Source organism: Scleropages formosus, chromosome 11 (genome assembly GCF_900964775.1).
Source record: "Scleropages formosus chromosome 11, fSclFor1.1, whole genome shotgun sequence".
Lineage (NCBI taxonomy): Eukaryota > Metazoa > Chordata > Actinopteri > Osteoglossiformes > Osteoglossidae > Scleropages > Scleropages formosus.
In genome coordinates this window covers 17004069-17148247 of record NC_041816.1, presented here as the reverse complement: position 1 = coordinate 17148247, position 144179 = coordinate 17004069, and the positions used below count along the sequence as shown (strand labels likewise).

The following is a 144179-nucleotide window of genomic DNA, read 5'->3' as shown; positions in this document are numbered from 1 at the left end:
AGGAGCCTGGACCCAAGTGCAGGATTGTTTATTCCATTTTAAGGGATCAGGCTTGTTCTCGTGGTCGGGCATATGGTTGGTCGATCGGCGAACAGAACGGAAGCGAGGAGCTGAAGTCATGGTTGAGGGACAATACAAGTGGTCGTAACCAGGGAGATGTGGAGCAGGACTAGAGGACACTGAGGGACAGGACTTGGGATAAGCAAAGCAAGGTAGGTTTGAGAGCACGGAGGGGACAGTTGTCTCAAGTGAGATTCCACAACTGGGAAGTGGTCGAGTAGTGGATTGTATAGCCAAGTATTCCAATTGAAATCAGGTGCCTAACTGGAGCCAGGTGTTGCTGGTTGAGGTGCAGGTGTAGTTGTGACACTAGGTTAACAATCCAGTTTTGTATATGTTATAATGTAATTTGATTTAAAAAATTATGAACCTGAAAGAGTTCCATGTGTAAAATCAAAAATAATTAGGCAAATTACCTAAAACTTTTTCAGATGGAAGATCTCACTAGTTAAACCCTTATCCCAGTTAAACCTCAAACTTGTCTTGATCTAACCAGGAAACCAGATTTAGCCTATGAGTTTATGATTATACAGCTGCATCTAATGTTCTGCGTGTAGTTCAGAATGGAGTGTACTCGTTCAGACCTGCGACTACACTGTTACAGCTTTAATTATAATTTTGCTTTTAGTAGCCAAGATTGGTATGATTTCTGTAGCAACTGTCTTGGCTGGTTTTAAATAATAAGAGGCTTGATTGCAGGGATGCTCTTAACTTTGGGATAATTACAGTATATAATTCTGTGGAAACAATAAAGATATAAATATGTACTTATTTTTCTTAATGAAATACTGCACTGCTTCATTTAAAAAAAGGACCTTTGGTAATTCCTTGACTGTATGCCCACCCACAATTCCATAAACATTCCAAAAGTTCACATGTGTTCTTAGAGATAAGAAGGGCATACAGGATACAGATTGGAAAATGTGCTCTCCTGAAGTGTTTCAGGATGGCTGCCCCTAAACTGCACTGTATGTGGTTCACATAACAACTTAATGCTCTTCACATGTCTCTTCCCATGTGCAGGAAAAATTTGGAAAATAAAAATTTCTTCAGAAATCAAAAGACTGTACCTTGCTCCCCTGTACATTTCAGTGGGGTGGAACGGTTACCAGCAAAATAAAATGCTTTAAACTGGATGTGTGTAAAGAGAGTGAATGTATTAGATGAGGAACTGGATCTAATTGTAATTATGTCTGATCCCAGTTTACATGTGTGCTAATCTCCATGCAACTTAAATTCCACAGAGAATTTTAGACATTTTTTTAGTTCTTGCTAGAACAGCAGGAGTTAAATCCATGAAGGTCTATGACTAAGGCATGCTTGGAATCCTTACAGGAATTTCATTGCTCCACCATTCTTGCCTTCCAAATCTCCTCTCATGTAATCTTAAGTGGAATGGAGGGGAAGTTTCCGAGCTCTGGCCTGCAATTTACTTCACTGTCTGCCTCGAGAAAAATCCTGAAGTTCTCTGACCTTAATGGTCAAACTGTGCGCATGGTGAAAAACTCTAATTGCACAGAAGGTCTGCTGGTGACAGACAATATGGAGATTATGTACTGTTAGCGTGCTACATTAGTACCAGAGGGCCCTGTGTATCAAGGTGACCGGTGCAGAAATAAATCAAGCCGCCAGCTCATTGTCTTATGGGGCTGATCTGCGGTGCTATGGTGTATGTTTCACTTCATTCCACATTCCTTGCACAGAATGGCACAAATGACGACGCCTCACCAAAGGCTGATAAACTGCATTCAGTCCAGGATGAGGTCGTAGACCTCTGGGGATGACAATTTTTTCTCTTGTTATAGACCAAGACTGAATATGCATGCTGATTATGTGGTGGACACTTGGAGCTCAAGCACTTTTACATAGACATTCTGAGTCTGAGTGAAATTCCAGCATGACAAATTGGTTGTGTGCTGAGATAGAGAACATCATTGACCAAGAGGTCAGTCACATTGCCTTGAGGCTATCCATTAGTGTTAAATCTTCCCTTATCAATTAAATACATTAAGAAGTTGAATTTGGAACGAGAAATATGTAGTTGGGTTATATCAATTAGGGCTTTCCAGTGTGAATTGATGTTGTAACCTTAAATTAACTTTAGAGGGCATGGGATAAATAGATGCATTGTCTGTAGGGCCTCGTGGATTAATTGGAGGAAATTTTGTTCTTTCTACAGAAAACCCACAATGCTACGTCATGTGTTTAATTTCCATGTTAAGTGTGGCCCATGGCTTTGGAATTCAGATTGATGTGTTCATGTGAATGGGAGATACAGGGGTCAATATAGCGGACCCTCTTTGCAGCACACAATACGGGTTAACAAGGGCACTCATCCAAGTCTTTGTAGATTTGCTATTTGAGGAATTTTGTTGATGCTCTGACAGCAGTGTAAAGGTCACTGCTAAGATCTGATGAACTTTTAAAGTTTCCTTGTTACAACACATATTATGATGATCAGACATAGTGACCCTTTAAACATGATTAAAATCACGTAATAGATAAACAAGCGTTGTCTAAGACTGGGCCTTGGCCCTTTCTGTCCTTTCTCTTTCATTATCAGCTTGAGTGTTTTTTTTCTCCTTTCATCATTTTGGTACTGATAGTTCTTTACACACATCAGTAAATTCAACAAATAATGGTGTGTTTATTTTTTGGATAGAGAAAAATGGTTCTGTCCGGAACAGAAAAGCAAGATACAGTAGAGCGTGAACAAGAGCAGATGAGTACACAGACACTGTACATAATGACTAGAGCTCAGCAAAGCAATAGTGTAACCAATTAATTCACATGTCATCTTATTCATATCAGTTAGGGAAGTGGCTATATATCGAACAACCATACGAACCAATTTATGACAGCAATAAAAAGAGTATGGGATAATGGTTTTGTTTGAAGGATCATCTAAATGGCTAGGCTACAGTACAACAGCAAGTTGATCTTCTGAGGATACTGCCAGGGTGTAATGTGAAGAAGCTTTCAATGGCCAGTTGGAGTGTGAGTGCAAAAGGTCTGACAGGTGGGTGTTTAGTAGTGGTAGCTGGGGGGTGTGAGCAGTTTTCTCCATTGCTGAAAAAGCCTGTGGAAGGTGTTTACTCAGGCAGCTTGACCATGGAAAAAACCATAAGCTATTGATAACTGTGGAAGAATAGACAGAACAAGGTGGTCTAGGGTTTAATGAGGTCTGCAGTGCTTTGATAGTCTGGGCAGTTGTGCAAAGTGTGTAGTCAATGGCACTGGTAAAGTAACTTAAGTAAGGCAACTTTACAACATTTTCTGCTAATGTAATGCACACATTGTCTTTTCTATGAGATGTCCTTTGCTTTGGAGAAAAACATCTGCCAAATGAATAAATGTAAATGTAGTTAAAAACAAAAGAAATCATTGGTTTGGTGAAATATGACTTTATAGTACAGTGTCAGTTTACTGCATTGAATAAAATTATTATGAATGATATTGGTCCACCTTCAGATTGTTCCTCCAAAACTGGTTCTTCTCGATTTCCAGGTATTTTTCTGGAAAAAAAAAAAAAAAAAATCTTGACAATAATCCTTGTCGTTACCTACTTTTTGTCATATTTTCATCCATCAATCATATTTTTCCAATGCCTTTTTGAAAAAAAAAGGAATTAATAATACTTTTAATTCTATAATAAAATTAGAAAAAAATTACAAAACCTGCTTGGCATATTCTTTGAATCCAGTACTGGTTATCACTCTTTTTTTAAGTAAAATATTGCATGGTTAGCATGAAAATCATCTGGTTAGTCAACAGGAAATGCTTGTTTCTAAATGCCATTTTTTGGATTATGTTAACCAAAATGACATTTATTTCTCAGGTCACTGTTGCTCATTTTAGGACTGATAAAGTCCAAAATGTAAAAGCTAGGTTTTAAAGATTAATACTGTATGGCAGTCCAGTGTTTTGCTGATGAGATTTATTGTGTTTATCTTTCATAGTGCATTCAGACAAAATAAAACACAATATACCTGTATGTATTATCTTAATTAAAATGCCACTGCGTGAATACCATATCAAATTGTTTCCAAAATCCTTACATCACACTTCAAATTTTGGACGGATTGCCTGTGAGAAATAACTGAATATGTCTTAGACTTTCAGCTGAACTCTTTTAAAGCCTTGTTAGATGATGGGGAAGTAAATCTTATTAGTACAGATTAATTTGCAAGATTGTCACGCTACAATGTGATCTAACAAGTCGCAATATATTTCACACAGAAGGCTGCGATTTCCCACCCTGGTAAGGTGTGGGAGCACAAACTTAAAGTACATGATGAAGTTCTCTGCAGCCAGTGGGGCTCAACCTTCACCTTGTCCGCTGTGAGATTGTGTTGAATGTGTCTACATTTCTGATTTCTGTGCCATGGCTACATTGTGACATCCCGACTGGCGTTTCTCTAAGGCTGAATTATGTTGAAAACAAACAGTCCTTAATTACCTAAAGTCCCACGAACAAACTGTGAGGGTTTGCACTGTTAATACTTATCACTTCAGATTTAAACTTGTGTGAACAGTATCATCAGTCATTTATATAAATTAGGTACCATTACATTTATACCTATCCAACTCACAACTTCATGATCAGACAACTTGGAATCAGTTTAATGCAGGAAGATGACAAATGGGGAAGGGTAAATTTGTTAATTTGTATAATTTGTTAAAAATTAATTCAAAATGCTAAAATGTCTTTCATCTAAATGATTCTACAGCATTTTAAAATAAAAACATAGCCTTTTGTTCTGCCTGCTTGTCGCAGTGAAATGCTGGGGTTGAAAGATAGAATGCTCAATATTATTTTTCTTAAAGGAATCAAATTAACATATAGATTTAATATTATTTAAATCCATCTTATTAAAAAGTATCTACATTGCACTCAGTTTGAACACTACATCAACATCTGAATTATAGCATGTTCATATCCTATGTTATATATTATTCTGAATGTAAATACATATTGTAGGGAACACACTGGTATTGGGACCAGTTCTCATAAATTGGAGGAGAATGGTTCATTACTGATAATGATGTATGTATGACGTTCTTTATCTCAAAGTCATTTGCAAGTTAGTATAATTTAAGGATGCCTCAGGCATACCTTGGGTAATTTCTTTCCCCTCACCTCCTGCACTCAACTATAATTGTATGTGTCTTGATAGAGACATGGATTTTAATTTAACAGGCTCTCAGCACAGTCAGGAGAATTATTCCTCATTTGCACACTCATCACTTATCAGTTTCTGTTATATTAATGTATTAATTGAATTGCTGCTCTGTGTTTCAGCTTCATTTTTGTCAAATAGATCTGCGATCACAGGGTGAAATATCAAATAAAATTCAAATCCCAAATGTTTTTTTTTTTTTTTTTTTTTTTTTTTTCTGGTAGAATTGTTTTAAACTACTGGTGTCTATGCATTCCTAGATATGTTTGTTGGATTGATAATAAAAGTTAACAGTCAAATTCAGCTTCTTGGAGAAAACATATTTCACCCATATATATTTTACCTATAAACTATGTATACAACTCTCTACAAAAGCAAGACCCTAGACACTTTACAGATTACTGATCTTTTTACTTGTGACTCCACCTTTATCTTAAATGTTTCTCCAAAAGAAGTTTGACATCAATTCACCTAAAGGTATTTGATTTTAAAAAAGAGTGTTATACTTTTATACCTAAAGTAGAGACATGCATGTATTTTGTAGTTCTTTGTGAAAAACAACTTAACACACAGCCTGTGACTACACTGATACCACAGTTGATAGAAGCTTCTCACGGATTGACTGACTGCTCATGGATTCACATTAAAAAAATGAAAAATGTGGTTAGTGACGTTAAAGGACACCGTAACAAGCAGTACAGAGACCTCACGCTCTCCAGCTGTACCCAGACAACGTGATATAGACAACACGATAAAGAAAGTAATCGCCTGTGGCGTCATTTCAGTTTACCGTGACCCTGGTCTGCTTTTTTTGCATTCCATATTATGGGTGGAGCCCAAGCTGGTTCAGATTCCACGCGTAAATGGATGAATAGTGTGAATTTATGCACAATGCAGTGTTTTGTAGGAGGCAGCACCATTTGGTGAAGACTCACATTGCAGTTTGTCACATGCTGTCCGCTCCCCTTTTCCTCAGACTTGCTTTCCATGCATGTCAGCCAAGCTCTCTGTTTACCTCCATCGCACCGTGTGTAGATGATTGAATTATTCATGAGAAGCAGTGTTTATGCATGATTATTTATTTTGTCATTCCAAGCAGGCTGTAACAAACAGGTAACTACTTGTAGGCATGATCTGGGAGAGCATTTTAACATCACTGACTCACTGACTAAATGCAAGAGCACTGATATTTCATGGATAAGATGAGTATGCGTGAATTTTGTAAGTCTCTGTTTTTTAGAAATTCTTACAAGATGCATTTGAGTGTAACATTTTAAACTTCTACTAATGGAAAAACAAAAACTGATTTATGAGTTTGCATGGGCATTGAATAAATTTGTTTGGTTTGTTTTCTTTGAGGAAAGGCTATGGATAGTTGATTGATAATTCAACACACTGCAAAACCATGAATCGATGAAGAATCATCAACATTAGTAACAAATGATCGTCTTAGATTTGTATTTTGTATGCTCATAAAATATTTTAGACTATTACAACATATAATAAAATGAAAATTTTGAATGCTATGGATTAATTACCAAAGTAAAGCAATGAACTGGGAAACAGTAAAGTGTGAAATAAAAATTAAAATCAAGTGCTGTTATAGTTAGGTTTGCAAAATGTGCTTACCTGAAAGGGGATTGTGCCATCTGGGAATATGCATAAGCATAAACTTGGCATATGCCAGCAGAATTACACTGTAGAATTCAAGCACACGCTTGCTTCTGCCCTGCTGCAGCTGGAGTTTCTTTCAGGGTTATGTGTATGACTCCATTCCAAAACACTGCAAGGGAAAATAAGAAGGTCTGGACATTCTGGTGAGCTACATATACTGGTGGGTGTCCTGAAGTAGTAGTAAATTCTTTGTAACAAATGTACTTTGTTATTGCTGTCATATTGTGATTAAATGCAGCATAAATAATGCCCCCATAATCATGCCATATGGTCCATTAACCATTAGTAATTTTTTGTACATGGTGCTGAACAGAAAACATATATAAAACTACATAATGCATTGTATGTGTCAAGCTCAAGTGATGCATTTAACAGTTAGAAATATCACACAGCAGTGGAACAACTCTTGGTTTTACTGCACTGCTGTGAACACTTTCCTAAACTGAAATAACAGTAGTTTTCATGCAACGTAAAATGTCATGTATAACACGCATTGTACTAATCAGACAACCAACAGTTATTGAATAAATTTGATTAAATTCAGTGGATGGTTTGTGCCATGATTGGGGTATAACAGGTGAATTTCAACATCTGCTCAGCAGGCCATGGTGAATTTCCAAAGTCAGTGTAGTTAAATTGTTTACTCATATTCAGACAACCTTTAGAAAGCTGTTTTGTCACGAGCAAGAGGAAAACCCAGTGTATCTCAGTGTGGACTCACATGTCTTATAGTAACTGTTAGACATTTTCACTTTTACTATTATACTATTAGAGCTACTATGCTTCTGCCAGGAAGCAGGGCAGTGAATTTGACATCTTGTTTGATTATTGGCACAAAATTGTCAGTTTATGCCTGCACAGGCATGGGATTAGTCTGTTCCATGAGTAGTGCTGACCAAAACAAATCTCTCTAAGTGAACTCTGTCCACTTAAATACTGTCTGAGGAAGTCATCTTGCAGAATGGGAAGGTGCTGAGTGGGCGCACTGGAAAAATATTGTTTGGGGCAAATGATTGCTTGCCTTAAAGGAAAAGTATCCAGTTGTTTTAGCATCTCTTTCCGAGGTTTTGGAAAAGAAGTGAGACTGGATTGTGGCTCTGTACCCTGAACACGGGTGTCTCCAGAAACTGGTGCAAGCCTGCTTGAAGGCTGAGAGAAGCAGGTCAGAAGGAAATAGGAAGCATGAGAAATGCTGGAAGGTGCTGGTTTTAAGTTGAGGATCAGTACAGTGGACAGGTCCGTTGGGCAGGTGCTTGGTTTGCAAGAGGTCAGAAAGTGGGGGGAGAACAGAGTGCAGCAGTAAATGCGTAGCCTGGACATGCGGTTTCTGGCTGGACTGGAAACCAATACAAAGATCCAAATGTCAGAAGCTCTGTGATTGAAGACCGTGACCAAGTGGGGATTAAGAAGGGTTGGGGTGGGTGAAAAGCTGCAGGGGGGCTGTAGGATGCAGAAAGAAATGTGGCTTGAAAGAAGAGTTGTGGCAGAAGGAGAGAGCAGAAAGAGAGAGAAAGATGCAGATAGCATCTGCAGGTCAGCAGAGATGTGGGGCTCTTTCCATTTCCTCTGCATTATGGGGCACTGTGGATTGAGTTCAGGTGATCCAACAAGTTTATTCCTCATCCTTTTAAAAGGAATCAAGTGCAGTTTTGTAAAAAAAAAAAAAAAAAAATGCGGCAATTGCTGCTTTTAAACTAATATTTTGTAGATGTTTGCTACTGTATCGTTGACTTTGCTACATGGAGTCTTAGGTTTAATTAATATAGAGTTTCTCTGATAGTGCAGAAAATTTTACAGAGGAGTATTAGAACAAGTATATGTTATAGATATTATATATCAGTTAATTTATCTACAAGTTCTGTATAAGCTTCACATGTACAGTGTGACTCATCTTTGTAATGCTAATACTAAACTTTTGAACTGTGTGGTGAGGTCTGATTGTTCCACGCTTAATCAATTCTTAACAGCATTCAAATGAGACCTCTGTCTCCACAGCTTGCTCCACACAAGAGCAGGTACTTGAGCGCGGCCCTGAATTGGTGAGTGAGCTCATTCGCAGCAGCTTACTCTAAGTGTTGCTGTTGTAAAATAGTCATGGCGCCAATTTCCTGCGTGAATCACCATGGCAGAAACAGCGACCTGACTAATGGAATAGCAGACTAGCAATTCTTCAGAAATCTGCTCTCATTTCGTTCTTCTATACACGTCATCAACATCGTTCAGACATTATGGTCACAGGGATTGACATTCTTCACATAGAAGAAAGATAAAATGCTTCAGAATGGAGCTTATTTGGACACATATGTATTTCCTTATAGAAAATTTTTCTACCGACATTCCATTCACGGTGTACTTCCCCAGTCTCATACCCAGTGCTTCCTGGATCATCGTAACCCTTTCAATAGGACAAGCGGTTACTGTTTTTTGGATGGATGGGTGGATGGATGGATGGATGGGTGGATAAATGGAAGGAAAGAAGGAAGGAACGAACAAACAAACAAACATTTTTCTTCTTTACTATTCTTTTCTGGTATGATTAACATGTCATACAGATATTTATTTTTATGCATATAAAGTGTGCGTGTGAGTATATATACTATATACATGTAGAAATTTACAGTTTAATCTTTCCATTGAAGCTGCCCATTTTATTTTGATTATAATTTGTGTTTTCTGTTGTATTATTATTGTTTTCTTATTATTGTTTTCCTTCACTCTAGGTTCTTTACTGCAAAAGTTCTCACTATCTAAGGATAGTTCAAAGTGTTCATCTTGAAGGACAGTTCTTGAGTCTTTATTTTGGATATAAATAAAGAAAATAACGGCCAGCTGCCATGAACATAAATGCACAGTATGAATGAAATGAAGCTGGTAATGACAGCCTTCTTTACATTTCCTCCGTCTTCATGGTCATAGCTGACGCCCACTCTCCTGATGCAGCAGTACAGCCATGCTGAAGCTCTCGTAATGAATTTGATTTGAATTCTTGAATTTGAAAAATGAAAAAAGAAACAGATTAAGGTAGGTTTTGAAAAGCAAAGCCACCCAACATGCAAAAATGCATTTTCCTTTTCATATTTAGCAACATACCGTTAAAAAGGAATAAGCGTGCACTTTAATGAGGAGAGCCCTCATAGGACTTCTGTGGGGAGAACAAGTGTGTCGCAGTATGAAAGTGATGATCATTGCAAACCCCTGCCGGTCAAACATATGGCTTACAGCAATTTGTGTCTTTGCAAATCAACTGCTTTCTCTATGCACCAGTGATACCAATTCACCAAAACCGTATCTATTCCCTGTAACATGGAACCAATATAGAAAAAGCTGAGAAAGGGTCTCATTAACATCCCCCTTCTTGTAATGCCAGTTTGGTGTCCTGACATGAAGCATATGGACCTACGCAACTCAGCATCCATGCATGACTGAGGATCCATATTTTATAGCCAGAACATTTCAGACTGAAGGGTACCAGTCCTGACAGGACACAGAGGGCATTATATGTGACTCATCAAAACCAGAACACAGACAGGCTCATTCTGTAGCTGCTGAAAGAATTCACTGACAAAGTCATTTAGACAGGTGTTGGTCTTGACATTGTATGTTCTCTAGTTTTTTTTACATTACATTAATTTATTCACTTAGCTATTACTTTTCTTCAAAGCGACTTAGAATGCCAGGACACGTACAACAATTCACCTGTTTCTACACTGGGTAATTTTTATTTAAACAATTCAAGGTGAGTGCCGTGCTCGTGAGAACTGCAACAGGAGGTAGTATTCAAACCTGGGCCCTTTTAGTATGAGGTGGCACCTCTAACCAATATGCCACCTGCTGTTCCATTTTGTTGTCCATAGCTGTGCTATTTAGTTTGTCATCTAGTATGGATTTGCATAAATCTTGTGGAAAACAGAAACCTTAGTGGAGACAGCAGGTCCTGTCTTAGCTCCAGATCCCCTCAACTCAGTTCAGACAAGCAGCTAAAGATGGATGGATGGATGGATGGATGGATGGAAGGGTGCTTTCTATGACATGTATAATAATGTATTTATAGACGTAAGCAGTGGTTTTCCAGGGTTTTTCGTTATGAAAGTGCAAAACTGATTAATTCTGTTACTTAGTGAAACAGGCAGTGAACACAAGAATATTGTAATGGCGCTGAGGGGAGTTGTAATAGCTTTGTTTAAGTAGTTGATATTAGTGTCCATGCATGTACATAGTTGTGTGTGTTGTTCTGATTGGTTGTCGTTCTGCTTATGCTCAGTGATCAAGAGGGGAATTCTGGGGAGTTCTGAGGGTGGCCCCTTAACCGTGGGATGCGGTAGGGGAGCTGGGAGTGACCCAGGGGGATTCTCTGGTGTTGGGTACCACTTATACTGTCTGAAGTGTCTTTGTTAAGACTGCTGTCAAAAGACATGTACTTGTTAAATAAAAAGCATGTTCCTTTTACCCTAACTCCTGAACCAGTTTCAAGTAGCTCCATGGGGGGATGCTACAGTATTATTGTGAAAAAGTCCATGCATATACATACTTATAGAAATGATAAACTACCAAAATGCATGGTGGGTATTATGGTATGACAGTGAGCAGCATAGAATGTCTAGTGCAATGTAGGCTCTCAGGCGAACATTATGACCTTTATGTGTTCAATGTGTATCATTAGGAGTATGTACAGTGGTGGGACCCTCCTTTGTAAGCACCAAGAAATTGATTTTTTATAGCTTTCAAGGCCTATATTTTCATGGCATCCTCTTTGCAAACACCACAAGTATACATGTGAATTGCTTTAAGTGTTTAATCTTCTTGCCGTTTTTCAATGTAGCTAGACCCAGAAGTTATGTAGCTTAAAACCATATTTTTACATAGAAACCTATTTGTGTCATTACACACTCTCTGAATAAGTACAAATAATAGAAAGTGCAAAAATAACTGTCACTACACTGCCAGATTGTGCAACTTCCCACAGCTGTGTAGCCGTGGACTATCAATAGTTTGTACAACTACATGCAGTCCCTGGATTACGAATGAGTTCCGTTCCTAAGTCTGTCTTTAGGTTAGATTTTTAAGTAAATCAGAACACTTAGGTACGGTTTGTGTCTAGCATCAGTTAGTGAAATGTTTGTCTTAGTATATGGTATATAATATATAGTACCATTCTATGCATAAAAAACATTAAGGAAACACTTCTGGATATGCTAAAACATCTTTAATGTAACAACATAGTAATAATAATAAAACAATGTAATGATAATAATAAATGTAACTACAGTATTTATAATTGGGAGAGACATAGAAAGAGATAATAATAAATGTTACTGCTGTCATGATGAACAGAGGGCACGGAGGAGGCTGGACCCATGTGCAGGATTGTTTATTCAGAATTAAAGGACTAGACGTATTCTCATGGTCAGGGATGAACGAATGGTCGGTCGATCGACGAACTAATAGAGGCAAGGATCCAAAATCATTGTTGACAAGACAGGTAGTCGTTATCAAAGAGACATGGAACGGGATTGGGGAGCAATGAGGGACAGGACTTGGAAGAGCAAAGTGAGGTAGGCTGAGATCGCAGAGGGGACAGTTGTCTGGAGTGAGATTCTGCAACTGGGAAGAAGTTAAGAAGTGTCTTTTATAGCCGAGTGCCCAGATTGAAGCCAGGGGCTTAATCGGAGCCAGGTGCTGCTGCTGGATGAAGTGTGGGTGTCGTTGTGACAACTACAGTATTTATAATTGTGTGTGTGTGTGTGTGTGTGGGCGTGTGCGTGTGTGTGTGTGTGAATAAGAGTGAAAGAGACAGAGTGTGTGTGTGAGAGAAAAAAACCTTAAAGAAATATTAATGTTCATTTTCCAATGTTCATTGGTGTTTCACCTTTTTCTGATTGCTTTATTATTTCCATTTTAGTTTCAGTAGTGATCATATTCCTTTTCTTTGATGCATCACCATCACTTGCATCACATTTACGCTTTGTTGCCGTGGTTAGGAGGGTAAAAACAAAAACATTAAAGCCAAATACAGTAACACATGAGACACCACTAACAGCAACGTGGTCCAACTGAAAAGAAGGAAGTCTTTGTCCTACCCTGGGCTCATGCGCCCACAAGCTGATGAACCGCTGTAGGCACGCAATGTTTTGATGCGCATTGCAAAGTACTGCCCGTTTGTTTTTTCGAATCATTGTATGTAACTCAAATTTTTAATAATTGTAGGCTTCACGGGGGATGGTTTATAACTACGGGCTGTACATAAGTCAGACGTTCGCAACATGGGGATTGCCTGTAAGTGTTTTTCAAAACCATATGATTTATTATCATGATCATAATGCACTTTAAAGTCTTAAATATGTTTTTTCTCTTTTTTAAAATTCTCTGAGTCATCCCACGTTTAACTTGAAGCTTCAAGGGATTTTCACACAGTACAGGAACATTTCACATTACCAGATCTCCACATATATGAATATACATTTTTCATTCCTATTTCATGCCTTTACCTAAATGCTACTATTCACCTATTCCCCAATAACTGACCACCTGAAATCACTTTAGTATTTACATTTTATCCTTTTGTCCATTATGGGTTATGATACAAGCAGAATTTGTTTAATGCTTCTGGGATATGAAATTATATATTAGTATATGCTGATAATATTCAGTAAAAAAAAAGTAATTATTTATGTAATTAATTTCTTTATTCGATTTATTTAGCCTGCATTTTCCTGTCTGTAAATGGTGCTGCCACACCATAAGGTTGACACTGAAAGCTAAAGAATTCTTTTGATCCTATGATTAGTCTATCAGGTGGAAATCGATTATGTGATTATGTGGTTGTATACACACACACATTTTCTGAACTGCTTATCCCATGCGGGGTCGCGGGGAACCAGAGCCTACCCGGCAACACAGGGCGTAAGGCCGGAGGGGGAGGGGACACACCCAGGACGGGACGCAAGTCCGTCGCATGGTTGTATACAGTATGTGTATAAACATAAATATACACTATTTACATTTGTTATATTTCTGTTGAGCTGCAATAACTGTTGTCTTTTGCTGGTGAGACTGCAAAAACCAAGGTCCAAAGGAGGAAGGGGAAATTGAAAAGGGATTTTGTTTTAGTACAACATTTCTAATGCATTTTTTAAACTAATTTAGTAATTTACCTCTATTCCCATTTGACTATGGACACTTCTGTGGCTCACATTCATAAAGCTGGAATCACTGGAGAATATTGGACATTTACAGATAGAGCAGTTTTTGTGAGATTCATAACATTTTTTAGATTTATTTTTAACCCAATCAGTCAAATTTGTATGTTCATCCAAGGAATATGTTTAAGAATGAATAGTTAGCCTGATTTTAGTGTGGTTATGGTATGCAACCGTAGGATATCCATGGAACTTCTTGGGTAGTCTTAAGGAGGCTTTCTATCTGAGTGCGTGCCTTAGTTTTTTCTGAGCAAGTGTGAGTGACGTTGTACCATCGCAAAATATGTGCCCTAGCACAACTTTTCATGAAAGGAATAGCTTGTAACTTTTCATTTCCTAAACTTCTCTTTTGGGAATTCTGAAGTTGGCGTGTTGACCTTTACGAGAACAATGGCTCAGAACTCCTTGCAGAGAGCAGTCTCTGAAGAGTGTTTACTGGCAGAGCAAATCGGTTCACAAAGCACTAACAGTTCCAATCTAGGTCTGTTTTTCCTGACACAAGTACGAGTGACATTGTTCCAAAGTTAAATATGGGTTTTAACCCAGCCTCTATAAATACAATGGCTTGCAGCTTTTCATCTCTTTTGAAATATTCAAAAGTCATTTTGTACTCTCATTGCTCTCCCACCTATGCACTACTTATTATACTTAGAAAAATGCAACCTCAGTATTTTAAGGAGTAGCTTCAGTAATGTGCAAATATTAGCTTTACAGTACCTCGCATTATTTTGAATGTAAACTTTCCAAATTAGAATCAACAGTGTCATAGCAAAGCAAAAATATAGATTGGATGTCTTTGGCTTATTTCCATGGCTGTGGAAAAGATGTCATTAGTGTCTAAGTCCATTAATACTCCTGATTGTCCCTTTTCAGAGATTTGGAGGAAATATACCACTGGCTGCATGGACCCAGACAGAGCACAGGATGCAAGACTGAACCATATACTTTCCTTTGAGGGATATAATTAGTCTGTGATTGATGTGATCGATATAATAATGATGCGATAGAGCTGTGAAGGTTATGACTGGTCAGTGCACCCAGGACAGGATGCCAGTCCGTCGTCTGGTACCCCAAGAGGGACTCAAACCCCAGACCCAGCGGAAAGCAGGACCAGACCAAACCCGCTGCACCACCGCATCCCCCGATTGGTCAGTGGTTAGAAAATAATCAGTGACATCACAACAAAAGTGTCATCTATGTGTCTTTAGTGACATTTTTCTGTTTTCCGATAAATAATAATGGAACACTGATGAACTCCTAATATGCTCATGATTGTAGTGCCCACGTAAATATTTTGGATGAATTAATTTTACGCTGGTCTTTCCGAGTGCATATGAGAAGGTGAAATAGAGCCAGATGTGGAGGTTTAAGCAGGAAGCAGATGGCTTCTCATGCACATGTTCAAACCCAAATGAGGAAGGTCAGTGAGCAGCCATAAAACCGCAAAGCCTTCTAAATCCACATCAGCTGTTTGACTGTGGTACTGCGCTACACGTACATTCAGTGCAGTGCCAGGCAGCCATTATCCCCATGGGCTCCCCGGACTGCAGCCAAGAGATCATAAAGAATTAATACGTCACTAGCACTGCTTGTCTGCTTTTGCTCAGCTTCTTCTCATTCACTGTGACATGGAATTACTGAATTAACTTTTCATTCTCCTCTTCATTCTGAGACTTCAGATGTTATTGCAAGTCATTTTTCTTTCTCAACCTCTCACAGTATACATGCTAATTCCACTTTTCCAAACTGAAAGTGTATTCAAAGTGTAAAGAACTTTGCAGTCTATTAGCACATAAGTCTTGTAGATATATACCTTGCTTTGATGGAATAGAGGGTTTTGTCTTACTCCATCACCTTGTGTTATGTTACGTGTTGTCATTCTGAATGAATTACAATGTTATCAGTATTGAGGTTCAGTTTAAAAGTCTATCTTGAACACTGATTCTTTTAACATTACATTTCAAGACTGTGCATTACATGTCCTTCAGAAGATCTTCACTGCTCAGGCAATCTCAAAAAAATCCTTTTTAAGCAGAAACTCTGTTTTGTAAAATAGGTATTTAGCAACTTTTGTTGTCTAACACCATTAATAATTATAACTAACATCATAACTATAATTATTGGTTAAGGTTTCACTCTGAATGATTTATATGTGAGGTGGAGAGATTATCAGTATCACATAAAACTAAATGTGTTTTTTTCCATGTCCAGTCTGTAAATCAGATCTTGCTGTACCACCATGCTATACTCTTGTCCCTGGCAATATGTGTATCCCATTTGCTTGATGCATTTGCATTTTACACTGTTGTTGGCACTGAATCATAATTTTGACCCACCTGCAGACGAAAAGCGAGAAAAAATTCCCAGAAATGATAGCTTTTTATTTGTCCGAGAACTGCAGTTCATACTTATCGGACTATTATTTTTTGTCAGCCGAAGGGCAATTTTTTATCTAATAAGACCTTACAGTGAAAACGAAGGTTTATGCAGGGGGTGTATTGCTGTTGACACAGCCCAACTTGCTCAGAATCATGGGTAATTTTCCTTCGATTGCGGGTAATTGACAGCGAGAGCCTGGGCTTATGGAGCCGTCTCTACTAAAGCTTTTCCTGATGGATGATCTGTGGCCCAAGTCTTTGCCTCTTCAGCATTTTGCTGCCCGCTTCGTCCGTCGAAGTTGTCAGCACCCTCCTCGCTGTAGGCTTGCTTCTGGGAAAGCAGTGCGCAACACTCCTGGCAGCGATGAAAAATAAGTCTCGCAGGAAGTGGACATATGCTGCCTGCAGGTAGTGATGCTCCTCTGATGAATCTCCCCTTTCAGAAGCATTTGAGACACAAGCTCCCCAGGGACCAAACCGTTTAGACAAGAGATACATGCAGTATCAGTGAAGACGTGCGAATTGTAGCAGATGTCACATCACAATATGTGCACTAGCTTACTCACCTACCAGCAAAAATGTTAAGCTTCTCTAGTGTAAATCCACACAGATCTATGACAAGATTTTGTTTAATTCTCCTTTCTTTTCCAGTACATGAAAAGGAGAAAGAATTTTGAGTGATAACCTCCATGGTCCTTGTCTTGTTCTTATGGGGATCTTGGGAGTTGACACAAGGATATTACAGTGCCAGCTATCCATTATTACACAGGCACGAGGTCTACAGCAGCAGCCCTGGTCAGTCATTACATTTCAAGGCTGCAGGCATGGTGGACTGTGGGTGAGAGATGGACATGGGGGACTACTTAGAGGTTCTGCTTAATGTTTTAATTTCACTGTAACTGAAACCTGAGGGTAGTTCATTGTAAGCATTGTTAGCCTGGTCCCACAAATTAACTCAGAGATGCAAAACACTGTATGAGAGATTAAATCCATGTGCCGAATCTGAAAATACTTCCTTTTCAGTGGGTTGAGAGTTTAAGGTCTGCTTGTGCTATCAATTAAAGCTAACGTGCCTATTTCCGTTTTTTTTTGCTGTTTATTTCTCCCCAAAGGGAATATTGATTATAAAATTCCATGCATATCACATTTTTCTTTTGCTTACGCACGCCATTTGTGCATACTGTTCTGATTTTAATCTAAACCCTTTTTCATGGTTTACGTCTGAAATGCAAGCTTGCTTTTAAATTATTGGTGCTGAAAATTAGCATTTAAAAAGTCTTATGATGTTCAAATCAATCTCAGTAATATCTACCAAAAAGTGTAATGTGAAGACACGTGCTTTGTGTGCAGTTTTATTCAGATACATATTTTCTCTGAATATTGTAGCCCCATATTGCATGGCGGTATTTTACGTGCAGCTGCTGAGATAAGGAAGCCCACTTCGGCAGCGGATGCAAAGTAATGGTTCCACACTGAATGAGTTTTAGTGCAGGAATTCATCGTTGTTACCAAGGATACACAGGAGATGAAAATATTCCGTGTAGTCCTCTACTTATGATGGTTTATGTGATGTAAAAATTTCAGTAATTGAATATGCTCTGCATATCAGAATAACAAGTGGAAATTCACAGAGCTTGTATTTCTTTTCACTATTATAATGCTGCACAAATACAAATAAATCAGGAAGCCTTTTTTACAGATAATGTGTCAATTATAGTTTTAACCAGAAAGAAAAAAAATGCTAACATTGTTTCTTTGACTCAGTAGTGTCTTAATAAGCAATGTAATTACTGTACCTGCATTTCTCTGCTTTGGATTGTGTAATATTGATCCACAAAGGCCAAATGAACTACATTCATTGGTACCCATTCTGCTGCAGGAGACAGTGGTCTGTGACACCATAAAGGGTGGGTGTCCTTCACACACTGTGCTGCAGCAATATCTTTTCAACAGCCATTTTGCAGATACAGTTGTCACTGAGATACAGACAAGAACATATATTTTTCCAGCTGGGTCAGCAATTTTGAAACAAGGTAATTTCCCTAAAATGAAAAGGAGATACCCTTTTATTTAAAGCCGTATTGCGATGCAGCAACGATAGGATGAATTGCTTTGGAGAGGCAGATTTGTAGCTTGCATTCCATATTGAATTCAACTTTTTATGTTGTGTACTATTTCAGCAGTTATGCATTGTGTAAATTAAAGCTGTCCCGAGCTCATTATGTTGTGTACAGTGCACTGGATCATGTGGCGAACAACACGCTCAGAACACAAAGGTGTATTAGGGCCCAGTTAGCAGGGGAAGGCAGTGTATCTTTATTGTTTAATCAGCAATTCACTGCTGTGGCTTTAGAGATTCATGAAGGCTGCCCTGTGTTGCAACATCAAGGTTTCACAAAGAAGGTGGCAATATATGAGCTATTTAAAACAATTACTCATGATTTATGAGACTTTAAAATTCATGCAGTGGGGAATGGGGGTTTGAAGTGGTATAAAAGCATCGTTAAAGAAGTGGGAAAAAATTCAGTGCACTCTCTTAAACACTGCGGTATATGTGTGTTTTAACAGAAATGTCAGGTTATAATAATGCAAATATCCCAATTATGGCTTCACTGTCCTTGAATATTTTTATGCACTCAGTCTTATTGCAGTGCATGCATATGATTATCATTTTGAATAAATTATATGTCCGCATTTACCATGCATACTTTTGTTTTTACTGAGTGTTTTTGTTTTCACTAGTTATGAAGGACATGGACATGTGGAGTGCTTTGTGAGGATCTAAGATGAATTGTCTTTGTTTACTTGTGTTTATACTGAATGTTGATTGTGTTACGTGGGTCTAAATTTAAAAGAGTAGTTTAATGTTGCTTTAAAAAAAAAAAGACTGTCATTTTTCCTTGATATTTGTAATGCGTAGTCCACAATTATTTTCAATGTTCAAGTTAAAAGGTTTTGCTTAAATATATTGTCTAAATTAAGATCTATTGTCTAAGTTAAAATTGATTTAACATTTTACTTTATTGAAATTGGTAATAAAGGTAAAGCTTTGTAAGAAAATATGATTTTCTACATTTACAATTAAGAACTAATTCATTTTGAAGTAGCCTTTTAAAATGTTTCTTTGAGCCAGTTACATGACATTGTCAATTTTATTGCTTTTGTGAAGCCTTTTGTTGTTTTTTTGGGAAGACATTTCATAGCACTGCACTGTGCTTTATCATTAGTTTTCCAGAGTGAATGATTATGCCAGACTCTTCCTGAGACCTCTACTTTAAAGAGGGAAACAAAAACTGTCTTATCAAAACTACATTGCCCTGCTGAGCTGTGGACATTTATTACATTAAGTTTTAAATAAGAACACATGCATTTCAAAAGGTAAGAAGGAGTTTATGTACAGAGAACTGACTCTTGCAATGCTTGAAGGAAGTTGAGGAAAAATCGTCAATACAGCATTAACACTGGATTCATATAAGTGGAACTCATATAAGTTGTGTCACATTTTCTTCTGTGTCTACAGTTACCAAGCTGTTTCTAAGATAAAGTACAGTATACTAAACACACACACACACATTTTCAGAACCGCTTGTCCCATACGGGGTCACGGGGAACCGGAGCCTACCCGGTAACACAGGGCGTAAGGCCGGAGGGGGAGGAGACACACCCAGGACGGGACGCCAGTCTGTCGCAAGGCACCCCAAATGGGACTTGAACCCCAGACCCACCGGAGAGCAGGACTGTGGTTCAACCCACTGCACCACCGCACCCCCCTGTATACTAAACAGTTGTTTGCATTAATTCAAGGTGGTTGTCCCAAAGAGAAGTGAAATGAGCACAACTGCTCGAATTTTGAGATGCTTCATACATTAAGAAGAGCCAAGAAAAGGGAAGGGAAATCACACAGGGCCTACATGGCTACAGCTGTGGGAAATTCAGTGTTCCTGGAGTCCTTGGCTTCAGCAGTGAACTCTCCAAAGTTCACTGCAAGGGCAGGGTAGGCCCTGTTGGAAGTAGCCATGTCTGGATAATACATTTTTGCCCTTGATAATGCGTATAGTTGATAATGCAAGTACAGTTTGCTGCCAGTGAATGTATACCGGTTGTTTTTCTAATTTTCTGCACTCTCAAGTTCATAATTTGTGTTTCTAAAGTCCCCAGGATGGAAGGGCAAGTGGATTGGTGTTCTCAAGCAGGGGGAATTATGCAAATTGAAGGCTTTATTTGCAATCACGTAACACCTTTCTGGATCTGTGAGCAAGTTATGAGGTTTTTGAAAATGGATGCACACGGAGGGAGAGGTACTAGTAGTGCAAACTTGTCTCACACTCCAAGATTTATTTTTTTGCAAGATGTTTTTCATGGCTCATATACATTGATGGATGAACTTAATTTTTTACTTCAGTTTTTTGCCACTCAGCTCAGTAATTTCTATGATAGGGGGAATGTTCTCTTTATAGCTTTCTGTGCATGCTGTTCGGCTACCATTTGATTTCTCTTTTTTTGTAATCTCATTGCACACATCATTTAAAAGATCTAACTTTTAATGGTTTTGTTTGTTCAGCCTGTCAGATCTCATCTCTACTGGAACCTGAGTGCAGACATTTCAGTGAAAATTTCAGGTAAAGTAGAAACCAGAATCTTCAGTCCTACTTCAGTCATACAGTTTTTGCCAATAGGCCACTAACAGAAGAGGACATTCTTCAACATCAGTGCCACACTAAAATTTGATTCTGCTGGGTTAATTATGGACACTTCGAGTTTATGTCAGTGTATAAATGCTCATTCAGATATATAAGTAGAAACGGATCTTTGTGTAATCCCTTTGCTTAGTCAACAAAACAAAGAGATTCATAATTTGAATGTTATTCTTCGAGTTAGGCGAATATTCATTTTGTCAGGTCCCTTGGAAATTGTGTTTCCTATCATAATCATCTCAATTAGTTAAGCAGAGTGGAGGAGAATAATGAGCCACACATGCTTCTGCTTATCATGCCTGCAGATAATATACCTACACTGGCCTTGCTATTCAAAGCTGGTTGTATTAAATGCATTTGAAGCACATTTTTCTTCTTTTTTTTTTTAACAGACACAAGCTATTAATCAGTTTCCGGAAGCAACCTCTCACAGACTTTGTCTGGAGGAGAGAAAGAAACCCTGATTAACTGGTTGGCTGTGAGAAAGAGTTTGGAAAGGTCATACCAAGATGAGCTGTGACTGAGTTAGACTAGAGATTCCCTTTCCCTCCTTGTGCCTCAGAGATCTTCCTCCACCAGTCTCGGAAGACTGCATTCATAATCCATGTAGAAAATTGCTTCTGTTGATGAAACTCGTTTTTGTCTGTTTTGCGCTTTTCTAAATCCACAGAATAAACTACCTATAAATTTCCCACTGTATAAAAGTGATGAGAATGGCAACAAAATACCTTTGTTCCACAGAGCTGCATGTGTCACACATTACGTGTGCCTTTGCAACACGCACATGGAAAGCAGATATGAATATTGCAGAAGCATATCTATTTCCTTGGACCAACACAGGCCAGTTTGTTTTTCGTGATTTGAATGAAATCAATGGAAATTGACTAAAAATAATAACACTAAAAACTAAGCTCCATGTCGACAATAACAGCATTTCCAGTAAAATAGGATTTCATTTTATCACTCAGTGATTTTGAAAGTTTATGCTATATTACCTGAAGAAAAATAAAGTCTTAAGGTTCTTATGAATTGATTAAAATAATGAGCTCTACTTTTGTGATTATAGTGCACCAAATGATATGCAGTTTTGATGTATTTTTAACCAGTCACAGAGGTAGTTTTCCTGCTTCCCCATGAATTCACCAAGCAATCACGTGTGAAATGGCCTTTTTGCAATGACAGGCAAAAAAAAGGAAGGCTGTGTCAAGGAACACGTTCCTTCAATGACATGTCGAATGAGTTGCAACTCTTGCACTGACAGGTCAAAGAACACAGTTTCTCATTTCTACATCCTCTCTTGAGGACTGCCATAGAATATGCTCATCACTTCATGTTGTTATGTAGTATAAAGTAATTCATTTAAGAAATAAATCAGAGAACACACAAGGTTTTTTTTAAAGTGTTATTTTTATTTAATAATATTTATGACATTGATTTATATTCTTCATACGTTAGGAACTTCCACCAACTGTTGTGCGCTCTCTTTTAAGATGGCAGTGAATGGAAGTGTACCCTTATTTGTTAGCTGGACAAAGGCTATTTTTAAACAGCTGTTTGGTAGCATGCTTATGTAATCTCAGTGAGATGACTCTTATGGTTTCTTATGTTATGTTATGTTCCTTACTTAAAGAGACTGCAAAACATTTAAGATTTAAGATTCTTTAAGATTGCAAAAATATAGCCCATTCTTTCATGTCTTGCAGTTTTTTTGTGTCACTAGATGGTCTTGTGAAAAGTTAAGCGAAGCCAAACTCTAACTTATGTGGCCTTTATGTTCCTGCACAGACCAAAGTAAAAAACTCATTAAATATCTTATTTCAGATTGAAATGAAAATTCCATATCCAACTCTAAGCATGTGCTCAAACCACAGAGAAGATATCTGTGGCTTTTAATTGCTGCAGAAGCTGGGTTGGTACCCTGGGAGCCATTGCTACAACAGCCTTACATGGGTGGCCCAAGGTCGGACATACCCATCTTACTCTGATTCATTCCACTGGGATGAGATGACAGACCCATCCAAGCATCCTCTGATCCCACCGCTTCATAGTTTGAACAGCTAAAGGTGCCCTGATGACTCATTAAACATAGACTCATGGTCTCCTTTATATCTACCTTGTCCTTGGAGCTGCAGGAGCAGCACAGATGGGTCCAGTTCAATGCAAACTGCAGGAGCACTTCATTGAAATACTTGCTCTCTTAACACTTTAACATAAAGTCTTCTGTTCAAGAGCTAAGAGATAGTAATAATTTTTGGTCTCCAGAATAAAACTTGCACAGATCTGCCCATTATTGTCTCAAGGGCAAGAAGTCATGAGACATCAGCAGGCGTCCTACTCACTGGTAGCTAACAGTGACCCCAGGGCCTAGCTCAGGCGGGCGGTAAAGCTCTGCAGTACCCTCAGTGACTTCAAATAACATATCTCTCGCCTAGATGGCAAAGTCCTAGAGCAGTATTTTAGCAAGTTTTTGCCCTTTTGCACTATTCATAATGCAACCGTTAGGGTATATCACAAGGTGTACAAGTAGGCTGCCACTGGGTCATAACTGTACACCCAGGAGAACTCCCTCAAAGTTCCCTACCTTGGGGATCTAGGTCCAAATCCCTACTGTGTCACAGTGTCTGTGATGAGGCAGCTGAGCAAATACATATAGCCCTGACTTACTTTCAGTGAGTGAGGTGGGGAGTTTTTTCCTACCCTCTTTGCTCAAAGTTATACCCACAGTCAGCTGGACGTCTGTAGCATTGCAGGCGGAGCAGGGTAAATTGGGCTCCCCTCCAAGTGTTACACTATTCTTCAAAGGCCAGACAAAAGAACTAGATTACTGGCCTCAGTTGAATTGAGAGAACAAAATGGTTAAAATGAAAAATAATGCCTTTATGCTTTAGTTTTTAAACATGCAATCTTTCCATTAGCATTCTAACCATGCTATCTAACCATTAGTGCATTTTGTGTTTCTGTCAGATTATATTGGAAGGGATATTACATTGCCTTAAACAAGCTACTTATTATTGCAACCTTGAAGCTTATGAAGAATGATATCTTCTCAGAGTTTTGTAGATCTTAGAGCCTCTGCTAAAAGCATAGTAATTGAGACTTTCTGATAATAAAGCTTTGTCAACAAGAATGTAGTGTCCAGTCAATCAGTTGGTCAGCAATCACTTATGTCTTTCAAAGCGCTCCTGTTCTCAGATCAAATACAATGTTAGGTTATTTGCCAGAACTTGTCCAGGTCTTCATGGTGTAATTTATGAGTTAAACTTTTAGCTGAAATGACCATTTGTCCTAAAGATGCACACTGAATAAGTCATCAGAGAAGATATTGCATCATGAAAGATTAAGCGTAGTTAAAGACTGGTACTGCGTTGGTGAAATATAGCTTCATTGATGAGATTTTCTCCTTTGGGAACCAAGCCTATTTGAAGACATTCAGATTAAAATATGAAGTTACAATTTATTGATTGTTTAGCCTTGGCTTTTATAGCTTACTTATTATATGAAATGTATTTTAAAATTCTATAAACTGACCATTTTTTGCTTTTTCACAGACAAATGTAATGCATTAGATCAAGTTGAAAGATTGGAGGCTTGATTGGGTCCTGTGAGGACAGGATGGGACATGGGTGGGGTCTCTGTGAAGAAGTAACTGTGGATGAGCTAACGCTTTGGTACCTTTGGGCCATGCACTTAACCTGAGCTGTTGCAGCAAAAGCTGTAGGGTTGTGCAGAGGGTAGTGTGATAAGGAAATGAATCGAGTGTAAAAGTGCTGATTGTGGCCCCGGTGCTCTGACCATCAGTCGAGCCGAGCCATGCTAATTTGACTGAGCTCACTGAGCGGAGTCCCATCTCCTCTTAATGGAAAGAAAGTGGGGGAGGCGGTGCACACATATGGAGTTTATTGGCTTCGGCTGCCCCGTCTCCATAAAAGCCACACCAAAAAGAACCTTCTTGCACAGCACATTAGCTCTCAACGATGTAAACATTAATCAGATTAGGACAGGAAGCTGCTCCACCCGCTCCCCTCTCGCAGGGAGCTCCAACATGCTGAGCAAACACTCACTACTCACCTTCCTTTCCAGCACGAAAAGGAGGAGCACTCACAGCAGTTAGTAACCATACAGACGTAAGATGAGACAAGTCCTGGGCAGATTACCGTGATGTATAGAGTAGAGGTCAAAGGACAGAAGTACTACATGATACAGAGCTGAGAGATTACAATGCGTTGTAAGTGGTCATAAGGCTTTAGTGTTCACCTAGACAATATGCCACTGGAGCTTTACCACTGTGGAAATGTCAATTTACTGTGATGCATAATATCATCGCAAACATACCACGGTACATTGTAACTCACCATTTCCTGTGATATATCCCACTAACATTAAGAAGTACAGAACTAAGAAGAAATCATGAAGGGTTCACAAAGGTGTTACAGCCATCAATGTTTTACAGCTGGTAAAGTTGTGTTTAAGGCTGTTGCCTAAATTAAACATTATTCTTAAAACCTAAATGTTACCAAATGTTATTACCAAACATTAAGGACCAAATATTTTGTCAGGAATCTCTGACTGTGATAAGTCTCCGATTTTGAGCTTTTTTTTATTTTAGGGACAAAGGAGCCTAGGAAGGCTTACATATATTCCTCAGCAATACGGGTAAAACAAAAGGACAAGAGGTTCATACATTTTTAGACCCAATAAGATGCAAGTCGAATGCAGCAGCTCAACTCCTGCATGTTGTGCTTTGAGCGAAGGACACAAGCCCTCCCTGCATCGTAAGCACTTCATCAGCATGTCCCAGCATGCCTGGCAGACAGCTCTCTCTCCTCACTCCTACATGTTTGATCCTGGAGAGAAAGGTGGTGGTGTTGACCCGCAATGCTGATGAGAACGTTAGACCGCAAACAAAAAGAAAAGAAATGGCAATCAAAGAAGTTGTCATTCTTTTAGGATGTTGGTTCTTGGAAATCTTCCTGAGTTCTGGACTTGAGCATCAAACCCCTCTTTTGTTGCTGCAGGAGATTAAAATGTAGAGTAAAAAGTTTTCTCCCCTGAACTTTCAGACATCTGCTCCAAATGGGTGGTTCTGGTTATGAGGGGAACTGTGTAACCCACAGGCCAAGAGCAGGACATCACTGCATGTGTTGTCTAGGCTTTGCAGAGAGAAATATTTAGTTATTCCTCCTCTGTTTTGAGGAGGATAGGACCAGCACACCGGCTCGTGGAGGAACAGCATGCCGTCAGCACGGGCACCAAATGTGAAGCATGCATTAGATCACATCACTGAAAGATCTGCATGAGATCAGTCCCACAGCTGTAACAAAAGTCAATGAGCTATTCAGCCCATTTTTCTCTTGATGGGTGGTGAAACTGAAAAAAAACTGTGCTAACTGACTTGATGCACTGCTCTCTGCTTCTAATATTTTGACCTTGAAAACCTCACAAGTGAAAATTAATCTCACTATTAATGTATAAATATTTTCTCATGTTTTCCTCTAATACCTAATCTTGAGTTAGGAAACGCAATTAACTGGCCTTAGGAACTGAATTTACCTCCATACTTCCATCGACTGTCTGGCCACAATTCACTACACTCTCACAGTAAAAACCAATAATTGACAGGATGCTAACACGTGGGCAAAATGTTAGTTAATAAAAATACCGGAAATTATAAATTCATAATACAGCAAAAATATTACAGTTGTATAAAGTTCTCTCTGAAAATAGCAAATGGAATGTGACATTTCCTTTGTATGAATTCCAGGGGGAGGGGGTGCAGGGTAAGCTCCTGCAGTGAGGTTTTCAGCTGCTGGGTATGTCTTTGTTAAGCTTGAGAAGGTTTGTATTTTCTGCTAATCCCATTACTCCAACTAATGTGTGAATAAGGTCACCTCACTTACCAAATATGATGAAATCTGCAATCTACGAGTAGAGTGTTAAACATCAATATGTAAATGCTTTATGTAATTACATTATTACTGACTTCAACAAATGGCCATTTAAATACCTGTCAGATTTTCCCTCAGCGTTGATGGTAGTAAAGGTCACTGAATAGCTATTGTTATATCTTGAAACAATATTACCAACTGATTACATTCCGAGAACAGCAGAATATTTTATTTGGGCTTCACATATCATACATTTTAAACATTTACAGCTGCAAAGCCTTTTTTCCTCCTCATCAATGATGCAACATGAGGATGATCAAAGAGGCCAGATGAAAATCACATGACCACATTGAGCAAAAACAATCCTCCTGTGTGCAGTATTAGCCTTTGCGTTATAGGCTCCCATTCCCAGCACCAGACAGACAGTTTCTACACAGTCCCCAGGTCCACGTTCAGCTGCTGTACTCCCTCCACCCTTTTCTTCCCATGTACCACTACATGTACCACTACCACCCTTGCATGTTTTCGAGACCAAAATCAACAACGCGGCAGGCATACGTTAGGGTCTGTCAATTCTCCCAGCACCGAAGGAGGGCAAGGTGCATGGCTTGGGTCATCCCCTGCTGAGCACGGGCTCCAAGACATACCTGCAAAAGCTGATATCACTGGAGACCCTGCAGGTCCCCCCCAGTAGAGGGACTGTGTGCAGATAAGAGGACAGTAGCCAAGAACGGTAGAAGGAGCTTACAGGCCCCTGATGATGAGCTCTCTGGGGAGGGGACTATATAGTACTGACCCCCCCCAGTGCTGCACTTGGGCCGCTGATTGACAGCATTCACACTAAAGTCTTAGCAAGGCTACATGCTACAGTTATACTACCTCTGTAGATACTTGTGGATAACAATATTTAAGGGTTTGCAGCCCCTATCAGTTAATGTAGTAGAATAATAATAATTTCCTGTGTTGTCTACCAGTTCTTATGTACATCTTCTTTATTGTCTTTTGAAAAACATATAAACATGAGTGTGAAATAAATTAATTCCAATTTGCTTCTGCAAACCTTGGCATTTAGATTAAGATTACCCAGAAAAGACAAATGAATGTAAATCAGAAGGTCCAAATGCAACCATATTTTTTTGCTGATTAAGTACAGGGCGATTTACACTAATTTGAAGAGTGTTTCGTTACCTTATCTTTTCCCACCCCCTCCTGCAGATGAAGCTTCTTAATGTGTTGGCTCAGCAGTCTTCCAAGCTGTGCAGAACAAAGTATAAAAAGTAAAAAATGAGCATTTTAATACCTGCTGCTGGGTTTTGTGCACCTCTTAAAATGCCACCTCTCTGTTACTCATCATTGAATTATGCCTCAAACCTATGGTGTGGTTTGCACATTAAAAATATTTTTTATCTACATCATGTTCTCCCTCTCGTCTATTATGGCCTCATTCTGTCATGTTGCCAGATTTTTTCTCTGAACTTTTATTGCTTTTATTTGTGGCAATGAAGTGAGGAGATGCTGCAGATTTCTGGTTTGCCTGGCTATTGGTATAGTGCATTTTGAAAGAAAATAAGTTCAAACTTTTAAATACTAAGACCAAACCGGTGGTCAATGGCCATGTGGAAAGTGATGTCAGTGAAAAGGACTGATGTGCCATGTTTTCAAATTTATATATATATGATTACAACCTTGCAGTTTCTGATATGTGTTCCATAGTGCATGGTAGATGTATGTTACATGTGCCAATACAGTGATTACCGAGAAGCAATATCTCAGCAGTTTAAGGCTGGATGTAAAACAACTCATTATTTAACATTACCAGAAAATCCGCTGCTTACATCTGGTGGGAAGACATGGGATCTAAATAGCAACAGCATGCTTCCAGCAGCTGTGGAATAAATAACTCCCCACAAACTCCCAAATATCCTCTCTGAAAAACTCAAAAGATCTAAAAAGCGCATCCTCCAAAGCATAGGAAGGTCTTGGGCATATTAACATATATATGGCTTATAAGGTTTTATTTGCTGCTTAGCTTATAATTTAAGTCAAGAATGTTCTGTCAGCAGCAAAGTAAACTATATTTAAAGGCTGAATAAAACCAGTGAGCCATTAAAATATAGTGTTTTGCTCTGTATTCGAGATTTTATTTACAGCAGGAGTATTAGCTGTTTTCGAACCTTTTAAATGTTTTAAAAACATTAATTGCTAAACCACAATTAATTACAAATTTCAGATATACACATATTACATACATAGATGTACAGCTTGTACTCTTGTTTCAACAGTCCTTGTGTCTATGTATATGTTTATATATGTCTGTCTAATTGTCAGGCTACAGTTCAGTGACCACACCACTGCAGGGAATCATTAGTCAGCGTCTCAAAAGATTTCTCTAATGTAATATGACTCTGCTCTTCTCACTTCCGTCTCCCCTGAGCGGTCTGCCAAATGTCAGCCTCGGCACTTTGAACCTTGTGGCCTAATGGTGCGGAGACTGAGCCCAGACCTCACACTTCCTCAAGAAATATTATTTCTGAGCTTGGTTTCTGCTGTAGTGTGGATGACTAAATCTGCAGAAGCGACAGCACACTTTTCCTCTTTGAATCCATTTTGCTGAAACACGCCTCGAAATTCTTTGAACACGTTTCTTTTTGAGAAAATAGTAGCTTCAGCTCCATCATCCTAAACCTCATCTGAATAATGTACTTCAGTTCAGTGGATCCAGAGCTTTTACTGGGACAAAAAGCCTTACTTACAATCAATAAAGAAGGCAGGAGATCTACATCATATTTTTAAAAATAGCTCCTGAAATAAGGACTGCATCTACAGTTAGCAGGATGACATCTGCTATTTGTAATGAACAAATCGTGAATTTGTGAGTATAAACAAACCTTCGGTTTATTTTGTTTAAAAAGTGTGGCTGAGTATATGGAATGCGGTAATTTAAACAGACTTCCATCTTTATGAGGTCCAGAAGGGGAAGAAGACATAAGCACATCTGACGTGATAATTACTCAGGCGAGATGGTGCGCTCCCCACATTACACAGTGAAAAGGCCAGCGTCAGTATCTTAAATTAGGAGATGATAGTCATTCAAGAAGAATTCAATAAACCCTGTATCCTTTGGACTTATTTTAACAGGTAATCCTCTGATAGGTTTTGGAAGTAATACTAGAAGTATGTTTACTGTATTTTCGGTTGTGTTAAAATGAACACTTACCATATTAAACGTCACCATTTCCATGCCACATTTATAACATATCTACACAGCAAGAAGTGTCAATGGGAGGTGGTGTGATCTCGGAAACAGAAAAGCTTTCGTTGCCGAGGATTTGAGTCTCTTCACACTCTTGAGATTCCACTGTGCAATGGTATGGCCACAGTGAACATTGTCTTGTCGAGATTACCTGCCTGATGTAGGTCATTGTTGATAATTACTTGTAAACCAGGCACGGACAACCATCCAAATGCTCCAGAAATTTAAACTAAGAGCAACATTTTATCCTTAATTTTAAAGAGTTACCGCGTTTAGCAGGGGTGAGTAGCCTGCTTATTCTCCTGTGCCAGCCTTAAGAGTTTTATTTTCACTTTTCTGTTACTTTCTGACTTCTCCCCAGTTTTTTTTCTTAAATTATGTATTCCAGTTTTTGCTGTTACTTATGCTATCTGTGTGTCATAATTATTATTTATGCTATTTTTGCCAGTCTCTCTGATTTATGCATTATTGTTTAAGTGCTCTTAGGTTACCTGTTGGAAAGCCCACTATATAAAATTGAATTGAATCACACAATTAAATTTTCTAGCTGCTCTGCCCATGTTCTGTTTATTGGGTAACTTGGATCTCGCTCACTATTGATTTAGTCTTTAATGGTTACCATCTCTTGATAATCAAATCAGTGGAACACTTTTACATATAGCAGCCCTATATGTCCAACGGACCTATCCTCATTCGTCTTTTTCTGTACTGTCACCAAAATCAATTTGTGCAGATATATGTTACATAAAAAGCTCCAGCTGCACAGGACAGGAAGATAATCTGAAGTGTGGAGAGGATGCAGCATATTATTTGTGGGGGGAATAAAAAACTGTAAAACTGAATCCACATGCTTCATCTTTGCAAAATGGAAACTGAAATCTATTTTTATTTTTTGTATGGAGTATGGTGTTAATTAAGATTAATTAATGCAAAATGTAGGAAAGACTAACTGTACCTTTGCCTTATTGGCTTTAAACATGCAAAACTGCTGTACAAGTCCAGTGTCCTTAAAGAATTTATGATATTATACATACAGGGGGTTAGCACTCTCATAAGTTATCTTGCTTTGCTTTTTTCTCAAAGCAAATGGTGCCAGAATTAGAGTGATAGTAAAATCAAAAGCAATTTTTCTATACAGGCTACTTTGCCCAGAACTAATTTTTTTAAGAAACTTCATTTTAACTTCAATTAGTGTCTTAATTACGATAGCCTTTAAAGGCAAGGATGCTTGATTTGAGTACAGGACTATGGAGAGCTTCTGACAGTGTATGCCATTTGTTTTAAATTCTTTCTATGAAATAATGGAGCCTTCAAGCACAGAAAAAATCATTGATACTCTATGCCCATCCCATAGTAGCGTTTATATTCTGAGTCATCTACATTTACTGACCGTAATTGCATCTGATAGCCTCCAAAAAGGCACAGGGATCTAAATTCAGCGAGTTTAAATGGATGTCAGAAAACATTATTTCAAACTGTTATTGAGACCAACAGATGCAGTTAAGAGAAAGGGTTGCACTTCAAAAGAAAACAGTTATTATTGTTTGCTGAATCAGAAATTCATAGACACAGCTTATACTGTCTTTCTGTTTATTCATCACGGGGACACAGTTCCATAACACATGAAATGTAATCTTTCCTGTTATACTTTTTTTGAAGATACTGAATTAAAAGGAAATGTGAGATGACTATGCAGAGTGACAATATGTGTAATTTTTACCTGAAACTACAAAATTTGAGGATGAAGATTAAACTTAATCACAATTGTTCTGCAAGAAATGTTATATAGTTGAGTAAAACACAAGGGCAGTAACAGCAACAAAAAAGTAATGAATCACTGGAGAAGCTTAAATTAATTCACAGAATAATAAAAATGCAAGGAAATAATGTGCTTTTAGCCAGATGACAGCATTTTACAACAAAGTCAGTAGTGGGAACACAAAATTACCATTTAAATTCTATTTAAGAATTGGAATTTGTTCTGCAGCATCACAGAAATAAGCTCAGGAAATGGAGATCCAACATGTAGTGAGGAGTCATCTATCAGAAGGGCATTGTCTGACAAGGTGAACAGGAAGGAAACAAATATAATGAAGATAAGGGGAATAATAAAATTCAGACTGCGCTGATGTGGAGTTTCTGGAAAAAAATAAAACGGTAACTGGAAATCAACCCACAAATACATTTATCCCCAAATCTTATTATTAAACCTCCTTAAGATCATATATTCTAACCATGAATACATACACAGACTTCCATGATGACATTTCAAATTATTCTCACTACAGCTGAAAAGACTAATGAAAGTTGACAAACTGAAGTCTGTCAAAAAAAATCTTTTTAACTCATTTTGTTTACTCACTTGCCTTGAAGCAATGGACATTTTGACATTAGATTAGATATCAAAAACACACACTAATTAGGGAATCTCATTATTTTTACAGCATAATATTACAGTATATCCAGAAGGCAAGCAGCAGAGTCAGTTCTCCTTTGCCCCGTAGCCATACACAGACATGCCATTGGTCCTGAACTCTGCTTGTGAGTGAAAACTGAGTGTTACTAACCAGTACTACAGTTATATTCATCTTTGCAAAATTTTCTGAAATTATGATGTTTGTACAGAATGCATTCCAATAAATGGACAAAATCATCATTTTAGCACTGAATGAAAGTTTGCTGATACAGAAAAAAGCAGAGGATGCCGTAAAGTCAAACCAAAATCCGGCCATTAAACTTCTTGCAAGTGGTGGCAGAAGCCACGTCAAAGTGTACTCTGTAACCCAAAGTTTGTAGTCTTGATCACTGACACCTCTGCGTAACATGCAACAGCAGGAAACCAGATGTGTGTCTTCAAAAAGCATCATGGCTCTTGGTGTCTAACCACTTCCAGTCTCAGATACCCTTTTCCTGTGTGAAGCTGCCAAACAGCATAAGGTCCCACTAAATCACAGCCTGCACTGGTAACACCCAGCAGCCACCCACCCTTATTCAAGGCCATGACAGATTTGTACCCATGTTGCAGTGACTTTAGCTGTACAACTGAAAAAAAAACATAACTCATGCAATAAAAAGAACCCTAATGAGTTGTTCCAGTATGTGTGTATTTGTTCTCTAATAAGCATGTTGAAAGCTGTAATCGCAAACACAAATTTGTTATGTCATGAATAACTTCAATAATGCATATTTTCTCATATTAATCTTCAGGCCTGGGAAAAGGAGTGAAGAAACATCAGTAACTGAAATCTTTCGGAAAGAAATAATCATACACGTTTAATTAAGTTTATAATAAATTCAAACAATATAATACATTTAAAGTGACACTGACAATACAGGTGCATTTCTTTGATACTATGCAGCTGCACACAATTATGAACGTCTCATGCAGGAGGAGAATTGTAGTGTTTTACTACAGTATGAAATAATACATTTTGTTTTCATATATTTTTGAAAACGTGTCTTTTGTGCCATAGACAATTTATGGTAGTTGAAGCGAAGTGCAAGTTCCGGACAATAAGCTGCGAGTTCTTCATCCCACATATTGCTGGGCTTCCCCAAGGAGGCGCTTTCTCAAATTGCTTTGTTTCTGCTTGCACTCTGTGAAAAGTGTCACTGACCTCATACACATTTCATCTCCAGTGCACACAGATGACACGTCGCCACGTATCAGTAATGGAGTCACACACTCATATACTCTGCCTGGATTTATTTGTATTAATTCAGCTGCAGGAATAAAATGTCCATTTTGTGAAAGTAAAGCCCTTCATATATAAACATAAAGTTTAAGAACTCTTCATTCCAGTGAAATCTGATTAAACTTACATCGGAATCTGTGCCTGGTTCTGTGCTTTGGATAAAATTAAAAACATTCATAAAACAGTTTTTTTGAAAACACTGTCTCTCTGAACAGTAGGACAGCTGTGGGGATTTATGTGAAAATAGAGCTTTGAGAATAACACCTTTCTGTGTATTATATTGATTTAGTGTTATTGGAATCACTTCAAATTTAATCCTGCAAGCTTGTATTATATTCATACTGTAGGGATTGAATATCTCTTTGAGGTACCTATAAAAATTACACCATAGATAAACCATACCTATGTATTGTGTAATAAATATAGCATTCCCTTTAGTTCATCTCCCCATCTCTTATCAATATTTTGTAGGAAACACTGAATCACAGCAAATGTGCACAGCAGATAGAGAAGTCTGCAATCTATAGTTAGTTGGCAAACTTTCCCTGTATTTCTTTTGATTTATTCATTGTCAGTTAGCCCGTTATTATATGTCTCTTCTTCAAAGAATAACACAATGCTGATTCAAGAGGGGGGGGTGTGGTGGCACAGTGGGCTTGGCCGGGTCCCGCTCTCTAGTGGGCCTGGGGTTCGAGACCTGCTTGGGGTGCCTTGCGACGGACTGGCATCGTGTTCTGGGTGTGTCCCTTCCCCCTCCAGCTTTGCGCCCTGTGTTGCTGGGTTAGGCTCTGGTTTGCCACAACCCCGCTTGGGTCAAGCAGCTTCAGCCTGTGTGTGTGTGTGTGATTCAAGAGAGATGATCACATTTCTCCACCACACATTTTTACTGTCAAAGAGCTTTTATGCTATTGCCATGCAAAGATGACAAAAGGACCTGATGGACAAAGGTTACAAGTAGTAGTTATTGATTGAAAAGGGTCACATGCTTAGTGTACTTCAGTGATTATTTTTACACTGTATTTGTTTGATCCTAAACTTGTCCACATTAGGACACGTGTCTTTTTCAGTGTTTTTAAAGTGTATTTATGAAAAATATTTTTCTTATTTAAAATATATGTAATAAACTAGTTATAATTCTGTATATTTTTAACTTGACTTGGTTTACTTGGGCACTGGTCTAGTTAGTGTGAGTAAGATCTAAAATAAAAAAATTTGTAAGATAAATTGGTGTTCCATACTGCACTTAAATGATGCTAATGTATACTGAGTGTGAAGTGTTTTTCATAATGGGTTGCACTAGTGGGAACCAGCGTGTGGCGGCCAGGTGGAGGATCCCCTTGGAAACACGATGGTAGAAGGATGTTGTGACACCTGCTGGTGTTGTGCCTGCCCATCTTCTCACAAACTGTCCTGCTCCTTCAGCAGTGTGCAGAACATGCACTCCTACCTTGAAAATACTGTCATCTGACAGTAGGATCACAACTTCTTCAATTGACTTGCTCTCAATCCATGTGTATTTATTCATTTGCAGGAGCAGTAAATTGGGAAGGATGGGACAAAGTCACGACAAAAGAACTATACTTGGGACAACACAATAATTATATAAAACAAGTAAAATTTCAGCTTTAATTGCTTTGTTTTCTATTTTGCAGAACACTTGTTTCACACAATATTGTTTTATCATCATCATCTGCAGTATTATTCTTTTAATAATAACAACAATAATAAAAATTATATATATATGTATATATGTAAGATAAAGTCCGGAACTGTACTTGAGCCTCCTGTTGCGGATTTCAACCCCTCGTGACCGAAGCTTTTTTCAAGAATTCTGGTGTTACTGGGGAAGGAAGTCCACAATAAGCATTCTCCTTCTTGTAGCACAGTTATATTTTAGCTGAAGGGTCACATTTACATTTAATCTGCAAAAGGCACTAATGAACAGTGGTCACATGGATCTGAAGGATAATGATGGCTGAAGAGCTCGTGACAAAAGTAGGCTGGATTTGGTTAGGACTAATAGACGAGTTAAACAAATGCTGGGCTTTCTGGGCTGACATGAACACACTGATGGTTTCAAAATATGTTTTTTTCATTCCCCTCACAACTATATTACAGTAATACATATGCTGAATTTGACACACTGGGATGCCTTCTTTCTGTTTTTACATTTTGCAGTTTATGCGCAGTTCTTTGTAATCATGAAATTAAATTTTTTGTGTTTGCAATTTGCTATTTCTTCTGCTATCGCAATCCAACATTTCAGATACAGATAGTATCTTCAAAGGGAAATAATAAATAACAATAAACTGCAATAATAAATTGTTTCTTCTATGTCTGCTGACCTTTGCAGTTTCTTTTTTTTTGTCTGGGGTCTATCTCCTCTATTATTTTCACCAACTACACCACAGGGCCAGTCATGTTGGCATATTAATCATAATCTCTCATTATGGCTCTTTCTGTCACTGCCACGCATGATTCAGAGGACACCTATTATCTGATTTCCCCTTATGGAATATCTTCACCAGGCAATACAATGTTGTATGCATGTTTTCCTATATCTGCTGCTATTTGATGCATCACTGGCTAATCTTCATAATGCTTTTGTATGGGGTCAGGAGGGGAGATGATGCATGTCTGGGCTTCTGGCAGCGTGGGAGGCTGATGTGCTTCAGAGAACACTGCTAGACTGGAGTGACACTGTCCCTTGCCCTGCTGTCCAGCAGCAGTCCTTGCACTGCCACAGAGTGTCCACCTTGAACATTGCAGTCCACCAGTCGCTGCACAAATCTCTTTTGTGCACCTTACTCAGCTCGCAAATTAAACCTGAGTTCATATGTGTATTTGTTATAATTTGGACAACTGAAGGCGACAGAAAAGACTGGCCTCCTGCTGCATTATAGCACAAATTATGAAGATGTTATGCAACTGTTGTGACACTTAAGAATAATATTAAATTCTCCTTTAGTTGTATTGGTACAGGAAGTGGGGCTTTTAGGACTGGGGAAAAAAAAATCCTCTGTGAAATATGTGGAGATTTTATTTCATTCATGAAAATATTTCACACAAAAACCTAGCTATGTTGTATAAAATATTTTTAAAGACTTTCAAATGAGGATGTCCTTTTATTTTTCTCATATCAGAATAGCAAAAGCAGTGGCACATGCTGTAGATTCAAAGCATAATGACGTCATCTTTCCATAATTTGTTTATGATGAACATTTAAGAGATCATTCCTGATTCTGAGAAAACTTTTTAAGTCTTACTTCTCTTTTCAGATGTGTAGGTTCCTTTTACATAAAACTGTAATTTCAGAGATTCTTATGTATATGTATACACACACACACATACTGTATATATGGAAACGCTTGGGACCAATAGTGAAGATTTTGTGGTGACATAGTGGACACTACTGTGAGAACCTGGACACACTTCAAATGACTGTGGTCTATTTTCTCAGGACAAAAACCCTGTTAACTCTCTGGCCTCACTGCCCTCATCTGTATTTACACTAGGTTAAACTAAAAATCTGCCAATTTGATATCCAGGATACAGACAAGTTTTCTTTACCATTTCCAGTGTACCTTCACTTTTCATCTCCTTCCAGTGGGCCAGCTGTGTCGATATGACATAATATTTCTCTCTTCTTAAAACAAGGATCACCTAACATTTAGAATACACAGTGTCTAGTAAAAAAGAAATAAACGCATCAACACAAAATCCAGAAACACTATGGAAGCCCCAGTGACATTTTTAAATTCACTCTAATTTCTCTCCATCCTTCACGAGTTTCCACACCGGTGCGTAACACTACAGTACAGCTCTTTATTAATAAAATATAATTAAATGGCGCAAAAATAAAACGCGGGCTTCCGTGACCGGCTAGCGACTGCCACAGTTCACAAAACATTTAATTATGAATGATAAATATGCAGCGCAGCGAACTTGCCTCAGCTATTTTTTCGGGTTTCGAATATTCCCTATTAATAATCTTAAGTGCAGAGTATATGCAATTTATACATAGACAAATAGTCAGTGTATATCTCAGTATAAAATCTATATGTACACATGATACGGTAGGCTGATTTTTTGTAAGTATGATGTAATCACGTATCCAAGGCAGGTTCGAACCAAGTCAAGTGTCAGTGTGCAGATGCAATTTAAAATAATAAGTGTGGAAATGGTGAAATGTTCAAATGCGCGCGGGGGACGCCGCTCTCCCACCCTGTTGGGCACCGACCGAGCGGCGGCTGCCTTATGAATCATACCATCATGGGTTCGGTCCGCCCGCTTTCCTACACAGTATTTTTACCTTTCACTTTGTTACTTTTTTTGCTCGGTTTCCATTAGCCTACACAGGCAGGCTCCACAATAGGTGGAGGCATCGTAAAGTTTCGCGAGCGATCGCTTTTTGTTCCACATTGATTATGTAAGAGTGTGCGCCTGGAAGCGCGGAGCGGCGCCGTGTCCGTTGCGCGCAGTGTGGCACCTTCACACCTTCCAAACGGCCGCGCAACTTCAGCGAGGAGCAGCCACGTCGCTTTACGCTCGAGCGTGTTTGTCGCGCGATGCAACTCCGGCATTCCGCCTCGTTTTTCGTGCCATCACCGATAAAAGCCCTCAATATATATATATGCGCTGCCTTTTGGTAAAAAGTAATACGACACGGTGACGGTGACCAGTTAGAATTAAACTATATATATATATGTATTAGTGAATCGCAACATTCACACGTAACGATTTACACCACCGCTCTGTGTGTGCGCGTGTGTGTGCGCGCGGGGCTCTGCTGGGATGTGCCGATGTGCAAACAGAGCATCCATCCATCACCAGAGAGCCCGCAGCAGGAATTTCCCCCATGTCAGCCCGCAGCGGCTCCAGGTCCGAGCGTCTCCTCGCGTTTTGTTCACAGTCTGCTGCTGGCACGCTCCATTCAGTCGAGCTCCTCGCTTGCTTCGATGTCTTGGAGACAGACACGTTGCCCTCCCCTCCGCTGTTTGCTCGAACCCCTGTGAATTTGCACTCTGTTAAGTAAACAGTCGAGAGTCGCCCATCAGCAGAGCACTTCTCCACGCTGGAGGCTCCGGATCCCACGGCCGCTCCACCGGGGATGGCGCCGTGTCCTCTGTAGCCCCAGACCCCTCTTTTCACATGCTAAGAGAGCGCAGGGGGAGAAATTGACAAGTTTGCTCAATTTTCTGGAGTTACGGGAAGGGTTATTTTTCCCCCCCTTCCTCCCTTTCCCCCTCTTTTATATTTTCTTTTTTTTTTTTTCCTTCCTTCATTGACTGCTTCAATAGATCTGCTGTTGTGCGTTACTGCCAAGGATGGGAGTAAAGCCGCGGCTGCTGCTCTTGCAGTGCCTCGTCTCCACTTTCGCGTGCGGCGCGGTCGCCTTCACCGAGGAGCCTGCAGACAAGGCGTCGAAATCGGATGGATATTGCAGCAGGATCCTAAGGGCTCAGGGTACGAGGAGAGAGGGCTATAATGAGTTTCGGCTCAGAGTGGAGGGGGAGCCGGAGAATTATCAGCCTGGAAGCACTTACAGAGGTATGTGAGCATCGCAAGGATTCCCTTAAATCGTATACAAGAAGAAAACCAATGTTAGATCACAGCACACCTACCTGTAACCCTGGAGGTGTCACATCCATGAAGGAATATGATATGTGGACCATGATGTCATTGTTCTATTGACACAGTACTGTACTAACTAAGTGTAGGAAACGTACAGTAAAAATGTCGCATTCTTTGACAGGCTCTCTGGGCTCCCTGCATCTGAAACTTTTTTTTTGCCATGTGCTTTCATGTTAACTGTTTTAAATTAACCCCAGAACCTTCAAAGCACACGCTGTTAACATGAGGATTGACTCGCGAACACTGATAGTTACTAACTTATTATTGTATTAAACCGTTAAGAAGTCGCGCGCTTGGATTTTGCACGCATTCATTGCTACAGAATACTGGCTTCGGCGTAAATGCAATTTCCTGAAGAAAAGGGAATTATTAAGCCTAAGGGGATGCAAATGGTAAGAACTGCGTAAGACAGGCAGCAAATGCTATAGAAAGGACTTTAGGGGATTTAAAACGACAATACATTTAGTATTAGTCTAGTCAACATCCGGCATGATACAGAACATTATCAAGAGCAACAAAAGAGAAATGCACGACTGTTACTTTCTTAGTTTAAGAATAAAAGCACGCAGCAGAAAATTACTTCTAAGAGCCTTAAACTTTGTAATTGTGTGCCCACTGACTGCGCAGTAAAATATTGTACGTATTACAGTCAGGGCTGTAAATGAGAGAGCGCGAAAGGCACGATCCAGGTAAATCCAGGTGTGATCTAGGCATGGCTTTGCTCTCAGAACAGTCAGTGCCCGGGGGGACGAAGAAGAATTCATTCCTCGCATTTTGCACAAGAACTACATGTACACTTTCCTTACTGTAGTAGGCTACCCCCCGTTTTGAAAAAAGCCCCACAACAGGTGAATCATGTTTTTCACACAGCCACCAGCCTCTGTCGAACCAGTTGTTTACACTTTTTTGCACGTATATTTTGCAATCCCCCAAACTTAACTTTGCAAACTTTTAAAGTCTGTGATCATGAAAACAGGAGAAAAAAAATGTTGAATGGGGACAATTTTGAACTTTACCCATCATGTCACCGTCTCTGAGACGTATTATAAAGCAAAAGGCACAGCTCGTGAAATAATGTTTGACCTCCGCTTCGCCTCTGTCTCCGGCGCACCGACGGTGGCTGTAATGTTGGATGTACATTATTATAAATTAGTTTTCACACGTGCACTTTGTTTCGCTGTAGGTTAATGGGATATGCACGTTACAGAGAGTGTTTCAGCCGTTTCGGGGATAAATGTTCCACATCTTTACTGCTCTCCCGGCAGCTCAGTGATTAATCCTTTAATAAGTCGTTTGGGACGTTGCATATGGGGACTTTAAATGCGTAAGAAATATCGTGCAGAGGAAACCTCGGGGTTCCAGAGACAACGTTTGAACTTATCATGTGTGTATGATCAACTGGGGAAATTTTTAGTGAATTTCAGTGGTTGCCGTTGATTGAAGGAGTGTCCTGTCTTCTCACTTTACAGCTGATGTCGTTTATTTCCCATTTTAGTGACTTTGTCCGCATCGAGTCCCTCTTATTTCAGAGGTTTTACGCTCATTGCTTTGAGAGAGGGAAAGGACGGCGAGAGAGATGAAGATTATGCTGGCAATTTTCAGGTAAGATAAAACTACAACAAAACTACTCCTCCACAAACCGTGGAGGTCCAACGCTATAAAATACACAGTCGTTGCAACATTTAAATTGACAGCTTGCTGCCACTGCCTGTAGATATGTGTAAACCAGAAACAGACTGCAGAGAATGTGATAAATAAAGCGGTGATTAAGTAGTTCGTCACTTGGTAGCGGTAAGTGACGGGAAAACGACACCTCCCGCGGCACTCGCGCGCTCGCTGTCACGCGGGGCAGACCTAGTGCTCGAGGTTGCAACCGCGGCACCACGTTATACTTAATGACGCAATACTGTGTTACGCACGCACGTACGTCGTGACGCTCCCGGTTTCCTGCAAGAGCGCGTTTCCATCGGGCGGCTTTGACCCGAGTTCCGCCTGCTTTTTCTTTAATTGGTCCTGTGCTCCACACATTTCCACAGTAATATTAGACAGGAGGGGCGTTCACACGAGTTGTAAATCTCCCCAGAGGCTCAGTTCTCTGGTTGGCATCTGGGAAAGGCATTTGCTTTTCCTGCAGCTGGTTGGTCTTAATGCCACTAAATGTGGGCCTGTTGTGCTGGACAAGTTGTGCTTGGTTTGCCTTTCCCTGATTGCACAGACACACAGTATAAGCCAGCAGCAGTGGAGCGCTTCACTGCCCAAACTCGGTACAAACTCAGATTTTTCAGTACTTCATGAAGGGCAGTGGTTCAGAGACACCTGAGAAGAATGCTCTTGTCTTGTGCTTTTGTCCTTTAACGAGATGCTTTGAGCAAAAATTCAGCCAGATGAGCTGGTCTCAAACTGCTAGTGCTAATTAAGACTTGGTTTTGAGCTCTGAGTCCCAAACCTTGTACCTTTTCTATTTGGCAAAAATGGGAGTAATTTTTAAGTCAATGACAAGCACATTCTTGATGTATGCTATGCTTTAATCAGAGAAAATGTATTACCTCAGTGATAGTCATCATATAACGGAACAGTGATTGTTATAGCATTATATAGTGATTTGTTGTATAATACGGTAAAACGGATTTGTATAGGTGGTGGTAGGTAACAGTGGTTAGAGCTGCTGCCTTGCAGTCGAAGGACCCAGGTTCAAATGCCACCCCCCACTGTCATACTCATGATCGAGGTACTTACCCCAGTTTTCTCCAGTAAAAATGAGCCAGCTCTATAAATGGATAAATCATTGTAAGTTGCTTTGGGAAAAAGTATCAGCCAAATGAATAAGTAATGACCAAACTTTGTGTATGAATTTTTAAGCAGATTTTTAATTAGCAATTTTTGTGCATTTTTCATACATATATATCAAACAGGCCTCCTGTTGGACTGCAAAACAGCCTTTAATAACTGTACCTCTTCATGTTTTCAGTCCTTCTCTGTAGCAAAGGAAGCATGACCTGGCCTCAGCCAAAACAAGCAAATAGACACCATGTGGCGAGGTCACACACTAGATCTCGTACTGTAATGCGAGGGCCTGTGAGTGAGGAATCCCATCCCAGATCGAACCAAACTGAACCGGTTGCTCCTACCATCGAATTATGTCGTGTCTTCATCTGAAGTCACAGGTGCAGCACTGTATTCAAGCTGAGATATGCATGAGAGTTTATAGATGTGAAGTCAGTCATTAGTCTGATTATAGCATATTAGAACTTTTCAGTTTGAGGTGCAAACTCTGCCTTCTGCCTGTTCAGCAGCGAGTGAGTAATAATTTTCTTGCACTGTCAACTGTCCTCAGGTTATGTCAAGAACACATAGAATAAAGGTCCAGTTCCCAGGGCAAGGTAGTGCATGGTTGATGTCACTTCAATAGAGCACTCTCAGCAACTCTGTCAGGGTGGCGGCTTGGCTGTTAACCTGTGTCTGACTCCACCAATTACTGTGCTCCGCTAATTTCAAGGGGTGCTATTAGCAGACAATTGCTAACCCTTTCAGTTCTTCACATTCTAAACTTTTACATTCAGCTGAGGCCACCAAAAATGACATTTTTATGATTTTCTGCATGAGATTATTTTTGAAGGGTATGAAACCTATTTGTATGGAAGTTGCATGAATTTTAAATAGTACACAGAGCTCTCTGGGGTCCACATGTAAAACAATTAATTAGAATACTCAAAAATTTACACTAAGAACAGTAAATGTACAAAGAATTACAATTATACAACCGTTTACTTTGCATAGGTCTGTACATACATTGACTTTTTCCTAAGCCGTACGTATTTCAGTAGTTTGCTTTGGAATTGTATGGGAACAAGTGAAATAGATCAGTATGTAGTTCATTGTACTATTTGGCAAGAAGAAAACGATAAGCATCAGTAATGCTGCAGACCAAGTTTTTCTATTGTAACAAGAGTGTCAACAGAAGAAACCATACCAACCTAGCAGTATGTTAAATCAAAACAAACATAACTACAAATTGTATTTGTCAGGCATCATGACAGACTTGAAGAATTGCCATGAAGCAGTTACATAAAAATTACATGCAGAGAGGGGACTGCTTGGGAGCATATTTCGATATAACTGTATTAGTATTCATTTCCTGTGAGTCTAGGCTGCATAATTGATGCAACCCTCAAAATGACATTTACGGTAAAATGTGTTTGTAATTTTCATGAAACATTTTTGAATCTTTGAAACAGTGAAATGTAATGTTTTTTTTTTTATTATTAGATAGGGATTCTGCATATTTTTAAGCTCTTCAAAAATGCAGAAAACATTTGTTTTCATAGAAATTTTTTTTGAATGCTGCTGTGGTTTATAGCATCTCTATGATTGCAGGAAGAAAAATGGACGTTGCCTTTAACGGTAACTTTCATGGATTTTACCTAGTACTATAATATAACTATGAGGAGATATTTTTTTGCTTGTCTAGATTAGATTAGTCTCTAAAGTACAGTCTCTGGCTTTTGGTTTTTCCCAGTGATTGCATGTTGTTTTATTTTGTAACATCTTTGAGTTTCCTTCCAAAGCACAGGCTCACTGCTGTATGACAGGCTGCATTAAACATCAGGAATGAAAAAGGGAGCCACGACAACAACTAATCAGATTTTCTGCTTAGGGACTGTGCAAAATAATACTGTGAATGCAGTGTAATGATTTTAAAATGTAAAAATACAGATGATGTATAAATTTTAAAAAAATGTTTTAAGGAAAATGACAAGTTATAAACTCAAAGATTAAGCATGAACCATGCATAATGTTGTACAGCACTAAATAGAGTATACAGATGTGATGTTCGTGGAGCGGATACATTTGTGTTCTTTGAAAATGACAGCACAAGATGGTTTGGTGTAGCTGTTGTCTTTACTTTAAATGTTATTCATATCTGTACATCTGAAAGACCCTCATCCCTCTGTGCTAGTGCCCATGCAAAAATGAACTGGTGATTAACATATTGCTGCCCTTGCCTTGTCCATATTGTAGTATGGTGCCACTTCAAGTTGCTACTACATTAGCAGACCCCAGCTGTCCCAGTAACCGCAACCAAAGGCAAATCTCATCCTTTCCTTCCCAAGATACTGCTCTCTGATGGAAACATGGAGTGGGCATGCCTTTGTGACTCCCGTGAGAGACATTTCTTCAGAGTTGCATGTGCCGATCCTCTGCGGTCAAACAGGGTCCATGGGCCTGGGACTGAATTCTTCTCTTCCTTATCCCCATGGTGTATTTCTGAGCCAAAAGCTGCAACTATACATCCAAGCATTCAAGCTCTCCATACCCTGTTGGCCTCCTTAGACCTCTGTGGACAGACTCTTGCCTGTGGCTTAGTGCCAATATGACAAGCACTCAATCAGCTTTACTAGCAAGTTACCGTGCAGCACAACTTTCCCTAAGGTGTCATAAGTTCTGCTTGGGCTGTCCTGTGGTATGAAACTCCATAGAAAGTGTCACAGCTGAAGATTAGCTTTTACACTGCTTGTGTTGTACATACTGTATCTACTTTGCAGCCCATTGGCTTCATCGAATTCTCAGCTTGTTCGATGCTTTTTCTTTGGCATCTTTTGGTTGGTCACACCCAGTGATACCTTATTGTTTTAAGAAGTGAACGAGACAGAGCATTCGCACTTGATTGATCCAGAGCATAAAAAGGAATCTCAGGGACCAGGAGGGCAGTGAGAGTGGAGTGAATGAATAGCTGCGGAGCTTTTACACAGTCTCAGAGGTGTCAGGAGGGGAGAGAGTGCACGCTGGACCGCTGGACAGAGCCCGATAATTGAAATGGTCCCAGAGTGTGCAAAGGCGCTTTTATTTCGGGAATGCTCTCTTCTCTGTACATGTGAGCATGAACAAGTGCTTTCCATTTCCTTGCACTGGAAGGGGAATGTTTTTGCGGAGGTACCACAGCTGTTGTGCACTCAACACTGCTAGACATTAACGGCGAGCTGGTGTCCCTCACAGCTGGGTTTTATTGCACTCTCCTGGGACAGTCATGGACATAATTAGGGTTGGACATGTGAGGAAGTCCAGCCCACAGAACTAGAAAGCTATTATTAGACACCTTGGGAACCCAGTATATTTTTTTGGACCTTCTTTCCTGTGTAGTGTGAGATGGTGGGTAGGTTACACATTGTGCAATAGACATTATTCCAGTGTAGATCTAATGTGTCTTTGTGAAGATTTGAATGATGAAACATGTCTTTATGAGCCTGGTAAAATCCTTGAGTGTATATTATTTTTGTGTAATTTTTGTGAGCATGGACAGAAAAAATTCAACATTATGCCTCATTAACATGGCAAAACTAATGGTGGGTAGGGGTCCTAGTGTCTCATTTGTTGACTCCTGCTGTAACAGGTTTTACTTAGCAGCAAGGGTTGGCGACCAGATAGCCAGACATCTACTCCCCCTTCTCTTCAAAAGCAAATTGTCTTGATGAAAGCCCCCATAAGTACACTGGGGAACAGCATTACTTTCAGGGAAATTAATACTAGTGCTTTGTGTTGGTTCCCATAAAACCGGTTTTCCTGGTAAAATGCAGTGCTTTGAATCTCAATCTTTACTCCAAAAGGCAATATAACGGAGTGGACTGTCTGCAGAATTTTTTTGGAACTGAAGCGTGGTCTCCAGAACAGAAGACGAGAACAGTGCAACTGGATCTACTCCAGTAATCATCATGGGGATTTAAAAATGGAGGCCGTTTCATCTGTAGCTTTCCTGAAGTACCAGTTGCAGCCCCGGTGTGCAGTGTGCTGGGGGAAAGTGAACTCTTAATAAAATCCTTAGTGTCGACAAATGTAATTTGGTGCAATGCCAGTTGCTGCTTGTTTTTCACACAAGCACCTGTGACACATACACTTTACCTGGTTCTGTCACTCAGCACAGTAGTAGCAGGAGATATCAGTTAGTTGCATTGGCTTATAGGCCATAAGAATGTCCTTAAAGAGCCTTCATTCTCAGTGTTCCTGCCATGTGTGACTGTAAAATGCAGTATGGATTCTGACAAAATGAATTGTTGTGGACAGCGTTGTTATTTTAATCAATCATAGCTCTTAATGACTTGTATGTAAACCTGTCAGTTTATCACTGGACCCCTGAATTATGGTTGTAATTATATTTAAACACACTTGCAATATTGTACAGCAATAGAAGTGAAAAACACTATAAATCTTAAAATGGTTCAAACTTCACTGCTGTCTTTGCAAACATATGCACATCAGTAATATTAGACATGGAAAGCAGATTTCAACAGAGTTTAGAGATGTAGTGTAAAAATTCTCCATTTTTAAACTTTGTTTTTGTACTTCTCATCTAGCTTTACATCTATTTTTTTTCCTTTTTTGTTCATAGATCATAGATGAAGAGGACACTCAGTTTATGACCAACTGTCCGCCTGCTGTGACTGAAAGCACTCCAAGGAGAAGGACCAGAATACAAGTGTTTTGGACGGCGCCACCAACTGGCAGTGGTTGTGTCATCCTGAAGTAGGTCATTTCTTCCATGCAGTGACAGTTTTGTTTATTTTCCCAGGGAGACAGACAGGGATGCAGTTGGTTGAAAGCAAATGCCAAGTCGTGGAAACTGGCAGACGCTACTCTGACTACAAACTGAAAAAGGCAGGATTTGCAATGAGGCATAGCGGATGGGGGTGGTAATGGTTCTATCTCACATAAAAGGGGGAAGAATCTGCCTTGTTATGTACCATGTGTGGGCATTTAAATGGCCTTGCTCATCGTGAATGAAGTGATGGCAATAACGGTAACAGTAAATAAACTGTGTACTGGGGCCAGAGGTTGCCCATTAAACATTTCAGAAGACCCAAGCATCCAGGTTAATTGGCTGGCCTACTTCTAGGCGGACAGAGAGGAAGGATTTCCAGCATCAAATCATGTTTCATTTCTTCTCTTGGATTTATTATTGCTGCCATACTTCACGCTACAAAGTGTTTGATAGTGTTGTGGTTCGCAACAGCACCCATATAGAAAAGAGGGCCATATGTGGAGACCTGGGGCTAGAAACACCTTATGCTTATGTCCATAAAGAGGAAGACACAGAGGTCATGACCCACATCTCATTTCTAAAGCTGCATTATTAAAACTCTTAGTGCAGCTGTCACTCTAACGCACCACTGGCTATTTTAAATTTTTCCACTGGTGTTGCTGTGTGTGAAAGGGCATAAAAAGGCTTGCATTTTTTATTAATGTACTTTATTATGTGCTTGTCAGGATGAGTGATGAATGATACCCCAGACAAATGGAGCTGCTTTTCTCTCTCTGTGATTTTTTTTTTTTTCTGCCCAGCACTGGTCTCTGATTAAGTCCCCCCCAACCTGAATTTCATACTGCTTTGTGGGTATCAGCATATTATTCCCAAATCCCCCTGTACGAATCAGGCATAAATCTCTTTGCTCCATCTCCTTTTCTCTAGTGTTGTCACGGACCCTAGGAAGCACATGCACGGTGAGGTGATAGAGAGATCTTGGGATGAGAAAGAGGGACCAAGTGTGATGCAGCCAGCAGGAGAGAGAGAAAGACGGAGGGTGGAAAAAGGAAAGAGAAGAGCGTAGAGGGGAAAAAAATGAACTGATGTAGCAAGAAGCGAGAAAGGGGAACAAATAAAAAAAGATAATGAGTACAAGAGAAAAGGAGAGAAGCACAGAAGGGGCTGAGGGAAAGACAAAGGGGGTTCCTTATCTTTAAAGTCTAAATGAGTGCATGTGAGAAAAGGAAGTTTAATTACAGGGAGACACAGTTGTTCCACTGAAGCTCCCTCTTGCTCTGTGTACATTGAGAAGCAGAGAGGCAACACAATCAGATTGCCATTAAAGCACTGCCATTAAAGCACTGCCATTGGAGCAAAGCTGGGGGACCTCCGAACCAGCATGTAATTATTCCACAAGACGAGGTTCCACAAGAGGTGATTGTTTCGCATCAGAGCAAGAGCATCGCTGCCTTGCTTTCATGGTTCACTCTCAACGAAACAGTAAAATCAGAATGCTCTTTATAATGGTATATGCTTCATGAAATGCTCGGAGAAGAATGTTGTTGCTGATATTGATAATTACTTCAATTCCAACGGTCTGGCATGCGACACACTGAAATAGCGCATTTGTTTGTGAAAACAGCCCCCAACACCTGACATCAACTCTCGAGGTTTCTTTCTTGCCTGCCATTTTCTCCAGATATTCTTTTCTAGGTGCGGCTAGGAAAGAACATTTTCTTTTGTAGAATTAGAAGCAGTTTTTGTGAATGGATGTCATCTCGTGAACTCCAGCAGATGAAAAAAGTATGAGTTCACTATGGGTTTGGAGTGTGAGCTCAGTCCTTTGTATGAAGTGAAGAAGACACAGCTTCCAGTCTGGCTGGGACCCTCTTCTCTGAAGCACAAGCACCAGTCACGAAAGCAGATGGAAACCATTTTAGACAGACCCACAGACGAAAGATCTTACGTTCAGGTCCTGGCAGTCTTGCCAATTATAGTCTTAGTTTCCCCCTAAGATTAACATATGAGTCACATTTGTTTTGTGACTGTTTGCACTTATAAATAATATTCAAAAATTTCTGATAAACAGAATTTTTGGACATTTGCTTGTGGTTTCAGACTTACTTGTGGTTTACACAAGTAAGACTGCGCATGCTATTTTTAATCAGTTGTGTGTGTTGTGGTCTGAAGGGGTGCATAATTTATCAAATGAATTAATACACAGATTTATTCATCTGCAGATCTCATTTAGTATGTGAGCTTGGAAAACAGGAAAATATTAACTGAGGGCAAATGATTTTAAAAAGTTATTAAGTTATGCCAGATCTGTCTGATGTGCTGAACCCTTCCTCTGTGTGCTATGGTGAGGACTCCTTGAAGGCTCATCATCCACCTAAATTATAATTAATTTGGTAATGGATCATTCTTGGCTTTTTTCCAGCAGTAGCATTCAGTGGATATAATACATTGTAGTAAGAGATAAGACGATCTATGCACTAGGTTAAATAAAGACCTTCACCCTTTAATGGAAATACAGAAAGTGCTTGCATTTTTTAATTGCATATTTCATGGCAAACTTCATTCTAAAATCTGAAAAATATGCATTTAGGCCCATGTCTTGCCGGTGCTTTACGTTTGTCATTGCTAAATAGTATGTTAATGAGAAGGGCCTAAGGCTTCTGTCGAGTTCTTTAATGTCATTGGTATACAGTACGTGTGCGGTGCCATAATGACAGTGCTGAACATCAGACCTTTGTAAATTTTAAATTTTTAAGACATTATAAAAGATTATTGTACGATCAAAGTTAAAACTGACTTTATATTGCTGTTCAGATTCCCTGTTTCAATATATGGATCTGGTTTAGTGTTCTATTTCTTTCAGTGCATTTATGACACCCTGAAGGAATGTATATAAATGGTTATGCACACAGATCTGCAAAAACAATCAGAAATCTCACACAGAGACACAATAAGCACACACACATTTTGGATTATTAGCACCGTGAGTGTAAAGCCAGAAAAGTGAGTGCGGCCTTAAAAAACCTCATTGATAGAATTTAGATTGGATGTTAAATAACCATTACTTACGGCTGATTGCTTGGCTATCCTAAAAGCTTGGATGCTCTTCTCTGTCGAGAAATGTGAAATTGAGGTGAGATTGGATTAAATCATGAACAATTAGCGATGTGCTGGCTAGGCATTACAAAGTCAGTCCCTGTGTTGTGCCTTTTCACCTGCGACAACAGTCTTCTCCTTCTTCACCCACCCTTTTGCTGTGTGTGACTGACATTTTGCTGGGTTTATCATGTTATGTTTGCTTACCAAGCTTACGGAAAGGTACGTATTATAGGTGCTTCTGTTTATTGTACTCTTACAAAAGATAGTTTATCGCACTTCCCGGTATTATGCGAGCATGTGTCACTGTAATAAGCTTCTGTTATGCAAATGAGAGTGTTCGACTGTCATTTTTGTCATTCTCTGCTGATATGGAGCTGCAGAATTTGTTTTTACCATAATACTTTACCTGCCTGCTACAGAAGTCCATAAAACATACTGCTTTAACAGAAGGCTAATAAGCATACCCACTAAACATTAGGAACTAATTCAGCTGGAGAGGTTCCTTATGATTCTCCTCATTTAAAAGATGGTCTGTGCCAGAGATTTGCTATTTTAAGAAGGGCTCTTCATGAAGGCGGTCTGGCGTAGCCAACAGACCAGAGACGGAAGCTACAGTAAAACTAACAGCACCAGAGGATGACTGCCACAGGAGCTGGCGATTTTAGATCTGATGTGGGAGCTGTGCAGGCATTTCTTCATGTGAGGATCACTATTATGCTCCTAGAGTTGCAGCAGTAGATCTGGATTCAGCCTTTTTTTACTAAGATAATCAGCAATTCAACGTTTGTTTGTAACAGTTACTCCCTCTGGTTTACAGCCTAGACTGACAATCCAGTGCTTTCGTTACTGACCGACTCCGTCTTGCTTCGCTCCTGCTGGGAATTCTCCCTTGGATTTCGAGTGTGCGAGCAGGACGATGGTGTGTTGCTGGTGTTAGGGTGCACTGTAGGAGTCCTGTACGTTCTGCAGTGTCCCCTGGCATAGGCTCATGTTTTCTCTCCGAACGGCTCTGTGGATGTTGCCCATTGTCAGCAGCCCCATGGGGACCTAACCGTTGTACAGAAACTAATTCTACTGTCCGCAGCTGCAGTTAAAGTCCAAAGTGCCGGTGTCCTCAAGTGACTTCATTGCACACATAGCGTGTGTTTTTCAGTGAATTGTCGGCATTGTCCCAGACTACAGTGAATGGTGAAATAAAGAACAAGGTTAAATTGCCATACACAAGGACAAGCACGCAAATACAGTATGAACGCTTCGTATGACCTTGTTGTAGAACACCATATTTTCCTTTTCCAGCTTTTGTCCATAAACGACGAAAATACTCAAATGTGAAAATCGGTTAACAGTAGAGTAAATGTTAAGCCATTTACATTACATTTATTAATTTAGCTGACGCTTTTTTCCAAAGTGACTTACAATGTTGAAGTAAATACAATCAATATCCATTGATACAGATGGCTTTTTTTTTTTACTGGAGCAATTTAGGGTAATTACCTACCCTAAATATTAAGAAATATGAGTGTGCAGATTAACGAAGTGCCGAAAGAATTTTTTCTAACTGTCCATAGGCAGAGGCATAAGATTAAGTGACAGAGAAAGAAAAATAGTTGTGCCTTCAAAAATAACTAGTAGTTAGGACAGTGGGAACACTACTTAGCCCATATAAATTGTGCAGTTAAGATTTATTGCACCCCAATTATTGGATGCTGCTGTCTTGTACTGAGATTATTTATCTGTAGTTCTCAGATCTTGTCCTGGAAACACCCTTTGTATAATGGTGTTTCTTCAAACTGACCTTATGATTAATTTTATTTTATTCAGTTGTTGATTGAATTAATGGCACGTTTCAAGTCATGTCAAACTAAAAGCATTTGATGCAGACTTACTATTATTTATATTTGTCATAGAGTGCTCATAATGGTTCAAATTAAGTTAATGGAAATATTTGTTTTTCACTTCATAAAATACGATAAATGCCATGTCAGTGATTTCAGTAGGTTAGGCACAACACTGAATACATACATTGTTAGACTTTGATTAATGACATAGCTAGTTTAGGTTAATCAAAACTTTAATTAAGATCTGTCCGCACTGCAGTGTGCACATAACGTAAGGTTTTATCAGCACAAACAATCTTGCATTACTTTTCTAATGTCAACAGTTGAACAGGTTTTCCTTGTCACCAGTCCTGTTTTTCATTATTGCTCATTGCAGACACTGCTGCCCCTATCTGGATGGGCATGTACAAACCGGTGGTGTGATGATTCTATAAAGAGGTGCAGTTGTACATTTACATTTTTTTTTCCATTTAGCCGATGCTTTTCTCCAAAGCGATTTAAGCTAATTACAATGACTTACCCTTGTATTCAACAGGATAATTTTTACTGGAACATGTCAGGGTAAGGACTTTGTTCAAGGGTACTACAGCAGGAAGCAGGACACAAATCTGGGTTTGAGGACTGTAAGGTGGCTGCTCTCAGCACTATGCTACACACCCACACGTGTGCACAACACAGGCTGAAACCGCTTGCCCCAAGCGGAGTCACGACGAACCGGAGCCCAACCCGGCAACACAGGGTGTAAGGCTGGAGGGGGAGGGGACACACCCAGGACGGGACATCAGTCCGTCGCAAGGCAGCCCCAGCAGGACTAGAACCCCAGACCCACCTGAGAGCAGGACCTAGCCAAATCTGCTGCACCACCACACACCCCTTATGCTACACATATATTTTAATAAAGGCTGACTTAACCCATTTGTAGGTTTGATGCTCTCTGCCAGTTTTCCCCCTGCAACATGCAGCTGAAGAACACACAAAATATAATGCATCAGCTGTCTGTAACTGCGGCCTCAACAGTCTGTACTCCTCACTGCGAGTCTGAGCGATGGAGTTGATTGCTAGGAAGTGGGGCACTTTAATTGTGGTCTTTACAATGAGTCCTCTCCTCCACAGGGCGAGCATTGTGCAGAAGAGAATAATTTATTTCCAGGATGAAGGCTCTCTCACAAAGAGGATGTGCGAAAAAGGTAGGATTCTCATTATCGTGGCAAAATTAAATTGGAGCCCCACACTTAGATGTACTATACACAATCTTTCATTGCAATTTAAAAAAGTAATTACAGGTGGAACCACTAAGTGGTGATTTGAGTAAATTTCGGAGCTTGCTGATGATTTCTCAGCTCTTACTGATTCCTCCTTGCAGTTTAGCCTCTGTTTCCACTTAAAGACTGGTGACTAATGCACTGAAATGTGCATGTATTTGCCACACCTGAGTTTTGCATCTTATATTCAGATGTTCTGGGATAAGTGACTGATGGCTGTATATGGAGAGAAAAGTACCATCCATTGCAGTGTGCTCACACTCAGTGCTGTCTTCTGGGCCATTTCAGAGTCACCATTGGGTGAGGCAACCGAGAAGCCCATTCTGGAGTGCTGTGCCTGCGGGACGGCCAAATACAGACTGACCTTCTACGGGAACTGGTCAGAAAAAGTGCACCCCAAGGACTACCCCAGTGAGTTCTCCAGTCTCCCTTTACCCCGTAACTCAGGCCCTTTGTGTGCTGCGCAGATAACCTTGAAACTTATTTAATGCACGTAGATTAATCCATGGGATTATTGCTGTTGCAGTCTGAAGGATATAGCACCCACACTGTGATCAATATAATGATTGGAAGAGAGTCTCAGAATCAGCTAAACCAAGAGCTAGACCATGCCCCTAATTTATAGGATTAAGAGATGCAGCAGCTACAACTGGTATTTGTTTATGTGCAAGCACAGTAAACAAAGGAGGCTGGAGAGAACTTGCTACATTCAGCAGTCCTATCATATTCAGGGTACTGTAATTAGATTTGTGGCTCTATAATTTGTCTCCTGTCTGTGTCCTCATTGCACAATATCGTGCTTTCAGAGTAATTATTTACCTCTTAGTCTGTGATATGTATAACTAATCACTGGAAAATCCCATTTTTCTCCCTTAACCAGCATATAATTATTTCCTAATCATAGGCTGTAGATCCAGTCACACCAGTCAAATGCAGTTTCAGTTGACCAGTTGGTGGGTCAGCATGGGCTCTTTAAGACAAATAGTTTAGGGGTGTCCCTTTCTTGAGGAAGGTTGTCACAGCGGTAAGGTTTAAGAGTGTAAGCAGGCTGCATTCAGAGGTTTTTGGTTAATTTGTATGAAGGCAAGCACAGTTTATCAGTGTTAGTAACTTCTGCTTTTTTGGCATAAGACTATGGTTCATGCTGAAATGAAAGATTTGATGACTTTCCTAAATACACTAAATTAGGATTGAATTATGATGTTGTTTTGACTGTGAGGTGGAAGTTTAAAATATGTCTCACACTGAATATATGTGAGCTGGTAACACTAGAATATGATAATATAGCTTTACTCCAGGGGAGAAGCATCACACTAATACACGAGCAATAGAAATTCTGATCATGAATGCTATGCTGCTGTGGTGGAAAGACACCGTGCTCTCAGTTTGGTCGCTATCCTTGTGGTCTTGGGGAACAGTCCGTCAGACTAGAAGCCACCACCCAACAGGTTTTCAGCTCTTTCATCAGATTGCCAGAGTAGTGTTAAATGGGTTCTGTCAAGATAGTGATTGCTTCAGTCAGATGGTTAAGAGCCTGAGTGGTGGTCCGTGGGGACCGGTGTTGAGCAGGCATAGTCTAAGCTGCACATGGTGCCATAATGTAGCCTGCTCACAGGAAACTGCAAGGAAACACAAAGATTGCATTAATTGTGCAAATTACGCAGTTGAAGCTAAAGAGAAAATTTTTATAAATATTGCAAAAAAAGAATGAACTCTTAGCAGGAAAAAGGAAGATAACTATGGGAACATCATAGCACATTCGTAAGATTTGATGCAGACCTGCTGGATTTGGAAGGATTAACCTTTTGTAGTGATTGGTAAGCAGTTTTATGAAGAGGTGTGTGCAGTCTGTCACGCTACAAATTGCAAAGAGAAATTAGATACAAACGTGTTTGGGACACCAGGGAATGGACACATACTGCACTGGAAAGCTTTCTTTATTGCTGAAAGGTTTTTTTATCATGTACATAGAAGTATTTTTTTCTGTGAAACACACTGATTGCCTAGATACACAAGTCCGCACCGCTATCCATTCCTAGAAGGTGGAGTTCTGGGTTAAAATTGCTATGGATAGCATAACAATAACAGCAGAGCATTGAATTGATGGATGAGTGTCATGTAGGAATACGTCAAAAAGTGATTTCAGTAATAACTTGGTTGAAATAAAGTTTTCCAAACATAAAAAGGAAATAACTTGGAAAAAAAAAAAACAAAACCAGACATATTGTTTTAAAGGGATTTTCTTCTGCAGAGTTAGGGCTAACCCTTCTGTTGGTTTCACATACTTGAAAGAGATGAATTCTCTACCCACACAAAGGGTTATTGCATAGGTTGATGTTTTGATGTCTTTCTGAAGGTCAAAAGGGAACACAGCAGCCAGAGAATGGTTTTTGCTACAAGAAGCTGCAGAGACATGAAAGGATACATAAAAATAATGGAGTATTATACAAAATATAATATATATATTATATATATTATATATTCAGTTCTGTAAAAAAATTCATCCTGGGAGAATTGTTTCTTGGATTCTCCCTGTTTTGAACCTTTGTAAATCGATAGTGATATTCATAGGGAGCAGGCAGTGGACAAGTTGTAATGCATATCCCAAAATGGAGCATGGTTCTTACTGAAGAAGGCAAGGGCAGACTTGATACTGAGAAAATGTTTAGCGTAATAACTATTGCACATGTCTAGTGGCACTTTTCAAGGCAGAATGAACTTCTGGGTGCCAAGGATTTTAAGTGAAAAATCACCTTATTCGTGAGTTTGCCCACATTGGTGACTATAGACTCAGCTCCTTATCCCTAAAAACTGCTGCAAAGAAGGTGTAATTTAGAGGTAGAGAGGGCTATTGGTTGAGCATTCCTCTTCCCGGTGGACATAAAACTCAGTTAAAGATCGTGAGCCAATGTCTTCAGTGCAGAACTGACCCCTGAATAAACTCATGATCACTGTAACCTATAAGTTAGGAAAGATAATGAAATGCAGTTGAACTTGGCCTCCCAGTGTGATGGATACACATAAATCATAGGTAAAGTTATCTAAGGCATGCTGATGAAGCATGTGCCCAAAGCTTCTTTTTACAGGCGGGTGGGATACAGAACCTATCTTTGGATGAAATTTTTAAGTATATGCTTACACGTACAGAAGCTTTCGTGCCTTAAGTGAGATTACAGATGGGTCAACAAGAGTGGAACACGAAGCCAGTTTTGGGAGCTATTCGGTCTGTTTATGTAATGACTTCTCCACTTGTTGTTTAAAGATGAACATGTTTTAATTTGGTTATATATTTAGTTGCGAAATGTTTAGAAATTTACGAATGCAAGAATTTTCAAACAATGTACATTTACTGACACTACAAAGCACAACAGCAGCAAATTTTGTTTTATCATCTTCACAGGACGAGCCAACCATTGGTCTGCCATAATTGGGGCTTCCCACTCTAAAAATTATGTGCTGTGGGAATACGGGGGCTATTCCAGTGAGGGGGTCAAACAGGTGGCTGAGCTGGGGTCTCCGGTGAAGATGGAGGAGGAGATTCGGCAGAAGGTAGGTTCTCAAGTGTAACCTTTGAGAATGAGCATGTGTAAGGTGTTTTGAGGTTGGTCATTGGTGCTCTTTATATGTATGTGCAATTCAGGATAATCACTGAAGATTGATTTTGATTTCTAACCCAAAATATATATCTTATACATGTCACAGACTGTGATTATGAGACTTTTTTTTTTTTTTTTTTTTTGTCACACGTCCTGACCACAAGTTAGCTGAATGTACATGTCAAAAGCTGATTAGTTAATGGGAGGCTTCCTGCTATCTTAATTAGACAAATTAGTCAATATCCGCAAATCTAATCCCCGCTGAAATTTAATGTTAATTTTCTTCCTTTGAATGAGCCCGATTTGCAGTGCATGGGGAGCAAAAAGCGGAAGTCACACAGAGGCGAGATACAGGAGGTCACTGAATGACTTTGGTGGAACGTTGTGTGAAACACAAAGGTCTGTGTTGAGCAACCTGAGAAAGCATTGCGGCCTCACAGAGATTATGAAAGGTTAGCCAGGAAAGCACCATAGCCTATATGCACCCATTTGTCTTTCTCAAGGTGCCACGTGGGCTGACTGCTAATATGGGAGGTGACACATTTCAGATTGATGAAAGGCTGTCTACATGCAAATTTGATGCAGTTCCTTTGGGCTTCAGCTGAAGTGGCCACTTGTCACCTGTAGCTACCCAAGTGGGACTTTTTTCTGTATCAATATTAATACCAAATATGAATATTAAATATTCAGTGTATTCGTAGAAATTGTTTGAATTTCTATTCCATGGAAAGAAGGCTGATTTTAGTTGAAGTATTTTCTTTATATATATGTGCAAAAAACAGTAAAAAAAAAAAAAATCACACACATTTTGCTGTGTACCCTATATTCACTACATTTATTTATTTAGCATATCCACTTACAATGAGCACTATGTAGTATTTACAGTAACCTACCTACAGTCAATCACTCATATACTGTATATACAAAAGCAGCATGCTCTCTTATCATGCACGTGCACATACTATGGGCAATTTAGAGTCACCAATTCACTTGAAACACATGTCTTTGGATTGTAGGAGGTAACTAGAGGAGAACCATGTGAATGTGGGGAGAAAATGCTAACTCCACATAGATTAAGTGGTGATTGAATTCACATCCTCTTGCACCACCATACATTGAATAGAATGTATCTGATGATGATGCTTCCATGAAAAGTGGTGAAAGAACAGAAAATTCTAGTCTTTTAATTGGGTTGCTGTCTCTCACATGATCTGTTCTCTCTTTGCGCTAATGTTCTTACTAAGGGGCTAGAAGTGCGAAAAACACCCCAGCAAGACAAGAAGTCATGTACAGTGACAGTCAGGAGCAGCTGATAACCTGTTCTCAGCAGTAGATTGAAAAAGGTATTTGTGTTAGTGTGTCCCATTAGACAGGACGACGGCTTGCAAGTAATGGGATTTTTCTAGAATTAGCCTGGTTGTCTTCCTGCCTGCACCTGCGACAGATGGGCCTGCTGAGCACTTATTGAAAAGTAATAGCATAGGCAAGGAGGTGCTGTGATGGTAAGTGTGGCCCATGCACTATCTGCGGCTCACAGCGAACGCTCGTTATGTCCTATAGTGTCGCACACTTGGTTGGCTTTATTCCTAGGCATGTCTGCCACTTAATCATCACATACACTGTTGATAGACACGGATCCATTTTGGTGACTGTGGTGAAATTACAATTACTGAGGAACTTTAATTAGATCCCCTACCTCCACTGACATAATGAGGATGAACATTCCCATGATGCACTGTCCTGTTGCAATCTACTGTCTAAGTGCAGTGTATATCATTCCATAATGCTGTTGCCTGTTTCTCCCACCAGTGTCAAATGTTACGCAGTGGTAACACTTTCGTAGCTAAGCATTCATTGCGAATGTCAAACATGGGAAAGCTGGTAAGTTGAATTGACTTAAAAAGCATAAAAAAACTGCACCAGACTCAGTAGCTTTTTTTATATGTAAGCATTTGTTTCCTTTACTAGTTGCCTGTAACACAGCACCTCCGTGCATTTGTGTAGCAGTTTTTATAAAGTAGCACGTCTCTGTATTAGCAGTTCTCTCCGGAAGCCTTGCACTTGTTTACATATGTGGCACAAGCACCCTCAAGGGCGGAGTATAATCATGATCATTGTCACAGAGGAGAATCTCACTCATGTGTGGGGCTCCCCGTTTTGTTCTTCCATGCGTCACAAATGCTGACAACAGCAGATATGCTGTTATGTTTTTCAGAAGCCCCAAAGACCTTGTCTTCTCAATGTGTCAGAACAAGTCAGTTATTAAGCTCACAAAGAGCCGTGAACATACCTGAACAATTTCAGCCAAAAGACCTGTTTGCTTTTGTTTCAGGAGACTGGAATGTCTCGAATTCCTAACTACATCTGTGAAATATGTGGTCTCAGATGAAAGGAGGGAGGGGCTGGAAGTTGAAGATGAGTTTTTCACAGCTATGAATCTGTCCACCCGTTTCCATACGATGGGTTGGATGTGATTTCCAGAGAGCAGAAGTCAACCATGAAAATGAGACAGAAGTGACTGGCTTTGTGGTCTTGGTGGTTTTGGAGTAATTGTTCTCAGCTTATGATGCTATTGTGCAGAGACCTCACATCAGTGAGAAAGCTTTTGGAGAAATCATTTTTCATTACCTGTCCTGCGGTGTGTATGGACTCTACTTATAGATGGATCAATAAGATTTGTGATTGCCTTATTTGAAATGAAACACTACATCAGTTATGAACTTCCTGGAAAGTGGGTTGCAAGGGAATTAGTACGTGACATAGTTCACTCAGAGCTAGGAAGAGGGAAATTCGGCCAACTGGCAAGGGGTCGCTCTGAGTCTTTCATTTACTTTTAATTGAGATATTGGGATATCCAGTGTGTTATAATTTGCTGTCTTTCTGTGCTTGTGATAATAGGAGATTGGATCATTCTCTATCTTTTGTTGTTTGCTGTTGCTGCAGGAAAGAGGGAGCTGTGCCATTTGTAGGCTGTTATGTATTGCAGTTCTGGGGCTGACCTTGACTGTGGATTTCAGTACCTTGTGCAGAAAATAATCTCAGTAAATTTTGGCAGAAATAAAAGCCACATTTTCAACAGCGTGGGGAAAACACCCCAATAAATATTCATGATAAAAACACAACAAGAAAGCAATGTCCTGTAAACCACAGTCACAGTGTTCCACAATGGGACCATCTGAGACCAGAAACAAAAGCTCAGTTTGTATAGTTGTGCAGGCAGTCATGTGCACATAGTAAACTTTTTCTCTCCCTCTATGGTGTCCCTGATTTGTATGGGAAATCTGTCCTTTGATTTTCTCTGTCTTTGTTTTCTCATTAACTTTTTGAATTTTTTTCACACCACCTTGAACACATTTATTGCAAAGTATCCCGTATGCAGGAACGGCATTCAGTTTTGCTCTTCGTGTTCTTTTTAGGTTTAAGCCAGACAATTTAGAGTACGTAAAGTACATTTTGAGATTTCTGCTCTCTGCCTGATTGTGTGTGGAGGACAAAAGCCAATATGTGATATGCACCTATAAAAAGACTGAATGATTCACCCAGAAAACCTTGATTTCTCTCATTTTCTTTGTCTTATTAGTTTTGCAGAACAAGAATTAAAAGTGTATAAAATAATCAGCCATATCTGTGCTTATTTGCTATTTAATTTTCGATAAAATGCTGTCACCATATTTGTAAGAGGTTTTGTTTTTGAAAAATGTCTTCAGTATTCATACAAAACAGGTAAAGACCTTAGATTTGTGTAGTGGGTGTTACATTTTGGAGTATCATGTTTTCCTGGATCAGCTGGAGGAAGTTTTGTTCCAGTGAGTGTGCTTGGAACATCAGGATTCAGTCTTATGCAAAGGCCTCAATGAGAAAACAAAAGAAGTCTATGACCTTGAACCACTGAATGATCACACTGGACAGTCAGAAAAAGACTGTTAAATCCATTCAGGAATAACAGAAACACACCATACATTGGCGGGGTGGGCTGGGAACCAATCCCAAGTACAAGTTCAAACAAATTAAACTTCTTTCAATTTCTGCTGTCCAGCCTTGCCACAAAGCACATCTCACTTAATAGTGACTGACGTATTGAGAGAAGTCCATGTGTCCATTTTCCAGTGTGTGAGCCACTATTGCATTCACAGTGGCTCTTGCCAGCGTGAATCTGATTATCACGAACTTCCAAAGTATTTGTCTGTTGTGCTGTTCACTCCTCACCCCTAGTAATTTGTATATTTGGCCACAGAAAACAGAGGCACAGTATGAAGCTAATAAGAAATCTACTGCAACAGTCACTACAAGACTTGCTTGTAAGAGCAAATGTATTCTGATGGATAGTGAAATATCCATTTCCTCTAACAGCATGAGCAAATTTAATTTGTGGGCCACTGATTTCCACAAGGTTTTGTCATAAAAATATAGTGAGGTCACACTGGCAGGAATCAAAGACTTATTTTTCACTCAAACTTTTTAGATCTAATTTCCATATAAGCTAATATATAAAGTATGATACAGACAACTGAATTTTCTCTGGTATTTTTTAATAGTCACAAGGTCAATAATAAAGGTATATGACCTACACTGAAAAATTGTTAAAAGGGGTGAGTACTTTTATAGCTACTGCAATTTACTGTATTTAAATTTTCATTAATCACATTAACACTCTTTCATTGCCCATGTATGGCTGTTTACATACACCCAGTAGCAGAACTGGGTCACTTATCGGTCGAGTTGCAGATGAGATTACGGTATGTAATACTGACATTATGCTCAGTTTTTTTCAAAATGTGTCATGAAGCATTTTACCTGTTGATTCATTGCCTGAATTTTACTGGAGGCAAATCATTTCTGCTTGGCTCTCCATCAAGACTTTCCAATCCTATTTTGAGTTAGCGCATGATAAGCAAGCAAGTTACCAGGAAGATGGCAAAATCACCATTGGTAGCAATTCTAAATAATACATTATGAGCCTAAAAATGCAGAGTGCTAGTGGTGCCAAGTGAAATTGGTATATCAATATTTTACGACAGATTAGTGCATTCATTTGTGTTCTTGCTCGCATACAGTATAGAGAAGAAATTAATGCAAGTAATAGTATGTTTGCATGCAGTGTACTTTATATGTGTGTTTTGAAATCTGAATGGTGTTTAGGATTCCTGGTCCTTACATGTAAAAGTGAATGCCAGCTTTGTTCCAGTTGAGCTCCAAATTACTCAGTCTTCATTAAGGTTCTAGAAAATCATTCCATATGTGCATCTGTGCTAATAAAGTACGTTCCATTCATGTACTCATTTGTGAAATTAAAAGGGAACAGAATAAATTAGGTTTTTATATACTTCAGGTTTATCAGTCCTTTAACATTTATGTGTTCAAGGGTAGCAACCATTAATCAATGAAATTCATTAACAATGTTATTGTTTTTTCTCATTTAAAGGGGCAAAAATAAAAACATTTAGAAATTCTTTACTTGCATTTTTATAATTAACAAAAGCATAATTAATATAATCTCACAGGCCCTGGTTTAGTGCACAGTCAACAATGGACTGTGTAGTCAGTGATGGATAATTCCAGTATAAGCTACTGGACACTTCATAGACACCGTCAAATTCCATTAATTGTAATGAATTAATTTTAACTTTGTTTTAAATCAGCAGTGAAGCTTTGAATGTCAGAATTGTAATTTTGTACAGCTCTTATGACAATTTCCTGCACTTTAATCATAGGAACTTTACTATTTATTTATTTAGCTGAGACACATTTCAGAACCACTTGTCCCATACGGGGTCGCAGGGAACCGGAGCCTACCTGGTAACACAGGGCATAAGGCCAGAGGGGGAGGGGACACACCCAGGACGGGACGCCAGTCCGTCGCAAGGCACCCCAAGCGGGACTCGAACCCCAGACCCACCAGAGAGCAGGACCCGGTCCAACCCACTGCGCCACTGCACCACCGTGCCCCCTATTTAGCTGAGACTTTTTTCCAAAATAGCTTACGGTGTTAAGTGTATATGCTAAGCTACTTACAATTACTCACTAATTTATACAGCAGGGGTGATTTTGTTTTGGTGTAGTTTTAGGTGAATACCTTACCCTGTGGTACTACAGTGTAACTCGAAACTGGGTCCTTCAACTGCATGGCAATAACTTAAACTGCCACGGTATCAGTGAGAGAAAAGTTAGAAAAGCACACCATCCAGAGCTGGTCTGCCCCATGTAGTACTTTGTCTTCATAGCCTCTCAGCCACTTATGCAATAGTAAACAAAAAAAAAAAATCACCTTTACTGCTCTCTGCTAAAGAGGTTGCTGGTTCTGCTTGTCCTGGTGACAGGAGTGCTGTGCGTAGCTTTTACCAGCCTAATTGTCAAGACCTCAGGTCTGTGCTTACCCTTTAATTCATTCGAGAGGTTTGACAGCCTAGATGTACCGTTTGATCTCAGACATCTGTGGGCTTCGAGATGCTCAAGTTGCTTTAAGTGACTGAACACATTGTGCGCTCAAGATGCACCCATTCACCTCTCTGCTTTCCCGGTAAACAAAGACTCAACTCGGGCAGACTTCTAGCGCTGAGGATCGTATGCTTGTATTTTGATGCTAGCATAATTATAATATTAAGTATGTTCAGGAAGAGTGACAGCAAGGGAAACCAAGTTATTACAATGCAGCATGTGTCTTTTAAAACACTACAAATGATTATATGAAACAGATTGTTTCTCAATGTTTTTGGGGGCAGCTCACACTGTAGTGCATACAGTTACTTTGTCCTGAAACACTTGCTTCACTACTGAGACTACATTTAAAGCAGAGATGTATAGGACAGAGTTACAGTGTGTGTTGATTGGTGTTTTATGACATTGAAATCCTACTCCAGATGCTCAGAATCACTTTTTTTAACACAGCTGAGTACTTTATCAAAAAGTCCACATTAGTGTGATCGTTAGTTCTTCCCACGTCTCTGAGAACACCAGGGCTGTGCGATTGGACCCTTTAACCCCCCCCATTATGTTGCTGCAAGAAGCTTCTCTTAACCTTTTCTCCTGAAAAGGATGCAGACAAATGCAGTGAGGTTGCTGAGTTCCAAGGCATGCTATGAAAATGGAGGTAATATTGCAGTAATAGGGACACATTATAAGCCCTGTATGCTCTTTAACATGGTAAAAGCTAAAATTATATTTTTCTGGTGCATTTTGATGAGAGTACAGCCAAATTTTTGCATATTTCAGCTTTGAAGAATTAACAAAATATGGTGGTTAAAATTATATACAATTATACACACAGGCAAAAATACTGGAATTTTTATGCAGGTACACATCACCTTGGCATTTTCTGAAAATGGATTAAAGCCGATGATTAACTCTTTCAAGGTTGTACCAAACCACAGCCATTTCAGTTTGTAAAAATTGAGACTCTCTCCAGCATGGAGAGTGAGTTTCATTACCTGTGAAGCACTCGGGGAACAGATGTGTTTCAGTGCTCTCATTGAGTGCCGATCAAGCAGTAGGCACAGTGATCTGAGTGGTGGTTAAATCCAATGATTTTCAATCGCCTCACTTTGCCAGCCATCAAATTGTCTGAAAAAGTCCCTGCATACCATATCTTCAGCTTCCACTGCCTTGTTTCAAATCTCTTCCTGTTGTTTCCTACCCCCTCTTGATGAATCATGCATTATACCAATGGCTTTTAGAATAGGTGGGTGTGCAAGGCAAAGTCAGAAACTTATGTCTTGAAACAGGAATGAAGATGTATGAACATGTGATGGAGCTGACATTTACTGCTAACACTAATCTCCTTTTAAGCCAGGTAGGACCTTTGTCTTGATCCTTGGTTTTCAGTGAATTGGTTCCAACAGCTGGCCTGCAGGTAACAGGAAAGACAGATGATACTTTGCATTTTATGTAAGTGTTGGCAGCTTCTCACAAGTATTCCAGTGGCTAATAACCCATTTAAAAGCATTTAAAGCTGTTTGGCTGGTATCTCATCTTTTGCCTTTTAACGTACACAGGTTTGGAAATGTAACACTATTTCATTGAAAAATGTGAAAGAAAACACCATGAAAAATCCATACTTATGATTCATTCTGTGGAGTAAATTGAGCAGGCATGTAGTTTATTTAATGATTCCCCCCCACCCCCCCCTTTTAGGTTATTTGTCTTTTAGATACTTTGAAATCATTTCCAAACCTATACTGTGTTGAGGAATAAGTTGTGTGAATAAACGTGCATACGATGTTGTTGTTGGGTAATGGCTATAGAGCAAAATAAAGTATTTAGCTATATGGGGTCAAAGTGCAGATAGTTATAATTGCAGGTATGAGTGTATGAAATCCAAATGCACACAGGTGGCTTCACTTAAGCTGAAATCGTAAACTATAGAACTCATAATTAAACACCTTTACAAAATTATCTAGATATCATTGTGCATCCTGGATAATTGCCTCTATAGTTCTTTAATGAAACACAAAGACTGGGAGGTTTCTGCTTTGCTAATTGTGGGGCTTATGGCATTTTCCACTGCTAAATAATTCATAATGCTTTAGCAAGGCTGCCCTAGTATTCTGGCAAGTGAATACTATATTACAGAAATTACATGAGAACTTCAGGGGTTAGCTGAGTATGTACCTCCAATTGAGCAGATGCCGTTGCCAAAAGTTTGGCAGTGATCCTTCATGACCTTGCTTGATAGTACCAGGATGTTCTGGAAGAGCTAAATCCAAAAGCAGGTCATTCCCTCCTCCTCGTTCCCCCCAAACAGATGGTTTGCTCTCACTTTTTTCTCTCTCTCTCTCTCTCTCTCTCTCTCTCTCTCTCTCTCTCACTTGATGCTGTAGCTGCTCAGCTGAGAAGAAGAAATGCTGTTATTGATGGGGTTCCTCCTAACAGGTTTGACTTGACAGCAAGTGAGTCATTCCTCTCCCCAGCTTTCAGCGGGAGGCCTGCTAACAATGTATCGGTGGGTGTATTAAAGCCGAAAGCCATGCTGGATTGGGGAAGGGCAGTGGTAAAGTTCGGGGGGGCTTCTTCCATCATGTTGAAGTGCTGGGTCTAATCAGTGATAGTGTTCTTGTGGTCTGAGAGGCGGAGCTGCTCACCTGAGCTACAGGGGCTTTTGGTGTATTGAAGAAAAGTAGTGATCCAGTTTCAGGCCCATGCAGGCTTTTGTTACATTCTTATATGCTGAAACAGTTTCATCTCAGAGCACAGCTTTTATTAGGCTGCAAAAAGTAAAATGTATGGCACACGTTGCAAATGATCATTCTTTGTGCCAACTGTGAAGCCAGCTAACATCTTGAAACCCGTCTTTGCAGATGTATGTATCTCGTTTTCGTTTGTTTGATAACAATATATTAAGATCTCTATAAAACCTACATCAAAAATGGATGCTGAATTAAAAGTTTTAAAGAAGGGAAACTGATGAATAATAATAACAAGGGTACTAATAGTGAGGTAAAAAGTTTTTCATTAGCAGCTGCTGTGCTCAGGAGATTTAAATGTGTGGGTGGAATTTTTTGAGCTGTTGAGGTCCCTGAAAATACAGATGTTTGGAAAAGAAAGAATGTTGGAACCCAGGATATGAGATACCGCAGTCTGGTGATTACCTGGTGCCAAAAACTTTAATGAGTGTGTTAAACCATTTTACTTCTTTTCTAGATTACTGCATTACTTTTTTTTTCCTTAGGTAATGCATTATACAGAATGGCTTATGACTTATACAGATGGATTTAATGAAGCTGTTTAACTTAATTACTTTGCTCAAGGGTACATATGCAGTTTTCCTCCTGTGACTTTAACAGAAAATTTTTACACCAGATTGCTAAAGTATAGCTGGAAACAGTATGACACAAAAGTGTAATTAATGCACCGTCGGGCTCAGTTATGCTGTTTCAGGAAAACTGATGGCTACAGTGACAGATCCACTTTCTCTCTCTTATCCTCATAGGATCAGTCAAAACACAAACCATATAGGCATTACATTGTCACCAAGTGGGGGACTAACTGCGCGAAGACGGAAATGTATTGTTTGACTTCTGCTCAAAAAGGGGAGGGAGGCATCTCACATTAAAGTTTGAGCACATCAATTTCACAGCCCTCACATCAACCCAGAAACTGCAGTATACAGTGCTGCCAGGATATTACATTCCACCACTTCCACTACCACTTCTGTAGACATAACCAACAAACACAATGATCAAAAACACATTAAGGGCAATATAAATCTTGTTGTTTTTCCTTGAAGGGGAGTACTTATTTTAACAAGAAAATTTTGGTCCTCTGAGTAGTATAGTACATGTCCTACCCTAAGAAAGCTTTTATTAACCAAATGTTCCGTTTCTTTTATGTGGAACATTTTTTAGTCCTTTAGAAAACCAATCATTGGATTCTCAGAAACATCAATATCTTAATTAAATTTGCAGTGCTGTTCAATAGCACTAACTGTTTTCCCATAAAAATTCCATATGAATCAGATGGTAAGTAAGTGTTTTGTCTGTATGGGCATAGAAGACTAGGCCCTGTTTGTAGTGATTGGGTTGCACATAAAATCAGACAGGTAAGATTGTTTTTCTGCTGTAACAGTACAACGGTACAATCTTATACAGATTCCCTGCACTGGGGTAAAGAGCAAAAACTGTGAAATTGTTTGTCAGATTCCAGACATCAGTCTTTTCATTGGATTGTTCTATTATGTACAGTATTAGGAATGAAAGCATACCCTTTTGAATACCTGAGCAGTAGTCTGCTCTTGATAGGTAGACAGGACTCCCAAATACACGTCACCATTTCTCCATTTTGACATGTAGCACTTGAAAGGACTGGGCAAGATAATGACAACAGGCATTGAAAAAAAAATGTCAAATGCTCTGATTTATGTATCCTGGTTGTCCAATCAATCATGTTGTTCTTTTAAGCTTTCACTTCCACAGTTTACATCTCTGCTGTGCAGACTGCCAAGTGGGTAGGTGTTTGAATGAAGCTGGAAATAGCTGTTTAGCTACATTTTCTCTTTTTAGGTTCTAACAAGTCAATAATTTCATTTGTAAACAAGCCTGCACTTCTTCGCAGTGAACCATAGCAGCCACAAAATGCATACCATATGATGCACCAGGACTAAGTAGTCATGATTTATGCTGTGGCAACAAGGAAATCCCTGTGAAACAGTAATCCTCAAAGGGCATGATTGCACATTTCTATTATGGACTGATCAATATAGAGCATTTTCCTATAGCCATATTTAATTTAGTTGCATGTTTGGTTTTCAAAATAAAACGCTCAAGCCATAAAAAAACAGTGATTGCTTAACTACAAATATGAACCATACCAGTCAAATTATAAGGTGTAAGAAGGTAAATGCTATTAATTGTTGTGCCTATATGTCAAATGGGCTAAACCTTTAAGTTCAAATAGCTTGTACTCAATCACCTGGAAAACATCCAAGGAAAAAAACTTGGCTTACAGCAGCATAATATAGTGTGAATGGTGGGGACCTATTTCCTTAACTGCTCTTCACCGTCACTGGTGTGCATCCCTTTGTGAAGCTTAGGTCAGCTCAGCCGAGAAGATCAATTTTCAGTACATTAGTTCCTTGGGGAAGGCAGGTCGGCCAGGCTGCCTAGCCAGGCCATGCCAGCTGCAGATGAGCCGAGAACAGTGAGATGACAGGGAAAATATTTTGTAATTCCTTTTACAGACAGTCTTAAGCTATCAGGGCTTTGGAAGGCCGCCACCGGATTCTTCCCCTGTGCAAATCTTCTGCTTGTTTGGCCCTTTGTTCTGCCTGGAACCAGCCAACCGGCGTATTGTTTGATAATGTGTTCCAGTAGTTTTCCTGGGACAATTGTTTAATTTCAACCAACTGGCAGTTTTCTGGTTGCCTGTCAAGTCGACTTTGGAAGCTACGCAGAGACATTTCTGTGTTCAAAAAACAAAACTAATGCCTGCCTTTGCTTCCGAGGCTGCATCTACAGTTGGCACGGATGTAGCATGAAAGCAGACAAATACAGCATTTGGAATAGTTACAGCTGACAGGAGATACAGCTATTTGCCCAACTGGAATCAAAATGCTGCGCTCTGCAAAGTCATGTGTTTTTGTTAGGGAAGATTGTGACGATTTAAATTGCAACCTATCAAAGCAATTTTTTTGTGAAATCATCCCTTTTAGTTTGGCTATACATAGCATTGTTGGTACCGAGGTAAAAGCTTGGGTCCATTGGATGTTTTGTGACTCAGCATTTCAAGATGTTTTTAAAGTAGGGAATTATGTCTGTTGAGAAGAGGAAGCCTCTTTCAGATTTCTTACTTCAGTTTGCCTACACTGTTGAATCCATCCCAGGGACCACCCTCATTTGTTGCACACTATTCTTTTCTAAAATTGCTGCATCAGTCCACTCTTTGAAGTTACAGTAGGTGGCTACCAGGAAGGCATTGCGTACTGTTTTCAAACTCAGTGATGTGACTAACATGGGGACTGATCCTGATGCCTTCCAGTGACTACCAGTGGAGGTGGGAAGGTATAAGATCCCCCTCAGTACGAGCCCATTCTGACACTTCGCTGAGCGTTGTGTCTGGAGCTGAGCTGACTGTAGGGAAGGAGATGCCAGCCATCCAGGATGGAATGATTCTGGAGCGCTGCTGAGCCTACATGTACAATGGCATCACAAAGCTTCAATCATGCCCTCTGAGACACTAGAATCAGAACATTATATAGGCCACACTTTTTAAAAGCCCATGCCTGCAGAGACCTGTTTGGATAACTCCCACTGACAGGTAGTTTGTGGCTGTGGGGTCATGGGTTATCACTGGGAAATATTGCTGAGGAAAGAGAAACTTAAGACTTTTGGTTATAAAAGCATAGTCTCCAGGTGACAACGCTTGACACAAGGTGCATGCAGGTATACTGGGGGCCTGTCAGGAGTGAGATGGATTGAAAATTGATGTTGTAAAGAGAGGTTAGAGTAAAATTATGGGTCCGTGCTCTCTGCTGTTTTACTTCTAGATCTGTTTGCGGTGAGGTTATTTCGTAGCAGTGTATCACATCTTGCATTTTCTTCTAAAAACTGGCATCAATACTTGGGTAAATTTTTTTACCCCACATCCCCACCCGACGCAGGTCTTGCATTGAGACTGCACGTTCTTCATAGACAGTGGCACCTTACATTTTGCTGACAACCTGTTCAACCCAGGCTAGAAAGAGTTCAATCGAAAGTTGTTTTACTGGTGAAATCCTTTGATTTCAACTGTATCTTCACCGCTCTTATCTGTGCTGCCTCTTTGCGAGAGGTTGGGTGGACAGAGATGGAGAGTGTGAAATGGTGAGACAGAGCTCAGCTCACTATGGGACTGAATCACATGGGCCAAGAGATGAAAGTGATGAGAATCCACACTAATTAACATTAAACTGACAAAAGAATCATGTCAGGAATATTGCATCTATCTGCAGAAAAGATGCTTTTCATTTCTTTGTTCCTCTTCCTTCTGTCACATCCTCAAGTGATGACAGGACATTTTCTGAAAGTTTCTCTGTCTCTGCAAAACTTCATTTTTCATTGTTGGTGTCTTTTATGGGTTTAATTATGTCCACATGAAGATGAGATGACAGATGCTTGGGAGCAGAAATGAGCATTAAAAGCTACTCATTGCTAAAAAGCTGCTTTCTCTTAAAGCAAATAATGTGGACAGGTGGCTGAAAATGATATAATAATATATATGTGTACTGGGGAACTACTCCACTGACCTACAGAAAACAAGGCACAGAGTTTCAAGGAGATGGGAGTGAAAACTATGTACCCCAACGTCATATGCTTGGATATTCATTTATTTCCCCATTATCATTTTCTGACATTTCATGGACACAAAATTTTCTGCTGCAAAGTCGATTCGTTCGGCCAGTTTTTTGTATCTGTATATATATTTCATCCGTCTATCTAACTAGCAAACTGATATTTGTCACTTCCCACTGTAATCTGCATATTTACACCTTCGCAGGAGGCATGTACTGCCCCCTTCTTTATAGATTTCCATGCAGAGTGGAGACATAATTGTTTGGCATTACAAGTCTCTTTCGGCATGTGTTTGGCAGTATCTTTCAACGAGTAAAATCCCTGACATCCCTGAAGTATGCAAAACTGTGTTTGAAACCGGCTTTTCACCGAGTGATGCCCTCATTGAAGTAAATGCAGTTACCATGATTTTGATATCCTCTTTATCGTCAGTCATTGACAACACCTGGAGACTGCTACCCTGTTTAAAGTAAAAGGCTTGCTGTTATTTAAACGATCCATTCCAAGAATACTGCATATTTTGGATGTGCATTAGACGCAAATAAGATTATATTTTTTGTTCTCTTGTATTACAGAAATTATTCAGCCACTCAACATAATATATTATTCAAAGCAATAAGTGGTTGGATCATGAATTTTTAACAAACATACAGATGGTTATTTACTAATACAATTAAGATTAAGTACCTCACTCAAAGCTAAAACAGCTGCTTTCCACCTAGGATCCGAGCCTTATTGTTTTGTTTATTTTCCATGGCCACTACACCACCTGCTGCTCCTGTTTGATGCATTGGTTATTATGGGCTCACTGGACACTCATACTATTGTACATCGCATCCTTGCTTCTTAGGGGGTGTGTCATCCTGCAAGATTTGTCTTTCAGCTTTAGACTTGGATTCACTGGGAACGCTTTTAGCTCTTATGATACTCTTGCCACTCATAAGTACAATAAAACCACATTATTTTTCACATTTCTTTTATTCATGAGGTTTTCTTCATAAATCTGTTATCAATAAAGGCCAATCGTGGGCATGTTTTCCCTGTGCAAATTCGGTTTTCACTCAAGACTTCTTGACAGTAATCTGCATATAACTATGTTTGCATTCCTTTGGTCCACTGCAGTTAGGACCCTGAAAGAGAGCATACAGGTGAGGTGGAGGTCAAGAAGAATAAAGCAATAACACAGACGCACACAGACACATTCCAGCATCCTGAAATGTTCACAGACTCCCACACACATTCAAAGACATGGCAGTTTCTGAGCTGTGTCAGTGCAGTCAGTTGACTGGAAGCCACATCAAGGCTTCACTGCATGCGTTGTCTTCCTTTTTGACGTCATGTTGTCTTGGAAATGCAAAATCTGCGTCATGAGTCATGAGTCAGTTCCTCTCACCCAGACTTTATTATATGTTACAAAATCAGCACAGTCAACCAAGGAAAAATCACAAAATATTCACTGGTTTGTCCTAATTTGATAACAAAGAAATTTTTTGAGAAATTGTTCCAATAAAGAAATTGTCCTGAGAAAGTTATTTTATTTTTCTTTGTATTTAAAGAAATATATTTTTTATTAGCGGGGGCGCGGTGGCGCAGTGGGTTGGACCGGGTCCTGCTCTCTGGTGGGTCTGGGATTCTGGTCCCGCTTGGGGTGCCTTGCGGCGGACTGGTGTCCCGTCCTGGGTGTGTCCCCTCCCCTTCTGGCCATACGCCCTGTGTTACCGGGTAGGCTCCGGTTTCCCGCGACCCCGTGTGGGACAAGCGGTTCCGAAAATGTGTGTGTGTGTGTGTGTGTGTATTTTTTATTAATAAGGAAGTTATTGTTATAAATATTTTTGTCTTTTGTTGTTCAGTTGTACATGGTTTCAAGAAATTGTTTAACTGGGCAGCTCCTCTGTAATTATGAAAGGAAATTGGTCATAAGGGCACTAATTTCTTTTTTCGGGCTATAGTTTCCCAGTACAGACATGGTTATATGCAGCACAGCTTGTGAAACTCATCAGTAGTGATAGCCATATCTTTTCCGTGTGATTTACAGCATACACACTCCTTGGGCACCTTGGACACACAACTCCACCTTCCCCAAAGCAGTAATCACAACAGACAGTTTTATTGTGCAGGAGAAGATGGCAATTTGGGTGACCTCTCTCATCCTCACCCTTTACAGTATATTTCAGAAAAATAATGTAAGAAATAAAAAATGTCATTATTTCTCCTTGTGCCTGGACTGTTGGGATGTGTGGAACATATCAGGTGTGTTCAGAGCTGCTGTGCAGGGGTGACATCACTGCATCATTAGTCTAAAAGTTCAGTGATGACACAGGCCATTATTTCACTGTCAAATGTTGATTGCCTTTTAATGAGCTGTCAAGAAGAACAGAGATGGCAGCCAGTTTGAAATATGTGTATACCTATTCATACTGTGTGACTGATGCCCCTGACCAGATCGTAAAAGATCAAGTTTAATTTTTAACAAGCAGAACACAATATGACTTGCACCTTTAAGTCATTAAGGAATGGGCAGTGTAAATTTACTTTGAGTTTTTAGTTTGGTCGTAAGTAGAATAAAATTCTCATAAGAAGAAATTTGATTGAAGCTGTATTAATGCAAATGTTTAGATCATCTGTTAAACTTGAAAACAAAAGATCCTGTGCCGAGTACATATCTTCGAAAGCTGCTATTTTGGTCTTTTTCTTCCATTCCATCAGCGCTATTAGGAACTAAGACATAGAAAACAAGACTATCTAAACTTTTCCTTCTTAGCAAGCTGCCTTTGACTGACACAAATTGGTAGTGTTGAGAAAACTACCTTTATGGGTTAAGATTGCTGGCAAAAAAGCATGGCAGTAAAACAAAGTCTCATAATTATATAACAATGGTACAGTTTTCAAATTTAGGACTTGTTAATGTTATCATTGGTTTTATAAATGGATACTTTCCATTTTAAAGTTTATTTTTTGAAACCTCATATCCCTTTGACTGCAGAGCCTTTTTGTTCTATGACTTTAGTGGTTTGGGGAACCTAGTTCAGCTTTGAGATTTCTGTCCTATAGTGATTAATGGACCTTAATACACTCTGTGCCTTAACGATCACTCATAGTAGATGTTGGTATGTAAAAGGAGGCCGGAAAAAGGCAACTCCCTGGCAAGGACGCAATGTAACTGTACCTCACAGTCTATCAGTCTATCTCACACTTACAACTGTTTTGTCTATGCGTTTTCCTCTTTATACCTGTTTGGCCTGTGTGTCTTCTCTGTAAACGTAGCACCACTGCGTTCGTGTGGCAGGCAGGTGTGTGACAGCCTGACAGAGACTTTGGGGGGGGGTTCTAAAATAATGAGACATTCTCAGGAGGAATTGTCAGTCCTCTGGCAGCTCCACAGTGGCTGTCTCTCCTATGGATCTTTCAGAGGCGGGGCCAGAGAATTGCCAGCGCATGTTCTCATCTGTCAGGACAGATGGCCCAGTGGCTATGGAGCCGGAATGACATTACGTGGCTAAAGCAGGCATACCCAGAGAGATGTGCAAATGTGAGTTATTTTCCGAGAGCAGATCTGGGCGAGCGGATCAGCGGCCTGGATGGGCTGTGGTGCAGAGTCCTGACAGATACAGAGAGCAGACCTAATTTAGGCAGACAGGTCACGGCAAAGGGAAGTCAGAGGACCGAAGATCCTGATGGAGGGAAGCAGGCAGGGAAACTGCAGCCATTCATATGGGGATGCATCCGAAACACGTGAGCACAAAGAACCCTTCAAGTCTGAAGAAAGCAATGTGTGGGGCCTGGTTGCCCTAAAAGCGAACAGTGTTTAAGACTCTGTGTTATTGTGCCCTGTAAGGCCTGTATCTAGACAGGCTCCAGACTGTGTCATGGAAGAAAAGGCACCTATCCAAATTGAAAAATAATTGAATGAACCACAAAGTAACTGAATGGGATGAGTTGGACTTTTCAAATTGTAATTGTTCACCTTTGAGGACACCTAGGAGTACAAAACAGGTTTTCTAAAGGGACAGGATTTTTTGTTTCGAATATGAACGTGGCAGCCAAGCTGCAAAGGGTGTTTGGAAATGCTGCTTGTTTGGTTACAAAAAGGCTTTGGAGCAAGAAAAATCCAGGGGGTTTTAAATAGATGTTTTCTTTATATTTCCAATTTTTTCAAAACATGTTGGACAGCAACTTCAAAAATGTATTTTATCTATCTAACAGATTTTCATGGGGCAGTTACAAACACCATCTGGTGCTCTTGCAGTTTAGCTGCTCCGATATTCACCACTATTTCAAGACACTTTCTTTTAGTGTTTTAGTGGTCACTGTCACCATACTAGGCCATACATTAAAGCCAAAATGAACCAGTGTATGAGCACCATACAATGTTGTTCCTGTACTGCTAGGTAGGATGATAACATATGGATATGCAGAAAGTGAAAAGCCCCAAAAGCAGTCCATAATGAATTCTATGCATAGCCCCTTCCAGGAATCACTTCCAAGAATCAGATGTCCCCAGAAGTTTGCCTTGTGTGTGTAATTAAGGTTTTGTTTCTACTTGGAAGTGTGTGCAATAATGCGTCTACACATGAGCCGATGCCCCCGGAACAATTGTTGAACTGGAATTGTTCTGCTTGGTTAACTGTCTTGTGCTCAGCGCTTCACAGATGCAAGGCGATGAAGACAGCGGGTGGGGTGGCAGCTTTGGAAATTTGTCTGGGAGTGGAGGGATGAGATCTCAGTGGGAAAACAGGGCTGGAGAGTGAAACTTGTCAATCCATCTTGAGTCTGCAAGGGCTTTTTTTCCCAACCAAACACTGTTACTGGAGACTGAAATATTTGCTGAGACGACTCAATCTCTTAGAGAAACTCTTCTGTCTGATGTTCAAAGAATTTGATAATGGCCTTTGTAGTGGGATTCAATTTTAGATCAAGGCATCATGGTAGTCAGAGAGGCTCTTAATTCTATATTTCTTTTTTAGCTTTGTTATGGTAGCAGTGTGAGAGAGTTCATAATCATCATCACTCATCGTCTGGATTTTCTCCCGAGCTTGTTCGTAATATCTTTTCTTAAGATACGGCATGTGCAGTACACTGTTGGAGCACACAAGACATTTATTATCATTTTTCCATTTTAAAAAATGAGTCTAAGATGAAATTTGTTACCATTCTCAGGTTAATAAGTCTGGGATTTACTTGGACAACAGTGAGATTCATTTTTGCTTTGGCTTGCAAATTTCAGACCTTTGACACTGCAAAACTCATACACTGTTCTCCCTGCGTGTTAACGTGGAGTTACGGCTGAATAACAAACACAGTTTACAGAGATTAAACTTAAAGCAAGTAAACATCTTAACTAATGTCTTCAAGAACTTCACAACTTCGAGTTATTGCTTCCACGGGCGAAGGAAAAACACACAGAACTGAGATGCTTCCACTATGCCTATCCAGACAGTTGCTATTAAACTGCGTTAACGTACTGGCTGTACATCCTCGTGAAACGCCGCACATGTGCGAGTTTGCGCTGTGTCATGCTAAGTTAACTGTGCTATCGGTGAATTTGTTAACTGGTTATTATAGCGATTTGTTGTAATTAGACTCGTAAGTTTCCTTTACTGTTTCTGTTTATTACAGTTTCACTCGCATTTTCACCTGTCATTTGGAGACAATAAAGGAGCAAGACGCTCCTATCCTGGCTAGTGAGAATCGAGTTTGGCTAGGGCATCATGGAAATACTACACGTGAACAAATCGCGCATCGACGTATTGAAATAAAGGTTCCGCAGTCGCACATCAAGGCATCAAAACAAAGGTTCAGCTCAACAAAGCAATTAATCACATTGAACATTTCTTTTCTTTTTTTTAAATGAACTAAACAAATCTGCGAGCAGAAAACTCTTAATATTCAAAATAGCAAATCAGACAAAGGTTATCCTTGCCTAAATTTGTAGAAATTGTGGACAAACCATATTTGACTGACAAACTTTGAGCAGTCATCTAGAAATATAGCTCAATGCCTCAATGAACAACTAATGCATTATTGATATTTCAATAAAACTGATCTGACTCAATGATCTCCAGTGTTCAAGTGAGCAGCAGACTGAACTATGTGGTCAGAGCTGAGGTAGACACAAACATATATACACACACATTCACATGCTTATGAAAATGAGGCAAATGTTTTCTTTATAATGATTGGGAACTCCTTGATTAATGTTTGTGCCACTCTGATCGAAGGAATACACCCGAGCAGATGACGATGTGGGGGGTTATGAGGAGGTGCCCAATCACACTAACTCAAGGAACCACTGTGAGAAGTAGACTTTATTATTATTCATTCGGAATCAAAAGCCTTGTTTGTCGGCCCATGCCAGTTCCTGAAATCCACGTCGGGTCCTGCAAGATTTATGAACTGCGGTACACATATTTGAAGTATTGCTTTCCTGTAAGAAAAAAATGTCAATGGAAATTTAATGAACACCTGAAGGCTATGTAAGCTATGCACAGCTAACAGTGAACTGACTCCCACTGGAATTTTTCTGTCTATTAATAGTCTCTTCGATATGCTGGCAGAGACAAATTATAAATTGTTGAGTATGCTGTGATTGCAACAGGGAACAAATGCCTTCTTCCACTAGAGGTGAGCAGTTTGTCCATTCAAGGACCTTACTTAGCTATACAGTGAAGAGTCCTTTCTGCCTGTAATGACTACTGTAATTATAATGTAATTGTTCATCTCCAGAAGCATGCTAAATAAACATGATTTTTCCAGTGTTGACAATGGTACATGTGTACATCTAGTAGATATATAATGTGAATCTCCTACTAAAAATGTCCTTTGAACACAAAGGAATAATTGTAGCTCAATGCTCTTGGGAATGTGTATAAAGTCACATTTATTTTTAATTTACTGTAAACATTTTTTTTCCATACAGGCTTTCTACCAATGACACCTGATATCAACTCTACAGCCTCAGCATTGAATTTGGTAGAACATTATATTAGGGTGAGCTTTCAATCAGCTGAATCTTCATGACAAGAACACAATCTTTTAACATCAAGTCCTGGTGACATTTTTTTGTAAAATATTTTTTTTCTATGAAATTCTCCAGTGATTTCTTAAACTCTGTTATTGGATCTCAAAAATGATCTTGCTGCATGTTAAATAAAAAGATGTATCATTGTTACCATCAGGGACCTGAACAAAAAATTAAAAAGATGCTTATAATTTAAATAAGAGCAGAGGGGAAATGTTTCTAAATGACTAATCTGCATAGCTGAGCACAAATAACAAGAAAAGCTTTTCTGTAAATATTAATTGAGAGAATAAATAATCACGGTATTTGCATAGCAAAGTGAGCTAATGGTGCCTTTAGCATGTTGATGGATGTGCAGTGAGCAGCTGGGGGCAGTAGGGTGAAGGGTGGATGTTCACAGCTGCTTTTACTTAGTGCTGCTCACACACTTTCTTTCCAAGGGTGTGTGTTTGTCCATTGGATTACTCCACTCGATCCCCATAATGTGCATAATTGCAACTGTTTGTCATGGCAAGCCCACTCATTTCTACACTAATGGAATTGAAATTCATCTGCCAGCTGTAAAACTGTAAAGTCTGTATTGGCAAGCTGTGTAGTAGCTAAGGAAATGGACTTTATATCATATTCCAGCAAGCGCACTCCCCAGGAGGGGAACTGCTGTTTTATTCTTGAGCAAGGCAATTCAAAATACATGCACCTGTATGTGGTATACAGTCATACCTTAAAATACGCCCATTTGACTTATGTCAATTCAACTTTACAAGGAGTCTCAGTACCCTTACTTTTGCTTTGGGGCATATCTTTACATTTATGAAGACCAGATTTCAGTTTTCTGCATCGTTTGAAACATTTATTAATTCAGTAGACGCTCTTCTCTAAAGCAATTAGCTGTTATGTATGAGTGCATGATTATTATGTAGTATTCAGCCTAAAATATTTCTTCAAGGTGACTTACAGTATTAAGTGTAAAGTCCCTACAGTCATTTACCTATTTATACAGCAAAGCAGTGTAACACACACACATTCAGGCTAACTGCCATTTAGAGTTACTGGTTGACCTGAAACTCATATCTGTGGACTAGTGGAGGAAACCCACAGGAACTTCAAACTTGTAAATTTCACACACACTGAGTATGGATCAAATCAACGTCGAATGTCATAGCCCAGGAGCTATGAAATACCAACACTGCCTTGTGTGCCACCGTGGTACCTTTCCACCTAGACCAGAGACCAGCACTGTGATGTGATTTTCATTGCAGTAATAGTCTTATTTATTTTCAGCCTCCATTAACCTGTATTTACTAGTTTGACCTGTTATAGCTTTGGTAATCATGGCCCCTAATCGATAATTATGGCCCCTGTTTGGAATATACAAGCTATGTCAACTTGTTCGGTGAGCGTGCATTAATTTGGATTGCATTCTGTTATTTCTTTTGTCTTTCCTGTTTTTGTTTTGTTTTTTTTTGCATTAACAATGAATTAATACATAACAACTGAGTATCCTATGTATGTATGTTTTATTTGTTAGCGTTTTTTAGGTGTACGGGTGGTAATAGCTACAAAAGAGCTGAAGGAGCGCAGGTAGACAGCCATACATTATTATGGAGTAATAATAAAGGGAACATGCCCTGTTCAGTCATGTTATGATAACTAATGTTAACTACTAAAGTAATTTTTTTTTTTTTTTTATAAATTGTATTCATTTATTTTGATATTTTAACATAAATAGGTATATGTTTGGGGCTTAGACGCACATATAATTTTTTTAGAAACAGTGCCAATTAGATCTTCACTGAGAATTCACCTTATGAAGGATTTTTGAGGAACATATTACCTTTGTAAGGTGTTGGAAGACTGTACTGTAAATGAGCAAAGTTGGAAGCTACATAAGCAATTTAGAATAATTTAGTGAATAATGTAATGTGAATATCAGCTCTTTGATCTCAGATGATCTTGTCTCTCTCGCTGTGTTGTAGCTGTCCTGTATCCGCAGTGTCTTTGCAGACCTGGTTTTGTGTGTGTTCTCTCGATGATACAGCTGTGTTTCCCGGTGCATACCAAAATAATGGGACTTGATTAGTTGTTTATTAGCGCTGACTGGAGTGTGCCTGCAGGGATTCTCCATTAGTGTGAGCGTTGAGACTCGACTTTGCAGCTTCGAATTGACTACCACTGCAGTGGCATTTCTGTAATTTCCCTTTGAGTGCAGTGACTGTACTGTCATTTGTGACTGTTCCCTCAGTCGTCTCTGTTTTACTGCGTATGATATGCATGCTGAGTCTACTCTATAAGGACACGATTCATTGATTAATTTCTAATAGATGTCATATCAATGAAATGCACAGTCTGAATTTCCCATAAAGCTCCACATGACATTGGACTCCAGCAGTTTGTCTCTGACTGACAGGCCCCTTGGCATGCATCAGTCAAAGATAGGGCAGCTTTTGTTGTTGTTTTCATTTGCTTTTTTGCCCTTCATCCATAGTTTCCTCTGTCTGTCAAGATCTGATTGATTCCTGTCAGGAAAACAGAGTGGTATCAGAAGAATTGGGATTACAGAGGATCCTGCGTCACTGCAGTTTATCACAGGCTGTCTTGACCTTTTCACTCAATGGAATTTCGCTGGCACCAGGCGTGCGAGCTTTGCGGGAAACATGGACTCATGTGGCCACAGTTAAAAGCCAAGAATTGCTGGCATCTCAGCTTGTGTCATTAGCCATTGTGTTCTCTGTAGCTTAATGGATTATTATTACAATCAGGGTGTCACAGTAATTATTTTGGATTTGAAGCGACCTCAGACCTGACATGTTGACAAGAAAGGGAACACTGTAGCCAGGAAGCCGTACAGCTCTGCACACAGACAGCATAGACTGCTGAAGGAGCATGCCAGTGACACTGCTTGCTGTAACTTGCTGTAAGTACAGAAAGCAGAAGGGCATGAAACATGTTGTCAGATGGGTTGGAGGATTTAAAGTTTGTAATAAAATCGTTTTAAACTTTTCCCTCTATTGGAATCAGAAATATTAAACTGGGCATAGTGAATTAGGTTTCGGGGGGGTGCAGTGGTGCAGTGGGTTGGACCGGGTCCTGCTCTCTGGTGGGTCTGGGGTTCGAGTCCCGCTTGGGGTGCCTTGCGGCGGACTGGCGTCCCGTCCTGGGTGTGTCCCCTCCCCCTCTGGCCTTACGCCCTGTGTTGCCGGGTTAGGCTCCGGTTCCCCGCGACCCCGTATGGGACAAGCGGTCCTGAAAATATGTGTGTGTGTGTGGATTAGGTTTCAGCGTATGTGTGTTTTGGAACTCATACTGTGTCTGTGGTCAAATGTCTGCATGGTAGAAGAGGACAGATTGCAGATTCTGTAAAGTACTTGTTTTGCTTGTCTTGTCATAAGCGAATTAGAAATGGGTAGAAACTCCCTGTTATGCAGGACTGCTGCAATGGGTGAATGCAGAACATCCTCTTATGCTATATTTAAACGTTTCATCTGACTATAAAATGAGGAAAGAGAAGAATATGGACACTATATTTGAACTCTAACTTCTTAAAGAAGTTTAAAAATATAACGCTACCGCATCTGCAGTTGGGTGAACAACGTGCTTGGCTGCATCACTGCCACTCACAAGTCAATGAGACAAATGAAGAGGTACAGGTTAAATAAAGAAGGCATGAGACAAATGTCAGGGGATGGCCTAGAAAGTGTAAGCTGCAGCAGAGTCCATAATAAATTAAAGTGTACTAAATTGTAATGTGGGACAAAATGGTAGGCTCTGTATGATTTTCTCTCTTGAAAAAACAAAGTGCCCACTGCCTGCTAGTAGATATAGCTATTGATCAGGTGCATTAAAATAATATGAAACTGCCATCGTCTGTCAGCAGAATTGATTCCTCGCTATGGTTGTGAATTATAAAAACAGCATGTCTGGATGTAATGCAGTTAGAAATCCCCAATTAGTTGGCAATGTCAAGAGGACATAAGGATGCCGATGAAGGAAATTGGCTCATACAAGCTGACCATTTTGTTTGTGGTTTCAAAGAGCTTTAGTTTAGAATGCCATATTGACATTATATTGACATGCCAGCCCAGGGCTGTTGCATTAAACAAAAACAGTGCCATGCTTTTTGATTGCACACAGCAAGCCAGTTAGGCTCAAGCTATTAATGGTGTACTCAGTGAAATATTTTGTAATTAACACAAAAAAAAAAAAATCCGCATACAGATTACTTCCTAGGAATGCACAGAAAATAAATTTTACTTATGTGATTATTATTTAGACTCTAGCTCACTGAAGGACTCATCTAATGTCCATACCAAGCCATAAGGCTGTGCCTGCTGTCTGCTGCCTGGTCCTTGGCAGTGAGACAGTCACAAGGCAAACGCTGGGCTTTAATATACACATTCTCTCATCATCTGGGAGATGTTGCCTCCCCAGAGACAACAGTTAACTCTCGCCAGCTGTTGTTGGATTCCAGTCAATAACAAAACAACCTGTCTGTGCTTATTTTTGGCAGCCATCGAGTTGCATGAGAAGTGTTCGTCTCATGCTTGGCTCATGCATGCTGTATGGGAGCAGAGCACAAGTGAGAGTGTATCCCTGTGTTGGCAAAAAACCCAGCTGTGGTGTTGATGCTGTAGCTATTCCCCGAGCATGGCTTGGCAGTGGAAACGTGGTGCTGCAAATCCCTGGCACTTTTTAGAGGGCGCTCGATGAGACGATGAGGTTCCTCCTCCAGCAGTCTTCCTCAGCAGCCTCAGCATCAAGTTTTACCTGAGGACCCTCCCCCAGCATGGCCTCCGATGCCCTGCTTGCGTGGTCCCAGCAGGGGCTTTGCAGAGCTGTCCACTGCCTCTGGCCATGCAGGTGTCAGGAATTCTCCAGAGGTCCAGTGGGAGTGCTTGTATAGTAGGTAAGCAATGTGCTGCTGGGCGTTAGAACACCCTGCAGGCCTGTGATAGCTCTGTCCTCATGTGGACTCTGAGATGAGGTCCAGGTAGCTGGTCTTAAACACCCAGCAGAAACAAGCTCCTTTTGGAAAAAAGTACAAAAGGAAGATAAAAAACAGAATCATACACTGTTAATGATTTATATAAATGAGAGCATTTACACAAAACAATATTCCGACTACTCGTGCTAATTAAGTGATAAAACGATTAAAAGATTATTAAGATTTCATCTCCACTGCTTTTTGTGTGCTGTTTACATTAAACAAACCATATATCTTCTTTATCATTGTATCTTTTTAAGTCAAAATAAAATATTTTCAGCAAAAATGTATAGTGTATACCATTCTATATTGCTGTGTTAATTCTATTATACCTTTTCACACAATTCACAGCTACAGGGTAACCCCGGTGCTCCCCCACTCACATCACACGCAATCACACCTATAGACACACCTCTTTTTCATTTCTTTACTGTTTAAAAATCCAGTCCGTTGCAATTTCAAAGCATGTTTCCTGGCAATAAAAAATAACCATGTTGGAGACAGAGACAAATGATTTGATTAGCTATCTGATCTTTCCAGTGATTACAGGCAGAGGGATTACCTTTCTGATGAGATTAAAATAATGAATATGTATCATAGCCTGTAAGGTGATTAATATAAATGCTTTGCTTTGTTAGTCATTTATTTTCATAACCTGGCCCAAAATGCCAGGGGACGGTAAAATACAATGCCACACCTGTACTTTGTTTGGTGCACAATGGCATCACAGAGATGCAGGACAGAATTATCACTTAAGAGCCTTTCTAAAATGAAAAAGTGACAGGAATTATTGCTTCTTCGGTTGGTGGTTTGGGATTCAGAAAAAAAATACGAAGGTGAAATGACTTAAATAACTAAATAACTTTATTGACTTTTCTGTCCACATTTTTGATAATCAGACCAGGATTTGAATCAGTGGGAATTGAAGGACAGAGAAGGAAATTTGTCCTACCCGTTTCACTATTAACAATTGCCTGTATAGATATAGTCCATTTTAAGTGTTCCGGTAAAGGCACAAAAGTACAGATCAGGAACGGTCTTCTTTGTACTTGATGTACAATTTAAAGGAGATATTGAAAAAATGTTTAAATGCTTTTTGCAGAAGCAATCTGATCTGCAGCCAAAGGTCAGAATTCCTGTCCTGGGGTAGATGTCTTCTTAAGAAGGTGTGGGTTTTCAAGCATAAAATACAGAGGATGATCATCTCAAGGGGTGTTTTAAAGGTGTATAGGAGTTGCTGTTTGCAGCTCTTACCCCTAAGCCATCTCCTGTCAGAGGAACTGATGTAGTTGTCTGATGGTGAGAACAGTTGTTTTCATTAGTCAGTACTAAATCATTTCTATTTCAATAAAGAGTAGCCATGTATTTCCTTTGTATAGATTGTTGAAATTGGGCCTTCTGACCACTGCATATGTAACAACAGAGCTGGCACACAAAGTTTGGAGCCAAATCCTTTTTACTGGAGTCTTGTGTCCTTTACGGAAATATCACTGTCTGAGATATTAATATTGTCTGGTTGGAATGAGACTAGTTGATCCTGTGTGATAAATGACATTATGTTCATTGAATTCTGTTTGGAAGACAAGAAAATTGCTTCTCCAAAAAGAATTCAGTGAAGATAATTTGTTTCCGCTTTGCTCCTCTTTGTCAGAGACAATAGTGAATTTCAACTTTGAGTATATTACAGCAAACATTCTGTAAAGGACAGAAATACGACTGAAACGCTTCTAAAATCATATGCAGTAATCCCTGTTTATTTCATGGGAGATCCCTTATAGTTGTTGTTAGCAATCAATTATGACTTTGTGCTGTAGTATTATCTGTAGACAACAAAAAATCAGGTAGTAGTCTTCACTCTTAACCCTATAAAGATATCCATCCATCCATCCATCCATTTTCTGTAAGTGCTTGTCCAGCGCTTTGTCATTGCCTTCTGAAGAGTGTACTAAAAATATAGGGCACTAGGCTAGACAAGGTACATGTTTGACAGCATGCCAGTCCTTCACATGGCAGTCATACACGCACTCACTGCAGGCAATTTAGAGTCATCAGTTCATATGTCTTTGGACAGTAGGAGGCAACTAGATAACCAAGGAAAAACTCAAGCAAACATGATAAGAACCTGCAAACAGTACACAAACAGAAATCAAAACCTCCATTTGATTGCACAGTGAGGCATCCACACTACCCGCTGCACCACCATGCTACCCATAACGATATACTGATGCATTTAGTAATTTATATTTATTTTTTATAATGTTCAAATGTAATTTGAAACAAACATGGAGAGGCATCCTGACAGGAAGAATCTTGGGGCAGCAACATTTTCTTAACACGACCTACAAGCTAAGTCATACAGATTTCTCTTCGTGCTAATTTGAGCTAGTCACACTCCACAATAAATTAACTACATACTGTAATTTATAAATGAGTCGGAAATTTGCAGGCATAGATTTGGATTTAGATTTGTGCAAACCTTTATTTTCTCCAACCATTGTATCCCATCTTCTCTTCAAGAGTATTAAGATAGGTGACCAAAGAAAAGGGTATGTGGGTTGGGGGCTGGGTGGGTTTGCAGACTGCTTTATCTTTGGAGTTGCCAGCTTTGACTGTGGTATTTTTGGTCTGTAAGCAGCTGCCTGTGAGAGAGGCAAGCTATTTAACATGTTTTTTTTAATTTTTTTATTTTAATTGGGCTTTGTTTGGCAAGGTGTTGAGATGAGAATTAACAAAGGCTCGAAAGCAAACAGGACATTCACATTTAAGACAATTTGTGGATGATATTTCTGTGACGGGAAGAGGCTCTGGAACTCGTCCCACTTCATTTTAATTGCTCGGCTGCGTTATTCTTCCTGTCGTTCCCTATTAGGCAGGTTCAAAGTTCCCATCAGGGAAAGACAAGATAATTGCAGCAGGATGATGGAGGCAGTCTCTACTGTAGCAGTGAGCAGAAGGACCAGTTTGTTCCTGGGCAGTTTCCACTGTGGGCTGACCTGCACAGGGCCTTCTCTAATGGACTGGATGAAGTAGGATTTCTCCCAGCCGCACCAGGGAATTGTGCATTCCCAGCTGCCAAACTGTTGTTCCCAGGCCTTTTGTTGAAACAAGTTCCACTGTGGCTCCACCGAAATCAATTACAAAATGAAATCAATGTGAAAGTCACAAAATTTAACTAAATTGTTTATTATCTGTAGCTTCCATACCTGTGCTGAATTATTTAATTACAGTGAATTAAGAGTTATTGTTGGATAATGGAAAGTGCCGGTGTGGTATTATAATTCCCAGTATTTCTGTCATTGTTCGTATTGCACTCATTACATTTCTTTACTGACGTGCTAACACTAATAAGTATACTTTTGTGAATTATTTATTTTCAGGTGTACAGTTGAAAAAGTTCAAGTGTGCTGTACAATGGCCTATAGCTCATAAGGTGGAGGTCAGTTCCCCTTGCTCTATGTCAGCACTGTAGCCTTCCTTCATTTTTTCAAACATTTTTGTCTTGAACTCCTTGAGGCTTATAAGCAGTAGATAACACCCAATAAGAGAACTGTGATTTTTGTCTTCTTTCTCAGTCTGCCCATTTTCTCTGTGTGGCACAAAGGCCACAGAGAGTGCAGTGTATGTCAGTGCTCAAAGTTCATACCCAAGACTCACCTCAAGTTCTGGGGGTGGATCAGGTATATATAATCACTAGGTCATTTTGCCTTCCAATTACTCTGCTTCTTTTCTGGTAAGAGGGTAGAAACTAATTATGAAGCACAGACTGCTGAAAAGCAAATTAGTTAAAGGTCAAATTAATTATCACACTTGTGTCCTTCACCTTCCCTGTGTCCCCGAGGTTATAGCCTTACACGTGTAGACCCAAGTGAAGTAAAATGTAAAGATTAAATGATTCATTGGTCCAGTACAGACTGATTTTTTAGTTAAGAATTATTTAATTTTCCCATGCTACTTTTCCTCTACTTTGCTCTTAGCTATCATTTGTTTAGCTCTTGGAAAATTTTACTGGCTCCTTGTGTCATGGCACATTCAGAAAGATTTGGAATGCCTACCTGTGCAAAGGCACAAACAAATCCACAAATCCTAAAAGGAACTGCCTGAAATGTGACAGCAAACCTGTCCGCTGACACATGAACAGACTGCTTGGATCTGATGGCTAGGACTCTCCAGCTCATTACAAAGTGCAAATGAGAGATCACATTTCGTGTTTCTCTGCTATGGTGTGCCATCTGCAATCATTCAGATTTATTTGCCTAATTAAATTGGTTTGAATCCCAAGTTAACAAATTCATGGATTATTATTACCGACACACGCAAAGTCCGTGTAATGGATGGAAATGGGGATGCTGTGCAATTAAGCCCCCCTTCTTCTGTCCCGGAGCAGGGGATTGCACTTTGTGTTTGTGGAGATGCTGCTGTCTCTCTCTGCGTGCCATGCTAATTAAAGATTAGACTATCAGATTCAATGTGTCACAGAAAGCTCATTGTTTATCTCTTAAATAACATTTCATAAATCCCATGTTATGGAAAAATCCACCATCATAACAAGAATCCACTAATAATCTCATAGATGAAGAACTCAAGGCTGAGAAGGAAAACAAAGTACATTTTAATAAAACATAAATTGTCTCTACCCATCAGACAATATAATCTCATAATTCCATAATATTTCAGCTAAGCTTTAACTTTCCCCAAACCAATTTCATGTTTAATCAGCAATTCTTAAGGATAAGGAAAACAAATCTGTTTCAGACCACGCTCTACTCTATATAATCCACCTATCTAATTCAATATTTAATGACTCAATAATAAATTACTACATCCAGTAGCAATCTGCGAAATTACACATTATCCTAAGACTTATTTCAATATTCATAAGTTTTGTGTCAAAGCATAACATGCATTATCGTGCACTGGTAGCATTGCTTTCTGATTTATTCAACTGACCGGTCAAGTGAAATGCAGACAATAGACAACAGGCTCTTGAAGTCTGTCACGGGCAGAATGGGTAAAAAGATTGCAGTCACTGTCAAAGTGTCCAGATGGCTCTCTTGTTTTAGTCAAGGTCATACGGAGAACAGGCAACGAACCATCATAGAGGAGGGTAGTACCAATCAGTCTCTGAAGTGGAGGGTGAGTGGTGCAGTGAAGTCTGTTTATAGAAGAGTTTTGACTTGTTGACAAGAAGAATATTTGTTTGCCTTCTCAGAACACATCATGTGTTGGACAGCTATGCTCAGGTGCTCACCACATGGTCACCAATCACAGTGTTTGTCCCCTTGGTTAATCTATGCAGCGTGTAACAGTGTTTGCTAATGGGTATACTAAATCACAAGACAAATTTATAGCAATGAGATGGGAGAAAAACTATCAGGATATTTTCCACACAAAGTCATTCAAAATATGCAATAAAACAAACATCTCGTACGGGATTAGTTATCTTAGTGCTTGGCTCTTTGGTTAATAAAGTAGTTATGCTGCACATAGTTATTTCTCTATGTAATTGCTTAGACTGGAAATGCATTGCTTTGTGTTTGTGTGTTTTGCTGTTTAAATTTATCTCTTGCCTAAAGCTGTAACTTACATTCTGCATTTTTTTTAATACTGTTACTTTGCAAATATTTAAAATTGTCTTTACTATATTGATTAACTGTATGTTTATAGGATAAAAGTTGCCCATCTTTGATATACTGACATTGCGACTATGTAATACAAATTAACAAACGACAAGATACAAAGAATGGATCATTTGACTTGAAGCACAGAAAATGATGATCTTGAGAATAAAAGAACATTTTTGGCAATGACGAATTGCTGTGGTTTTACATGCGCGTGCTGAGACAGTTTCGGATAATTAGCTCACAACAATTATGTTATTGAATGACATTTTTAATCATCCACAGTTTTCATCCCGAAGGGACACAATGTTCAAATTCTGTTAGTCATATCACACCTTCATGTCACTAGGTTTTGATTAATGAGTCATAACAAGGTGTACACAATGCATAAATGTAAGGCTAAAAAGATTCATGGTCTGCATTTTAATTTAATAATGTTTCTTGCATTATTATTCTTTTTTTAATTTTTGCAGTGTGAAATGCGCTATGCTTAATAATATTGCATGTGGATATATTGCAGAAAAGCTTACTTTTGAACAAAAGTCTTCCGTAGCATAGACATGCAAATGCTTTGTTGTAGTCAAGATATAATTTCTTTATTATACAAGAAATGAATTTGGAATTTTACCTTCCTCTCTGTATTCAGTTCATGTCCAGCTGAAGGTATATGTGTCTTCTCAGATCATCACTATGTTTCCTGTTTTTGATCCACAAGCTCATGTGGAAAGGTCATTGCTTCAGGGCAAATGTTCACTGGGCTTCCAGGTAGAGCTGCCGCTGCCCTTTTGTCGCAGTTCAGAAAGGAATAAGAGAAACAAGTCGGCCCGTTTTGTTAGAGAAAACGGAATCCTTATGTATGTTTAATTGCATATGAAATGCTTAATGTCAACCGACCCCTTTGCTGCACTCCGCTACCCTGCTTTGCTGGGAAAGGTGTCAGATGAGCTGCCAGCTGCATTGGTCCACTTCAGCACACCGCTGTAGACTAGGGGAGCTCTCAGTTATTCTCAGCCACTTTCAACTTTCCTGTTTTCTGCATTCTTAACAGCTGATCCAGACTCTTTTGCCTTACCTCTCTGGGGCATTCCTTCCCTTCCTGTGTCCTTTGCCATGTGTTCCCATGTGAACTGTGCCAACATCTTTCAAGCCAATACACAAAGCCGGAAACTGAAACTGTGGCAGACGTCAACCCTTTGAGATCCAGGCTCCTGAACTGAATTGTTGATGCCACAGTGGAAGTCTTACTTTCTCTATCATGGAGGTGTATTTTGGTAAAAGCATGGCATGACCCGGAGGCCCCTCAGCAACTAGCAGAGATTTTGTCTTAATTCTTTTTCATGTCACCAAGTATGAAGAAGAAATCAAGCCTTAGTGTTCTGCGACTGACACCTATCAGTGTTTTGTACTCACAGGAGTTACTGCGATAATATTGTATTAATTAAGAACATTAATCATTTAGGTACTTACCTGTTATAGGCATATTGCTTTCATTGAGAATGAAGCAGGCAGTGTACTCAACTAGTCTGTGAAGCAGTAATTGCAGGCTTGTAGAGGTTGACCTTTAAATTCAAACTTATTTTGAATTAGTATTTACCCTAGTGTGCAACCTTGTGTTTTTACTGAGGTCCATTTGCCTTAGAAAGTTTGTAAATTCTAGTCTTTGACCTTCATTTTTGATAGTTGGTCAATGGGAGAGGATGCGTTGCTGACTGCATTATGAGTTCCTCTATGATCCTGTATCCTGGACTGTCCATATCTGTTCTGTGATCACATTTGATGCTTGTTAGTGTCAGTGATGTCTAGAGATGTAGTGTATGCTCATTCATTCCTGCAAATGTTTTTAATTATGCTGTAACCCCTTCAACATGTCCTGACTGGCATAATCAGTGATCATATATAAATTTCTTATCAAAGAGCCAATGCATCCAACTTATTAATTGATGTTAATATGAAAACAGGTAAAAGAAAAATGGGAAACTACACAAGAACATACTTGTTGCCTGGATTTTCAGTGACTTTCTGTGGCTCACCTTTGGTTTTCAGAGACCAGTTTCTACTTCTTAGGTAAGCAGGCAGGTCATTAGTCAAGCACTAAGTCCAAAGCATCCACTCACTCCCATTAACTGCTTGTTGATGGCAAGATTGTGGTGATCCAGAGCCGATCCCAGAAGCATAGGGCATCAGGCTAGTCAGGGTACACCCTGGATGGGACACCAGTTTCCTGTAACATTTCCTGTAACAACACATAGAAATGTACTGATTATATTAGAATATGTCACAAAGAGTCTTAGTCGGGCTGAAAGAAGAACTTTTAAATTGACAGTGTAGAGTAGTAGGTAGAGGTTACAGCCTGAATGTAAAAGTTCCATTATTGTGATTCTTTTGTTTCTCTCTGTGCATCCAAACAGGCTTTAGAGAGACAAGCCATCTGTATTTTCTCTCATTGCATGCTGAGAGGTCTGTAAGTTTTAACAAATGAATTCTAATTATTTGTTGAAGTGACAGATGAGCTGTGCTAGAAACTGTATTTTTATGCTAATATTTATGTTTACCAATTCTTTTCATCACTCATATTTCTCTCATTTGAAATCACATTTTTCCATTATGTATCTTAAGACCACACAAAAGATAAACACAAGACAACAAATATCTTTTTAATGTGTTTATTCCACAGACATAACATAATGTTTTCATTAAGGGAACCAAAGAAATGAAGAAGAATAGCCTTATGTCTGTAACTGAATTATGTAGGTAGAATTGCTGTGTGTTGCTGAGATAAGCTAATGATCTGTAGCTCATTTTGTCATTAAGTCAGTAAATCCAGACATTTCAGGTCATTAACCCTCATACTAATGTTATGTGATATGGCATAAGCTTTATGTCTGATGTCATTGCTTTTATGTTTTTGTTAAAAGAGAAAAACTTGTGTGTCAGGTAAAGAAATGTGCCAAATTCAGTGTAAATGTTTGAGACTCCTACTAAAATAACTGTCATGGCTGGTTCCGGAAGGAAGTGGCGGACCCAAGTGCAGAGCGGACTAGGGGCTTTATTCAGGGAAATCCGGGAAACAATGTCAAAAAACAGGCAAAAGGTCTCCAAGGTGCAAATGTCGGTCAAGGGATAATCCAAAAGGCAAGGTCGGTATTCAGGCAAAAGGTCAATAATCATAAGGAGCTACAGAAATTAAGGAGGAGGGAGACAGGGCTAGAAAGGGACTGCGGGATCAGGAAGGAGTCAAGGCAATATAGGTAGGTCGCAAGGCTGAACAAGGTTCTAGGTCAGCTTCTGGTCTCACGCTGCCTTAAATGCAATAGTCTCTGCCCCGCCCCAGGTGTTCCATGTTGGCTGGAGGGTGTGGGTTGGTATAATGTGTTTCATTGTTCTAGGAACACTTTTAACTCAAACGAAAATGTTTTTTGTTGAATATTTAGTTTAAAATTCCCTTTTCCATAGTTATATTATGGTTAACTTCCCTTGTTAATACAGTAATTAAGAGTCCAGGAGCAATCCTAGGTTTCACATTGCTAATTTAAATCAGTTTTGTTACCAATTCAATCCTCAGAAGTGACATTTTCTGTATGTCTATATAATATGTGTCACGCTGGCGGACTGGAGACAGGAGGTGAGTGAATGGACCCAATTGCGGGTCGGTTTTTATTTTCGAAAGAGTTCATTGGGTTAGACAAAAAGCGATGGTCGGGGACAGGCGAAGGTCTTTGAGGCGCAGGCGTCAATGCGATGGAGAGGCTAAGCTCAGGAATCAAGAGCGCACACGAGGGTCAGGAGCCAGAGAACAAAGCAGGGAACTAAGGTCAAGGAGAAAACGCTGAGACTACAAATCGACACAAGGTGGCGATACAAGAATCCACAGCCCTTTGCGGTTACAGGGCTCCCTTTATACCTGGTCTTGTCAATGAGCCACAGGTGTTGTCACTCTGCTTGTTCCCAGGGGCGTGACAGTACACTCCCCCGCTCCCATGGGCGGCTCCTGCCGCCCGCTGAGGCCAAGGCGGATATCCCCGGGGCCCGGACGCTGGGCAGTCCGGGTGGTCTCTGTGAAAAGAGGAGATTAGATCTGGGTCTAGGATGTCCTTTGTCGGAACCCAGCTACGCTCCTCCGGGCCGTACCCCTTCCAGTCAACCAAATATATACTGCAGACGGCCGCGGCGCCGTCAGGAGTCTAGGAGCTCTCTAACTTGATATGCAGGGGTCTCGTCAACCTGTACTGGCGGGGGAAGCCCCGCATCCTGCGGAACCTGGAGGTGTGATACTTTATATGGCTTAAGAAGGGAGACATGGAAGGACGGATGGACCTGGAGAGTCGGGGGCAGACGCAAGTGGTATGTGACTGGAGTGATCTGACGGATGATCCGGTAGGGACCTATATAGTGGGGGCTGAGTTTCCGGGACGGGAGATGCATTTTCATGTCCCTGGTGGATAACGAGACCCACTGGCTGGAACGAAAGGAGACGGGATGACGGTGGCGATCTGCCTGGTGCTTGTACTGGTGCGTGCTTTGGCGTAGCGGGGCTATGACCAATTTCTAGGTTTCCTCATTGTTCCGGTACTAGGCATCGACTGTAGGGATCTTGGTGCGTTCTGGATGCCAAGGGAACAGGAGAGGCTGATACCCTAGAACACACTAAAATGGGGTGAGTCCGGTGGAGGAATGGGACAGGGAATTGCGGGTGTCTTCAGCCCAGGGTAGATATCGGGCCCATTGTTGTTGTTTCTGGCTGCAATAACTCCATAAGAACCGTCCTAGGTCCTGATGAAGTCTCTCCACCTGTCCATTAGCCTGTGGATGATACCCAGATGTTAGGCTTACCGCGACCCCCTGTTTCTGCCAGAAGGCCTTCCAGAACTGTGAAGTGAATTGTGGTCCTCTGTCGGAGAAGATGTCCTCCGGAAGGCCATAAAGGCGAAAGATGTGGTGAAACAGGGCCTCTGCGGTTTCCAAGGCTGATGGGAGTTGCAGCAAGGGTATCAATCGACAGGACTTTGAGAACCGGTCAAGGACAGTGAGAATGAGGGTGTTACCTTGGGACAAGGGAAAGTCCACCAACAAATCTATCAACACGTGCGACCAGGGCCGAGCCGGGATGGGGAGAGGCTCAAGCAGACCTATGGGCTTCTGAGTGGGTGTCTGGGCTTGGGCACACGTTTCACAGGCCTCTATGTATTCCTGCACATCTTCCGGGATGGATGGCCACCAATAGCATCCTTGGAGGAGGGAAAGGGTCCATCGGTAGCCCGGGTGCCCTGCTGTTGGGGAGTCGTGAGCCCACTGCAGGAGAGAGGGTCGGAGACTGACTGGCACGTTCCTTACCTTCCGGCTTGTCTGGAGGTCCGGGATCCTCTTCTTGGGCTGCCTGGAGCTCCTGTTGGAAGTGCCATCTGACCGGAGTCAGGCGAAGGTCTTTGAGGCACAGACATCAATGCGATAGAGGCTAAACTCAGGAGTCAAGAGAACATGTGAGGGTCAGGAGCCAGGAGTCAGAGAACGAAGCAGGGAACTAAGGTCAAGGAGAAAACACTGAGACTGCACATCCACACAAGGAGGCAATACAAGAATCCGCACCCCTGTGCGGTTACGGGGCTCCCTTTATACCTGGTCTTGTCAATGAGCCGCAGGTGTTCTCACTCTGCTTGTTTCCGGGGGCGTGAGAGTACACTCCCCCTGCCCCCACGGGCAGTTCCTGCCGCCCGCTGAGGCCAAGGCGTGACAATATGTTCTATATTTTTGCATGTGTGGCGTCAACTTTATAGTAGTTTTTAGAATGAAGAATGTTAGTTCCGTGGAATTATGGTATTTACCATTCATTAGACCCTGATTATTACAACCTAGCAGACACCAATTGTTGTGAAGCAATTGGACAAATGTGAGTTTTGTCAAAATGAGCAGTTCAGTCATTGCAAAAACAAGTTATGTAAAATGTGACATTTAAATTTTTTCATAAAATGACATGAAATGGCAGCCCATGCAGCCAGCGTTTACCAGAATAGCCGTACACTGCCTTGCATTTAGGAGGTAATTGTGCAGGTCTTTGCCTGTTGGGAGCTGTGGTTAAAGCTGAATGGTGGGCTGCAGCTGGGGGGGCTAATTGAGGCAGCAGCTGTGAACATGGGACTGAGGAGCAGTGCAGCTCCCATTCCAGAGCCTCAAAAACTCAATTTAATAAACGGAACGGGCCACTGATTGAATCTTGTGTTCAGACTGCAGTGATGAGATCAGTTTGACCCCGTGAAAAAAGGTCCCTGCTCAGACCAGTACGTTGCAATCATAGACTGAACCCTGCTCTCAATCAAGAGATGTTCTCTTGCTGGGTAAAAAATGAATGCATAACAGGCAATGTACTTTTTGAGTTCAGAATTATGATTATCATAATCATGACCATGCATTTCCGATTTCCTTGAGCAGTAGTTGAATTATTCCAGAGAATGAGCAGGTACACGTCAATAAAAAGCTTTATAGAAATATTGAGTGTTTGATTTATTTCTTGTTTGTGAGAGACATAATAATTTTGAAGAAGGCTACAAAATGATGGAAATGAAGTGATAGACTGAGGCAAAAGAAAATGTAATCAGCAATGAACTTTGTTTTTGTGTGGGGGTTGATTTTTTTTTTTTTTTAGCTGTGTTGAAATCATTAGGGAAATGGAACTTCTCTGCCCTACACTGTGGTGTGAAAGGAATTTTATCTCAGCAGTTTTCCCAAAGGTAGGGAAAGCGAGGAGTGAAAAAAAGAAATCCCGAAAATAGAATTTTCGAAGTCATGCTAGGTCTTGTTACCTACATGTTCCCATTGTTAAAATGTACAGAGACTGACATCAAAACGCAAAACACGGCATCTTAGAGTCTATACGTACTGAGAGCCATCAAACTAAGAAAACTGTCACAAAGTTGCCACCTCACAGCTAATGATGCAAATTCTTGGTAAAATTAACATATTTATGATATTATTTAATAGTGAAATTTAGATGCAGATAAATAAATGCTCGAATATGTGAAAGAATAATGTAATAAGTATGCCATAATGTCACTTCTGCTTTTGTCAGTGTGATGTGTAAAACCTGAGAAACAACTTTTCTGTGTGTGTGTCCTTTAAATAAGGCTAAATGTTTATGCTTTTTAATGAACAGAAATATAATGTCTTTTTTATGAATGATAGAGTTGCAGTACTAATGTAGCTGTGAGAGATCCAGAAAAAGAAGGCAGTAGCTATAGAGGCTGTACTGACCTTAAACTGCAATAGGCCTGTGGCGTCACTGAATCATCTTCATCATGTGGATTGTTTACTGTCTGTCTGCTGCTAATAGTTACTGTTATATTTCCATCAGTGTACAGTTGTGTGTCTGTCTGTCGGTAGCCCAGGACCCTTGTTTGATGTGATGTATTCTTTGCTTGATTACTATCCAGGCCTTCATGCTCCTGTTTTGGAATACCCATTATGTATGACTAAAGACATTCAACTACGGCCGCTTTAGGGAAAGTACCGGCTTTGGATTTCCAGTCTGAAGTTTCTTCCTTAGCCTTGTTTAATATGTGCGGCAACTGAGAAATATAATAATGCGCTCTGATTATAAGTTGCAGTTTTACCAGATTGTGTCCTGATCCAGGGTAAAAACATTTTGCAGTCAAAACTCACGTGACCATAATGTCTGTGGCCAAAAATAGTACATTCAGTTTTTTTTTTTTTTTTTCTTTCCCACTGTCCCCCCACAAAATGACTGCATGTGAAAAACTGGAAAGAATTGGTAAACAGAAAGGACACACAACATGTTTTCCAGTGTTGTCTGCAATCTCTTCATGATTACAGTTGTTTGCCGCAGAGTGTGTAAACTGTGATGTTTTGATTTTGGTTTTTGTTTTCTCAGTGATTGCATATTGCCGCACAGTGTTACATTTCACATCCCTGATTGCTCTAGACAGACAGTTCATATATGGTTTCTTTTAAAGCTAGGTATATTTTTACGTTGATCCAATTTAATTCAGTTATATAGGTACAGCAATATACAGTGGTGGGCCATATTAATTATTTTAGTAGATTAGCTGGTAGGGGGCGCGGTGGTGCAGTGGGTTTGACCTGTGCCTGCTCTCTGGTAGGTCTGGGGTTTGAGTCCTGCTTGGGGTGCCTTGTGATGGACTGGTGTCCCATCCTAGGTGTGTCCTGTCCCCCTCCGGCCCTGTACCCTGTGCTGCCGGGTTAGGCTCTGGCTTGCTGCGACCCTGCTCGGGACAAGCAGTTTCAGTCTGTGTGTGTGTGTGTGTGTGTGTTCCTGTCTTCTTCACAAGCAGGTTATATGTTACAGAAAGATGAGCAGCATAGTGGGTGGCTGTTCTTTCTTCTCGCTTTTCCTTGGCAAGCATCACCACTGGCCTATAGTGGGGCATTTACTGCAGCTTAAGCAGCATAAGCAAGCAATTTCTATAAAGCGCAAAGTCCCCGAAAGTTGGCCGCAGCCCTGCTGGAGTCTTCGGTGCTGTAGCAGATTTGATTTTGAATGTGCACTTTGGTGTCTATTCCCAGGGATGAAGAGCAGCTCCTTGGTTTCTCTGTTCCGCCAGCCAAATAAAATTCTGCTGGGTGCCCTGGATCGAAGGCACTCCCCCCTCCATCTTCGAGGTTCCCAATGACAGGGAGGGATGGGGTTTCATATCCCTGGGTAACTGGCCGGCTTAACAAACAAATGTATTAAATTGTTTAACATTAAAGGAAACCTCATGGTGTTATTGGTGAGCTGGACAAGAACAGGGTTATGCCCAACTGCACAAATCAATATGGTCACCAAAACCATGTTGATATTTTTAGAGTCCTGATTCTGAATGCAAGGAAATATGCATCTTTTTTAATTGGTGTAAAATCAGCAACCTTCCAACAACCTAAAGAGAGGATTAGGGGGCTATAGTTCTGGTACCATGGATAATATGCATAGGAAAGTAAGACTACAAAAATAACAAGGACTTCTCAGGAAGTATGACCAATTAAGAAAAAGTATCTCATAAGCCCTTCCTATCAAAAGTCTCATTTAGGTATTAAAATTCTAATTCCTTACTGTATATTAAAAAGTATTTCATGAATATGATGTTAAAGCTGCTTTCCAAGGGACACACATCCCCCCACTGTTTGCAATTAAAAGAGCACATTTAAAAACTTTTCATAGCCGTAAGGATCTAACAGATAGTTGATACAGAAGGTGATAGGGTCTAGCTTTTACTTATTGCAAAACAAGTTTTGTTAGATAAACACACAACTTTGGTATTTTACTTGTCATTGAGTTCAGTAATAGTTCAGTTCTCAAAGCACAGCCCAGGTCCTAGAGAACAGGGTCTTCTGATCATCTGCCAACATACCAAAGTGCAAGAAAAATAAGAACAAACCCAGATTGCTCTGTGCTGCCAGAGGAAGATTATCGCAGAGCAAAGGGCCTAGTGCAGCTAAAATGGGAGTACTTCACCTCCATGTACCTCCACAGAGCCTAGCAGGCAGTTTATTGGTGGTCTTTCTCGCATATTCTGTTCCTCTTGAAAAGATGGAGATCTCTGCGGAAGGCCACATAGGCTCTGTGAGTGACGTTTTTCTTGAAACCGTCTTTATACAGATGGGCTGCTTTTCGACCTGGACAGCAACTTTCACTCCTTTGTCCAGTAAATTTTTACATGGTGATAAGTGATTACCAATCGGATGAAAAGCCACATCTTATTTTTACAGCACTGTAAGTTCAGCAATTCTGTTTTTGATTATTTCACACCATGCTTCTTATTACTTAGAAATGCGGTAATTAACAATTGCAATAACCTTAATATGTAAGAACAGCATGTTTTCATATATTAACATATGAACAGCATGTTGAAATTTAATTTCCACAGAAGGTACCGCCAAGTTCACAGAGAGTTAAAAACAAGGCTTTCCAGCATCTGGCTGCACACTTCATCAGAATGTTGAAACACAAACTGACAATGTTGTTGTTTCATTACAAGAATTACCCAAGGGCTTGCTTTCATATGCTATTATTAAGTTTTGCCTTCAAGACAATATTTCCTCTTACGACGCCAAGATCCCTTCTTACAACCCTAATGTAATTACTGTTTGGCATGGGCACCAGTGTGCGGCCTGTCTTCAGGAGCGTGCTGCCGGACTGTCGCACGTCAAAAAGATGGCTGACAGAGGAAAGAATGGTGGAGGATGGGGAGCAGCAGCAGCCTTGTTAGGCTCACTCACGTCCCAAATGCTTTACCTTGGGGAAAGAGTAGCTCAATTGGTGCCTCTTTCAAATCAATCAGTTATCACCATGGAATACAGGGTTTGGGAGAGACAGACCCTGAGAGGATGGCGGGAGACCTGCAAGGTCTGCAAAACACTTTTAAGGCAGTTAGCTCCTTAGGGGGTTATGGGTAGAATTTTGTTGCTTGAGCTTCAAGGACAAATGGTCAATCTAGTTCTTTAAGTGGAACTGCAGGGACAGTAGCGGTTAAGCTTACAGACTGAGCTTTGAATAGCAGGATTTTGAGATATCCAGTGAAGACCTGCTTCGTAGGTTTCATCTGTAGTATGAATGAAATTCTTGACAAACGTTTATGTAGTGCTGGTCTTCAGAAGGTAATCTTTGGTGTGCTCGTATGGTGGTCTTTCGGAGAGAACTGAGTCCCTACTATGGTCATTGTGCTTGCCATGGCTGTCTGGAGAGGCCAGCTGTCCACCATGTGATGGGCAACCCTTTGACTCCATCCAGTCTGAGTCCTACTATATTTGCCCTCAGTTGGTATGCATCTTCTGTGACACCTAAATCGTACACTGAGTTGCAACAGAAATGCCTTACTCACATATTTATCTCCCCTGATTCAACTAGAATTATGACAGCAAAAATGTCCTGCTGTTTCATCTGGAATACACACACACACACACACACACACACACATTTTCTGAACTGCTTGTCCCATTTGGGGTCGCGGGGAGCCAGAGCCCAACCTGGCAACACAGGGCGTAAGGCTGGAGGGGGAGGGGACACACCCAAGACGGGACACCAGTCCGTCACAAGGCACCCCAAGCGGGACTTGAACCCTAGACCCACCGGAGAGCAGGACCCGGTCCAACCCACTGCACCACCGCACCCCCCCTCATCTGGGACATATCTCCAAAATTACCTACCATATCATCTGCCTTGCTAAGGGTAGATAGTAAAGCACTGCTAATTCATTTTTTGTGAAAGGGGTTAAGTCTGATTTAATTTCATTTAATGCTTTCATTTATTTGTTTGCCTCACTAATAGAGGAGTTGTTTTGATTTTTCTTTTAATAACAAGAATAATGACTTTGTTTCTTGTAAACTGCATGGTGAACTCTGTCATATCACTCTCTCAAGGTCATTATGATCATTTGAAAAGTCACACAGAGCTCTATGGACTTGTGGAGATTAGGGTCAGATAGAACACCATTTAAAGTGCCACAAGGAATATACATTGACATAGTAAAGATGGGAGAATCTGATATCAGAAATAATATATCAAGTAGGGAAAACATGAAGGCTCTTTACATAATAATCTTTCAAACTGTGAATTATTTCATGTTTTAAATTATTCATTGCATATATCAGTTCAGCTGTTCTGTTCTGAAAATAATAGGAAACAGTAGCAGAAGTAACATTAAGCTTCAGTCTGTATGTATGATCTTAGATTTTTAACATTGTGGTGAACATACTGCAGGATTGGTGTTTTGCTTTTTTGGTTGGGTTGGGGAAAATCACTGCAAAACAAAATGGAATCTCTCTGTGTGTGGCTTTTAAAATAATTTAGAAGAACCTGGCATGCCATATTTGAGCACAAAGCACAACAAGCTCTCTTTAGACTAAAACAACATCAGTGCTGCCTGTCCTCTTCCATCTATGGCTCCCTTCTTTACTTGATGGTGTACACGATAGGCATAAAATGGGCTCTGCTCCAGTCACAAATAATTGTGTTCACTGATTGCTTTAACAGAATTCAAATTAATAATCTGGTATTCCATTTGTATTGGCTGCTTTTTGGCTTGCTTTTGAGTTTGTTTCTATGGCAAAATCACAGCCATGTCTTGCATGTTCTAACATAGTTCTTTGTTTCCATCAGTTATACATTTTAGACTTTAAAACATGGTGATTTTGCAAATGAGAGTATACAAATGAGATTTGTTTGCTACACGTGTTTTTAAATCTGTATACTTGTGTTTGTAACTAATGGTACTTTAAAATAGTACCTCTTGTATTATTTTAAATGCTGTGAGGCAATTGTTAGATATGATGGAGCTGTTCTTGGCAAAATAATCAATGGATTAGACGGTTAAAGGTTAAGGAAAATTAAGACATGTCTGCTAAGGCAAATTTCTAAGCGAAAGAAAAATGTTTAAGTATCCATCTGATGTATAACTTTCTCAATGTTTGTCTTTTTTATTTACAAGTAATTTCTTATTGAATATTGTTATACCTTAGCATAACCAAGAATGTCTTGATGTTTTCATCTGCATTTTATGTTTCTACTTTAAAAAGTAAAGGTCTCAAGCATCTCAACTATTTAAAATTCTTCCATTATAATATGGCATTTTAAATGCATATTTTTCTTATTAACTATGCATGATGGTAATTTAAAACCAAACTTTTGGTTTATGGAAATATTTAAAGGTTGATAGTAGTGTTTGCCAGTAAAGCCTCTGTTCTAGTTAGAATGCAAATTTCTGCCTTTTGATTTTCATACATTTTGCATGAAAAAGTTTGATAGGCTAAATTGCAAATAGACATTGGAGTTCACAGTTTAGACACAAATGCAAAGACGCTTTGAAGAAAGGAAAATTATTGTTTCCACCGGTTTTCTGAGTATCAGATTCAAAGATCTGGAAAAGTCTGGTCAAGACATAATCTGAACTGCTGCTACAGGCAGGACGTAAAGGTCAGTGAAGAGGACGCAAAATGGCCGCATGAGTCCGTATGTGTTATTTTGGTTATTTTACATTTTTGTTTGACTAACTAGAATGGGGAAAAAAGAATATTTTCTGTCAATATCAAGAAATTCATTAACCTTGCACTTTCTATTCAAAACGAAAGCCTCACTGGATTTCAAATTAAAAGAGGGCTACATTGTGAAAAATATTTTTGAAGGCAGTAGGAATGCAACTGAAAAAAGGTCATTTTTAGTAAAACATCAACCCTTTCTCCTGCCTAGCACAACCATCTGGGCTGCACTGTGCCATTCTCTCTTCGTCACCATGAATGTATTTCCTCTACGTTTATAAGTACGTAGGTATCTGTGGGAGGTATTCTTAGCAAGATGGATCGTAATTGACTCAATTACATCAAATGGAATTTAAAATGGCTAAGGACCATACTCAAATGTACTATAATACAATGGTTTGCATTGGATTCAGGTTGCCTGCGTAAATCCAATCTGCTTCCCTAAGTGATTTTAAAGCAGCTTCTGGATCCATCTGCTTCTTCAGAGCCTTGGAGCACTTCTCAGAGAGGGGCTGCATGTGATGTAATATAATGAATAGTGCTGAGACTTCCATTATTGTGAATGGGCCTGGTCATATTAGATTCTCTCATGGGCCTGGAGGTTTTTCATGTTCAAAGGCGCACAGTATGGCTTTTGAAGTCCCTTCTGAGAAAGGCGGCTAATTTCTCCACTGCATGCCCTCCGAAGCCCAGTAGCTTTCCTTGTTGACGGTGTATTGATTACCTCCATGCTGTTGGCATGAAGGCCAGGATAATATCCTGCAGATTGATGGCTGAACAGCTGGCCCGGTAACGCAAATTCTCCCTGACTCGTCTATATGTGAGTCGATGGAGGCCCATCACAGAGGAGGGAGGGCTTTTCACACACACACACACACACACATTTTCAGAACCGCTTGTCCCATACGGGGTCACAGGGAACCGGAGCCTACCCGGTAACACAGGGCGTAAGGCCAGAGGGGGAAGGGGACACACCCAGGACGGGACGCCAGTCCGCCACAAGGCACCCCAAGCGGGACTTGAACCCCAGACCTACTGAAGAGCAGGACTGCGGTCCAACCCACTGCGCCACCGCACCCCCCTGGAGGGCTTTTCATTAACCACTTTTTCTGGCATTCCAGTTCACAACTAGTGTTGACTGTAGCCTAGGATAAAGAACTATACACACATTGTCATAAGACAGAAGCCATGTCCAATTTGATCGGACAAATATGAGGACAAGGATAGCAGTCTCTCCATAACTGCTAAGAAGAAAAGTGTTGAGAATGTTTCTGGTTTAAGGATTTTGACAAATTATGGCTGGTCTGATGAGGGATTCTGTTTTAGAACCATTCCACAAAGGTGGAATTTGGATGGAACAAATATATGTGCTTTAACCTTCGCCGACAGGGAACAGAATGTGAAATGAAAAGGACTGGTGGTTTCTCCCTCTGGGGCCTGTGAGTGGTGACCTTATAGAGCTGATACGTGAGTTAAAAGCAGAAGAGTTTTTGCAGAGCCAAACTTGCTCCCTTCATAGAGCTCCTGATGTGTAGGAGGCTTTCAAGCCGGCTGCAGAAATACCAGCCGATGATAAGAGAATAATCTCCGGCTCACACCAGCCCTGGGGCGCGTCCCAAAGTAGAACTGGAATGCCGTTGTCCCAAGAGGTGACGCTACTCTGGGTGCTTGGACTCCACACGAGACACCTCATGGTGACAGCAATAAGCCATTCATTTCTGACTCTTGGCCTCTGACTTTGGTGTGAATGGAATAGGTCTTTTTATTGCAAACTAAACTGTGGACTCTTTTTATAAAGGGAAAAAAATCTGCTATATTTGATATCAGAATGCTTCGGTCTCCTATAGTAGGTCTTCAGATAAAGGCACCAAACTGCAAGGTCAGCGTGGAGAAATGCTGTACATTATGTGATCTGCCTTGCGGTTTAGATTTCACTTTGATGCTGTTGTTGTTATTTTGTCAAAGAAAGCTCCAGGCAGAAATCAATTTTGACCAGGGAAAAAATGAATAGATAGTGGCACATTCCATATGAATCCAGTGTAACCGACAGCACCGTAGTCAATGCAAATGTGGCACTGTCAGGCTGGGATGGGGAGGTGTTGAGTGTGGGTGTGAGGTTAAAATGTATGTGTTAAGCAACCCATGTGCTGCCAGTAGTCTGTTTTTTTAACTTTTTTTTTTTACTTTAATAAGACAATGGAACCACAGTCAAATAGTGGATGCTCACGTTCTGTATCTTAATAGGACCCCGCAAATTCTTACAGAAGTTGTCAGTCTTGTTTTTCCTGCTCATTTGCGGGGAAAAACAAATATTTCTGAAGAGAAGGAATGGTATACGTCAGTTGCAAGAGACCTCATGCTTTCGCACAACTGTGGAGGAATATGAGAGGAATGCAGGGCTGCAGACAGAGCTCCAGAGCAATATGCAGGCTGGCCGCTCATCTCCTGTACAAACACTGACAAGGACTGGAGCTCAGCTTTTGCAAGGAGTCCCTGGGAGATCTGGTTCAGTGCTTGGCAGCTGCCCCTCTTCTCTCAGGGTGTCTGCTGAGTGTGCTAGACTACTTTGCGCGTGTTCTTCCTATCGGTGTAACAGTACTAAAGTGTCTGTACAAACTAGTAATGAAATTGAGATGCAGTGTCTCATAATTAATGAAAACATAATTAAAGTGTTCTAAGAGCCCATCTCGCGCATCGTAAACCATTTATTAGATGTCTTTTGCATTCGTTAATAGAAGTTGACTGACCTTAGTGACCTCCTCCACATTCACATGGGGCAAGTTTCCACACTCTCAGACAGCCCAGTGACAGTCCTAACTCTTGAGAGGTCTAAATAAAAAAGATCTTTATAGCTGGCCATTAAATATTTGTGCAGCAGACAGGGATTCTACCATGGTGATGCATTCAGTTGGTCTAATCATGTCGTGCTGAGCCGAGTGACTCCAAGTGTTCCTCTTACAGGGAACAATAAAAAACTTCTTAGCGTGCCTGGGATACCCATTCGCTCCACAGGGTGAACTTGAGCTAACCTTGCCACTCTGGCAGAGATGGGGTCCTCCATTCTGAGATTTGAGATCTGTGGATCTGTGGGTGTCTCACGATGGCCTGCTGCAGGACTCTTGTACTCCAGTCACATAGTACATCACAATGGGATATGAGTTCTGGCAGCCTCATAAACCAAAAGCTTTGTCACGTATCTGAATAATTTGCATCACTTCAGTGTCTGGTAATCATTCCTTATACTTCCTTTTGACTTGACTTTCCACAAGCTGCTTGTATTGTTGGTTGAAATCGATGCACATCTCTGCTATTTACATTCACTTTTCTTAACAACTCTAGTAAGGCAATAGAATACTGGAACAAAGGTTGAGACATAAAGGTTCTGTTTCCAGTTAAGATTAAAAGCTTTCTTTGTATTTTAATGTGCTGAATGAGCTTGAATTTCTTCAGGTTCAGGCCATTCAGCAGCCTGCCCTTATCACAGATCCCTCATTAGACAAAGAAACTGGCTTTAATATAACACAGGAACCTTTTTGCAAACTCTGTGACACCGAGGGTCTGAATGCTGAGAACTGTTAATGAAATATTTATGTGGATTTTATGAAGCGTTAAAACTGTCACTCCGTCACCTTTGTTCCTCGTGTCTCTCTGAACCAGGCTGCCACAAGTTACTCAGCAATCTCCATTCTCCACTCAACACCCAGTGTCATAATTATATTTGAGCCTGAAGAGCCTGTTATCTCAGACAAATTCAAACTCTTTCCTCTTTCTAAATGTGCAATGTGTGATTTTATTTTCTGTTTGCACTGTCATCTGTCTTTTTCAGGGCGATGAGGTCCTGACAGTCATCAAAGCAAAGGCGCAGTGGCCGGCTTGGCAGCCCTTGAATGTGTAAGTGCAAGTGACCCCTCTGCATCTCCTCCCCCACCACCCCAACGGGCCTCCTTTTTAGCATATGTTTAATGAGCTTGTCGATATTCACTGGTCCGGTACAACAGGCCACCCGAATATTTATCTTATAACACATGGTCCCAAACTGTCTGCTAATCTTTGAACTGCGCAAAGGTTTATATGGTCTTAGCAGGAAGTCTTAAGAAGGTTTCTGACTTGCTTCTTAGATAAACTGCATTTATTCCCCCCCCACCTGCCTGCTGAACTTTGTTGTCTTATTCATGAGCGTTTGTTACAGTGAACGAGCTATTTAGTCCAACTAGAACAAAACATCAAAAAGAAAGCATCTCCATTGAAAAGCCTCAGCGGAGCATCGTGTCTGAGGCTCCACAGGGAATGACAATGGCCGTCTGAAGCACGGAAGCAATCACATCTGCATCATCTAATTAGCGCTTGTTCTGTTTATGCGCAGGGAATTAATCCCCTTTTTCAGTAGCTGCTAAAATGCAACGTAAATCAAATCCGTTGAGGAGATCTGTCAGGTATACAGGTGTGCTCTATTACAAGTGATTTATATTTTCAGCGCAGTCAACCCAGGCAGTGCTCAGCTCGAAAGGGAAGTGGGGGAGGTCATCTTCAGCATATGCAAAACCCCCGCGGTGTTTCCCTTTAGTTCATTAATGATTCTGTTCATTTTTTATGAAGTGTTTTGTTTGAGGAAGGACGGCTTCTATTTTGATGACTGATGTATTTCTCTGAGGTGTTTTTGCAATTGGGGTTAATGACCCCCCTCCAGCTACCATGTATTAAGACATCACTTTGACCTATTTTAACAGCAGGGTGTCAATTACAGCACACAGCTCTTTTGCTCTTAAATAAAGCTACTTTGAAAGTAAGTAGGAAGTAAAGTAGTGGTTGCTAAAACATGCACTTAAGAATTTTTGGATTTCAACAGCATTCACCGCACTGAAACAGAGAATCCGTGTTATATATGGATGTTAAACAGCAGTATCATATAAGTGAATGATAGGAATCACAGCAATTTTACAATACTGTGCTGTGGGAGCTCCTTAGAAACAGTGGTGTCACTAGGGTTGGTGTCAACCAGTGTGACAACTCATGGTGTCTCCCCCAATGGTCCTCCTCCTGTATCAGACCATCAGAATCCTTAGTAATGTTGTTTGTACTAATCTTACTTATAAATCATAATTCCTGTATGTCACTGAATCTAATGGCAATAGTAGTGACATAAACAACTAGCTAAATTAAAATTGCACTTTTAAATTACAGTACCATTGGCACAGCCTAAATCTATTTACGTTTACATACTTTCATGTAGTTAAAGTGAAAATTCAGTAAGAAAACAATAGAATTTGAAGTAAAAACATTTAAGAGCAATCAAAATGTTTAACGTTACTGATATAGGTTCACAAATACTAATTAGCACTATATTGTAGCTAAAACACCAGAAAACTGGACAAAATCAGCTACTATATAAACACCAGTGGCAAGGAAAACAAGAGTGCACTTGTAGCGTGTGCAGATGAAACCACGTGATTCGAAGCATCATTGTAATTGGGTAATAATGAGCGCTCTGCCCGGAGCTCCTTGGAAGGTTCAAAAAGTGACCCGGTGCTGTCGCACCCCCTGCACCCCCCTAGTGACGCCACTGCTTAGAAATGCATTAGATCAGCATTTGTCCTCAACTGATGTGTGTCAAGGTCAGGCTCCTCCAAACATCTATTTCATTATTGGGCTTTCTAGACTTAACTCATCAAATGACACTCTATCCTGATTGAATTATTTGGCCCACCTCTGCGTTTGCATGAGAGAGACGGAGTTCACATTTTCAGAAAAGGAAAGGAGTTGCACCTTAGTTTGTATGAAACACAAGAATTTTGCCTTTCCACAAGGAGAAGGGCATTTGCAGGTGTATGAAGGGAAGGAATGGGACTGACCCTTTGCACGAAGTGCAGGGAGCGTGAGCCGCAATACGCTAGGCCAGCCTGTGTTATGCACACCGCTTTTAGTGTTCCCTCCAGGCATGTTTATTGATGTGTAAACAGCGCTTTCTGCGCCGTTTGCCAGGATGCGCTCTTAAATCTCACGTTCATTTTTCACCGCCAAGGCTGGGATCGAAAGGCGGATTTATGGTCTCGAAATGAATCTGCATAAAATGAGGTGGCACCGTGTGAACTTGATGGTTTTTTCAAAGTTTTTGTCTGTCCTGACTTTCGGAGCACTTTTGAGACCAACAGACCTTTGTAAATCCAATGCGGAGCTGAGACGTCTAGTATCTATGTACAAAATAGCACCAGGAACGACGACAATGTCCATTTCCCTTCCAGTCAGAGCCAGTAAAAGAGTGGAGCTTCTTTCTCCCACTGTGCTACCTATAGCAACGCTGTGGCACAATGGGTAGCGTAGACACCTCATAGCTCCTGGGCTCTGTGTTTTGACGTAGGTTTAAATCCGGCTCAGTCTGTGTGGATTTTTCATGTTTGTGTGGGTTTCTTCCCACAGTCCAAAGACATGTATGGAAGAACACCTTGCAAACCTTTTCCGCCTCCTCCCGAGAGACTGTGCAGATGGCCAACATGAATCAAACTCAACTCGAGAGTACTTAGCCTAACCCTGCCTCTCCCTTTTGTCATCCTCAGGAAGGAGATTGGGGTATCAGGCTGGCTTTTCTGCCGGCAGCTTGACTATTTTGGCACAAACAACCAGAAGTGCATCATCTCACCCATTCTTTAATACTTGTAATAGAACAGCTCCACCTCTGACTATTCTGAGGTTCATGCAGGCAGAGCAATCCACATGCTTGAGCTGCACTTAAGAATGCAAGAGGCCAAGACTGTGGCAGCGATCCGGGAGTTCGCTGATTAGCTATGCTCCCGCAGACAGTCAAATAGCAGGTTGTCAATAGGATCACAGTCTAAATTAGACACTGTTTTGTTTAGATTCTGTGGTGGGATTCATCCTTCAAATGAGAATACACGAGAAGACAGCATTACAGTCTTTGAAGAGGAAATTAATATGTGCCATCGGTAAAACAAGTCAAATGCTTGAAATTCATTAGAGGACATGTTGACTGTGCATTTGTAGTTAATAGGCACAAGAAATGGCATATGGCTCTGACAAAGAATTGTTAATCATAACCTACTTGTCCTCTTGCAACAGCGGTGTCATAAAGTGCAATGAATTTCTGTACCTTTTTTTTCCCCCAGATATAAATGCATGAATGTGTTTCTCTGAAAATCCAGTACTCAGGAAATCAGGGAGGTGTTTTATCTCTGGCGGTCAAACCTGATAGCACAATGTAAACGGAAAGGCTTGCCAGACCTGGCAGTCCGCCAGCGTACATCTGAAGTCACTGTCCTGTAGGTACATTTAGTTCTGTGCCATTGGAATACGTCCTCGCAGGTGAGGGGCTTTTCTCTGAAAGGTTGCTTTAAACATTTCTTCCCGGGAGCATCAGCAAGGGTCCCGAGCTGTGAGCCGGAAGCCTAGCGAAGCACAAACCAAAGTGGAGTGTAGAGCTCTCTCCGTCCCGCTGAGCCGTTTACATGAACAATGTCATTTACCATCAGTAATTACAAATTACTAGTACAGTCTACCACTGCAGTCTGCTAAATTACACTTATTTCATTATATCCAAATGATTTCTCAGTAAAAAAGAATAAACATATGCAAAAATTATTCCTAGCCTACACTTCATTACTAAGGAGTTTAAGGTGTCCAAGAGCAAATTAGTTTCTGTCATTCTATATTGAAATGTTTCAGTGATTCTCCTTGGTGTGGCATCCACTTGACAGCTCTCTTTGTGTGATAGCTGTTAGACATGAGTTTTTCAGGTTCTGCGTGACGATGAGCAAACAAGCCGTCTTCCTGTTCCGTCCCTAGTCGTCCTGTCACTCACGGTACTGTCCCTTAGCAGTGCTGTTACTCACAGTTCTGTCCCTTGACAGCGCTGTCACTGACAGCGCTGTCCCCTTGGCGGTGCTGTCAATCACAGTGCTTTCCCCTCGGCAGTGCTGTCACTCACAGTGCTGTCCCCTCGGCGGTGCTGTCACTCACAGTGCTGTCCCCTCGGCGGTGCTGTCACTCACAGCGCTGTCCCCTCGGCGGCGCTGTCAATCACAGCGCTGTCCCCTCGGCGGCGCTGTCATTCACAGCGCTGTCCCCTCGGCGGCGCTGTCAATCACAGCACTGTCCCCTCGGCGGCTCTGTCAATCACAGCGCTGTCCCTTAGCAGTGCTGTTACTCACAATTCTGTCCCTTGACAGCGCTGTCACTGACAGCGCTGTCCCCTCGGCGGTGCTGTCACTCACAGCGCTGTCCCCTCGGCGGTGCTGTCACTCACAGCGCTGTCCCCTCGGCAGCGCTGTCACTCACAGTGCTGTCCCCTCGGCGGCACTGTTACTCACAGTGCTGTCCCCTCGGCGGCGCTGTCACTCACAGCACTGTCCCTCGGCGGCGCTGTCCCTTACACTGCTGTGTGCCTTTCCTGACAGTGAACATGACTAACTTGACTTAAAAGTGATTTGCTGCTCGGCCACGAAAAACTGCAAGTAATCCTGTTCTTGTTCTTGCCGAGTTTCCTTGTGTCATCAGGGAAAGATGCTTTACACGGAGCAGAACCTCATATGATAATAAGTGTTCCAGTTCATAGTGGCATCTGTTTTTCATCATCTGTGAAGGAATATAACTGCAACAGTATGTTGATTTTTCTTATTAGCTTTGGTACCTGTCAGCCGCAGTTCAATACGGAAGCGACGCGGTGTTCCATTACATTTGTCTCCAAACACAAACTGTGACAAAATTAAATGTACATGAAGAGACTTCCTTGTGATTACAAAGTGTAACGAACAGCAAAGAAACAGCCATCTGCATCTAAAATGGAAAAATATGTTTTTTATCTTCAGTAAAGATTCATCTTTATTTTTGCGGTAGATGTCATACATAGGAAAATTTTCTAAAATATGTGACAGGCATTTTGAATTTGTTGTGCTGTTATTGCAGCTCAGCTGCTGCTAATAAAAAAGCACTTTAACAGGTCTGAACAAGGAAGAATATGTACAATGAAGCAAGTCATATAGAGCAGCTCTAAAATTATCAGTGAGATTTATTCTGATAATAGGAAACACCCTAAAATATGTTATCATTGTGCAAGACAAAGTGCTCCATTTACTGAAACATTTTTTTTTCCCTTTTTAGCTTGGGAATGGACAGACAGTTCTGTCAACATGCCAAGAAAAATGATAGTTGTTCTTGTGTTGATGTAGTTCTTTGTTGTAATCATTAGTCATTCTTGGATGAAGTATTGAATTAGGCCTGGACTTCCTTAAACAGAATTCTCAATTTGGACAGACAAAGCTTTCATCCTGTTTTTTTCCACCACTTCTATACTCAATTAGGGTAAGATCATTGCTGAGGTATTCATCCTCCCCCGATTTGTTTGATTTTAATTTTGACTGGAATTCAATCTGATTGGGTGAAGACGGAGAACACAAGGTCTTATTTTTGATTAAGCAGCTGCTGTATGTGTTCTGACCTTTAATAACCTCAGTCTTTGCTTTAGGTTTCCCATTGATGCCATATGTGCTGACCATTATTCCTCTTTCTTTATCCCTGTCTTCACCACATACATGTAATATTCATTTGTACTAGGTGCCTGATGGATTCAGTAGCAGAATATGTCTAATTCATGTTTGGATAAATAAAAGTCTTTGCATTATGCAACATATGGACATAAATTTGGTTGCTCCACTTGTTCAATATGAATAATCAGCAATATTTTATTCCTCACTCTTGACCAGGCCGAATTGACTGATTGTGTTGATAGATCACTTGATTGACCCAGTATGTTTACATGTACAAGGTGCTATGTGTGGTGCACTTACAAGGATATGGTGAGTGCTCATTCAGTCATATTTGACACAAAAGAACAGCAGACATTATGCACATGACAACACATTACAGCAACTTAGTAAATATGAAGTAAAAAGCATAAAGAAAATACAATAAAAACAAACTACTTGTTTAAATAGATGTGTATATGCCCATATGAGAATATGGCAGCAGCTGAACCAGCAAACGGAGTCTTAATGTCCATCTACAGGTGATGGAAGAAGAGTCCGCTTCTTGTGGGAAAAAGCTATTTTGCGCTTTGGTGTCCGAGTCCCGATTGCTCTCTATTGCTTCCCAGAAGCAAGGGCCTGGAACATGTGATGGTCAGGATGGGAAGGGTCTGAGATGATCTTGCCTGCATGGTTTCTGGTCCTAGAGTTGTAGAGGTCCTGGAGCTTGGGCAGGTGACAGACAGTGATCCTTTCTGCTGATTCTCTGATACCTTATTACCACGTTGTTGCTTTGTCCCATGTGGCAACTCCCCCCACACACTTATGACATGTATGGAAAACTGAGGATAGATTGGATGATGGCAGTGTAGAATTACCTCAGCATCTAAGGTGCATTATGTTCATGTACTATATATTACAGTAAATGCATATCCTGCACTGTAACAGGGACAAGAAATTTGCCAAACTCAGCTGCATCACCCCCAAAAAGCTTTACTGTCAATCCAGTGTATGAGAATAAACCTGGAATATTAGGACTGATCATTTTCCCATAGAGTACAGAAAACAGTGACACAGCACATACTCTCCTGTCATGTTTTTAGATGCAAGCCCTGTTGTGCAGAGAGAACATTTTGCGGTCTGTGTTCCTGCATGTTTTTGCTGACTCGTGCTTCAGTACTGTGCTGTAGCCCATGACAGTCCTTGTCTTGTTGCACTGTTTGACTTAGGTGCTTTTCATAGGATTTTTGAAATAGCATACACCATATTTTATGAAGAGATCTTTAAGATATGGATCTGTGGACCTCTACCAAGCCATGGGCAAGTACAGGCTGTGTACGCCCGTGTGATTTATAGATTTCATGTACAGTATGTTGTGCCCTAGGAGTATTTCCTATTCAGACTGATACACTGAAGTATTCGGTTTGAGACCTAAAGGTCCTTCCACCCTCCTTCCCCGTTTCCGTCACCTTCCTTCCCACAGGCGGGCAGCCCCCTCGGCCGAGTTCTCCGTGGACCGAACGCGCCACCTCATGTCCTTCTTGACCATGCTAGGCCCCAGCCCTGACTGGAACGTGGGCCTGTCTGCTGAGGACCTCTGCACCAAGGAGTGTGGCTGGGTCCAGAAAGTTGTGCAGGACATGATCCCCTGGGATGCCGGCACTGACAGCGGGGTCACTTACGAGGTGGGTGTGCTGGGTTCCCAGGGTCGACGTCGACATTCCCTTCATATCCCCAGAGCCAGATCACTCTGAGTATCACACCAGTTCGTGCGAATATGATTAATCTTGTCAAGAGGTTCTTTGCGACTTCAAGCTAGTGAAACCAGGCCGAAGTGTTTTCGAGGGAATTCAGATGCGAGGCTCCTGAACCACTTTTCTGCGTTTACTGGGGCTCGCCGCTTCAGCGGGTTCTCATAATGCCTCAGCTCAACAAAAATCAGCAAGTTTTGTAAGCAAGTGAAAACAGAGGCAAGCAACCCAGCAAACAAGCTGAGATGGGACAAAATGCTGATGGCTTTCTGCGCAGTACTTCTCACATACTGAAGTCTTTCTCTGTGTTACTGTGGACTTTTGAGGTAGCCTTGGGTAACGCCACAGTATTCTTTAAAGGCCTCCCCGGTCTTTTTTCATGGACTTGTTACATGACGATGCCATCTGCTGGCCTGAATAGGCATTCGGGTGGAATATTCCTGCTGAGTACTGCTGGACAAGAGCATGGCCCACCGCGCTCTGTAGAAGCTGGCCGCAGACCGCGTAACGCAGGCGCAGCACCCATTCTGTCAGGTAGAATTTAAGTTTCCGCACTGTGAGTAGAAGAGCAGCTTTGAGAGATTCCATCCTGAAAAATCATATGTACGGTATGTGGCATGAAAGCTGCAGCCATAATGACAGACCACTTTCAGCAGAGGTTATTTTCCAGTGCATAAACGTGTCCTTTCTTACTGTTTGGACTCTGCGTTGGTCGTAGCTCCCTGCTGCTTTTTACTTGAGTCATTTGCAACTGATGTGTACGGGACAAGGGGGGCGCGATGGCGCAGCTGGTTAGGCCAGGACCTGCTCTCCGGTGGATCCGGGGTTCGAGTTCCACTTGGGGTGACTTGTGATAGACTGGCGTCCTGTCCTGGGTGTCCCCTCCCCCTCCAGCCTTACGTCCTGTGTTGCTGGGTTAGGCTTCAGCTTGCCACGACCCCCACTTGGGACAAGCAGCTTCAGACGGTCTCTGTGTATGTATGGGACTCATTTGTGTGACTCTCCAAAGTGTTTTTACTGAACTCTGTGTCAGTAGGGGCACCAGGGAGGACAGAGAGCTGGGTTGGAGGGGCGGACTCACCCTGCGGGATGCTGACCCTCAGTAGAGATTGCTGCTACAGCCTACGGCACCTATACAAGTTATGATGTCTCACCATATGACCTTTCATTGTACTGGACACGTACCCCCCACATGACTGTGATCTATGCATAACAGTTGCTGGAACTGTTCATTGAAAGAATGTCGTTTAAACATTGCCCTTGCAGTAAATACCTGCAGTAAAATTTTCAAAATTATGGGCCATTTGTACAGCTCAAACAACATGTTGAGGGAAAGTAAATGTACATGCTGGGCCGTGCTATAGGATTGAACTAAAGGGAGGGAAGGACCAATTCACTTCACACAATGCGACCTCACGTAAAATGACCACACACAGAAGTGACCTCATACGAAGCTCACACAAAGGCGACCACACATAAAAGTGACCTCGCACAGTAGTGACCTCCCTCAAAGCGATCGCACACAAAGTGACCTCGCACAGAAGGTACCTCTCAAAAAAGCGAGTGCAAAAAAAAGAGACGTCACACAGATGTGGCATCGCTCAAAAATGAAGTGCAGCCCAAGTTACTCTGAGATTCACAGTTACCTTGAAGTGCATATTTGGTGTTTGGTGTCTTCAGTATTATACTTATTTCAATTTACAGTTGAGGTAACAATGAGGCGACTCTTCTCAAGAACAATAAATACTTTTCTTTCTTCATGTTGGCTCAGAAATTGGCAAAGTGAATGTGTCTGGTTGCTATCATATGCTTGGTGGACTGAAGTCAACAGTGTTTTTTTTTCTTGATCTCTTTCTTATTGCTTCTCTTTCTGGGGCTTCCTAATTTAAAAATATAATCTGCTTCAGTATAACAGCTGGTGATCAGTCCATACCTGCAAAATAAAACGTAAAAGTTTCTGTAAGCTGAACCTGACAAACACACAGTAATTATTTCTGATTTTTAAAAAAAAAAGCATTAACAAGCATATATGGAAATATGCCTTGGGCATCATATTGACTCCTAATGATTTATAATCAGTTTTAGAGTATCTGCTATTATTCCAAACACAGGAACAGGACTTACCATGTGTAAAAGTTCCCAGAAAATGTGTATAGAATTGTGTCCCATGAAATTACACATCAACATTAATGGCTTTTTAATTCTGTTTCTTCCACAGCAGCTATTTTGGTTCCTGGCAAGTAGATGGTGATGCACAAAGAAGCCAGCATGGAATAGTGCCATAAGTCACCGATAAAGGGGATATTACATGGCAGATGAGCTGTGCATATTGAGATGAAAGAGACTCACCTCTCCACCTCTGCCTTTGCAGTCTCCCAACAAGCCCACCATGCCTCAGGAGAAGATCCGGCCGCTTACCAGCCTGGATCACCCCCAGAGCCCCTTCTACGACCCTGAAGGAGGGCCCATCACGCCTGTGGCCAGGGTGATGGTGGAGAGGATTGCGAGAAAGGTGACGTTGCTCTCCATTCGTCCCTCAACAGGCCATCAGAGTGACCAGAGAACGCTTACCCCTATCTCATAATCAAAGGCCCTTTGTAGCAAATGCTCTTTTTGAATTTGCACCCAGTAAATATTTGGAACAGTACGTTTTTTATTTTCTGTTGTTCAAAGCAACATGTGGGCAGCAGTCAAAAATATCCATTATTTCCCTGCCCAGAAATCTGCTGCCTGACAAAAAAGAGAAAAAAAAAAAAACTATGTTTTGGGATTAAAAACTGAAATTCATTTTTTTAGATTATGATTCTAAAATCTCTGTAAACTTTAATAGAATGAGAAGAGAATTACTTTGTCAGAATTCACTTGACACTTTCCTCACTTCATTTGGCTCAAACTAGATTTCTCCTCTGAGCACCGATGTAAAGATTTACTAGCCAACGTTGTCTTGTTGGTTAATGGAATGGCATGTATTTAGTGTCTTAAATGCTGCTACATTGCCTTTGTTTACAGGCAGTTTTCACCCAGTGATCCAAGCGATCAGTCACAATCAGCCACTTCTAATGATCTATCAGTGGCAGTTGTTAAATTTCATTGATAAGTGTAAAAAAGCATCAGATTTTCTTTGATTTGAAGCTGCTGTTGCTGTTAAGTGCAACTGAGTCAGTGTTGTTTCTTGGCAACCATATAAACTGAGTGCCACCACAACCTTCTGACCTCCACTTTTGTCCTTATTGTTGGAAGTGGCGTATCCATTGATTGAGTCCATCCATCTTGTTGCTGACCATCCTCTTCCTTCAACTTTCCCAAACACTGCAGTCCTTTCAAGAGAATCTGAGCTTTGCATAATGTGCCAAAAGCATAATAACCCCACTCTCAACATTTGTACTTCTAATGACAGTTTTGGCCTGATTTGACCTAATATCCATTACCTTTTTCCTACTTGTCCATGGCATCTCTAGAAGTCTCCTCCAGCACCACAGTTCAAAGCAGCCCATGTTTTTTCCATGTTTTCTTTTTTTCCAAAGTCAATCTTTCACAACCATATGCCATTATAGAAAATACTATTACATGTGCCCATTGTTCTCCAGAGGATGCTCTTCTTTGCATGAGCCGCTGTGTGACTTTTACACCTGGTTGCTAGCGTGGTGACAAGGCGCTGCAGTGTAACAGACCAAATGCTCTCTGCAGGGGGAGCAGTGCAACATTGTTCCCGACAACGTGGATGATATTGTGGCGGACATCGCCCAGGAGGAAAAGGAAGAAGGTGTGAGTTTTTGCTATCTGCCCATCTCTTTCATCCCCGCTGGAAAAGGCGAGCTGTGCGACAATTTAATTAAAAACTACAGGCTCCTCAGGAGAGATTTCTATCTCTCTGGGAAAAGTAATTAGCCTAAGAGAGGAAAAAAAATGAGTCATAGTTCAATATGTAATTGTATTTTTTTCAGTTCAATTTCTGTAATACGCGAGTTGATCGAGAGTGTGCTTCTGTGCCCTGTGGTAACTTTTCCCCCCAGATGACACTCCAGAGACCTGCATCTACTCCAACTGGTCACCTTGGTCGGCCTGCAGCTCGTCCACCTGTGAGAAGGGCAAGCGCATGAGGCAGAGGATGCTAAAGGCACAGCTGGACCTCAGCGTGCCCTGTCCGCATACCCAGGATTTCGAACCATGCATGGGTCCAGGCTGCAGCGATGAGGGTGAGCCAGCTGGTCTCCATGACTGATGGTTTTGCATTTGACTGATGAGCATAAGGGGCCTTCATCCTAAATAGAAGGATGTCTCAGAACACACCCGCAGCAGCAAAATTACACTTTTATCAAATGGCAGAATCTGGACATGCCGTTTAGGGGCTCCAGCCTCTTGTAGAAGGTTCTAGTATCGATTCACATGTTGCAGCACTAAATGTCAAGCCGTTTCCTCTAGGTATTTCCTAGTACAGGAGGAATGAGTAAATGCTTTGCTTACTTGTATACAAGCTGGTAGGACTTTTAGCTGGGATGTGCAGTGGGCCATTCTGTCGCACTTCACCATCCGCTCTATTAATTCTGCTTTTTTAATGAACAGTTGTAGTGCGATGCTTATTTCTTGTTTCTCTTGTTCTCTGTCATGTTTTCATCTCTAAAGCGTAATTTTCAGACAGATGGCCACAGTCTCGAATGCATGATGTTTAGACAGATGGTCGTATTTCTTCACCAGCTCTCGGTTACGTGACATGAAGATCGGTGGCTTGTTTTCTTGAGGCCTCGATGCCTGCTGTTCTTTCTTGAGGAGTTCCACTACTTTCTTCACGTCACTCGGGACCGTCGTGTGCCCTCAGCCATGCCGGCTGTTCCAGGCATCCCACGGTCCCCTGCCAGCCAGTGCCCTTCCTTGCTTTTTGGGGGGCCCAAGGCTGATTCGTAGGGGCCGAGGGTATTTATGGAGCAGACCAAGGGCTGTTCCTCTCCACAGCACATTATTGATCATCCTGGGCCTTCGGTATTTCTGCTGTGAGCTGTCTTTGTTTTTGTTTAATGGCCCGTTAGCAGTCCCTATCGATCAGGGAACCAGGAGCGAGCTGGCACTGAGCCCATGGGGCCTCGCCGGGCCACGTTTATTTACAGCTTTTGTTAATGATTCGCTTAGTTCTGCTTTATTAAACCGCACTCCCTGCTGCTCGCAATTTTGCTGTTGCACAACAGGGAGAGGAGAAATCTCTGGAACGTTCCTCAAAGTTCATTTATCCTCAGAAAAAAATCTCTCTATAGCACTTGTGAAAGGTAATTAAAGGGATTGTATGATTAAATGAACTCAAAGAAGTCAGTTTTTCAGCATCATTGGAAAAAGGTCAAGGTGAATTAGAGTCTGCCGTTGGCAGTGCGCAGGCAGGCAGGCAGGCAGGCAGGCAGACAGGCCCGTGAGTGACGGTTCGTGTTCACTCCGCAAACTCACTGCTGCCGCCCGGGCCTCAGTCAGAGGTGTTTATCGTTTTGCTCGCATGGAGTAAGAAAATCATCCATCACAGTCACAGCCAATCATCCGTCTGCGACACAGGGCCGCTTTGATGAATGAAGCGGTGCTGTAGCTGCGCTTGGGTCGTGTTCGGCACCCGTATCGTTATGATAGCAATCAGGGAGCTTACATCATACTTAAAATGTCATCTGCTTTGAAAAACTGTGTCACTTGTGGGAACCTGCACCACTGTCTGATGGCTTAATGACTCCTATTCACCGGATAAACCCATTTGACTGTTTTTGAGAACTGTATTATGGATTTAAAAAGTTTGTATCAACCCTTTGATTTTGAATAAATTTTGCATATAACAGGATGATTTTAAGACTATTTTAACACTATTGACCCATAAAAAAGATGACATTTTGACAGATTTAAACAGACAACATCTCACTTCTTGAGCCATGCAAGCTTTCGATTTATCCCTTTATAGAGCTCCAAATTTTGCTGGGGTTACTGAGGTCAAGGGCAGTTCTGAGGCATCGGAAAAGGTGGTAATGACCCGTGGCTGCTTAATGCATCACCGCGATGACTGCTAAGTGGCCTTGTGCGTCGCATTGCTCCAGATGCCTCCACCTGCATGATGTCCGAGTGGATCACCTGGTCGCCCTGCAGCGTCTCCTGCGGGATGGGCATGAGGTCTCGGGAGAGGTACGTCAAGCAGTTCCCCGAGGACGGCTCCATCTGCACCCTGCCCACCGAGGAGACGGAGAAGTGCGTGGTGAATGACGACTGCTGTGAGTCTCTGCTGCTCTTCTGCTTTTGGAAGTGCTCGCTCGCCGAGCCTCCCCTCGATGATGTTAACTTGAGGGAGCACAGCTGGTTTTGACATTCTCTTAATGATGAAGTTTAGAGAGCCATTCCTCTTGGGGCACACTGCACATAACCTCCAAATCCATCGACAGCACTTTTCATATGCCGCATAAAGGAAGATGTCCGCGTAAGAATACTAGATAGACGGAACATTATGAAGGATTGCAAAGACAGGAGTTTTGTTGTACTCTGACACCTGTAAGTCTTTTCATCTAATAGTACTGTGTAACACATCGCATATGGACAGCGTGCGGAACCTCAGAATAAAAATGTAAGATAAGACACTGTAAAACAGCTGAATCCCCCCCCCCCCCAGCCCCCAGCAGCTGTTTGGTGACGGAGTGGGGTGAGTGGGATGCTTGCAGCGCCACCTGCGGGCTTGGCATGAAGAGACGGGAGCGCATGGTGAAGATGCCGCCGTCAGATGGCTCCGTGTGCGGCGCCGAGTTGGCAGAGGTGGAGAAGTGCATGATGCCCGAGTGCCGTGAGTGGACTCTCGGACCTGCGCGCTCACAGAGCGGTCACGGTGGGGTCAAAACCCACATTACGCGTAGAAAACGGTCTACAAAGCAATTCGTTTTAAAAGTTGCCATCATTCCAGCCTGGTTTTAACCTTCACATCATTAAATGCTGAGTGGAGAATTTTCACTGACCATTATTAACCTTTGACCTCTGGCGAATGATAATTTTTTTTAACCTATTATCTTTACTTTTTTAAACTGATCTTTGCAGGAAAATATTGTCAAAATGTTCATTGTGAGTAATAAGTAATTATTGGGATTAGTGCCAATAACTGAGTTAAGTAGGACTGACAGCGGAATTGGAAAGCGACAGTGTGCGGCTCTGTCTGCTCAGACACCATCCCCTGCATGCTGTCCCCCTGGTCGGATTGGAGCGACTGCAGCGTGACGTGCGGGAAGGGAATGCGCACCCGGCAGCGGATGCTCAAGTCACCCGTGGAGCTGGGGGAGTGTACGGAGGAGCTGGAGCAAGTGGAGAAGTGCATGCTCCCCGAATGCCGTGAGTGACACCGCGAACGACCAGTCACAGCGTCAGTGGTAACCTGCAAAAAACACACACACACACACACACACACACACACACACGCACACGCATGCTCACACACACAGTTACCCTGGAAAACAGTTTATGCACGAGACCTAAAAAGCTCACAGAGATGTTCCTTCACATCAGGGGTGTAAAACAAGGTGTTTTCCCCTTTGCTCACTGGCAGGCTGATGACCATGACCATTGAGATTTAACACCACGGTGTACTTTAGCAGATAATAAACGTACCCCTAGATATTTTAAAAGCCTCTAGATAGATAATAAATAAAGAGTGAAATAACAGTGAAACGGTGTTGGCTTCCGTGTGTTTCCATGTGGAATACCTCAATATTTCCACATTTTGAACAACGGGCAGCACGGAACAGCGCAGTGAACGTAATATTGCTTTATCATTTCTGACATTTCACCGTAGCGTGCATATTAACAATGAAGCCAAGCATAAAGGAATGAGTTACCGCTTCACATGCATTGCACGTGTGTCAAAGCCTGTTAAATCAGTCTCAGGTTTATCCAGACATGTTGATGGTCCCTTACTTGTTAGCACCCAGTTGCCGTGTGCTACGATTTGCATGCCGACCCGCTGCAGCCGTCGGGGACAGATGTGCACTACATCCAGACCAGTGCAAACAGATTTACTGCGGTGGAATATAACCTGCACTGTCTGCTGTGCATTCTGCTCTTGCGGTTCTGCCACTTGCTGTGCAAGATATGTTTTAACATTTGGAGCAGGAGCTTAATCCGCGATTTATATTCCAATCTGGTCACCAGCGTTGTAAAAAGCAAACCCACATAAAATTCACAATGATTTCTTTTCCACAGTGATGGGCGTAATTGAAGAATGGATTATAAAAAGGATTATAAAACCAGAAATGGTGTTCTTGTTATTTTTAAGCCAGACGGCCTTGTGTTTTTTTTTTTATTTTTTAATCTTGTCATGGAAATGACTGTAGGCTTTATTTCATCACAATGGAAATGCTTACACAATTAATCCAAGCAGAAATATTGGACAGGGTGCAATCACAGCATGTGCCCACTGCTACCTGCGCAAGATGCAGGGTCACCAACAAATACAATGCAGCTTAGTTATTGGATTGAGAAACAAGGTCAATAGCAGGGTGGAATTATATAAATGGGGGCAGCTCATGGACTCTGCATAATCTGAGGTAATGCATTATAATTGAAAGCTGCGGTGCCTATGATAAATAACTCATTTGACAGAATTCTGGAAACTAACAGGCTGAATTATTTAACCTCTGTTGATGTAAACAAAGCCATGATTGACAGCGTGAAGCGGAACCACCGGAGGCAGCGCGGTAAGAATGCGGTGCTCTCTCTCTCTCTGCTCTCCTCTTACAGCCATGGACTGCATGGTGTCTGAGTGGTCTGAATGGTCTGAGTGCAACAAGTCCTGCGGGAAGGGCCATATGATCCGCACGCGCATGGTGAAGCTGGAGCCCCAGTTCGGCGGAGACCCGTGTCCCGAAACGGTGCAGCGCAAGAAGTGCAAGATTCGCAAGTGCAACCGGGGCTTGGGCACCAGTGACGAGCGCAAGCGGCGCAAGGAGGCACGTGAGAAGAGGAGGAGCAAGCAGAACCGTGACGAGGCACCCGATGAGCACCCCGGTCAGTTCACCGAACGCTGCTGTCCATAGGGGCGCCGTAATTGTTGGCAACATGCCGGGAAGGTGCTGTCGATTATGTATATGCCCATTCTGCATATGCTGATTCTGTCCCCAAGTGCTCTAAAACACTCCTGGGTGAACATGGAGAAACGCGGTGCCATGGTGTTGTAAGTTAAGCCAGAGCACAAAGAGAAAAACCCGTTTACCTCAGATGAGGACCAGTCGCCATGGATTCTCGGTTGTCCGCCTCGTGGTAGGGTTTGAACGAGGACTCCCTTAGGGGCTCCTGTCCACTTCACAGCATTTATTCATTGAAATCATTTCCTCCTCATCATCATCATGCCTCTTTGAGTGCACCCCAGTATTGGGTCAGTGTCTCTGTAATGCCACCTTGAGTGTCCTGCCTGTTTAAGAGGTTGATTGGACTCATTCACAGATGCTTAATGCAGGACTGGCTGCAAAGTAATACCGTAACTGCAGCTCAACGGGCTTCGGTGGCACGGTGCCATGCAGGGCAGCATACTTAACCTTTCCTAATGAGCTTTAGACACTGGCAAATTTTCCGGCAATGAGTAGGAATAGCACACCTTTAAACAGCTATCCCATCGCCCCGTGATGAGTCATTCTGTGCCTCCACCGGGGCAACAGCTGGAGCGAGAGATTGTCAGTCAGTATCTGCTCTCGTGTGATACTTTCCTACCTCAAAAGCCAAGATCTTTTTGGATGAGGAGGAGACAGTACTTAGTATTATGTAAGAAATATGAGTTGCACACTTGGTTGCAATAGCGACAGACCACCTGCAGGCAGTGGGTTCAGCCTTGGATTTGTATCCGAGTCTCAGTCTTTGTGCAGTTTGTATGTGCTCTCTGTGTTTGAATGGGTTTTCTCTGGGTGCTCTGGTTTCCTTCCACAGTCCGAAAGCATGCGGTTCAAGTGGACTGGTGACTCTTGGCCACATTCTGTGTGAATGAATGAGAGTGTGTGGGATTGTCCTGTGATGGACTGGCATCTTGTCCAGGGTGTATTCTGCCTTGACCCTGTTTCCAGAGTAGTCTGGACCGCTTCACCCCTAACTTGGGCAAGCGGATATTGATAGTATTTGAAATAAATGTTAAAGAATAAATTGATAAATAAAAATGCAATTGAATGAAAAAGTAAGGAATACTTTTACTGAACGCGATGTCGCTGTGATTTTGAAAGGTAGATGGAGCAATTTGTTTGCGCATACGTTACATCCTTCTCTTTTGTGGTTCTCTCAATGTAAGAGTGGTGAGAAGAGTTTACATGTAGTCTCCAGCCAACTTCTGTACTCTCTGTTCGTTCACTGGTTCAGAACTAGTTATCTGACTGACCTCTCTATTTTTCACCCTCCCCGGCACCGTGGCCTTGTGCTGTAGGGTGCAAGATGCGGCCGTGGTCGGCCTGGACGGATTGCACCAAGCTGTGTGGTGGGGGGATCCAGGAGCGCTTCATGACGGTGAAGAAGCGGTTTAAGAATGTGCAGTTCTCCAGCTGCAAGGACAGGAAGGAGATCCGCGCCTGTAACGTGCACCCATGCTAGGGTGGCATGGGGGCATGAGAGGCATCGGGGGAGGGCGGGGGGTAGGGCAGGCTGGGGCGATTGGCTGTGACTATGTCAGTCAGTGATATGATGCACTCTGTTTAGGGCTGTCATGGAGCAAAATCAGTCGTGTTTTAACCCAGGTGTCTGCGTAGTGTAGGGTCCTCCCACAGTTTCGGGGAGGGGCTTGTTGTATGGTGGGCTCGGTGGTTGGTTGCTTCTCGCCGTGCGCTCTGCTCAAGCCAGAAGACAAGACCAGCGAGAGCTTGGCCTAGCGCTGCCTATTCCCAGACTCATACTGCATAGTATCTACCAATATGTAACTTCAGAGTGGCACACTTGACATTAACAGATTCTATACATAATTTTTCTTTTAGCTGCACTATTTTACTAACATTGATACTGGTAGAGCCCTCGACCATGCCTTAGGTTCTAAACTTTTGAAGGGCACCTTCAGAACGAAGTTCTCTAGCTTGGGATGGAGGCTGAGGATAGGGGTGACATTGCGGGGACCTGTGAGAAATGAGCCATTGCTGCCAGGTTCCGTTTCATCAAGGATTGTGGCCCCAGATCTTTATTTTGTGTTTAATCCAAAAGCCAAGTTCTGATCCACAGTAAGTGTTATCAAGGGAGGGTTCACCTTCAGTCAGTGCCCGGCTGATTTGGACACAACACATCTGGTTAAAACAGATTGATTTTCTACTATGTGTACAAAATAGCTCTGTTGCATATAGAATTTCTTGCAAGATTACTGTAAACTTGTTGTGGTATAATATTCATAAATAAAAATGCCAATCAGTTAAGAAATAGAACTGTTATATCCTGTGGTAACTTCTTTAATAGTATATTATATTCCTGAACTAAAAGCACAGGTAACAAACCATTCCAGCATTTTATACTGCTCAAGATGCTGTTTTTAGGACAAGAATCTGTTGTGACTTTTTATTCAACTGTAATACACATAGAGGCTCTACAACTTTTCTATTATTTTGTGCATCATTAGAAATTTTGTTGTGGAATTTTGATAAGAATATCACCCAGGGTTCTTACCAAAGTCGTGAGTAGATGTTTTGTAGATGTTTCTCCCTCTCTCTGTCTCTATTTCTCTGCGCACACACACACACACACACACACACACACACACACACACACACACACACACACACACACACACACACACTTACAGATGCACAGCTCTCTTTTTTCTTCCATTCTCTCTCTAACATATTACTATTTTGGAATAATTCATCTTTACAATAAAAGTAAATGTGATAAACCTTTGGTCGATGTTTCTTTTCCCTTCTTTTCAGACACCCTCAATCGTGTTAAAATGTGTATCAGCTGTAAGTGAAGTTTTTAAATCTCTCACTCTGTAACAGCTCTATAAATATATCAGACTGAAAGAAAATACGTATTATATATATATATATCTACTAGAGTTGAACATTAATAGTAATGAATATCTGTTTTAAACCATGTGTTTTCCTGTAAATGAGGGTGTTAAGTCACCCCTTTATGTTCAGGAAAGGTGTCCCTGCAAAGCACGGTTCTACCACGAGGTGGCGGTATACACTTTGCGCACTTTTGTCTCCTTTCTCCAACAGCCTGGAAAAGAAGCAGCTGCTTTATTGTTTTTGATCGGTCTCACAGTTCTGTTTCTTCGGCATTATTTTTGTTTTGTTATCCCACACAAGACAATATCAGCAATTTTAGCTTGTTAATGAATTACAATGAAAAAATCATCCTGATTTAACCCCTCAAGAATGTCTCAGAATGTATCAGTAGCCCCTTTGTGCGGGAGATCCATTTTTTGTCTTTGTTTTTATTAGGAAATCTGCAATCATTACTAACAATACCACTTGCCATGATGGCTTACTGCCTGACTTTCAGGAAATAAAAATCCCATCATTGTGCAAAAGTTCTTGCGTTCTGTATTTGTGTTTGACAGCAGATTGTTGGCCTTTTAACCACAGTGGAATCCCTAAGCAGGAACCTGTAGAGATAATGCCTTCATGTCTTACATACAGAAAATGTGCCTTTGTGAATCTATAAGATACACACACACACAGGGTATCCGTATGATGTTTATGAAAGTATGTCCTCTTTTCTGTTACCGGCCTTTTATTCTGGTCAACTTGCATCAGATGCTTTCGAACAGAGGTACAAACTTTGTGTCTCAAACCCCAAAGGTTTCAGTTCTTCACTAGTGTCAATTATTTTCTGGCTAGATCGTATAAATGAACCTCATATTAACGAGAAAACAATGATCACTAGTGTACAAGTAGGATTGGTGGCGGCTGGACTTCTCTCTTTTAATATAGGCACTGGCTGAAGGCAGACATTCTTTCGAGCACATTATTAACACGAGAACACTTGTTCTGTAACAAAACCAATTAGAGTATATACTTCTTATTTCCGCTCTGTTAAGCTGACAGTCTCAATCACAACCACTGATTAAGGTGAATATAAATCACAAATGAAACAGATTGTGTGCTATTGTAAATTCATTGAGTTGACACTCTTCCCCAAAGCAACATATAATGTTAAAATGTATGGTAAATAAAACCTTATTAAGCAAAGCTTACTTCATTCATTCATCCATCCAACATTATAAATTCTATCTCAAGGTTTGTAGCCAAATTTGGCACCCCTAAATTACAGTGACCCAGGCAATTGCCTAGGTTTATGTAATTATAAAACCAGTCTTATCTGTTCAATTAAATTCAATTGAATTTTATTCAGTTCAAATCACACACACACACACACATTTTCAGAACCGCTTGTCCCTTACGGGGTCACGGGGAACCGGAGCCTACCCGGCAACACAGGGCGTAAGGCCAGAGGGGGAGGGGACACACCCAGGACGGGACACCAGTCCGCCACAAGGCACCCCAAGCGGGACTCGAACCCCAGACCCACCGGAGAGCAGGACTGTGGTCCAACCCACTGCGCCACCGCACCCCTTCCAGTTCAAATCAATTCAATGTATTTATTTACAGTCCTCTTCTCACACAGTGACTGAGTGTTGAACAAAAATATTAGACAGACAAATACATGCTATTATATGATCATATTTCTTAGATTTTCTAACAGTTCTCACAGCAGCATTCTGTACCAGTTGTAGCTTGGATACAGTCTGGTACAGACAGCCTGATAATAGAGCATTACAATAGTCCAACCTACTTGAAACAAAAGCATGAACCAATTCCTCAGCATCCTGCCTACATAAGAATTATCTTCACTGGCTATATTTCCCAACTGCAGGAAACACTACGTAGCCAACGTAGCAATGTAAGACACAAACAGCAGGTTCCCATCCAACAAAACACCCAAGTCCTTAAAACATTATGTATGCTTGATGCTTATACCATTGGTGGTAAAGATTGACATGACCGTGTCAACAGTTTCAGCATCAAACACCACAAGTACTTCTGTTTTACTGGCATTCAGTGATAAAAAAAATGTCACTCATCCATAATTTAAAATTAGTAAAACACTCTGCTAGACACAATATGTGATGGGTCATCCAGCTTAAATTAAACATATAGCTGTGTGTCATCAGCATATGAGTGGAAATTTATATTATACTTGCAAATAATATCAGCCAGTAGTAACATACAGAGTGAAAAGAATAATGGACCTAACACAGAGCCCTGAGGCACACCATAGTGAGCCATAGATGTGAATGAAGGGACAGAGGCATCAGATTTCAGTTAGCCAAGTACAAACAAAACCACTTCAGAACAGTGCCCCTTAGTCCAACCAGGATTTCAAGTCTACTGAGTAGGATACTATGATCAACAGTATCAAACACAATACTCAAGTAACATAACAACTGAGATAAGACCAGCATCAGAAGAAATGAGAATATCATTAATAGTACGAGTGAGGGCCGTTTCACCGCTGTGACCAGGGCAGAAGCCAGGCTGAAATTTTTAAAATATATAATGATGACTAAGGTATTTCTAAAATTTTGGTAAAAAAATGGTGGATTAGAGATAGATCTATAATTACTTGTGTTATTATAGTAAATTATGTAAATAATGTAAACAGCTTTTATTAAAGAAATACCATTGTACTGGTGTAAATAAAACCTGAATTTCGCAATCAAATTAAGATCATCTAAAGCCAAACATTTGTTAGTTACACTACCCAGCATCACTAAGAACATAGTGTCTGTGTGCTTTGCAGGGTGAAAGACATTGGCAGTGATTTTGTGAACTTTACTTCTTTTATTTCTTTTTATCGCAAATAATTCATGATCCGAACGATCAAAACATTTCCATCTAATGCGTACCCTGCTTCATTCTTTATGTTCCCATGATACATTCTGGATAACTGCAGCCATGCATTGGACAAAACCTTCACGATAATGTAAAAATATCATTAAAAGACATGACATTTCTTGTCACAAATACTACTGCTCCTGTTATTGTCATACATGAAAATTCAATTTATTTTGACATTTTAATGATTTCTGGCTACATATTTTTGTCTGGGAACCATTTTTTTTTTCCATAAAAAATAATTAATAAAAATAATGTGCCTAACGGGGTGATTTCATGAATGAAACTGTCTCCATTATGTGAGAGACTCTATGTGTACATGCTACATATAGCACATGCATAGAAACATTTTTTACCGGGGTTTGCCAATTGCCCCTTGACAAAGCGCATTGGATCTTGTCCATTCTTGTCTTAAAATGTGTTAAAATAGATGAAATCCATGTAAAAACGTGCTTGCTGGCATTTTGTTCATGTACTTTGCTGACACTTGCAAAACATCTGCTTCTGTGGACTGAGGTAGAGCACTCTCCACAGATATCAGAAACGTGAAGCGTGTTGTGTGTGTTAATGGAATCTCCCAGGCCGACTGGGAGCGGCAGGAAAACAGGTGGAGAGGACCAGCACAGGAGCAGCACAGCACACCTGTGGAGCAGTTTCAGTGGACCTGCCAGGGCAGAAGCTACCTGTGCACTGGAGCCCATAATGAGACCATCTGTTATGGATGCACTACTTTTTGACTTGGTCTATGCAGATGTCCATTAGGAAATGTACATAGGATGGATAAAATGGTTTACGACTGAATCGCGGCACTGCACCTGAATGTTTGCTGCCAGCATAACGCAGGATGCATCTGCACTGCTATAATTTGAGAAGATAAAGGGAGAATGAAAGCGCATCATTTCTCCTCAGCTGTGGACTTGCAGCGGAATTGATTCAGGGGATTTAACTGGGATTTGCATACTGAAAAAGTTAGAGATGAAAAAGCAAAGACTTTGAACCTCCCTTTTGGAACACAGTAGGCCTTTGCAGATAAGCTACGCCCCCACCCTCGCCCACACCCTTCACTGCTCCTTTCCAGCTCCAGGACTGACACAGCTGGTGAGGACACAGTTCCCACACTGTGCTAATTGACTTGGAGGCAGAGGGCACTTCCATCCAACCTCCTTTTGATGTCATTGTACAGAAAACTGCAGGCCAGTCACGTCTGTGCCAAAACGAGGGCGGCACATACACAATACATTCATTAAGGATGCCTGTCTGACCCAAATTAGTATAATTTTTTCCTACTCTAATTTCCATCATTTTCCTACATTCCACACCCTAGTAGGAGATGGAGAACTCTACAGACAGTCAGAAAACAAATGAATTTCATACTTGATTTAAATAAACAATAATAAAAAAAGATACAATAACCTGAATTACATTTACTCCTTTAGCTGATGCTTTTCTCCAAAGCGACACAATGTTGTCACTTAGAATTACAGAACGCAACAAATTTTTTACGAATTCTTAGCTATGTTTTTTGCATTTATTGTGATTACTTACAGTTTAATGATTACGCACCACTAGTTCTTCTAGACTGTCAGATTTTGTTTGGTGCTTTACAGCCATTGGAAGATTCTAGAAGGCAACAGAACATTCTAGAAAGTACCAAATATTCTAGAAAGCATCCGATCCTAAAAGGTCCTGGAATATTCAGTGCTTGGAAACTCATACCAAGAGTTGCCAAAATTTGAATGTGGAATATTTTTCTGAAAACACGTATAATACAAACTAACACCAACATAATGCTTCATCTGACTAAACTGAATGGAAAACGCAAAAAAAAAAAAATTATCTATATAAGAAGCTGCTTATGTGATTTTCCCATTTATAAATGCTGGGTGGAGGGGTGCAGTGGCGCAGTGGGTTGGACCACAGTCCTGCTGTCCGGTGGGTCTGGGGTTCAAGTCCCGCTTGGGGTACCTTGCGACGGACTGGCGTCCCGTCCTGGGTGTGTCCCCTCCCCCTCCGGCCTTACGCCCTGTGTTGCCGGGTAGGCTCCGGTTCCCCGTGACCCCATATGGGACAAGCGGCTCTGAAGGTGTGTGTGTGTGTAAATGCTGGGTTATTCATTATACCAATTCAGGGTAAGTACCTTGTTCAAGGGTACTACAGCTAGAGATGGGATTCAAACCTCAAACCTGTGAACTTTGGATCCAAAGGTAGTGGTTCTAACCACTATACTACTAGCTGTCCTGTTCTGAATGCTGCCCAAGTGCAAAGATGAAGTGAACAGTAACATTAAAAATAATAGCAGAGTACAGGTGTAGAGGGGTATTAGTAGAGGCATTAAAAGGGTATCAAGGTATTAATAGAACAAATTATTAATCTATAAAATGAAACAATGTTGTCAGCAAAATGACACATTACTACCTTTCTAAAGCTTCCACTTCATTTTCCAGATACAAGCCAGAACAATTAAATAATATAGCAATTTAAAAATAGAAAAAATACACTCTAGCTTGTAGCTTGCTTTCTTTTATTCTGTTTCTCTTCCCTACTCCTGACAGCTAAGTTCATTCATCAGCTTGCATTCCTGGAATTTGCAAAACAGTGACTCACTCCCAGGTGAACCTCATAGGGCATCTCATTCATTGGGGAACCCCTGGCTGCTGCAGGACTCTAAACAGCTGCTTCTATTGCTTAATAGGTAGGGCTGCATTTCAGTTTGATTGTTTTGTTTGTTTTGGGTACATTAACACCCTTTCTCAGTTTAATAGCTTGCTTGCACCCTCTTGTTTGTCTTTACCAGCTCCAGGTACTAGTTGTCCACAGTGTGGCCAATGCTAGACTAGTGGACAAGAAGGGAGAGAATTGGCCAATAAAAGACAGCACGTTGCATATAGAGTATGTGGCCAGTAAGGTTTACCAGAGCAATATCAGGTTAGAGAAACATGTGTTTCTAGACTCTACCTTCATGATATTTAACCCGTGAAAGGTAGAAGGTACGTGATCTGACTTTACTGTAATGCTTTTGTTTCTTTGACATGTTGCAGGTAATGTTGCTATGGTAACAAATTTGAATTTTCATGCATAAACATTCCTGGGCTGAATCAGTCTTGTCAAACTAAACAGGAACATGTTTCATAAAGTATATTATTACTGAAAAACTGAAATCTGAAGTCAAAAACATGTAAAAGCATATACAGTACATTACATTTTAAGCATCTTTGTGTCCTCTTCTAAAAATCAAAGCAGAACTGTTTTTATTATTACCAGAAAGAGAGCCATATTTAGTATATCAATTAGACATCATAACATCATGTAATATGTGCTGTAGGTATATTTATATTTTCAATTTATGCATACATTTATGATTATTACCTGACCAACAATAACCCAATATCAAATACTTCAGTTCCCACCTCTTAATCCTGTCTTACATTTATTTTTTACATGCTGACCCTTTGCTAACATTAAGAGCAGCTTGTTTTATTTAACTTTTAAAAATGTTTTTCTCAACCAAGCTTAATTTTATAATGAAGCTAATTCATTTTTCAGAAACCCAAGAAATAAAATCATGATTTATTGCATGCCATTAATGACTAACTGTTTCAGGTCAAGAGATCACAGACCAGTTTGAATGCCAATCCCGGAGAATGTAGTTTGTGTTTTGGTTAACAAAGATTTACAAGTAAATCTGCGGGAGGCAGCAGTTATGCCCCTCTACACGTGTAGCACTGCTGATATGGGCTGCTGACCCGCCATTAGCCCCCTCCTATCCACTTCAGGCCTCTATGGGGACACCATCAGATCAAAATGTCTAAAAGATCCACAACAGTCCTTAAACATTTCCAGTCTTGAGTCACCAACTATCCAAAATGTCTAAATGCAATATTCAAAACTCTGGATCACTTCTTGTTCCTGAACAGGCTTTTAGATCATAGGAGAAGTCAGAATAAAGAATATACAGTTTGGTTCCATGGATTTTTCATGCTCAGGTACTGTTCCCATGCAAAACAAATTCACCTGACACCACACAAAGCGCTACCTGCAATGTAATGTGGGAAAAGTGATATTTAAATTGGTATTCATAATCATTGATATTCATGTCACACATGCCTGTACATTAAACTGTTTCTAACAAATGTTACCTCAGACTGACAAAGAAAATAACCTCCAAGCGGCTAGACAACAAAAACCTAAAAAATGTCTTCTGACACCTTGAATCACAAATTTACCAGCCAGTCATCATGTGGATACTGTGGAAATCCTGATTTACTCCATTTGTATCATCAGGCTGCTGAAAGAAACAGTTTTAATAATGGGTGATTTGAAGGAAATGTATGGACATGGAAACTCTGTATTGCATTTGTTGTTATGTCAAATGCTGTAACCTGGCTGGCCAACTAATGAGGTTAACGTGGAGCCATTTTTATTATAATTTTTTTTTTTCCCTCAGAAATGAAGCCAATACACACAGTAGGCTCCAACTACTGCCATTTTGTCCTTTTATTTAAAGTACAACAGAACAACTTTTCAGTGAAATAACATTTTACAAACAGTATTTCTAATTTTCCACAACCTACTTCTGGTAGTATATTGTATTAATATTTATATAAACAATGTATTTATTTCTTCTACCTCTGCTTTCATCCATTTCAAAATGCTCTCCTCCTGTAAATACTTAAAGAACTTCAACTCCCACAATTCCTCTTGTCAATTTGGCTGCCATTGTCTTCCATTTTATCTGAGGTAAGGTGTTCGTTTGTTTCTTTCGCTCAATAACACATTTCTACATACATTCACAATAACAGAATACATTTTCTTTAACATAGTAGCAATGCATATTTGTATAACTTTTTTTTTTTACCTTTACATTTTCTTTTACATAACATGACGTTTTATTAGAGAGGGTATAAATTAAGGATTTCAAACAACTGCAACAATAGATTCAGAAAAACATTTTATTCTTCCAAAACGTCTCACCATAGTAACATCAAGCTATAGGGCTACATGGTACCCAACAAAACTGCACTTAACAGGCAAATCATCTGACTGAATAAACTGTATTGATGAAACTGCACAAGGAATAAGGGGTTCATTATGACACCATGGACAGTGTCTTGGAGAAACCTGTGCAAAGAGCAGAATATCTATAGCATTTTTTAAGCATTGTTTATGTTCCATAAACAATGATTTGATGCCGTAGTATCCTGTTATCTAATTGCTTGATGTTAAATTTGTAGGTCTACATTGATCAGTGTGCTGAGAAAATTTGATTACATGATTATGATCTGTAGGGAGAGTGCTTGTGCAGGGTCACATACGTATGTGATGTTAGACCCACAGCCGTTACTTTCATCACCTCTGCCACTGCTGTGTTCTTGCTCTCTTGATACTTAGAACACACAATTGCCTTAAGGGCATTTCTGGATGGAACAATATAATTGGGGTCAAGTGTCTGAACAAAATTTCTAAAACCCTCATCTTCTGCAATATAAAATGGTTGTCAGTCCTTTACAATCAGGTCAAAAAGCCCCATCTTGTTCCTTTTGCCTTCCTGCCAAAAAAAAAAAGAAAAAAATTGAGGATGAACACAAAATAAGTCTAAGTGAAACATGTAAACTGATAGTATGTATGTAATTAATCATAATTCAGGCTTAATATGTCATTGAAACAAATATAACTGTTGTATTGATCATGTGCTTGTTTAAACACATTTTGCTACAAGTAATAATCAGTGCATTTAAAGTATCATAGCATACACAGAATGGAGGTGTTGCTGCATTGTCACTGCATTAATAGTGTTTCTTGCCAGATGATGTTTGCAACTCACGCATTTTACTTGCTTCTCAACAAGATCAAAGTGATGCCATACTGCAGACCTGTTTTTTTCTAACTCCTTCCATTCTATAGATATTATGTTTATAAATAGCACTGGTCAACGAGGATGGATCCAAGTGCACAATTTTTTTCAAGCAAATCCAAAGCACTAATCCAAAATCATGATCAGTTTTCAGGCAGAGGCTCAAACAGGAGCTAACTAGGTACTGTAGACTAGACAAGCTTGGAGTCAGAGACAGGAATAATAATAATACTTTCTTGTTTCCTGTGGGAAAATTTGAGGAGTCGGATGCAGGAAACAAGGCTCACAGTAATACGACTCAATACAAGACACTATGAAGGCTGAGGCAAGTCTTTGCAGAAAGCTGACCTTTACACAGGCTTTACATAACTTGGAAAATGAGATGATGTCAGGTAACATTGAGTAACAGATTGGAGAACAGAGATATTATTTTGTTCCTTATATGTAGGTGTATTGGGTCAAAATGTTCTGATTCTGTGTCCTCTCCCCCTCCGGCCTTACGCCCTGTGTTGCCGGGTAGGCTCCGGTTCCCTGCGACCCCTTCTGGGACAAGCGGTTCAGAAAATGTGTGTGTGTGTGTGTGTGTGTTCTGATTCTACATCATCAGCTTGTGCTTCATTTCTCCTGAATCTTGGTAAAACATTTGAAACACTTAGAAACAGTTGTAATGAATCCCACTCGGAGCTGTCATCTGTCATTTCGATATGGACTTTGAAGCAATGTATCGAAACACTGTGTTTAGATGAAGCCAGACAGTATCAAATCAGTATTTTGTGCTTACATCGCAATCTTTTACATACGTGTGGAGCAACTGCTCCATCACACATATAACTAGTTGCATGTCCCTATGTACTTTTGGCACTTTCACTGATGTTATGAAAAGGGCACTTAAATTTATTAAATTATCACTTCAACCTTGACATCCTAAACATAAAGCAAATCCCATGCAGATATTGTGCTGTATGCATGAAATAGGTATGTACTTAATTTTTGTGAAAAGTGTAAAAAAAATTTGAGAAGTAGCTGAATTGGAGGGCAAAACACCATAAGCCCTGGACAAAAGAGTAAAGTTTAAAGCCTTCAGAAATGACTTAGATTTTTGCAAATTATTACAAAAATGAACAGAAACTTCTGGAAGAAATCCTGCATAAGGTGTCTTAAGACTTGTATTAAGAATCGTAGTACTCAGATTACTGGTGTGCGCAGACACCACGCCGCTTTCTGACAAGAGCACGGGTCTTCCCAGAGGGCCTACAGTGCTCTAATAACGCCTGCATAATGAACTACATAATGAGCATTCGGATGAAAGAACATGCAATGTTTTGTAAACTAGAGCACAGAACTCAAAAGTTGAATGTGTTGAAAGGCTAGTCCATAACAGTTGTTCCATGCAGAAACAAAGCAGAGAAGCAAAAGTTGCAGACATATACTAAATTTGATTACACTTAGTCTGAGTTCATATTTTCTCATCCATCTGTAGAAAGACTTTACCAGAAATGGAAAACAGTAATGTCTCTCTACAATATAATCAACCTGTTTAATTTCTTTCAGCTTCCAATATTGAAAGCTAATGTCGGAGGTGGAACATTGTATTCCCACACTCTACTTTTATACATTCAAAGAAGTGGGCCACCATTCTCTGATGTATTATAATGACAACTTCATTACCTAAAATAAAATTGTTTCATTCATTTTATTTATGTGCAGCTGTCACCCGAAATAGGATTCCCAAAAGTACCAATTATTTCTCATTTGAAAGTAAATACAACTCTTAATTGTCTCAGGGACCTACTCTTATGATTAAAAGAGTAAATTTTTTCTTATTGTTTTTAAATAAGATTACAGTACTTTTTCAGTCTTGTCCCCTTTGTGGACCCAAATGAATAAAAACAATTATTTGCCATGATTAGCCAGACATTCTTTTTGAATGCTCATGCATTGCATCTACAGGTGACTTTAACAAAAAAGCTCTTTTGTTTGACCTAACCATCACTGTGATCCATTACAATGCAGAACTAATCTGAAATGGAGGAAAAAACAATAAATACTGAATGTAAATAATTTGCTAACATACACTGCTGTATTGTTTAATTTGTACTCAATGCCTGGATGACAGAAGACATAAAAGAATTATCATGAAAAATAATTCAGAAAAATAAACATTTAGTATCCTCCTTGTTCCACCAAGTCAATACAAACAGTAGTTTAGATTTTATGTAGTTTATCTCCCTCCCTTTGTTACTGGCTTTCTTGTGCCTTCATACGTGTGTTTACGATTCCATAGCCTTCTCTGCAAGGAGTCAGAGTCCACTGTCTAAGTAGGGCAGTTGATAATGTAGTGGTTAGAGCTGTTGCCTTTGTATCTGAAGTTTGCTGGTCAGAATTCCACTTCCGGCTGTAATACCCTTGAGTGAGATACTCATCCTGAATTGCTCCACTGAAATTGCCCCACTGCAGAAATGGGTATAAGGTTGTGCAAAGCTTAACATTGTAAGTTGCTTTGAAGGAAAGTGTTAGTCAATGTGGGGCTGTCCAGGACCTGGGGGCATTTGACGACCACTGCATCTGCTTATTGGGTGTGGGTGACCTCCAATCCACTGGTACCTTTGAGTCTTAGAGTGTGTGGATAAGCTCCCAGCTGGGCCAGATTGTGGTGTAAGTCATGGGCATCTGCTGTGACCTGACCTTCTGCTCTTCTCTCTTCTGTGAATGTTGGCCTTGCCACCTGCTGAGATGTAGGAAGGATGGGAAGAAGGTGAAGAGAACTGGGATTGTTCTTTGCTTGCACGATGCATACAACTGCTGCCATCAAATTCATCATTTATCAGGTAATGTAAACACACAATGTGTGAGAACCAGGACAGGAATATGCATGAACACAGCTTATGAAATATTGTTTAGATCTCTTTTTCAATAACCCCCAACTAAACAGTATTCTATTACTCAGTAAATACCAATTTTATAGCCTATTAGCATTTGAAGTTTTGCTGAAATTTTCAATTAACACACATGCATAATGATCAGTGTATGAATAATGTAGCTGGAGTAGTGGGACAGCTGGTACGTAGTGGTGAGAGCTGCTGCCTTTGGACCTAAAAAGTCACAGTTTTGATTCCTACTGCCTGCTGTAATACACTTGAGCAAAGTACTTACCTGAAATCACCCAGCTGTGTAAATGGGTAAATAACTGTAAGTAGCTTAATGTTGTAGGTTGTTTTGGAGAAAAATGTCAGCTAAATGAACAAATGTAATGTGGCTGTTTAAAACTGGTGATTATCACAAAAAATGACTGAAGTCATGTTATGACAGATTGATGTTGATGTCACTATGACGTTCAAGGTCACAACCTACCATTTTCTCATCACAGAATGTGGGCAAGTAGGTCATAGTAAAGCAAATAAATAGAAAGTGAATAATGAAATGCCAGCTGATGTTCAAAGAGGGAAAGAGACTTAAAAGCAGACAAGTCCCAGTAGAAGTCAGAACCTTGGGAGCCTAGTGATTTGCATCACATCATGTTTCCATGGCAACATTTCCCTCTTTCTGGTATAGTAGAACTGTACTATGTGGAATGCATATTGACATGAATATTTTAATAATATTTATGCAGGGCATTTTAGCAAGCTATTGTAACATTTTTTTTTTTCCAGAGTCTAACTCTGTCATGTTTCCAAAGTTTAAAACAATGTTTACCTGCTGACTTTGTCCATAACCCTAAAGCAAAACTCCAAATAACATAATTCCAGTTTGGTATAGAAAAAACTTAAATAAAAGGAAGACAACATCAAGTCATTCACAACCAACATTGGTGTTGGGAAATAATATCATTTGAAATACTACAATGCAAAGGGTTTGCAATAAATAAATAACTGTAAAGGACGTATGCTGTAAACTGGATAATGAAACATTTTTCCAATGTTGTGAACATGCCCAGAACCACTTAACTTGAAAGTATGCCCTCTTACTCTCACCAGTCGAATGCAGCAGTTTTGCTCCAAGCTTCCATCCTCACTTTACATCTCCATGGCAACGGCTTCTCACTAGCACAGAGCCCACGAAAACCTGTTCTCTAAATGTAGAGTTAGAAATCCCACCCAGCACAACAGCGGAAACATAGATCTTCTCTTTCAGTCAGAGGTGAGACTTAGTTTGGCAAGTCGCTTACTGCAGTGAAAAACTGTGGGTAGTGCCGAAGTGCAAGAAATCCTATCCTGAGATGGATCAAGAACATGCCCATAGATGCTCCAGTGTGTTTATCACATTTCCATATTTTTTTGAATAAGATGGATACTACAGGGACAAAACCTGCTGCTAAACATCAGTTTTGTTTATAACTGTTTACTGCAACATTGAGTGGTTGTACAACCACAACTGAGTGAGTTATGGTTAATTATGGTTAAAAGCTATAATGTTAAATGCCTGGTACATAGAGGAAACGCTTCCCCTAATTTCAAGAGAGTGAAAGAACAGACTAATAATTTAGAACTGTCATAGTTATAGCATTGACATGACCTTATTCAGCTGTCTGGAGTGAATTCTGGACAACCGGGATTTATGTAAGGATTCTGTTTAAAACTTAGATGTATAACCCTAATTAAAATGTAATAATAATAGAAAAATTAACATTTAATAGACTACTGGATTTTTCATTTTCTAGTGTATATTTGAACTCGTCCCCCAGGGGCAGTTGCTCCTCCCTCATCTGGATAGAGCAAACAACCCTTTTCCAAGAGAGAATCCAAACCCTGCGATGATTTTCATCATCACCTCTTTGCACTCAGCAGCAAACCACTCGAGTGCACACCAAAGAGCACATTCAGATGAGGCCAAAAGAACGACAAAAAGCAGCAATGACACTCTTAGTTTTCTAAATCACTAACTGGATCCTGTCCATGAAAATCACAAATGGAAGTGGAAGGAAAACACCCTTAGCGGAGCTGAACGCTCTCAATGAATGGGTTTGATTAAACACCAGGAGTATGAACACTAGTTACACTGCATTCATACATGCAACAAATGGCATGCGTATGTGGTTCTGGTACCACAATACCTGCAGTACTTCCCGTAAAACACTCAGATGGACAATCATGCACCTTGTAAAAGTCCACAAGATCCATCCATATTGGATTAGCGTATTCTCATTTTCCCTCAAACAGTTGTGTCAAAAGGAGTAGCTGGCCTTTAAAGACATGTTCTTCTCAAGAACAAGTTCTGCTTTTATATGTTAAACTGCAGAATAAACAGTGATAAAGTACAGAAATCGACAACAGGAGAAATTATCAGCAAGAGCCATTTTTTGCATTTTTTTTCATCATATGGTGAAACAGTATGTAATCACAACAGTGTGACAGTACATACATGTACTGTAATGTCTTTCTAGAAAATAATTTTTAGTATGGCAATAGAGTCACACTTACACTCCTAAATAAGTAAAATGTAACTGTAAAATACTAAATAAATTTGATAAAATTAAAATTAAATTGTGGAATTAATTGTAAGCATTAACATTTTGTCTATGATAAGTAAATGCTGCACACTATAAAAAAAAAAAGTTAATTTAAAACAATAAATGGAACATGATGAATTTTTTAGTTGTTAGATGTAATGCAGCACTTAAAACTGTTTCAGATTATGGACAGATAATAAGACATCTGTAGAAACATTTTAAAACATACCAGTTATAATTGAAGACACTCGGTAGGACAACAGAAGGGAGGAAGGGACTGATTAGATAGTCCAGCTGGCCCTATGCACGAATGAAATAGCTGATTGCATTTTAAATCACTGCCCCATCCTTCTAAAAATAATTCAACACAGCTTCCACCCACCTTTTATTAGTGTGAGAATTATCACTAGGGCTGTACCACCTTTTTGCTCATCTTACATATAGTATGTTTTCTCAGTGTTCAGATGCATTTCATGGTGGCTACTACATGCTTTCATAGTTCAGACTTTATTCAGAACAATTTAATTGACATTATAGGTTTGAAAGAAATATAATTTCTTAACCAATATTCGTTAACTCAAATCTGCCTTATGTGAACATGTTACCCACAAAACAAGTCTGAAGCAAACTAAGCATTAAGGCCTTAGACTGTTCTGAATTGGACAGAGAATGGCAAAAATCAAAGCTTTCTGTTTTTCATTTAGGTTCTTCTATAATTCACTCAAAAGTCCAAATTACACTTTACAGATCATGACTATAGTAAATGGACGAAAGCCTTAAAGAATGATGCTAGATTACATTTTCTTAAGAATACAGTACATAAGCACACAGTTCTTCGGGACAAATGTAATAAACAAATGTTACTTGAGATATGTCAGTATTGTCAGTGAAATCACACACACAAAAGAACTGTTTACAAGGATCACTGTAGTGTAGAAATATAGCATATATACAAAGTTCTTTTCATTGTAAGGCAGTTTAGCACAAAGAGGGGTTGATGAAAGTGAGGGCAGCACAAATCTTGGTGATTTTAAAGAGTTGTTGAGTCTAATAGGAAAACAAGATAAGAAATCTCAAAAATGTAATATTTCTTTCAGGTAGGGCAAGGTGGCCCTTAATGCACAAAGCTAAGCCTACGGCCATGTGAGTGCCCACATTGTAGGGGCAGGTGATATGTGGTGAAGAACACCTCCATCTCCTCCGTTCATTTTATTATTTTCAACTTAATGCATATCTCATTTTGGACTGTTTTGCATGTATAATTTTATAAACGTGGTCATAATTTGATGTTAGGTTTTAAATTTAATATATAGACCTAATATGAAAGCTTGGCAGATTTGATTACCTGTTTACATCTCATTCTCAAATTGTCAGGAAAAGAAGGTTAATTCAGATCTATTGTGTCATGTCTTAGTGCCAGTTATGAATTTACTTTTTAATTATCTCAAATTAAATACAGACCTCCTTAGCAAGGTTATAAAACCTGCCAAATGTGGTGTCTCTGCTGCAAACTCAATCATAAGTTGACTCAAAAAAAATATTCTGATCTGTTGTATTTTGAATTCATCAAGGTGGTAAAATGTAAGTTTTTTTTTTAATTAATATAAAGACTTCAATTGCAAGGCTTTAAAGGACATTTCAAATTTTGTGTGCCTTCTATAACTTACTCAGAAATGATCTCTGAAATACAAGGTAAATTCTGGGTGCTGCTTTTGTACCCTGGATAAAGGTACTGTAAATGCTTGAGTAGAATATGCAGCTGTAGAAAATGTAAGCTTTGCAAAAAAAATTGTTTGCTGAGCATTACATAACATGCCCAGTTCCTGTCAGATTTTGATAAATAATTGATTTCTCATAGTAAGGTATAATGGTCATATTTAGCTTCAGCATGCTTCATGTCTACGAAGTGTTAGAGGACCACAAACAAATTTAATGACAGATATGCTTTTCTTGATCTTCTTTGGCATCATTACCCAGAAAGTTGTCTACTATAAAGCAGGTAAGCAATGGTTTTGCACCAGATAGTCTTCAGACCACTTACTTTCTGTACTACTTACTTACCCCAATTAGTTTTGTAGCCAGCATTTCTCGGGAAATGCTTTATTGCGATTGCTGTCTTATTCAAACACTAAATAATTATTCACTTTAAATTACAAAAGGCATTGTAACTGCTCTGTGAAAGGTATTACGTAATGTCAGTCCGTAACTTAATGTCCATTAATATCTGCTTTCCACGACTGTATCCTAACATTATCTTGCTATGTATAATGTAGTGTTTATGATGCAATTCAATTCCTAGAACCCTGCCAAGGCCTGAACTGTATTTAGCTGGGCTGTTAATTTGCATATCTTGGAAGGGTTAGTAATTTCCTGATTAATAGGGCACAATTTCTGTGAATAAGTGTTTTTAGGTATTGTTTTTTGTGTATTTGGGCTATTTATTACATGCACTTGTACATTGTGAGAGTTTATAATATGCATCTTAGTTATTTGCAATTCTGCTGGAGAGGAATTTTTGACATCACTTCAGTTTTGTAGGGATATTTGGAGACATTTCATAAAACTGAAAGACTCGAAATCAAGTGAGTGTTTTGAAGGGTATTTATTTGAAGCCTCTTTTTTCTTTTGAGAGTGCACATGTAAAGTCCATTTGTTCTGGGCAAGGATATCAAACTGTGTTTGTGCCGTTATTGTAAGGTCCACAAATCGAATGTGCAGGTGGGTGTTTTTTGATTATGGAATAATCCAGAATGACAGTATATTGAATCCTGTAGTGAAGTGTATCATCTTTCTGGGGAGTTTTCTTCGGTGAGGAAGCAAGCTACCCCCCCACCATACAGAATTTCTCTTGTATTGTTGGTACTGGTTTTTTCTTATGAACAGCTGGCAGAGGCGTGTTTGATATTATTTATAGGAACTGCAGGTTAGGAGAGCTGCAACAGCAAGGACTGTTCAGCCCAAAAGTCGTGCCACCACTGTTGCACAGTTGATAACCTTTTTGCAGGAATCTTGTAGTAGCTTTTGCTGAGATTTTTGCAGCACATGAAGAGGCAATGAGAAAAAGAGCACTGACAAGGTAGCAGAAGCTGCAGGGCAGTGTCTGGACAAAGTGAAGGTTGCTGAGGCTGTTTTGTAGGTGGACAACCTACGGCACTTGAAGGCCTCAAAGCAGTTATGAAGGACCAGGAGGGGCCTTGACACACATCGGCAAAGGCAGCTGCAAAGACAGGAATTTCATCAGAGGGAGAAGAGGGACATGAGTTTACATGCTCTTGCCTTGAAATGGTGAAGGACACAAACCCTAACCCTACCCTTCTCTGTTGAAAGGGGACAGTTCAAGGTACCAATGCAAGGGGGTCTTGGGACTGGGAAAGTTTCCTGAAAATAACTGATAGGGATGCTGACGATAGTGACCTTGAGTGTAAGAGTGCTAAAAGATTGGCATTTTCTCACTGTAGGTGAGGTGAACTTTTATGTGTGTTTCTTGCAAGAGTGTCACTTAATGGATTGGGTAGATACAAAATTGTTGCATCAGGAGTAAGCTGGTGGGGACTCCTGTGGGAGAGTGTGGCCAGAACAGTCAAATGAAGTGGGTTTTCTGTCATGGGTGTGGTTTTGGTAGGGCAGTAGCAGGTTCTGTGGCCCCAGAATGACTTTTACGTGTGGATATGAGGTGGGAAGAGATGAAGCTTCTCTTTATCAATGTATATGCCCCTAGTGTGAGGGGAAAGAAGGTGGAGTTTTCGATGGCCTGCTGCACCTGCTAGGTACAGTAAGGTAGTGGTTATGGGGGATGATTTTAATGTCTCCTTAGACAAGGGAGAGTTGGAAGAGTGGGGTTTATGGATTATGGTTTTAACGAACATGGTTCAAATAGTTCACGTGGAGCATAGCAGCTACATGGTGGTATTCCTGGGGGTACTCTATGTGATTATATACACCTGTATTTCTGTCTGTGGGTTTGTATAACACTATGCAGGTATATAAAGACAACAATGTGTGCTATTGGATGATGGGATGGTAGTGCTTCTGTGGGTTAGAGCATAAGGGGCCATGGGAAGAAATACTGGAGCTGAATGAGAATTGCTTTTTGTGGAAAGGTTTCTGCATGAGTTTTGGCAGCGTATCAGGAGTGTTTTGTTGTATATTAACTTCAATGCAGCATTGTGAATGAGAGCTGGATCACAACAGTCAGTACTGATAGCAGGCAGTTCTGCAGAGCCCCTTGTCAGTGTCAAAGTATGACATCAAAAGGAGACATGGAAAGTTCTGACTCGGAGCTGTAGTACACTTTGTGGAACCATTACTTTCCCACATAGCAGGGAATATTCCAGCAGCCAGCTTCATTTAGACCATTTGGAATGAATTATTCACATGCAGCATTGAATTTTCCACATACATACTGTGACAATATGAGAATCAAATGCATTGACTGAGAGGAGTAACTGAGCTCTTATCAACTGATGCTGTCAATGCTATCTTTAAGCCCATAACTGAACACATCAGTATAACTTAAACTGTTTTCTCAAATTTTCCCACATTGAAAACCGCAGCATTTATAAGATCTTAAGAGCCCGACAACTGACATCTCTTTAACTTTAAATGTACTCTCAGCAAACTTAATTAACCCAGTTCAAGTTTGTCTTTCTTTCATCTACACGTGGAACCCGTTAGCTGTTTATGCACATTGACCATTTTTACAAGATTTGTTCACAAGGTAATAATATTTTGCTATCTGTTGAAATTAGAATTTGAGTCATGAAAAAGAAAACATCTTGAAATGAGAGTCTGAGTAAATCAGCTCAAAATTTGTGCTGGAGAAATGAAGAGAGACCTAAATTAAATAATCATTCTCACTACTAAATCTAGAAAGTGGTTGGTTATTTTTGGAAATTTGAGTAACCATTCTGAAATACTCTTAATTTAAAATGTTTTAACTGCGACAAGAAGTTAAAGTGAAGCTATTAGTGGAAACAAATGATATTTTCTGCAGCACCCTTAGTTGAACTAAAAATATCTATGAACTAGTAGATGGGCATACAAGATCTTTTCCTGGTAAGTTCTGACTTTCTGGGCATAGAACAGAGCTACGACTCCCTCGGGTATTTGAACATAGTTTGAAATGAATAAATGCAGATATTACTATATGTCCTCACCCAGTTTGGTGCTGAGGTTTGAAAGACAAAAAGGGTATTTGTGTGTGTGAACAAATGTATCGCTGTTTCAGTTATTCAGTATTTATTCATACAAACAAAGATTTGAATAAATGTAATGTCACACCAGATCGATAGTTCATACCAGTTATGAAAAAAACAGTTAAGATGTGTTAAAAGGGGTTGTTTATGAATACGAAACATGTAATTCATTGTACACCACTTTGTGGAGATAATGCAGGCAACAGATTGGAGGGCTGGAGGGAGAATTTTGCATGGAATAAACAAGGCCTGTTGCTTCTGGCTTTCCAGTGATCGGTATGAGGGGTGGAATTTAAAAT

At 40.4% G+C, this 144179-nt stretch overlaps 1 protein-coding gene across 1 annotated transcript; it reads left to right on the top strand.

Moving 5' to 3' along the window:
* The first annotated feature begins 38213 nt into the window (after nucleotides 1-38213).
* Nucleotides 38214-124247, top strand: spon1b (spondin 1b). The gene is made up of 16 exons (XM_029256256.1): nucleotides 38214-39565; nucleotides 41145-41251; nucleotides 47031-47164; nucleotides 53231-53304; nucleotides 53668-53790; nucleotides 56780-56928; nucleotides 105154-105218; nucleotides 112281-112482; nucleotides 114920-115060; nucleotides 116236-116311; nucleotides 116562-116744; nucleotides 118605-118775; nucleotides 119168-119335; nucleotides 119707-119871; nucleotides 121276-121542; nucleotides 122939-124247. The coding sequence occupies exons 1-16, from the start codon at nucleotides 39343-39345 to the stop codon at nucleotides 123100-123102; spliced, it is 2412 nt and encodes an 803-aa protein (XP_029112089.1). The 5' UTR covers nucleotides 38214-39342; the 3' UTR covers nucleotides 123103-124247.
* The last annotated feature ends 19932 nt before the right edge of the window (nucleotides 124248-144179 follow it).

What these genes read in the sequence shown, in the direction of transcription:
- spon1b (XM_029256256.1), top strand. Translation starts at nt 39,343, where the DNA reads ATGGGAGTAAAGCCGCGGCTGCTGCTCTTGCAGTGCCTCGTCTCCACT. An exon ending in GCCTGGAAGCACTTACAGAG is followed by an intron (nt 39,566 to 41,144) that starts GTATGTGAGCAT and finishes TTCCCATTTTAG; the next exon opens with TGACTTTGTCCGCATCGAGT. An exon ending in ACAGCGGGGTCACTTACGAG is followed by an intron (nt 112,483 to 114,919) that starts GTGGGTGTGCTG and finishes CTGCCTTTGCAG; the next exon opens with TCTCCCAACAAGCCCACCAT.